Raw genomic sequence first — 103,920 nt, forward strand, 5'->3', positions numbered from 1 at the left:
AAACTGTAATATCTTGTGAAGTAGCAGTACCAGATCACATCATTTCAAAGTTTTCAGTTTTAGACCACAGGGACCAAGTTCACCTGATCATAAGTAGAAACCTAAATTATAGATCTCTGCACAGAGCTAGTCACTCTGGACTCCCTTTATAGTCTATTTCAGAGAGAAGCATTTTAAAGTTGTGATATGTCTCTTCCAGATATAGATAACAAAAATAAGCCAGATGAAGCAGTCTCCAAGATATCTTATTTATTTCATTTTGTTACAAAAGACACCTTGGGTGACTACATTAGTTGTAGATATCCTCACTGTAGATTTCTGAAGTTGTATGAGATCCTATCACAAGTGACAACAAAAGAAACAAATTTCCTTAAAGTCAGGAGACGTTAATGTGTCTCATTAAATTATACCTTCAGAAAAATGCAAATCAAGAATAATTCAAATCACGGTGAAGGAATCTCAAATTCAACTGAAAACTTACTTTGGAAGAGTCTGAGACATGATAAAAGGGATTGATTTTCACAGCTTATACCAATTTCACAATAAACATTTTGAATCACAAACTGTGTATATTTTGGGTGAGGTTTACTTAATCAGTCAAAGTCTCATATTTCATTTACATCATGATACTGCAGATTGAGTGAAATGGTATTTTCAAGGCACTAATGCCACTAGTTTTCTCTTAAAATCCATTTTCAAAGTGAAATTCTACAATAGCATCAGTGCATCCTGATTGGTGGAGACTTCAGGGTATCTGTATCATAAACTCTACCGTATCTGTCTTTCAAGCAAGTCTACTGACATTGCCAATGATGGGGAAGGGAGAATGGCAGGCCTGTTTACCCCTACGTGTCTGGCTTGCCTCCCTGATATGACATCATTGCTCATGCCATACTCCAGCATAATCGAGCAGGTCAGTGGTTATTCCAAGCTTCACCCATTCCAGATTCCACCCTTAACCCTCCAAAATGAGTCTTTTATAGTTAAATGATTCACTTATTAGGTAAAATAAACATGAAAATAATGTCAAATTAAAATGAAGCAAAGTAGCATGGAGTTAAATTCAGACTGACACTGAGCAAACAGTCTGGCTGGAATCATTATACCCTTTTGGAAACAGGCACGGATATCGGAGCATGGATCCAATTAGTTTCAACTGGGAGGACCCTTCCTGTTCCTGGCTCCCTGAAGTTTAAATCCCACAGTTTAGATGTTAACTTAGAGCTAGGGAAAACTCTCTTGCACTTGCCATCTGCAGGAACTCAGGAAACCTGCAAACTGGGTTCTGAATCCAGGACAACAAAAGAGAAGTATTTAAAACTATTTAATTTATCATTTGCAAAGATCTTTAAGACCCCAGTCATGTAAATGCTCAATGGACCTTGGCTCCTCTGAAAGCCTGGAGAGAGAGACAAACCCAAGCCAAGTTCACCAAGTCCAAGTGCTGGTCTACATCTGGAGCCAACAGATGGGCCAACATACACAGAAGAAAAATGAGTGGAAAGTGATGTGCAAGGTCTCTGTGACTTACAGAGAAGAGCTAGACTACTCTTTCTCGCTTACTAACTGGACTCCATGAGTGATTTTTTCAGATAAACTATGAGACCACTGCCTTGACCACTCATTGGCTTTCCTGCTACTGTTCTTTACCTCCATCCAATGGATATGGAGTGATTCATGAAGTAGTAGGAAACAGCAGGTAAGCAGTACAAAGTAAATTTTTGGCTCTAGGCAACTTTCTGCCTTTCAAACCTATGCTCCCTTGTTCAAGTTGTGGTATCTTGTAGGGAAAAGACAGAAACATAAAATGAACTAGCTTCAGGATTCAGTTAGACACAGGATCCATCATTGGGCAAAGCTACCAGTGGTGCCACCCAAATACAAACCAAAGAAGGGGAGGAAAAGTGTATTGTCCAAGCTCAGCGAGGAGAAGACTTCTTTCAGGCTCACTAGGAACTACAATTCTCAGCAGCATTTGTAAATTTTCTGCTACTACTGCAACCATATCCAGGGTGTATATAATACCTACCTGTTTGAAAGCACACCACCACAGAGAGCACTAGCAGTGCTCTTCAGTTGTTATGACCAGGGATGCAATTCTAATGAACTGACCCAGCAGAACTTAGCACCATCTCAGCAGCTACCTAGGATGAAGAAACCACAGACAACAAATCACAGGTCAGATTTGCGCAGTTCTTGATCCTACATGCAGTGAAAACCAAGAAGAGTGTCAGGATGTTTTTTCAAATACTTGAACATATATATATTGGGAAAAATACAGACACTAAAGACTTTTTTCTTTCAGTTTCTCTGAAATGTTTCAATTCAAATGGAATCATACTATTTCTGCCGCTAATTCATAATATTTCACCTATGTTGCTCTTCTGAATTCTGTGGATTTGTAACTGTATTTGGTGGCAAGCAGTTTTCATCTCTCTGTTACACCTTAAATCATCAATGCATGTAAGAGTATTATGCATATACTTAAATTCCCTTTCAGTTCAGTGAAAATCATACATATATTTTTAATTATAAAAATGTTGACTTTGAAAATTGGGCAACAGTGATTTAAAAAAAAAAAAAAGTCAAAATTGATATCACCATCTTTGCCAAGTGAGAGTGATCCAATCAAAACTTGGCATAATCAAATGGTATGAATTCTTCCAAGCATTCATTTCAATCTTTAAAACAATCCTTCATCCAAAAGGCTGATGAAGCATCACTCATCACTCCAAGGAAGCATTAACAAAATAGGTAAGAGAAAAGAAAAGGAAAAAGCAAAAACCTCTTACTAAAAATCATTCAAAGGCATGGAGGCAAGGAATAACTGTTTTTCCTACTCATACTTCTCAAATGTGACAGCCCATGTTGCCTCCTTTCGCATGTCAACTGTGTGGGCTAATTATTGTCTGAATGGACACCAACTTTTCTGCACAATGCTTTACATCCTGGCAGTGTGTCACGGGGATGTGGCCACACTCACAAAAAGACCATGCCTACATTCTTCTTAAGAAAATAAATCCAGCGAGATGGCATCTCTGTGTAACTTCTCCCCTACTGCCCTAGGGGATGCTGAAGATCTCTGCCAGCATCTGCTAGCTCCAGGCCAAAACCACGAGCACAAACAAACAAACAAAAAAAAAAAACAAAAAAAAAGGTGGAAGTTTTCCTTGGCTGGTGAGAGCCTCTGCAGCCTCCACCACTATGAGGGAAAGCTGTCCTCAGTGCCAGCCCCACCCTCCCAAACAGGCCTTCCTGCAAAACTAGTTACCTTCTCAGCATGCCCTTTGTTGGAAGCTTGGTGTTTTCTTGCTCATGGAGCCACCAGAAAAGTTACCCTTGACCCATCCACACTCCCCAGCTCTTGGTGTGGACTGCAAATAGCCCCCTTCAGCCTCCATTCTTTCTTCAAGAAAGACGTCACGACAGTCCAGCCCTGGCTTGATTCACTGCAATGCCCTTGCTCTCCACAGTCTTCAAGGACCAAAACACCCACAATCAAGAAGACGTAAGACACCATAGTCACTTAGTTACTTAGTGGACTATTTCTGCTTTGGAAAGGTTGCCAATAAAATAGCAGCATATGTCTACCTATGTATTAAAAGAAAGAGAAAATAATAATAATAATAATAATAATTTAAAAAATGAGTTTATGCACATAAACATTGTGTTCACTTTACCAGGAAATAGGTGGCTGAAGTGAACTACAGGCCCCAGACCACTGTTTTTGACTAAAGTTGAAACATTCCATTCAAACCTGTTTTCTGAGTCCAGTTTGATCAACTCATATCTTCAAAACCAGAAAGCAAGACAAAGAATTAGAGGCCAACTGCTGCTTTGGAACTTCTCCATCTCATTCACAGTCCCTGTTATCTGAATGAAATCTGCAGGACTTGAACTCTTAAAATGTCATGGGAGTAACTACTTGTTCTCCTCCATGACCCTTATCTTCCAACCAAGTCCACAAATTGCAAATACAACTGGGAATAATAACCAACAACCCTTACCAGCCTGGACCAAGGGGAAAAAGTAAAATACTTCACCAGTATTTGTGCCCTTTAGAACTATGAATACTTCTGTGATTCTCTTAATTTTGCCCTTAAAAATACAGAAGAGAGGCTGCAAAGAGCACTCAGCTTTCACCAGTACATTAAGGGCATGTAGAATTTTTATGAATTGAGAGGCACAAAAACATGGTATTGTGGTGCATAGAAAGTGGTAGTAGCTAGCATAGTGCAGGCTTCAAAATCCATCTACCAGTAACTTTCAGACAACTATTTGAGCCCTGAAGTTGTTATGTGTAAAGTAATAAATCCTTGTAGAAATGTTGAAAATTTAAAAGAAAGTATTTGCTGATTGCTAGCCTAACGCCACCATTTTAATACGTTTTAGACAAGAATATGGGAATATTGTGTGGATTCAGCATTTCAGCACAAGATTAAAATCTTACCAAAAGAACATTGTTAAACAGAAGGAGCTTAGCAAGGAAAAAAACAAAGACTGAAAGGATTGCCTTTATGGTCCCTTAGTGCTAGATGGTCTAAGGACATTCTTCTTGGGAGCTGATGGTGAAGGCTGTAGCCTTGCTCCTGCTGTCCCAGATGTGTATGTTTTTGTAAGAAAATAAATATGCTTATGAATGACTCCATTCCTCCATTTTTATCTCACAATAACATTGGAGCAACTTCAGAGTCATTTTATTATTTTTTCTGCACAAACATTTCCAATCACTATTTTATTCTACACAGCATTTCATCTATTTTAGCACTAAGAATGTCTTATAATTAAACACAGAATACCTTTCTGTGTCAAGATATTGCAAGCTAGTGAGCAGATGTTACAGAAGTACATGGTAATGCTCTCATTGACCTTTCAGAAATCAGAGAATAGCTATTAAGAAATGTTTCTGGAAACACTGTCTTGAAGAGATCAATGGAAAAACAAAATTGCTCATCTTGATCTCAGGAACGCATTTCCAAAATTTGCCCTGGTGCAAGGCAAAAAGCACAAATCACAGCACCTCCTCCTGTCTGCTTTACAACAAGAGATTGTGGCAACTCTGGCTCCTTGAATTTTATGAACAGTACAGTCCCAGTGCACTGGCTACCGTTTTGTATATTAAATTGTTGGGGTGGGGGTGGTATCAATAAACAGCTGCACAGTCAAATTAGTACTGTTTACTGTCAAATTAACAAGGAAAGTGATACTTTCTGCTCTTTGTTTATAACTCTGCGCAGTTGGCCCCGGCACCAGAAAGACTAAATGAAAATGGACAGCTCCCAATGGTAGATGCTCTCCTAGATCAAACAGAAGGGAAATTTTGTTTGTCTTATAAAATAAACAGTATCTTTTCAGGTTCATGTGCTCAGAATAACAGCCGTTCAGTTGCACCAGCTGTTTCTTATTTCACTGCTAATTGTATGTCTCATTCCTCAACTGACTTGCAGGTCATTGTTTGCTTGCTGATGTTCGCTTAGGGAAAGGGAGCAGGAGCCCAGCACACATGTGTGTATGTGAGGGAGAAGAGTGGGGAGATGTTTAAATGCCTGGATGAAAGTTATATGTTTGTAGGCCTGTGGTGTACTGAGCTTTAGGAGATACGCCCTGGCCTTTCAGCACTGTCCCTGAGGTTTGGTCTTGGAGCTATAGTATGGACAAGGTTAGCAAATGGTTGCTTGCAACAGTTATACAGTACTGAGCCCACGTTAAGAGATTTTTGTTGTTGTTGTTGTTGTTGTTGTTTTGTTTTGTTTTGTTTTGTTTTTTTCCCCCAAAAAAATGCCCCAAAATTCTGCATTCTTTGAGTCTTGAAAAATAATCTGAGGTCTTCAGACAAAATATAAATTTTGAACAGAACTGAATCAATACTTTTATTAAAATGTCTACAGAAGGGAAAACATAATTTATTTCAAATGATCCTCATTTTTATGCCAGTGTTTTAGGTGTGGTCTAGGCTACTTGCATCAGGAAAACATTATCTCTGTACAGTACACTTCTTGCAATTCACTTACTCTCCTGACTTTCTTCCTTCATATCTTTCTTCATTAAAATTTCCCTTACTCTCACTTATCTTTGATAACCTATGCTCTCAGACAGAAATGTACAAAGACTGTTCCACACAACAAAAAAAGTCACTCATGCAAACTGTGCACAAACTTATGTTAGACTTCTCCCTGATTTTACACTATTTGTATTATAGTCACTTTAAGATGCTAATGTACACTTGATGTTAGTGTATCTCTTTTCCCTTAAATTTAATAATAATGTTACCTTTTATTTACAGGAGTATAGTTAGGCTGTGTGGGAAACTTTCTAGAGTTGTACTTCTTACCAGAGAAATAAAAAGGAAAACTTGGAGAAAGTAAATATACGGATTATCACAGTTCACTGTTTTATATTCTTTGTTAAATGCTCAGAAACCACGAGAAAGAGGGTGTCGTAAATGTCTGGATGCATTAAAAACAAGAGCTAGGTCTCCTACATCTAGTTAAAAGGCTTTGGGGTGATATGTTGATAGGAAGTTTGAATTATAAATAGGCAGATATGATCCCTAAAGAATGGGTTCAATACTTAGGTCATTCTTACACACCCATCTCGAGAAAAAAAATCACTGTCAGCAACTTTACAGATTACAAGTTTGGTAGACAGTTATAACAGTGAGAATAGGTCATTTTTCCAGAGTGATTTTTTAGCTTATAGATCAAATTAAAGTTGGAAGTCCCCACGTAAATGGTTTATTTATATGTAAGTCATCTAGGGTATGATGAATCATGCCCAAAGTGCTTTCAAGATACATATCTACATTTGTGCTGGGCATCTGGACCCCTGTTGTAGTCAGTGGATGTTTAATCCCAACAGCCAGTGACTTTTACATTAAGGTTCTTTTTGCTGTAGAGACCAACACTTGGTCAAATTAGATGTAACCCAGGCTACACTAACCATACTGATAAGATTTTTATTATAATGGGAGTCAAGACAACTACTTCAGAGGTAGATATTGGAAGAAGAAGGAAAGGAAAGGAAAGGAAAGGAAAGGAAAGGAAAGGAAAGGAAAGGAAAGGAAAGGAAAGGAAAGGAAAGGAAAGGAAAGGAAAGGAAAGGAAAGGAAAGGAAAGGAAAGGAAAGGAAAGGAAAGGAAAGGAAAGGAAAGGAAAGGAAAGGAAAGGAAAGGAAAGGAAAGGAAAGGAAAGGAAAGGAAAGGAAAGGAAAGGAAAGGAAAGGAAAGGAAAGGAAAGGAAAGGAAAGGAGGAAGGAGGAAGGAAGGAAGGAAGGAAGGAAGGAAGGAAGGAAGGAAGGAAGGAAGGAAGGAAGGAAGGAAGGAAGGAAGGAAGGAAGGAAAGAGAGAGAGAGAGAGAGAGAGAGAGAAAGAAAGAAAGAAAGAAAGAAAGAAAGAAAGAAAGAAAGAAAGAAAGAAAGAAAGAAAGAAAGAAAGAAAGAAAGAAAGAAAGAAAGAAAGAAAGAAAGAAAGAAAGAAAGAAAGAGAAAGAAGGTGCCCAAGTAAATTACAACATAGCCCTGCTAAACTCTAACTACAGTGGGTACTTTATTTATCTCTAACTGCACTTCTGTAGTGGGATGCCAGCTAAGATAGGGCAACTCTAAGGCCAAAGTGGGTAAGGGAAATCACTTTTTGCAAATCTATGCCTAAGCCTTATGAAAGACAACCAGGAATACATCAAAAGTGATCAAAAGCAAAAGAGTCTGCCAGGCTTTATTTATTCTCTACTCCCTCTCTGTTAGGGACTGACATTTTTTATATTTTTATTTCTTTTTTAAAAACAATAGTTTAGACAAATGTGTCTAGACTGATGGTAGAGCAAATGTGACATTAATTATGGATTCCTACACAGTGGCTCTGTGTATGTGGGCAGTTGCCAGTTCCCAGGGAAACAAAAAATGCCAGGCTGCCAAACTGGAAATAACTGCTCATCTCACCATTGTCACGTCTCTGAGAGTGACTGGTATCAGATGCTACAGAAGACTTTGCTGACACATTAAAGAGGACAACTGCAGGGTAAACAGGCCAGAAAGTTACTGCTGCATTTCCATCAAAGCGTATTATTAATGGAAGGGAGCCTACGTGGAGATTTGCCTTCACAGATCTGCCTCCAAAATCCTGCAGGAGGTACTTCAGATTCAGACACATCCCAGGTGGAAGATATCATCTTGAAGAAAGTTTCCTGCAAACATGGTGAAGCTGTTTCTGCACCCCAGCCTAGCCCACTTATTGGCATCCCTCTAGTCTGCTCTCACGGAGCTGGTTTGCTCACCCTCTGATCTGCCCTGTCAACACCACAGATGGTTCCATCTTTCTTGAAAATAGGTCCCCAGGAAGTAGGCAGTATTGAAGATCTTACACAACAGTGTTAAAATGTCTTTGCTGTGAATATCTTCCATCCTGGGAACACTTTCATGTTACTCTGGTTTCATCACGTTGGTGGCTCAGAAACGATGTGCTATCAGCTAATAAACCAATGCAAACCAAACCAAACTCCATCTCAGTTGTTTCCACTTGATGCCTTAGATATTCTAGCAAAAATTCCCATTATTACTTCTAAAGTGAAATCATAGTGTTTCACTGTATTGAATATCATCCTTTTCCTGCTTTTCTTACCCTCAGGACATCAGTTCTCCCTGCATAATACTCATGCCTTGTCCTTGTATCATTAGCAAATCTCATCAGTCTTTTGTACTAAAGCAACTAATGACCATATAAAATAAACTCATTGTTAAGAAGTTAAAGACAAGGGCAATTCTTGAGAAACAGATCTGGTAACCTCTTTCCAGCCAAACACATTGTTTCTTTCATCACACTAATTTTTGATTTCTATTGAGTCAATGCCTTACATATCTTCCAGTTGATTCCAGTTTGATCACTGATGAGTTACCACATATATTTTGGAGGGAACAACAAGATGTAAATACATTGTAAGATGATGACCATGTCAATTAGTGTGGAACATACTGCTGAAGAACCCCTTCCCAGTTTATATATGAAGTCTGTTTTGTGCTGGCGTCCAAAACTAAGTTGTCAGCTCTAAGTTGTCAGCGTCTGCATGAGTTTATAGGTAGATGTCTTTAGGAAGAAAAATACTTGTAAATATTTGTTCCCATGTCTGAAACTTTAAAAAAAGGAAAAAAAAAAAAGGAAAAAAAAAAAAAAAAAAGGAAAGGAAAGGAAAGGAAAGGAAAGGAAAGGAAAGGAAAGGAAAGGAAAGGAAAGGAAAGGAAAGGAAAGGAAAGGAAAGGAAAGGAAAGGAAAGGAAAGGAAAGGAAAGGAAAGGAAAGGAAAGGAAAGGAAAGGAAAGGAAAGGAAAGGAAAGGAAAGGAAAGGAAAGGAAAGGAAAGGAAAGGAAAGGAAAGGAAAGGAAAGGAAAGGAAAGGAAAGGAAAGGAAAGGAAAGGAAAGGAAAGGAAAATGTTTTTGTCTTTTAACAGGAAATCAGCGGTACAATTTTTAGAACTTGCCAGTGACACAGCCTGTTATTGGTTTGTCCATATTAAACACTTCCTGGTTTTATTTTTAATTAAAAATAGCTCTGCCTGGCATAAGCACTGAGGGCTGTAACCTTCTGGTTATCCACAAAACTAGAATAACAAGGGCAACAGGACAGCCTCTCCTCATGCTGCTTCCTTTCTCCCAGAGGGTCTAACTCTTCCCACTCAGTCTAGGGCTGTTTTGCTGAGTCTGACACCAAAACTGTGGGGCTGAATTTCCTGCAGATATGCCAGTGACAAAACCATAGTCAATGTGTAGCCACAAAAAATCCCTTAAAGCTTAAGACTCAGAAAAATGACTCAGACTGACTGAGGAAGCCAATTCACACAGATAACTACTCTCTGCAGCATTCAGGCTAGGGTGAAAGAGGTGGGTGAAAACTCCTGCCCTGTTATTAAAACAGCAATTTCCCTGAATTCTCCCTGAACTGAATTCTCCATTGCCTTGAGTGATCTGCTGGTGAAAGTGCAGCAGTCAGCTCTGACGGTGCCAGAACCACAGGCGCTATGCCTTGCTAGAGCATTGCACTTTCCCTCTGGAGGCAGCGCATCTCCCTAACATCTTAGATCCCCACTCTTTTGAGGGGCAGCCGTATGGAACCTCTGAGAGGAGTGTGAATGAACATTATGCTTCTCTGATGCACCTGGGCTATCATGGATCTGAGACATATTGTTATGACATCTGTAGATAGCTTTAACACCCTACTTAATGGGTGTTAAACAAGATGCAATCAGCATGCTTGCATGTAGTGTGGCTATGGCCTGGGCTGAATGAAAGATCTGGGCATATTTTGACTCTTTTCACTGGTACAAATGGGAAAGATAGGTAGAAAGGTGGAAAACTAAGATTCAGACATGAAGAGAAGGCCATTAGCAATGCCACCGCCTGTGGTCTGTATCACTTCTGCCTTAGTCCCCACCTAAAAGCTAACATACAATGAACTTTCCACCTCCGCAGCCCTATCATATCCCAACACATTAACTAACGTTGCCAATGGAGGTGGCTTTTCATGAAAACACCAGATTGTGAGTAGAAGAGCAGGATGGTGATCCCCACCAGGAAGGTAGGGTAGATGGCCAAGATCAATCTCACCTGGACTCATCACTACAAATTCAATCAGAGCTGTTTGTTATTTTATATGGTTTAGTTTTCAAAGCAGAATGCTTTTATTCCAATCAACTCCCATCCCTTTTAACTCAGACCTTACCAATGAAATGTTTCCTTTCTACAAGAAGAAAGCAGTCTGTGAAAGAACTTCTCACAGCAAACATGAACCCTGAATAGAATTTTTTACAGATACAACACACAGAAGAAACTGGAATGCCCTTGTGTGAGAAGAAGGGAATTCTAAAGAGCAATTCAAACTGGGCGCTTATTTTAATACAAACAGTCCAAGCAGTCCAAGAAGGTTGGGTGACCTACTTGGTCACCAAGTTGGATTCAGACCAAGTTGGGTGACCAAGTAGGTTGGGTGAACAGCAACAGGAGCAGAGAGCAGATGAGGTAATATATAGGGGCAGGACATATGTTCCCAGTATGAATATCAATTCATGATTCTTGTTTCCCTCAAAAATGCAGAAAGAAAACCAAGATGTACGATCTTACTTTGGACTATACATGTTGTAAAGGCACTAACTTCATGGAAAGTGTTTATTTCATAAAAATCAGTCAAATGTTTCTGGCGTGGTAGGCATGTGTGGTGTGTAGGCATGTGGTATCAACATGGTGTAGAGTAAAATCAGCCAAATGACAGTGAAAGACTCTGACTGACATTAGCCATTAGGTGCCTGTAAGCTGTTTCTCCATGTTTAGAATGGTTGACACATTTGATTTGTCTACATCTTACATTTAAAAAGTAAAATAAAAAAATCTAGAAGTATATTCATTTTACATTAAACCTTGGACAAAGAAAAATACTTCTTTTGCAACTGAATCCATAAGTAACAACAATGCATGGGTTATGGAAACAAATGCATGGCTTCTCAGTTCCCACTGTGTGTGGTTGTACTAGTTTACTTAAACTCATTCAGCTTTCACCAGTAGTCAAATCCTTAACACAACTTCACAACAGGAGACCAATGACTTTCTATATACTTCCATTCCATGATGAATCTTTAAAAGCAGCCTAAACTTAAGTAGGTGGCATTGTCCCATGGATGACTCATTAAGAAAGAAGCTGGAAATATATTCCAGATAGTCTGTAGTCTAGTCTGTGCCTTATTAATGTTTTATTAAAATATTAAGTATGAACAAAAACTTTTCCTCCTTTTCCTTTTGATTTTTAAATACATCTTTCCAATATTTCTTAATATTCTAGTTCCTAATTTCCTGGGTTTGTTCACTCTTATTTTTTTGTGTTAAATAGCCCCCACATGTTGATTTATTTTCCCTGTCTAGTACTTTACACTTGAATTGGTAGTATCTCATGGGGAAACCTGATATTGCCCTATCCTCATTATGATAAGAAATGTCCATTAAACTATTGAAAACAAGATATTTTTTTCTCTCTCTTTTTTCCTATTTGGACTTTTGTAACAGAAAATCCCTTAAAATATGTAGGATGTAGCCTTAGAATAGATTTTCTGTATGACACTAGAATTTTATTTCTTCATGTTGTCTTGTCTTCCAAATGCCAGGAGTTACAATTTATAATGAACTTTGTCTCCTCCTTGCCCCATATATGAAAATGTTTCTGTTACAGAATTGGTTTGAGCATCATCCTTGGCAAAAGCAACATATGTGCCAAGAAAAAACAGAGAAGTGAGATGAGAAATGGGAATACTTTCTCGGCTGTAAGATGAATGAGAAAGGCAATACACAACAAAATAGACCTGGTGAATGGGAAATCCCAGGTGAGGAATGTATAGAACCCTCTGGACAGGATATTCCCTGGCTCAATGTTGTTCATGGACCAAGCTCAACACCCACTGAGACTCTTGGAGATTCCTCTCATTATCATTCATGGTGCTGGATCTCAGGTCCACTCTTCTTCTGCCCTGGCCCTACAGCTCTTGCTCCATGCTGCTTTCTTTGACCCCTTACTGAGCCAATTCAGCACATTAAAATGATAAAATATTTATCCAACAAAGAAGTATGGAAATGCAGCATTTAATGCAATTTTACTGGACTGATTCAGCTCACACATGGGTCAGAGATGCAGTAGAGTCAGCACAGTGGAGGGACAGGACAGCAGGATCCTTGTGCTCAGCCCTAATATGAATTCCCACCTCACCACCTTCTAGAAATCTGCTTCTGGTTGTTTATGATAGATGTACATTTAAATATGTTGCTTAATTTTGTCCATACACACACACACTGTACTAGTACCCTTCACTGGCTGTCCCTGCCCACTCCCTTAGCTTCTAAAACTCACTAACTGCTTCTAAAACTGACTAACTGCTACTGGGAATGGCCTTCAGCCTCTGCTAGCTCCCAACTCATAACTGGGCTCTACTGAAGTCAGGCCAGAAGCATGCCGAGGAAAATTTAACATCAGAGACAATAAAAAGGGTACACCAGAAAATACCCCTTGGCACATCAGCATAGGTGAAGACAAAGAGTGCCTGGTAAAAAAAATAATAATAATAATAAAATAAAATAAAATAAAATAAAATAAAATAAAATAAAATAAAATAAAATAAAATAAAATAAAATAAAATAAAATAAAATAAAATAAAATAAAATAAAATATTAAAATAATAATAAACAAACAAACCAACAACAAAAACAAACACAGCAGCAGCAACATGAAGACACAGTTTAACCAAAATAATCTAAACAACTGTTCGTCTCCCAAGACACTGCTTTCTTCACTCATATTTTGCCTTCAGAGTACCCTTAACAAGATGCCTTGAGTCAACAAGATACTCACTAAATTTATTCTAACTTTATCCCAGGATTGAGTAATCACTCTTTTACTGACTTCCTTCCTTTCTTGAGTGTTTTGTTCTCTCTGCTGCTCTGTCTCAGATGATGACCCTACAACATAAACAACATTTCCCAAATACTAGCAGACTGTGGACCTCAACTTGGCCCTTCTTCAGAATGGGGTGCATTTTTATGCACATTGAGGGAGAGGGGAAAGAAGAGAGGAGGGGAAAGGCACAGGTTGAATTTTGTTCTTTTTTACACTAGGTAAAGTCCAGATTAATTCCACTTGTGCAGATGAAAGGGGATTTTTCTTTGTGCTGCCCAACAGGGATCTTGTAGACTGCAGGTTATTCCCTTCCTTGCTTGGAAAACCCAAACCACCTTTTGGTGTTCATTCTTTCTTCACAGCCCTCATCCTGCTCAGTCCAGATGTGCAGCAATGTCAATGAGAGCATTTCCCTTGACTCCAGTGGGGGATGTTGATGGTTCTTGTCTGGTTTGCTTCCTACTAATCATATGCTGCTGGCTTCTACCTCTGCCGTTTAAGGGACAAATGTGTCCTTTCAGATCTGCTATTTGCTGATGTATGTATGGCACTGCAATGAAAGGAGCCCTTCTGAGGCTGGAGTAGAATTTTATCCCATTTAAAGGGAAGGTTCAGTAAAATCACGGAATGGCTTAGGTTGGAAGGGACCTTAAAGATCATCTAGGGAACCACAGACAGTCTTGGGGTCTGGTTATAGCAGCTGCTGATTGCCCAGACCCCAGTCCAGCGAAGTGTGCAAGCCCAGTGCTTCACAACTGTAGTCCCACTCATCTCCACGTGAGGTTATTCTCACCTGATTCAGCCACCCTATAGCTAAATGTGCTATGAGCACAAATGCGTAAAAAGCTGGTCCTCTGGAACAGAAAGTTGTTCCTCCCATCCCAAGAGAAATGTCTATGGCCAACAAGCTTTCAGGAGGTGTTCATCTCATGTCAGTGATGGTGGTGACACCTTGCTCTGGGATGGCCAGTGTTAGGTAAAGAGAAGCCTACCTGAAAGATTTGGTGTGAGCACCTGGATCTGCAAGGTCACACCAAGGCTCTGCAGAGGCAATATTTAGCCCTCAGTGTTGCAACACTACCAAAAGATAAATAAAAATCTCAGCTCCCTCCTCCTCCACACCTACATCAACTAATTGATCTTCTTGGTTCAAACTAAGATAACTAACCAGAGACTGTTATTTATTCAGCAGCCAGCTTTCTATGAGGGTTTAACATCTTTCTGAGTGGAGGTTTGTGCAGAGTGGGTTACCTGGTCACCCAGTGATAATAGCTGGATTTATTGGAAAATCTGGCCCAGTCTGTAGACACCAAGTGGGAAGAAATCCAACTTCCAGCTCTTTAGAAAACCGGACCCCTTGCATTTCAAATGGTTCCTTGTTTGTCTCCTCAACAGCTGTCACCTCTTGCAGTTCTACAAGGAGACAAGCAACGCAGTGCTAGGAATAAATAAATAAATAGATAAATAAATAAATAAACAGAAATATTGAATAATAATAATAATCAAGTAAATAAACATAAAGACATATAAATCATTGCAAAGAGACCACCAGCAGGCCTGATTCCCAGTGCTTGTTTCCACAGGTACTGCAGGCACGGTACGAATTTGCAGTTTTGTGGGACCCAACACTTGGCATTCACACATGTGGGGCAACCACTTAATCCCCCCTCCAGCCAAGGCACGCATCCTGCTGAAGTGTGTAACCCACACACTTGGGTGTTTTTTACTACAGCCTGCAATCACTACTGGTTTGTACAGCTCCAGGCTGTCCTAAGAAGCCACACATCTCCTCACAATGCTCCTGCTGCTGGGATGGCCAGGACCAGGAAGGGGCTGACCACACAGGGACCGCCACCAAGCCACAGTTTAGCTGGAAAAGAGGCTGCAGAAAATTGGTTTCACCTCAGGTGGGGTCGGACACCCAAGGTCAGATGTCCCTTCTGAACCAGGACCTTGGTCACTCTGCCTAGAGAGCATGTGGGCACATACCGCATTTGAGTTACCAAGCAGATGCTTAAAATGAGGAGAAAACACTTTGAAAATGTCATCTCCTCCACTGCCTTTGGTGCCCACAATTATGTTTGCACAAATATATCAGGGGTATCAAGAATTTTATAATGATACTCCCTCACCCATGGTTCCAGTTAAAACCGCTGTAATAAACAAAACATACAGAGCACATCACTGGCACCAGAGGCTATAATTTTCTCTGAGCAGAAATATTACCAAAAAAATAGAAAAGAAATAAAACAGGATTTCATCCAATTTAGGAAGAAGTCTATGCAGATCTTTCCTTTCATTAAACTTCTCAACTATTATTAAAGGAAAGTGAGTAGCCAAAAATTCTTTGATGATGACATTGAATCATTTGATGATAGAGTGTTTTGGGAAAGGCTACAGAGACAGATCACTGGTAAAAGCCTTGAATCCCAGGAAGAATTATCTTTCAAATGTCACGATACTTTCCCTTTTGTGGGGGAACACTTTTAACTCTCTTTGCCAAGTGAACTCTACATTTTCTCTTAAACACTTTGTTTTGCAGCAATGAGGAAAACAACATATAATGCTTTTTCTTCCGAGGCTGCTGAAGGTCTTGAGTGATGGCAAAGAGTGAGCACCAAGGCAAGAAATGTTGCTACTGTAGTATGTGAAACATGCAGTCCTCAGGAATATCGGGAATAAAGGTGTTAATTTTCTTATTTTCTTGCTTAAGACAATTCAGAAATCCATGAGGAAAATGTGAGTTAGATGGTGAACAATTAATCACTGCATAACTCCTCATTATCCAAATTCTATTATCTTTTTGTTTTTTCTATTATCTTTTTTTTTTTTTTTTTTTTTCCAGGTTATTATTACTATCCAGGTATTACTATTCAGGTTATCGTTAACCCATTATTTAGGTTTCACTAGTTTTTTTGTGCCTAGCTGTGGACACTTTCAAGAAGACCTGATTTGAAAAGGTGCTGTTCAGAGGACGGGGTTATGTGAAGGTGCGTCTCTTGCTGTATCACCCACATCTGGTGGCATTGACCTTCTCCCTGATTTTGCTTTTTCAGTAAACCAAATGAGCATGTCTTCAAGGACATGCACCAAACTCTATCCCAGATCAGCAGACCATGCAATCCCATTGACTTCAAGACTGGATTTACAGGTAAGTATGTGACCATGTGTTTTTTCAAGTGTGAGTCAAAGAAACAAAAGATCCCATCCAAGCTGTGCCTTGCCACCTCTGAGCACCCACAAAAATAGGCTGGGGGCTGCCAGTGCTGTCCTTCTGAAATTGAAGCAGGAATAATTTCTTCCTCCTTTTCATCCATATTTCATCTATGCCTGGAGGCATCAACAGTGATTCCCTTGTGTTACATGCCATGGCACACACAAATGAAGGTGTTCCACCAGCCCATGTGTCAGAGGACAGCAAATAACTAAGACAAGTGGGGGGGACACAAGGCCAGGACTGCTGGCCAAAAATAGACCATTTCTGTGCTCTGGAAGGAATGATCCCTTCTGAGCTGTCATTTTGCTCAAGAATGTGATTTCATTTCCAAATAGTGACTCTAAATGAGATATTTAACTATCGCGTGCTTGGTTAGAAAATCAAGATTAATTATTTTGGTGGGAATATGAGCGCTTTTCCAAACCAGCAATTTTGTATGGAAAAAAATGACAAGATTTCATTTTATAATGAGAATTTCCTTTTGGTTGAAAATTTTCTTTCATCTGAGATAGATGTGGTTGAGAAGAGACCCTAACAGATGAGTCACGTGCAGAAGATCTATGAGATGAGCTATGCCTCCAAATTTACCAAACTGATGATTACAATGAGCTGTGCCCCTGGAGTCCCAAGGAAGTAGGGCAGCAAGGGGTTTCCAGCCAGGTCCATGCAGGTGCTGAGCCACCCTCCCCATTCTCGGGATGCTGCTGCGAGACAGTAGGAGCTCACCACCATCACCAAAGTGTAGATAAAGGCAGGAGAGGAGTAGATCAATGATGTCCATGCGTTTGGCTGCTGTCATGGTGTTGGCTGTGAGGAGATAAGGGATTACTGGCTAGTTTTATTTATCAACTGCATTTTTTTTAGCCCTTATGGTGAATATAGTAGATCTCAGCCCTCTATATTAGATGGGAGGCCAAGAGCTAACATGGGTCATGGAAAAGATAGATGCAGAAAATGGAGCAGGAGGGATGAAATAGCATTGATATTGTCATGATTATTCCATCTCTGGTATCCTACATGGTCCCAGAAATGAGTGAAAACTGGGACACCTCTCTGAGAGGAACTTTTCGGAGAAGGGTCTCATATACTCTTCTCATATAGACCCAGCAGATGGTAAAAAGCCCCTGAGACAACAACATTCCTGCCTGGCTCTTGCTTTCTCTCCCCAGCCCACCGTCTCTAGGTTTCTCTTGTAACTCACCAGCTTCCTATTCTTCTACCTTTCCTTTACATAGAGCCCCTGCAAGGCCCTCTATTTATGGCAGGAATGGGAAGGCTCTGATGATCCTATGCCTCAAAAATACTAGGACATGAGGATTGAACTATTAACCTGGCAATGTGAGTGAAGAGTGATCATCATTTGGACAATCCTTCATCGGTGAATGGAGTCTCCAGTAAGACTTCTTTATCCCCTTTGGTCACAAATTTTTCGGAGCTACAGTCATTTCAAGCATATATTATATTATTGACAAAGAGCTTTATGCATTTTTTGTTTGTTTGTTTGTTTGTTTTCATTATTATATTGTTATATTATTATAACAGGATATCAGGCTGTGTGGAAACCCTCTTTCAAAGCTGGCTATGCAAAGCAATCCTAGTGTTCCCCAGACATTCACCATCCATCACTGTCCCTTATGCTTCCCTGTAGTTGTTCTGGTGGAAGGGATCAGCCAAGTGCTCTGCCATGAGCTGCTGGCAGAGTCTGGCAGGCTTGTGCACAACCATCCTCATTTCTCACCCAAACTACTCCAGACAGCTGCCAGCATCAGCATAAGGAGATCTCAGGCAACCCTTCTCAGGCAGAGCTGGGGTGCTTGTAGCAAACCCCTGGGACAAGGATACCTTGCTGGGGTTCAGCTTAGCAAACCTCTATCCATGGCATTGGTTGCAGCACTCAGGTAATAAAATAATAAATAATATTTATTGCAATATTAATAAAATTATAATAATATAATATAATTATTATTATATTAATAATATATAGTAATAAATAAAAGGGGTCTGATTTACTGGGCAGGGAGGGGAGGACATGCAAGGAGTGATCTCAGCCCTCTGCTATCTGCCTGAGGTGGTTGGTACCACCGTGGTCCTTCCCATTCAAATGTGACTTGTTGAATCACAAAACAAGAGAACAAAAGTTCCCAGACAGCTGCTTTTCCAAGCATTCCCTTTCCAAAAGTCAGCTGGAATGGATAAAGTCATCCTTATCCCTTCCCATCCAGAGCATTGTGGGGAGGGATGCACAGAAAGCAGCCCCTGTCCTACCTGGTGGGCACAAGAGCCTCATGCAAAGCACATCCTGGGGCAGAAGTAGTGCAGGGACATCAAGAAAATGTTTTCCCTGGCTTTTACATCAATAAATATCACATCACCTAAATCCCTTGGTGCTTCTGCATCTTCTCAGCCCCAGTCCTGCCAGCCATGCCTGCAGGACCCTGATGAAGCAGAGACCCATGCTTGGCACAGATGCTTGACAGCCCGTAGTTTGGCTGCCAAAGGAGCCCCAGAACCAGGCTGGTGTCTGTAGGAAACAATGGCATTGTTGCCACTGGAATAAACATCCTGGTGGCCCATTTGTGTTTATCTGGTATTTCCATTCTCTGCTGATTAACCCAGCCAAGCGAGGTCTTCATGTGGTAATTACAGCACAGCTCATTTGTGTGTGTTTTACAATGGTGTTGATATAATCCCACTAGAGCACCCCAAGCATGTGCAAGGAGTTCCCACCAGAAATCTAAATAACGCCCCAGTGCTGCTGACAGCTTAATAACATGACAAAGTTCAGTCTCACTGGATGTCAGGGACAGGAATGTGGCTCAGGCTGCTCTGACCTGGAGCTTTCAAAATACCATACAGTTGGGGCTGAGCGTTTGACAAATAACCTTTTCTTTGCCTGCTCAAATCCATCAGACGTTACCAGGTGCCACGGAGAGGCCACATGCCACTGTTAAAATGTTAAATTGAGTGGCACGGCCATCAAAAGCTCTGGGGAAGGACATTTATCTTTATTATTATTGTTATTAATAATGCAGATATTGCTGCGCGTCGCATTCCAAGGTATTTTTGCAGCATTAAATCATCCAAACGCCCATCGACGGCCCTGATAAATCACACAATAAACCAAAATTCAATACAGCTGTCAGCCCAGACCCTGAGCAAAATCTCAGGGAGCTTAATTATGAAGTTCAGGCAGGGACTGAGCCTGTTTGCAGCAGGATGAGCAGCAGCACGGCAGGGCTGTCACAGGCACTCAGAAAAGGCTGCATCAGCCCTCTCCTCCTGCTCATCAGTGTCCCAGCACTGCTAACAGCAGTGGGATGGGGATGGTTGCAAATAACAGCATTTCTCATTGTTTTCCTCTTTCTGCTTTTTTTTCCCCCCCACTGTTTCTTTACTTCTACCTCAAGCTGATTCTCTCTGTATTATTTCTCTTTTTCTTTTTGTTCCTCTCTTTTTCTCCCATTCTGTCCCTCTCCCCCATCACTTGCCTTCGATCTCACCATCCCTTCTTTGCTCTTTCCCTCTTCTTCCCCCTTATCCCACTCCCCCCCCCCATCAAAGAAAGGAAACCGTAACCCAAAGGAAGAACAAGAATTGAACCTGTGCCAATGCAATGGGCCAAGAGGCTACATATGGAACCAGCAAATCACAGAGTCATGAAGGATGTTAGTGATTTAAAGTTATGTATATTGAAGTCTGGATCTTAAAATGAATCCATAATGGTAGAGGTAACTAATGGAGAGACTTAACTGACAGCAAGCAGAGGTTTTTCTTTAACATCGTTATGTTCCCACAAACTCCTCTTTTCCGGTCCCCACCCTTTCCCTGCTCCCCTTTCTGATTAGTTCAACATCCAGGCTGACAATGAAAAGCTAAAGCTGCTGCTTTATATATAAAGATTTAAGCCCATACACCATAAATATGAGTGCTGCTCTGGCTGGATGCAGAGCAGGGCATCCCATGGGCTGCAACTGCCACAAGGCTCTCCCTGGGAATCATGCCCCATGGCAATAGGTATTGGGTTTTCCTGCCTAAGGGTGTATGGCAGCACAAATCTCTCTGCAGCACGATGAATCACCTCCCCAGGATGAGTGGTAAAAGCCAGCTGGTCCCCTGGGGCATCTCTCGTATCAACTGCATCAATTTTCTGAGATTCTTGCAGATACCCCAAATTAAAATGCTGCTCGGAGGGAAGGATGCCACCATACCTGTGTGCACACGTGTACAGATGCATGCATTTGTGTACGCATAAAGAAAAACTACATTAACATTTTACTAAATGTGCAAAGTCAAACTCTCCATGTATATAAATATATGTACACCTAATGTATATAAATATATGTATAGGTACTTCTGTCTGGATTATGAGAGCCCTCCTGGCTTGGGCAAGCTGGCACCCTCCCAACCTCATCTGTCCCCAGCATGGTCTAGATTTCACTTGTCCAGGGACTATTTCTGGCAAACAGTTCACAGGCAGCCATCCAGTTTAGGAGGGTAAAATCAGTACAGGTTTTGTGTCATTTTGAGTCATTTTGTGCCAATTCATCTCAGAGATTGGGAGCCTTCCCAGCACACAGTCTTTCATGGTGTAGCAGTACCCTGAAACTGCTGGGCTGTGCAATGTGCAATGAGAGGTGATGTCTTACATAGGTGAAACTGAGCATCCAAAGCAAAAAGACTCTTATCTGAGGTTCTCAGTCTTGGTTTCCAAGCTGTGAAGTATCATCCTTCTCCCTTAGGTATATGTAAAAAGATTTAATGAATGTTGGCAAATCATAAAAGCATTAAAATTGGAAAAGATCTCTAAGAACAAGTCCATAGAATGGGTTGGAAGGGACATTAAAGCCCATCCAGTCCTAACCCCTGCCATGGCAGGGACACCTCCCACCAGCCCAGGCTGCCCCCAGCCCCATCCATCCCAGCCATGGGCACTGCCAGGGATGGGGCACCCACAGCTCCTCAGGCCAGCCTGCGTCAGGGCCTCGCTGCCCTAAGAGTAAAGAATTTCCTCCTTATATCTAATTTAAACCTACCCTATTTTAGTTTAAAACTTTTTCTCCCTGTCCTGTGTAAGAGAAACACTTACCAACATCACTGCTGTAGAAAACACACAACACCATGGCTATTTTGAAGATCTTCCTAACAGGGTGAGTAATAAGAAATAAAGAAGCTCCAGCACCACACACTGCTGAGAAAACAAATATCACCATTTCATAGTGGTCCTCCAACAGGCAGGACCTGTGTGGGATGCAGTACACGAGCAGATGAAAGCTGGTACCACAACCCGCATGTGCGAGGGGGCAAATGAGGATTGCACAGGTGACCTGAGCTCTGGCAGGTTTTTAACTACCAAGTGTTTCCCCTGGCACTGTTAATGCTCTTTAATGTTCTTTTAACAAAGGGTTGAGGGAAGGGTTGGCCTGTGATAAATTCTCTCGCACTTCTCATTGAACATACTTCCCCAAACCTGTGGTTTTCCTACGCAAGGGAAGTAGAAGAAATCGCCCCCCCCCCTCACCCCCCGCCCATTATCTCTGCCCTACAACTTGGGAGCAGAAGGGTTACTGAAGCACTAAACAAAACACCTCTTTTTTTTTTTTTTGGCAATATGGTCTTTCCACACTGCTGCGCCTTCTTCCCTATGGCATGAAATTCCCCTTTGCTTTCCACAATGCTTATTTAAAGAGACGCTTACACAGATGAAAGACCCTGGGGTGCACACACGATGCACACACGAGGCTGTGTCTCCCTCCAGCTGCAGAGCAGCAGAGCGGGTCACCAGCTCCTAGTATCATCCCCATCAGCCCTGGGACGTGGGTGCTGGAACAGCCAGATGCAGTCCTGAGCACCATTCTGCAGGTTTTTCCTTTTCCTCCACGTTTTTCTGTGGGTTTTTCCTTTTTCTCCACCCTTCACAAGGGAAAGCCGAGATGCTGTTAGCAGTGGCTGAATATTGGCTAGATTACGGGGCATGTGGGTATAGCCTATATTTATTTTTTTTAAGTATATATTTGTTTGATGTTTTGCAAGCATCTGCTTAAGATTTCTGTGCTTATCTAACGGGAGGAAAGAGCCCATTCTTCCCAATTCAGTGCAAGAAAATGTCATAACGCTGCTGGGCCCCTTTGTTTCATCCTGCGCCAGAGGGACTCCATCGTTCCTTTTGCTACTTCTTGGAGAGCCAAAAGCAGTGGCTGGCAATTAAAGGCATCTGCTGGGCTCACGAAAGAAAGGCATGCACAAGATATGAAGGATGGATGACACCTGAAATGTCTAAACTCTTGCCTGGCGCAGACTGGACTGATTGCAGCGTGTCTGGCAGGATGTGTAGAGTGTTACCGCAGGTATCAAGATAAAATAAAGAAAAACCATACTAAACCCTCGCTGACAAACTTCCCCCCCAGCCCATCCCTGAAGGAAGAGGTGCCAGCAGCTCAGTGGAGCCTGCTGAGGACTCTATTTTTCATGTGGCAAACATGGAGAGACAGCAGAACAAATCCCTGCCAGACGGAGTGATTAGCTGGGCAGAAGGAACCCGTCAGAGCCCAAATGACCAAAAAAAAATGGACGGTGGCATAAAAAGTCTGCCATGGAAAGGGAGAAGCTTTGGTTTGTGCAGAACAAATGCACAAAGAATGATAAAAATAGACAGGAAAAAAGTGATTCAGGTTGTTACTCACCCCATTTTTCACAATTCAGGTCTACAATCACAATCATACCAATCATACACAGAACCCTTTCCCCTTTTTTTTTTTTTTTTTTTTTTTTTTTTTTTACACAGGGCTTAATGGATCTGTTGCATTCACTACTGTAAAATGTCACCTAGAGCAGTGCCAGGTTTGTTCATGTAATGAGAGCTGTAGCTACCTATTTTTAACAAAATAAGCACTGAAAACACACTAGTATGGAAAAAGTTTTGTGTGAGGTCAGTGTGATGAACCCTAAGTGCTGGGGTTCCTGGCACCATCCTTTGGAGCACGCAGTCCTGGCCATCCTTGGGCTCACTCCAACACCAATGAGCCAAGGAGGAACATGAGGCCAACACTTAGCAGCTTGGTTCGAACACTTTGAAACAAATTCTCATTTTTATATGACAGATCACTTCAAGGAAGATGTGGCACTAGAGGGATGTGGCCAACTGGTTGCAGTCTTTGATGACAAGAAGAAAAGTTGAAATATAAACCAGGAGGAATCCTCCTCATTCCTGTCTAGTTGCAGCTGCGGGATGAGTAACTCTTGTTGCTTCAGATGGGTGGTGATTGCTTGTCATTTACTACGAAAGGCTCAGATCCTCTGTCTCTAATGCCTCTCTGGAAGTGGTTTGCTTTGTGGAAGCTAAATTCAAAATGTTGTGCTGCAATAAAATTTGCAATACTACACATTTGTGTATCATAACATCAGAAGGCAATCTGGAGCCAAGCCAGCCAGCCCTACCTCAGCTGAGTCCAGCCTCGCAGCAGAAGCAATATAAGTAATATCAGAAGCAATATACAGAGTAAGGCAAGTGGAAACATACTTCTACCTGGACCTCCTCCCAGCCCAGGTATTTGGGGACTTCTTAACCTGGACATTTCATTCAATCTTTAGTGTTTAACAACTTTAATGGATCTGTTCTTCATAAAGTTGACATATTCATGTTTGAACCCCATATTCATTTATTTTTATCTGCATAGCACCAGCTGGAAAAGGGCTCCTTTAGTTTAATTTAGTTTAATTTTTTAGTTTAGTTTAATTATACTGTGTAAAAAGATACTTTGCTATGTTTGCTTTAAACTTGCTGCCTGGTTGTTTCTTCAGGACCTCCTACCCTCTGATTTGAGGAAAACTGAATAATAATTACCCATTTCACCCTATCCATTGTTCTGTAGACCTGTGCTAATCCTACCAGCTCTCATTCCCTCCATTATATGCCTGGGGAGTGCTCTGGTCCAAACCAACATAGTACCACCAGGCGTATGTATATAGTATGTATATAGTACCAGTGTCCGGCACACAGGTCTCATACCTGGCCCTGTTTCTTCTTCTAGAACAGATGCAGCTTATTTGTCCTTGCTGTCTTTCCCTATATTTCTGTTCAATCTGATTTAACATCCCCAGATGAGTATAGCTACATTCAAGCTATGGGCACACTTTTCTTGCAGCCACTCCTAGAATCAAAGGAATGCTGCCTGTTTAAAAATAAATAAATAATATAAAATTAAAGTTATCAAATTAAACAAAAGTTCAGGAATAACATGATGAGAAAATAAACCACTTTTATTCAAATTCTCAAGTGCCAATCACTCTTGGAATACAGGATTACAAACAGCTCCGATTCAGGAAGGTCGATTTCTTCATTTAACAAATACTTATTTGAAGGTTACATGAGAAATGTTTGCTAATTTATCCAAAGGCTTAAAATGAAACAATGAGCAGATACTTTTTAATTTAATTTTAAAAATTAAATTCAACTTTTACTTCAATAATAAAATATGCTACCTATTATATAAAAAGGACATTGATTTCATTCACAGTTGACAGAATACAGCCACACGATCTTAATGTTAAAGGAAAACTGCAATGACATTTTAATTACATCATACCTATTATATATTATGAGTGTTAGGGCAGCACACAAAGTCTGTAATCAGAGTTCTGTTGTGCTAGGAGCTGTACAAACAAAGAGGAAACATATAGTTACTATCCCAAAAGGTTACAGTCTGATCTAAAATTATCCATTAACATAGGATATGCCTCGATGGAAAATCACAAGTATGCCAAGGGATTTTTCCTGTCTTTCTTACCTGATGGAGACCACTAGATGCACAGTTACTTTCCACAGTCTTTAAGAGTTCTTGATTTTGCTTTCCTCCCAGCAGATCAACAGATCCAACAACAATTAGGTGTTTTGGAGATTATTAATGTTGCAGTGGAGGAAATCCAGCCCTGAACTGGGGGCTGGGCTGACACCTAAAAATTTTAGTATCCTTGAGTTACTTTTTTGTTTTGATGTTGCATCCCAGATTTTTATTTTTATTTTTATTTTTTTTTTAAATGTCATTGAAAATTTTAAGTAACTGTGGGTCAGTTTAGGGCCTTTCAGGTTGATTTCACACAGAAGATGGAATATTTGTCCATACAGCTCTTAGGACTTCCAGACTGATCCTACTCTCTTTCCCCAGTGGAAGGACAGTAGCATGTACAGTGGGCTCCCCTTCCTCTCTTTCTATCTCAGCCCCCCCTCTAAGGAACCAGAAGTGTGCAACAAATGAGTCAGGATTTGAAAATGAGTGGTTTTTGACGGGGAAAAAAAAAAAAAGGCATTTCTGCTCACCCTCAAATCTCACTACACAACTTGGTTTTGATCTTCAAGCTTTAAAATTGGAAAGAGTCAGAGTAGGAAGATAAATCTGTCAATCGCTAGATCATAAATTGCTAGACAATATGGAGCAGGACTCTTCAAAAACAATTTCTTAAGGAAAAAATAAAAAATATATAAAAAAAAAAAAAAAAAAACAGAGGATAGGATCATCGCTATGAGGATTTGCACGGATGAGGACCTGTTCCTCACAAACCAAAGCAGGAAGGGAATACAACTTCCAAAAATACAGCCATGTACACAAGCAGTCAGTTTTGCACTAGAAGAGAGGGTTGGGTTGGGGTTAGTTTTTTTTTCCACCATGTTTTCCTATTGCCAATAAAGCCCTGTAATTCCCAGCACAAAACAATGGGTACACGGGGTTTATTTGCAACCAAAGGCTTGGACACAAACTGGCATTGGGAATGAGAAGGGAGGCAGGGTGGCAGCTCAGGATACTTGAGGGAACATTTCTGAACTGTTTAGCAGGAGTTTATTGCTTCAGTGCAAGAGTCTCCAAGTGCCAAAGCAGGAGATAGTGCATGTTGCTGTGCCAGAATTGCCCACCTTGGGTGCATGCAGTGAGAGGCAGGGGACCCATGGCTGTGTTTCGATGCTCCTGCCCAAGCAATACAATTTGGGCAGAATGAAGCACACTCCTTTTGTGCCTCGCCATGCTTAGGAAATAGATCTGGAGTGTTATAAAGGAGAAACGGCTAATTACAAAGATGTTCCTTGGACTCGCTCCTGAGCCCTTGTATGCTGCTGTTCCCAGCGTTGGGCTGATTTGGTGGCTGTGCTGCACGCAAATGTGGTTGATGTGGGTTAGCCAACATATCTGGGTCTGTGTGGCTGTTCTCCTGCTTCTGCACACCTCAGTGGTGCAGCTCTTGTTTATTCCAGTGCAAACAGAACCAAATGCCCAGCTAACAACTCTGCCATTTCAGGAGTAGTTTTCCTCTTTATGCCACCTTCCATCCCAATGTACTTATAGAGCATTGTTGAATTAAATAATGCAGATAAATAATAAAGTGTTCATACATATAAATAGATACAGCTTACATGGAAGTAAACTGTTGTACAGTCAATAATAATTAAAAAAAATAAATCAGAAATCTTAGATTTTAACTGAATTTTATATCCCTCTTGCAGTATCTGGATTATGTTGTTCATTTACTCCTAAACATACTCCTTAAAACAAACTATAATCTTCCCTGCTTAAATAATTTGGTCAGAATCACACTTCTTCATGTTTTATGCCACAGCTTATTCCTAAAGCTGGGGATAACCACTCATTTCCTGAAAACTCCTAAAAACATCCTTAATGAAAAAAGCTGAGAAATCTGCTGTTTGCAGTGCTATTTACTTATTGCTTACCTCCAAACTAAGGTAGTTAATTTGATGGGAAAAAAGAAAAAAAAAAAAAAAAAAAGTGGAAAAGAAAAAGATTAATGTGGTGCCCGTAGCTATTTCCCAAATTCTTCAGAGTTTATAGACCTAGGGAGACAGGGAAAGAGCAATTTCTCAGCAGTGCAGCAGAATAGGCTGAAATGACCCCGTGAAACTCAAGCGATTCTGGGAATTAAAGGATGTTCACTCCTGCTACAGCTCTACACTGCAAACTGCTTTTAGGGCTCCCAGTAGTACACATTAGCAATAGCCAAGCTTTTCAGTTTTAATTTAATTTAATTTAATTTCTACCAACAAATTCCACCCTGTGGTGAGAATTGACAGTATCATGTTGAGAGCCATTAAAGCATATTTGGATTGTTTTTACTCTGTGTGCATATATATATATATATAAACAAATTCCCCCACCCTTCTTAGTTTTCTTTAGACAAGACACTTCATAATAAGAGTGAGGCAGACACAGCGGAGGCATCGTTATGCTGTGGGATACCACCACAGGGAGTGCTGTTGGAGGTAGAGCAGAACATGCCTTGGCATCACACTGTCAGCATGGCTCTGCTCCGAAGCGCCCCGGTGATAATCCAGAATGGAGCCTGACAGCATCCCCCCAGTTGCAACTGTGACAGAGCTGGGTCCCTGATCCCATATAAGCCATAAGACCCCGTATATCACTGCTGCTTCCTTGCCTTTGTGAGTGCTTTCTGTTCTCTGAGCACATCTTCACGCTTGAAACAGCTTCGTGCTTATGTAGCCTTGGGCTCTGTTGGGAATTCCTATTGGGAATTCCCCCACTGGGAATTCTGCCACTGGATTTCAAAGGAAACAGAATAATAATGCTCTTCGTTAATATAGGCTTTTCTGTCATGTCTTTTAGGCCGCCATCCAGCCAGGCAGGCAGGCACATGTTTAACATTAAACACATGAGCAGTCCCTATTCACATGCTGCAAGCTAGAAACGCTCATTAGCACTGGATCGCGGCCCCGGCTGAGCTGCTAACACACTTCAGCCCAAGAGCTGGGCTCAGCAAAAGGTGGCACTGAAGCCTTTCATTGTGGTTGCACCATTGCTGGCTGAGCAGCTTTGGCCCTGGCGTTTCCTGCCCGAGCTATGCAAATCCAAATGGCAATGGCCCAGTAAGGGTGGGGGTCTGCCTGGCAGCGACCCGCTGAGCTGTGACAATGTCATCACGCAGAGCTGCTTAGCTGATGAGCCCAGCTCAAAGCACGCCACATTCAAGTGCGTCCCTCTGGAGTATTTTCAGTGTTAGCAACTCTCCGATGAATGGTGAAAGGGGGATGATTTGGGGCAGCAGGGGAATGACAGGCTGCACGATCGCTGCGGGATGTGAAATGCTGCTGAGTCCTGTAATGCTGCATGGTGAGTGCCTGAGGAGCTACACGGGAAGCTCCAGACCTTCACATCACATGTTTCAAGCTTTGAAAGCCAGCATTAGAAAGGGTTCCTGTGCTTTCCTATGGTTGGAGTGTTGCTTGGGATGTGGGACAAGGAAATAAAACAGATCGATGCTTCCTCCTTTCCTTGCACATGACCCAGGAGGGGTCACTACCTAGCACAGAGTTAGTGGAGTGTTGTAGTTCAGTTCCTGGCCAAGGAAATGGAACATTTTGTGACCCAGAGGGAATACCTCTATGTATCCTGGGAAAATCCATTGGCAAAGCCACCTTAAACATGGTGACTTGTTCAGGTCCTTGGTGAAAATCACGGTCCAGAATAAACAGTCCATCATTCTTGGTTAAAGTATCCCAGATGAAAAGACAGATTTTTTAAAAAATGCTTTGAATACTGTTTTTTTCCCCAAAAAAATCATTGCCTCCTTCAACTTCTCAACAAGTATAAGCCTCACAGCTTTCCTGCCTCCTCTGGAATCATTAGGTCACTGCAGTCATCAAAATTAATGAAGAGATGAAAGATTGAGCAGAAAGGCAAAATCTTACTGGAAAAATATTTCTTAATATGGAAAGCAATTCAAGAATAATGAATACATCTAGCAGAATAATAAACAACTGCAAACTTCCCAACACCTAAAAGAATGCATGTGAAGGAGGACACAAGACTTTGCATTTATTTTCCTGTTTAAAACACCAATTCATTCTAAAAAGTCAATGCTTCCATGTGCCTCTAGGGTCTTAAATGAGTGAGATTTCCACTGCCTACATTTTTGCAATACCCTAAACTGAGCTAGGTAGCCCGAGCTGGCCATTCCAGGAAGGGGCACTCTCTTTGCTTCTCACCTTTGCTGCTGGGGCAGTGGTGGGAGCAGGGCCTTCGGACATCATCCCACAAGGTGTCTGGGTTATCATAAAATGTGCTTGTCTGTGTGCCCACCCATGAGCACTAGCAGTGAGAAAATGGCAGAATGGTTTTAGATAGCCTAGAGTTGACTTTCATCAGGGACAAGAGAGGAGGAAAGGTGGCTGGAGGTTAAATAAATAAATGTATATTCAGAATTAATACTATGCCCAATTCAGCTGGTCTTTCTTGCAGGAAACAAATATGTCTAGCTTCTTTGTGATACCGACTACCATTCTTCCCTGGCAGTGGCTTTTCAGCTCATGCAGACACAGGACAAAAGCTTGTAACCCATAGCTTGATATTCCCCACTACTCCTCATAAACCATATCCCTCATTTTAGGGATATGGTTTAGTGGGGACTGTTAGCGTTAGGTCAGAGGTTGGACTCGATGATCTTGAGGTCTCTTCCAACCTAGAAATTCTGTGATTCTGTGATTCTGTGATAAAGCAATACCACTTTCTAGTGGAAAAAGAAAAAAAAAAAAAAAAAAGTTTGTCAGAAGCCCTCTTTTAAACAGCCTTGAGACAGATACTCCCTTGGTCTTACCTGTACAGCAAGATGACCTCTTGGCAATTCAAAAAGTCTAACAAAAAATGAGAATAACTTGTATATGGGATTCTCTAGCACTCCCATATCACTGGTAATAGAAGAAAAATTAATATTAGTTCCAATATGAATGGAGTGTTGGATTGACTGAACAGGGAGCTTTGAAATAAATATCTAAGAAATGTTTGGATGAAATGGACATCTTTACAGACATTTGGTCTGCATTTCTGAAATGTAGATGATTAAATCCACATTGTTGGCTTCTTCCCCCTCTGCACTATGTCTTTCTTTACATCTTGCAAAAAATTTATGAACAAAGTTATTGTAAATCTGCAATGTCTGTCTTGTCACTTAGATTCTTTTCAGAAATGCTGCCTTGCCAATGTAGACATACAATCCTGTATGATTAATATTTATTACTTATAATTCTAAATACAATGGAAGGTCACCAAAAATACCCCATGTAAAGGAGACTGGAGCCCTTTAAAACCTCACTGGTGATGGATCCTCAGTCTTGAGAACTGGGCTCAAAATCTTAGCAAAACACTTTTCTGTGTAGGATTTCCAGTATTTCCTGCTTCTGACTATGGCTGAAGCCAAAAAGCACAAAGGTGAGCAGAAGTTACAGATCTAAAAGCATGAGCCTAGATTTCAAACCCAAACAAAGGTCAGAGAATGCCTGAACCTGTCCATAATCTTGCATCAGCCTATAATAGAGTTATGAATAAAATGCAAAGCTAGGATGCAGAGTGAGACTGGAATAACCACAGAATGGGCACTGTAGCTGATGGGAAAACAGTTTATTTTTTACCTTCTTGTATCTATCAATACATTTGTCCAGATTTTTCATGTGTGTGATGTTGCTAGAAAAGTGAAAATATTTTGGTTTTGTATTACTGATTGAAAGAAAGGTAGTTTGTGGAATTTTCGGTTTTATAATGAAATCCTAAAAAGATTTTAAGACATTTTAAAGCAAACCATCTTACAAAGAGCTCATTGTGCCAACAGCTCATTTTCTCTTTGGTATAAGCTGAACCATTTTTAAACATCATTCTAAAAAAAAACAGATGTAATTTGAGGTTGCTGAGATCAAGTGATTGTGATTTGGCCCTCTTCTAGCAAAACTGAAGACAGATTCAAGCATTTCAGAACAGGATTCAGCAAACTGGTGAAGATCTGGAGACAGAAGTAATCAGGACAGCCCCTGAGCTGGTTCATTTACCCTGCCTGCATCTGCTGCATGTTCGTATGATCTTCTTTAGGGCACTAAATGCAATAAGCACAGAGCATGAAGCTGTGTCTGCCTCTGCATCTTCATTCAAAGATCACTGCCACTGTGATTAAGCAAAGCCGCTAACTGAAGCACAAACCTAGAGAGTGACAACTGAGGAAGATTTTGTTCGGCATGCTCATCGCCAAATCATACTGACAGTGAAAAAATCCCAGTTACCATCAATCAGACACCAGACTTTTCACTTGAAACAAATTTGCACAGTACTGCTAACTGACAGAGCCTTCTTGCTCAGCATGCTGAGTGAAAACAAAAAAACAAAAGACAGACAGAAAAGACCAAGTGGATTAAAATAAATAAATAAATAATTGCCTTAATTTAAAAAAAAAAAAAATCACAAATAATTCCAAACTCGTGAAGAAATATTTTTAACGAGCCACATGTGCTTGTGCAGACACTTCTAATCTCATTAGATTTTTCTGGCTGCTATTAGTGTTCTCTGAGCCAGCTGATTTCTCAGCAATATTTTAAAGAGTGCAAGCACTTTGCCCTCCAGTCTAGCCGCTGTTCCAGTAGCCCATTCTAGGGGAAGACTTGGGAGTTCATGGATTTTCTCTGGAGGTTTTGGAAAGTTCAGAAGAAATTGATCACTGCATGCGAAACAGCAGTCAGCCACAAACTATCTTCATAGTCAATGAGCAGTGCTCTGCTCCCAGCTGGGTTAGAGTGAAAAGTGGAATCGTCTCACCAAAGCCATGAGATGGCTTCAGATCGTCACCGCTGTCACACAGCAGAGGCTGGCTTTACGTGTTCTCTCCAGTCTTCTGGCTCTCTGGCTGCAAAGAGGTTCCTCGTAAGGTTTCCCCATGGCCTCAGCCTGGGGGTTCCCTCAAATCAGCACAGCTCTCTACAGCTCTGATCAGAAGGAGAGCCACACCAGGTGAGAGCTCAGCTTTATTTCATCTTTGAAAACAATCGTAAATGTTCCCAAACTGAAAACTGAGAGCCATGTACACCATGATACATATTAGGGCATGAGAATTTTATGCAAAAGAGCTGTCATTCTGGATTTGCTACAGTAATGTGCACATAATCACTACCCCAAAGCAGCTTTTTACAGGCAGATGCTCCAGATAGAACAAAATAATCAGCTTACAGAAACCAATCCAGCATCATTTAACCTCAATGGCTGAACCTTGGAGGAGTGGGACTAAAGCATCATGAGTGGCTTTGTCCTAGAGTGCTTGCCAACTTTCTGGCTGGAAATGTGCCTTCTCTCTGCTTTAGCCTGCCCTCTTCGAGGCTATCAGAGTGTACAGCTCCCTGGTAAGATGATGAGCGCTTGATGGTGACCCATCTGGAGCCCAAAGTGAGGAAAGTGTTTCCCCTGTCTGGAATTTGTATGCAGCAACAGCTTGCTCCTGCCTATCCACGTTTCCCAAGATAGCAGTATAAAGGAACTGGCAGCCATACAGTCAAGACGATGATATCCTACTTGGTTTGGTTAGCTGTGCCAATTCTGGCTATGGGCTTGACTCAATATGCTGCCCCCGTTAGTGCTGTCTCTACAAACTAGCAGATCCACTGGGCACTTTGGCATTAGCACCGCTCTTCCAAGGGCTGCCTGCTCAATTGCTCAATCACTCTCTTTTGCTTTAAACTTCAGAATCCAGAAGCATCATGTAAATTTTATGCAAAGTAGCATCTGCAAGTCTGACATATTCACTCAGGCTTCCCCCTCTTGCGCCAAGTTAAAAATAAATACCCTATAAACTCTTGGGCCTGCTAAGACAAAAAATGCATTCAGATAGTTTTTTTTTTAAATATAACTGCTAAGAGCATTACTCCTTTAGGGTCAAACTGTTTTTTTCCCCCTCTCTCATATTTTGTTCCTGCCTCAAGAATTTCAACAGCACTGAAAAAAGTGTCCTTCAAATAGCCTACAAAAGAACCAGTTCTACATGTCCCTAGTTGACTTGCTTGATATTTCAGCTAATATCATATTTTCAAAACTCCAGAGAAAACAGGTGCTGATATACCCCAACATAAAACAAGGAACTAATAAAGTGGACTCATTTCAAATACTGATTATGAGTAATACTAGTTGTGCCAGATCATAGGTTCAGTTTTCAAAGGGTCTCCACCCCCTACACTAGAGTTGCCTTCTCCTTTCCCCAGTGAGAGGCAGATTTGTCCTGACCAATACACTTGAACAGGTGAAGTCACAGGGATGCCAACCAGATAGCATAATGATAAAATATATCTTAAGGCAACAAGGAGAAGTGTCTGTAAAATGGGAATCCCCCAGGGATGCTGAGCCGCTGCAGGAGTCAGTTAGGACTTGCTGAGCCGCTTGGCCACATCTGCATAGGCTTGCTCGATTTCTTTGTCTGCTGCACAGGTGTTGGTGAATTCATCCCTGGCATAAGCATTCTTCAGGTACCGCCAAAGGCCCGTCATCTCTGTTGGGAACTCAAAGTTGCGGTATTTCTTTGCAACAATCTAAACCAAAAGACAAAAGAGGGAGAGAAAAAATGTCCTGCTGGTAATGTATTTCCAGATTTCATTTTAGAGAGTTTCTTACTCTTTCTTGTAGTATAATTAACAGCAAAAGAGAAAAATGGGTAGTAAGATAATAGAGCGGGTTGCCCAGAGAAATTGTGTATTCCATTATTGGAAGCGTTGGGTTGAACAGGTCTTTGAGCACCCTGATCTAGTGAAAGATGCCCTTGCCCATGATTTTTAAGGGTTCCTTCCAACCCAAACTATTCTATAATTCTATATATGCTTCTTTTATATGCCTGGGGACACATGGGCTTGTAATACAAAGGCTCGAAGAGTGAACATTGGTTATCCCGTGTCTTGCATACTACTTGGCATAAGGACACTCTACTACAAGTGCCTGGCAACTATCTACAAATTGTGCCCTTTACAGTACCTAAAATTCATTAACTTCACTGTGTTATTTTCTAGTGTTTTCCATCATCTTTATGTGCATCATTTCTTAACTCTGAGATGCCAAATAAAGGATCTTATAGCTGAATCACTAATAATAATAATACATTTAGGGAAAGGCATTAGTAACAATTAATACATAACATTTTAATATTAGTTATTATATTTAACATTACACTACATTATATATTTACTATATTTATATTTGTTATATATGTAATATATTTTATTTGGCCAACGAAGTCAGAGGATATAACTACCTACAGCTGCTGGAAGGCTTTATCTGTGTTCTTGAAAAGGAAATATTCAGGGTGTTATGGGTACCATGACTGAGAAACCAAGATGACTTAGACATTATAAACAGCACTATTAGGATAAACTGGGGGGAGAAAATGATTATTTCAAGACTTGTTAGACTCGGAAATTGTCTATCAAGGGAAATTTTTGATTTCTAAAAACACTCAGGCCCTTATTCAGCAAAATATTAAAGTGCATACTTAATTTTAAGCACCTGTATAGTCCATTGAAGTCAATGGGACTAATCTGTGTTTAAAGTTAGTTGGCTGGTTAAGTTGGATTGGGACATTTCAATATTTCTGTAAGAATATACTGTATAGAATAATCTTGTGGTGACAGAATGAACTAGCTGATAGGAAGGGATGGATTAGCTGATTTAATGAGTGCTTCCAATCTCTAATTTTTCTGACAGTATAAAATTGTTCCTGAGCATAAATTACATACATATGTGCCACAGAGTTCCCCTTTATTCTTAAAGCACATGGTAGAGCTGTTTTCCATCTCAGATTTCTTAGGACAGTCATGTTCTCAGAAATGACTATGATTTGTTTTTATTACCAGCATCCACTTGGTATATGAGGCCTTATGCTGTCCTAAACTGCATTTAATTAAGCATTCTTGCCTTCAATGATATTTCATACACACATGGGGAAGATAAAACCTGCCGGGCAACTAAAGTCAAGATTTTCACAACTTCCAGCACCCATTTTTCATCAAGTGAAAAACTCTTAATACTTTACCCTTTTCTTCCATCTGTAAAATACTTTTCAGATAATATACTATAGTTATGCTTGTCTTAGAAATATTTTAAGCCTCTTTTGACATCTTTCACTTTATCCAAAGGAAGCAGGAGCCATTAAGGGGCCACACAGTGATTTTGCATTGTCTGACTCCAAAGCCACCAACGAAGATGAGCCAAAAAGAAAAAGAGCTAAACCTGTGAGGATATTATACATTTCTTACCTGGTGACTTATGCCTTTTTTCTTTTCTTTTTGCATGTGTGCAGTCAGCTTCCAGGCTCAGTTTATGTTTTGGCTCACCGAGCCAAATTAGATGCATGACTTGGCTTTAATTCCTAGCTTTCTTGCTTGCCAAGGTCTGCCAGGTACTTGCTTTATTCTAAATAAACATGTAATCTGATAAATTAAATAAATGTAACATTTGGAAGTCAGGATGATGTACATCATTTGCACTGTACCAGCGACCATTGGACATCGTAAAACCTGGATCTCAGCATTGACTTTGATTTGTTAACTTCTCTGTGTGAAACACCAGCTGGAACAAATATTCCACCAAAAGATGGAATGTCTCTTAAGTTACAAATGGGTGGGAACTGACTAAAGTTTTGACATCTCTCTTAAGAATAATGGGAAGTAATTAATATGAAAGATGGCTTTTACCAGCAGCAGGGTGAGAATACAGAGACAGGATACCCAGATCTTAATGTTGTCTTTGCTACTAACCAGTGATGGGACATTTTCCCCATGTATTAAATACAAAGTGGCTTTAGTGAACCTGCAAGAAATACTGATGAAAATGTGTTTCAAGCTCTGCTTTTCAACCTATATAATTGCTCAGCTATGCTAGGGAGCACAGAGTGAGTAAATACCTGGGAATTACATAGCGTGTAGCACAAAACCTCATAATGTATGAACCAGAGAACTTCCCTGGCTTCTTTGTCCATCATGTGGCACCTTTTACCTTGACAACATGGAGTTTGGGCAGAAGGTTGCAGTCAGCAAGGGTCAGGTCATCACCATCCAGAAACTTGCGTTTAGACACCTTCTCCTCTTCAGTGCTATTTGCATCAATCTCCTCTGGCAGTGGGGTCCTCAGATAGTCATCCAGCTTCTTCAGAGCCTTCACCAAACCTTTTTCAAGGGCTATGACAAAAAGGAACAAATAAGTGGTTAAGAGAGGGTGAGAATTATTTAGAAATACTCATCATCAGTGGCCATGACACTCAAGAAAACAAAAGGAAAAATACACACACACACACAAAAAAAAAAAAGTTGTAGTTTTACAATTCAACACTCTTCCAGAGCAATTAAAGGCAACAGCAACAATTCCAAAGATGCTAACCAGAACTCTATTGAGCTGTAAGATACACTATAACTGAAACAAAAGCAATATAACAAAAACTAAATACAAAGCTAGATAAAGGAGATGAGATAGTTAGCCATCATTAAGATTTCCCTTACTTCAGGTTCATTTAGGTGCAAATTCTCTCTTTGATATGTCTCAAAAGGAGTGCCACAATGGAGATAGGACTTCAGACCTCAATTATTAAAGACTGTCCCACACTGCTGCTGGCTCTAAAGCATTCAACACTTAAATTACACTTAGACTTAATGCACAGCAACATGTAAAAATTTTACTAGAAAAAATCAGCCTGGGCACAGAATTTGTGTTCATATGCTTCACCAGAAAGAAAGTAGAAAAATCTGATAATAACAGTATACTTATAGAAAACTGAACTGTACACATTGACTCTACACAGGCTTACATGTTATTTAAACAGCAAACGTTCTGGGGCAAGAAGGATCTTTTGCATCTCTGTTTGAAGGGTGACAAGCATGATAGGGTCCTGGCCCCTGATAAGTGCCCCAAACTGTTAAAGCAATATAAATAAGAAACAGCAAGAATTTACAATGTGAAAAAATAACAACATGACTCATGGGCTTCAGGCCAGAATTTCAGCTGGTGAAAATTACCTGCCGTGATTTATACCTGCTGCAGACCTGGCCCAGAGTCAGCATTTAAGGCCTAATCCTGTAAAATCTTGTATCTCTGAGTAACTTACTGCCATTTAAACTTTAGGGAGACTACTCAATGTGTCGAGTTACTCATGCAGCATATCACTACAAAGCCTAGGGAGATAAATATGTTTATGGAGCACAACGTGAGCTTCAAAGGGCTGCCGTGTTTGCCCCATACAGGGCAGGTTGCTGGCACAGGTAGCTCTGCTGGCTCTGCTGTCAGCCACTCCTGTGTTTTTGGCACGGAGGGAAAGGCAGCATGTATGGGGCCACGGAGAGAGCAAGAGCTGAACACCACAGAACATGATTTCTCTGCTGCCCTGACATCCATTAAACCTTGTGCCAGGGGTGGAAGTCAGATTAAGCTGCCTGGTGCCTTGCTCCCACTAAAGCCTCTTGGCCAAGCAGCAGGGAACCACACCAGCTCTCTTGTGGCTGACTCTTAGACACAGTGGCAAATCCTGGCTTAATTGATTGACCAGAGGAATGACTGCAATCCAACTGAAAACACCCCAACAAACATAGCAGGGAGGAGAAGAATTTTATTTCTGAAAACAGATCATCTAAAGTGACTGAAGTGCTGCCATCCATAAAACAAAAGTGTTGCCATCCCTTATTTAATCAATTCAAATTGCATTTTGACACTGACATTCTGCCGTCAGATCCTGGCAGTGTTGTCTTTAATCATCTGCAGCTGTGCTCCACCACACAACTTCTGCTGAAGGGTAGTAACTGCCTTGCGTGTAATATTACCCCATGTGGCAGCACTCGAAAGATTTAGCAATCTCGTCTTGGTTTGACCCATAACACCTGTTGAATAGATCTCTTTCTCTTGGTCAGCCTCAGACTATATCCTCTTACAATGAATTCATTTAGGGACAATGGAATCAAATTACTGTAATTGAATTCAATTTTGCTCATTCAGATTTTAGAAAACTGATTTAACTCCAAGTATTTTCCAGCATCCCTTTTGCCCAGTAAGATCATTAGTTCTTTGAGTGATCTGTGCAGTATTTCCAGTGGAAATGCTACTTTAGATACACTATGCTAGTCCATGGGGTTATGTGTGTTTATAAAGACAGGACCATGTCCAGGTGACATGGATTTATGTAACTTTTTCTGGAACTTTTTGGGGCTTTTTTTTCCCTCTTACTGATACATCAAAATGTGTCATAGTTGTCTCAAAAACAATGCCTGGAGTGGAGCCTATTTGTGACAGTGGGAAAAACATCTATCTGAATTCATACTTGGCTCTTTCTTACAGCTGCTTTAGGCCAGAAATAAACATATGTGCAGGGTTCAACACATCCGAGACCTCATTCACAGGCTCTGCTGGAACTCACAGGATCCTGAGATCTCCCACTGAAGCCACTACAAGGTGGGACCATTTCATATTCTGATAATTAAGAACTACTACTTCTGACGCCTGTGAACCCATTTAATTAATTAGAACTCTTCTGATCTCAGTAAAAGTCCCAGAACAGCCAGAAAATAGAAAGGCAGCAAACAAGGGAGAAATTACTTTCTTTCAACTGAATAATAACAGCATTTTGAAAAGCTAAGAGAATTACAAACCTAAAGTTGCAATTTCAAAATTTAGGTGCACAGGGTGGATTTTTTTAAAGAATTTTAAAAATTTCTTGAAATCTTGTCAAGACATTTTTTGAAATCCATATGCAAATACCCACATTGCTAATCCTAATTTCTAGGAGCCCTGTTGTATTCAGATTCCTCTATGTAAGAGAGGTAAAGCCTTAGTTTCCTTGAGAAGGTCCTCAGAGAAAGCCACACTTGAAATAGCAGGATGTGTAAAAGAATCTTGAAAATATTGAATCAAGAGGCTTATGAGCCTGATGTCTCAGACAGAGAGCGAAGTGTCTTGTACTGGTATGGGTGAGAGAACTGCTTCATGGATTTGAATTCACCAGTGACTTGCACAAGTGAGAGGTACCAAAAGCAGATCTGATTTTTATTTCTTACCAAATAAATTAAATAATAATAATAACAATGTGTGTGAAGAGCTGAGCTTTTAACAATGGTATTTCTCTGAAAAGTGGAAGACTGAGGTCCGAATGCCTTTTCAAGGTGGTCAGCCCAGACCTCCAAGATTAAATCCCACCAGTGGAGTATTGAGTAATCTGTACGGCTCTTCTGTGGAACTTTTGCACTTTCCATAAATTATTTCAATGGATCATCACTTAGGGCTGATAATAGGTAAAAGCCTGAAAAACTGTAATTTGGTCTTTTATCTGGTCAATATTTAAGAAACTCCATTAAAGATGAAAAAACATGAGCAAAGACTGAGAAATAATCTCCTCCAAAAAATCCTACAGCTCTGAAGGTTTTGGGTCCCTTGCTGAGAGAAGAGCAGTCTCAGCTCACATTGCAGAGCAAACCAAGCAGAAGACAGATTTCAATCTGAACCTGCCACACCATGGATATTTTGTAAAAATCTGGATGACAACTATATGTTGTCTCCTTTGAGAACAAAAAGAGCAGGAGGCACTCACTAGGGCCTTGTGAATACCAGTCAAAACGCTAGACTGAATGAAGACATTTCAAAAGATTTGACTAACTAAAGAACGTGCAGTTTTCCATTTGTGAATATATTACCCACAACAAATGTCAGAAGTGGCTAGACAGCTAATTCGCAATTTATCCTCATGGTAACATCATTAAAGAACAGAACAGGTTGGTTGATAAGAGCTGAAGCTCCATCCAAGTCAATTGTTGGGATTAATCTTCCCTAATGTGCATAAATAAAAATAATTGTTTTGAACTGAAGACCTTGATGTTTCTCTGTAGTTAGTGGAGTCTTCTTTTCCCTGCCGTTCATGGTGTGAGTGACCCTAAATCAGCTGTATGGAAAAATTTTCCTGAAGCAGCTCATCTCAGCCTTGTATTTTGCTGGTAACGTCAGGGTGGAGGATTCAATATTACAACACCAAGTGGAATTATGCCTGAGAATGTGGCTCTCTGCTGTTTTTGAAATTTCTATCTCCAATTTCTTCCCCACCCTGTAGACTCGCACTGTGATCTTAGAGATCCCAAATGTGACCAGCCCTGTGAGAGGAGCCCTGTCATCAGGTTACTGTTGCAACATCTGCAAATATCTGAACTCACAGAAGCCATCTTTCTGGCCAGTGAAATCACTAAGCAAAAGGACACGAGCAATGCATTGCCTCCACAGAGATGCACTGAATATAAATTCAAATTCCAATAAGTTTTACCCGTGGATATTCAAAATCCGTGGTGGAATCTCCTCTCTCACCCTTCACTGCTGTGTTCTGGGTTATTTATGCAGCCAAAGACAATTTACATCAGTCACAATCCTGCTGTGTCATCCCAACAATAGTGAACAACGCTATCAGTAAAAAAAAAAAAAAAAAAAAAAAAACAAAAAACAAAACTCACGAGCTCTGTGAGTTTCCTCCTCTCCACAAAACTATGCTTTTATACAACTTTCCTTAAGAATTCTGAGTTAGAAGCCAGAAAAATAGCACTTTCCAACCTCAAAGCAACCACAGAACACTTAATGAATGTATTACCATCTGTCAAATGCACGGGGTGAGGTTCAATTTAGCTGATGATACCTAATTCACAATGACGCTCTGTTTTCAGCAAAAGGTTACTTGATGTTGAACAATGAGATTAACAAATCCTGACATGCACAGAAATACAAATAATGTAACAAAAGCTAATAATTGGCAAAATTGTGCTCTCAGTTACACTGACATAAAAGAGGAGTAACTCCACATTGTCAACAAGCTATTCCATATTTACTCCAGTTCAACCAAGACCAGATTTGGCTCTGTTATTCAACTCTTCAAGCAAAAACTTCCTTAAACTATTAGCCTGTGCAACTATTTCCAGGGGACAAAGAGAAATCCTTCTGTCTTGAAACATTTATACCACTGAATTGAACTGAACAAAACATAGGAAAATGTAAATGCACAGAGCAATCCTGCAAGTCAGGAGAAGGGCCAGAGTCAAAGATTCATTAGTAGATAGTTTGGGTGAAATTTTGGCCAAACTGAAGCCTGTGAAAGTTTTGCTGTTGACTTCAGTGGGGTTAGGATTTCTCCAGCAGCTTTTAAAGCCAAAAAAGGACTATTAGAATCATTTAATCTGACCTCCTGAATAATAGTGGCCATAAAACTTCCAGCGTTGTAGGTTGTTTCCATCTCTATTTTCTATGGGTCAAATAAGGCTGAAGCAAAATGGAAAGTAACTAGAAAGTAGTAAAAGAAAAATGGTTCGGAAAAAGTAAAACTGATTCAGACCATCCACACCCACTGCATTTGCAGAGGTCAGACAAGGACTCTTCTTCCCCTTCCTTGAACTCAAATATTTCCTTCCTTGTTTAATGCTGGGACGAGGAGAAATAGCAAAGCAGACAAAGCACATAAACACCAATCTCTGTGGCCTGAAGGAGCCACTGGAAGGCAAATCATTCCATCTTAAAATAGTAGCCTAAGAAAAGCTGAATTACCACCAGAAGAGCCTTGCTCTCTCTTTTGAGAACAGGCAGACTGGCCGCCTAAATTTAAAATAGCTAAAATTGGGTGAGATGACTCCTGTTTTACGTGTCTGAGTGGAACCATTTGCAGGAGGAGGATTTTACTTGCTGGTTATTACAGCAAAGCATGGACAGCACAATAAAAGCAGTAAGAACAATTGATTCTTTGGTCAAATTAAACATAAAAACTATTTGATCTACATTAAAAGAGAGTAAAACTGCTTACATTTTTGAAACAGTCTTAAAGAAAGATAACATAAATTTTCCAAAGGTTAAAAACAAAAGGAAAATTGTGTTTTAGGTTGTTTGTTTAAGTCATGCCTACATGTTCAATCATTTTCAGGTGACTTTCCAAATATTTATAATCTTTGAATTAAAATTTTCATTTTTTTTTTTCCAAATTCAAAAAGAGGAAGAAAAAGAAGAATCCTTTGTTTCAAAAAGATTAGGAGAAAATACTTTTTCTTTTCAGAAGTCATTATTCACCACATTCAGCTCACATTTGACCATAATTTAGAATACCAACACCTCCCGTGGTATTTTTTTTGTCAAATAAACATTTTATCACAAAATATTTTGTCCAAGCCAAAGTAAAATATATGTGGCCCTCTTCAAAAGGGAATACCACTGATAGCACTGTGACAACAAGACTGAAAAGTCATTGAAGTCCTGCAATATGATGGCATTTGTAGCTATCATCTGAAATCACTTGAGACTGACCTCAGCAGAGTTGCAAGTTTCTTAATTGTCAAGCCTAGGCAAGTTCAACAAACAGTGATCCATGTACAAAAATGAACAATGATTCCTGCTGCTACCCTGGACAACTGATTGATGCTTTTTCTTTTTACTGCTTTCTTCCACTGCCCTCCAGTAAGATTTATCCTGTAACACACGCAAATGAACTTGGTGAAATATGCAATGAGGGAAGAGAGGGAACAGTACATAAATATTCACAGTCTCACACAAACAATCTGAGATTTATTTCTCCTTTAAAAAAACAAACCACCTTTCCTGATCACTTCCAGATTCACAGAGTTTGATATTATATGAGACCCAATACTGTTTTCTGGTAGGAGAGGAAAACCAGCTAAGAAACAGCAATTTAAGGTAAGAAAATAATATCATTCTACTAGTCTGACAGTCTGATTAAAGACCAAGGATTCATATTTTCACTCTCTTTTTTCTACATCCTGCTCATTTTTTATTTTTTTTTCAGGCAGGCTCAACAGAGTATTGTAACTTTAATCTGGATAGATTAATCCTTCTCACATGGAGGAGCTGCGACTGCAATATGTATTACTGCCACTGTACTGCATATTGAACAGTTTATATTTCTCCCCGTGATTTCAATACAACCCTGGAGATTTGAGTGCTGCCTTGATTTCCTCTGTTTAGCCATTTAAAAGACAGGTGTCTCGTCTCAGCTGGTTTTGTAGGCTCCCTCTCTGCCCAGAGGTACAGAGCATCTCTGGAGAGCAATCCCCTCCAGCTGCCCGACACCTGATGCAAGCTGGTGACTCACGCCACTCATGCCCTTCTTGCTGCACGAATCACACATGAAACCTAAAGGACTAGCTCAGACTAGACACCTAACTTTCGGGAAGGTGAAGTTGGGCAAGATGAATCCCACCCTTGGACTATAATTTCACAGTTCACCTAAGTGATGTTAGGATAATACCCACCATTCTTTTAAAGTTACTGAGATATTTAGGGTTCACACCCCAAAGGGCAAGTACATCACTGATTTGAGCATTGCAACATCCCATTTCCAGGCATATTTCTGCCCTATAAAATCCCCAGTTCTAAGGAGGATCTATATTGAGAGGCAAATGAGTGGTTAGTCACTAAAAGGAGAAGGATGGAGGTGTGGCTCCCATGCATCCAAGACATTAAGATGCCTAACTCTGGGCCAAAGGTAGTTTCTGGGGTGAGTCACCTCTGCTATTAAAGATGTTCCACTCCAGATAAATAATTCAATATTCACTAGAATAGAGACTTGAGCATGTTCCCACAATAAAGGTAAATGCCCACGCTGAAAAGTAGCAATCCTCCTGTCTGTTTCCACTCGTTTAATGAATCAATGAAGACCTTGTTGTGTACACAGAGGAGAACCGACCATAAATAGGCACATATTTTCCATGTACATACATTCCGTGTATGTCCACTGAGAGCAGTGGAGTTGCTAAACCCCAAGAGCACTGCAGCCAGATCTCAGGGGAACATGGAGCTGAAATAGAGACATTAGATAACCAAAGCAACCTTAGGAAACCAGACACCAGAAAATCTATTGAGGTACTTATGGGTGGGACTCACCTTGTCTACCTTCAGCTATCTAAATGTTAGGTATCTAGTCTAACCTAGCTGTCCAGGGCAGATATATTAATAATGTTAAAATGCAACACTAAAGGAATTTCCCTTCCCTTCCTACCCCATCTACAAACATCTAGGATGTGGACTGCTCAATCAGAGCTTCATCCTAAAGGTCTGGGATATTTTGACAGACCTGTCAAACTCCACAAAAAGCACATTGCTATATACTTGAGCAGAAACCTCAGTTCCCCAGGTAAATTTCCCTCAGCCAGAGCACAACGATTCACAGGAGGTTACCTGGATTTGGGAGACCTGAGTTCAAGTCTTTTCTTCCAAGCTATTCTACATGACCTTACATAAATGATTTAAATTCTCTACTTCCCATATACAAAATAAGGATGATAGCACTCTTCAACCACAAACTTTACATTGGTAAAAGCAGTAATGTACCAGCTATGAATATTTGTTTCAGGTTAGAAAGAAATAAACTGTAACTACAACAAAAGTAAGAGACATCATCCCATTTTTGTGGTAGCATCTGTCCTACTCCCAAATTAAACCTGTTGAAACAGGTGAATTGATAACGTCTTCAAAAAGAAAACTAAACACATAATTCTCAAGTTTCTAGAAAGTTTGTTTTGACTTGGTTGTAGTTTTAGGTTAAATCTCATGTTTATTCCTTCCCTTTTCTTTGTTTTAATGTGGAGGCAAGAAATAAATATAATGTGTGTAATGTTATCATGAAGAACACAACTGGAGTACCTCCAAACTGGAGCTATTTTTTAAGAAAACCCAGGTGTTAGAGAAACACCAAAAGCAAGGTTCATTTCCAAGTCTCCTAGGAGTCCAAGTGACCCTGAGGGCAGGAAGCAACTGAATGTAAAACTACTGGCCTACAAGTGCCCCAGGAAGGGTAGTACCTAACTTGCATTTCACAAATCATTGTAACCCTATAGCAGCATGTAACTGACAAGCATCTCTTCTAGATCACGTCCCCAAGGGCCTAATCCTGACATTTGCAATGCTAGTCTTGTGCAGGTGTCCCTAACCAAGTGTAGACAAGCAGCAGCTGATTTGCATCAGAACCCTGAAAAAAAAAAAAAAAAAAAAAAAAAAGAAATCCCTACGCATTATCAAGCCATTTAGTTATAGCATGAGATTATCACTCTGGTATCTTGATTTTTAAGGTACTGTGTTTTTACTCTGAGTGTGAAGTTTTGTTTTACTAGCACAGAGCAATCAAGGTGATTCTGGGACTGACAAAAAAGAATTAGCTACATTTTTCTGCATTAAAATAAGGGGAAAGTTAGCTTCTGGTAGAGCATGTAACTGGGCTTCTGTGACAGTGCTGTGGGGACCCCTTGTGTTCTAATGTTTAAGCAAAGAAAATTGTTCTACAGGCTGTTGATGCTTCCAACTTTAAGATTAATTTATTTAAATCCTGGAGGTATAGTGGAATAAAGTCCCCTTTTCTTTACAGCGGGATAATCCCAATTGCACTCCAACAATTCCAACTAAGTTATTTCACTTAAACAGCAGCGAAGACACATGAGAGGGAAGCAGCAATGCCTAGCCAGCAGAATCTGAGAATGAAATTTTAAAGCTTATTGGGTCCCCAAATCCCTCTGTTCACTTAGCAGATCTCAGCCTCAACTTATTTTTATTTTAATGTTTCTGGTATCCTCAGGTTCTGCTGGCTAGGCACTGCTGTTTCCCTCTCATGTGTCCTTTGTGCTCAAAAAAATCATTACTGAGATATATTAAAAAAATAAATAATGAGACAATAAGAATTACAAATGACTTGCGTCTTTAGTCTATTCCACTGTTGCTCTGCTTTTGAGATTTTTTTTTGAAACCCCACTAAATGACTTAGGGATCATCATGCTTGTGCCTTAACTTCAGTGTTCTGAAAGGAGCAGCAGCAAAAAGATTAAATTATGCTGGGATGCCTAAAAAATTTCCAAACAGTAGTAAGGAGGTCATACTCCCTCTTTTGCAACAACCCTGTTGTGACAAGTATTAAGAACATTTTTCCCAGTTCTGGTGTCCCCGATGAAAAAAGGCTTTGGAAATTCCAGAGAGAGGTTAAAGGAGAACAAAAATATAGTGCTCAAGGACTGGCAAACAAGCCTCAAAATGTCAGGTTTGAAGAGTTTATTTGTTTGACTTATCAGAGAGAAGGCCAGGAGGCTAAATGTGTGCAGCTACTCACCCACGGGCAAAATATCTGTGAGGTGTGAGTGAGCAATGTGAGCAGAGCTCTGCTGACAAAGGCACGGAGAGGTCTAATGGCTGGAAGCTGGACAAATTTCAGTTTCCACATTGCCAAAGCACTGCACTGCTTAAGGAACAAGTAGGAGGGAGCAGAGGCAGACTTAACTTCTTGGGGTGTTTATAAAGGGACTAAGAAAAGGGATTTTTAATCCAGTTCTGGCAGAAATGGGAAAAACTGGGCTAGAGAGGGATAATGCTGCATGGGAAGGACACAGTCTAGGTACTTTTACATCCTTAGTGTCATCTCTGATGTCCTGCAACAAGGACGGAGCTGGGTTGCCTGTGCCACCCTCACTGTCAGAGAGAATTTGCTACTCGATAGTAAGGCAGTAACTGCAATTAAATCTCATCTCTCAATATTTGATCACAGTATCAGGGGAGCAGCTGGATTTTGGATTAGAAGGACCAATGCCTTGAACTCAAGGATAAAGTATTGCTGTGTAGGTGCCTTCCTCGCACTTTTAGGGTCATCCTGACTCCAGGTTAAGGTTCAAAATATTTTTTTTTCAGCTTTGACTCGCTGAGTCACCAGGGATTCACCTTCTGCAGTGCAGAATATGGACCAGTTATTGCCATCATCTGAGCAGCTCTCATTCAATACATTTCCCCCATAGAGGGGCATTGTGCATCAAAGAAACTTCAGTTTCTCCTATTCTCTGCTCAAATGGAAAATAACTTATACTCTAAAGGACTGAAATACTAACATATTTGCTAATGGGTGAAACTGGCTGGGTTGTGCTTTGCAAGAGATCTTAATAAAAAACCCAAAGGTCCTTCTAGCCTCAAACTCTGTGAAATTACTTATTTTTTCAATCAGAAAAATAATAAGAATAATAATAAGAATAATAATAATAATAAAAATCTGGATATTAGAAAAGAACTGCGTCTCCATTTCTCATTTAGTCACCTTTTTTTTTTTTTTCCAGCACTGTTTTCAAGCTAAATGTCAACTATTTAAGATCCCCTTTAATAAAGAAAATTAGCAACACTGATTTTCAGTTGTCTCATTCTTCTCTTCCCACTTATTTTATGAAGAACATTTGCATGCATAAAACAAAAAAATATGTTTTGGGAAAAACAGATTCTGGGCCAATCCTTCTCCCTTTGAAGTCACTAACAGTTTTGCAAACTTACTTCAGCAAAATCAGGAGCCAGTTGCCGGGCTCTCTCTCATGTGATAGCTCACTCTACCATTGCTAAATATAAACCTATGAACCCTCTTGGGATCGTAGGACCAGTTGGGTGCTTAATTCTAGACATTTGCTCATGTAAGATTTGGATATTTACTGAGTAATGCCATAACTCCATTGAAATCTTGATGCATGCGTAAGATGCACCAAGTATATGGCAACCAGTGAAGTTACCCACCCGTGCGAAACAGCAGAGCAATGAAGTTAAAACTGAATCCTAAATAATAATGTAATTTAGGCCTCCCATTCCAGCAGCGAGGCACTTAATTCCTCCCAGGACTGCTGCCGCCAGATTGCTCTAATCCATTTCCAGCTGTGCTACCGCTCCTGTGTGCAAGCGAGGGAGCTCGGCTGGGAAACAGAACAAAGAATCCCAGTGCAGCCAGCAGCACTTGGAGGAATATTCAAACACACAGGGGAAATAATTCCCTCTTAAAGAAGAGCATCTGCCAACTACTGTTCCCATTGCAAGGATTTCAGTCTAGGCCTGGCCTGTGCATATAGGCCCTGATTCAGCAAATGCTCGGGAACATGCCGTCATTTGAGCGCACCATTAACTTTGTGGACTTCAGCACATGTTGTCACCTAATTTCTAGGGTTTTTCATATTCTCTGTCACATATGTGTATAAATATATCTATTCTTTCTTTCTTTTTTTTTTTTTTTTTCTCTCTCCCTCCATATGACATGCTGTGCTCTCAGAGCTACATTGACATGCATACACAGATGTGTCAGAAAATGATGTCTGTGAGTACATTAATGGTAAATGTTTACTGTTCCCAGAGAGCCTGCAGCTAAGTGTGCTAATCAGCATTACCAAGTCCCTGCCTTGGAGGTCCTGCAGTCTGACCACATCTGGACTTACAGAGAGTTCTAGTCTTCTACTGGCTTCAAATATTATTTTTCTCATTTCCATCAGGAAATCTTCATGCCTTAATTAGCAAAATTAAGTTGGAAGGTCTTAGAGGAATAAAAAAAAATATATAAATGATACGAAAGTTCAGAAACTTTCCCTAGTAAGGTACATGCTTCTAAGGTTAAGGCGATAGCTTGTTATCACTTTGGAAAACTGAAAACCTCTTCCTTCCAATGGCATAAAATTTCAGTTCTTACTTTTGGCAGGTCAAAAGATATCGGTCCTTAAACCTGTCACTGGTACCAGACAGAATATTGATGGCTCTGGGCCTCCAGCCAGAATAATTTTGAGGGAAGTATTCAAAAAGTTACTTCTCCAGCAAACTTCTTCTGTAAAATGCTGTTTCTGAGCATTTTAAGACTGGTCTTTGATTACTGGGCATAGTGGAGATAACGCAATTTAGGATGGATGCCAAGTGCAACTTGTTGCACTCCTTAACAAGTTCGCACACAGCTATCACCACTATTTTAGTGATCTTTATTTGTGTATTTTTATAAAAAGACAGAGTGGAGAACAGTTTTATTAACATATCATGAGTGAGTTATACGGGTCATCCCAAATGAACGGCAATAAAATCTTTATATCACACTCACCAACATGTATTCGGTACTTTATGTGCCACAAATGTTGCAGAAAAGCTATTTTACATATGTTTTAAAGACTGGGTATTTTTTTATACTAGGACTGGTTTTGTAAAGCTGCCAGGCACTTTAGTTACCGCGAACCCAACAGTACTCAGCTCAGAGGGAGCCATAAAAACTTGTTTAAAATGTTCTAAAATAGCTTTTTTGTCCGTCAAAATGCCACAGTTAAAGATCTGTCATCCTGAGACGTTCCATAGTTAGAAAGCCCATCATAAAGCAACTCCTTTTCTCTAAAATGATTTTAAAATCTATTTCTAGTCCATCCTGGTTGCACGACAGAGAAAACTTAATATCATCACAGTGTAGGACAAATTATGGCTCATGCCGGGTCTTGGACAGGTGTGGGGGGTTGTGGTGGAAAAGGGAAATTCTGCAACTAAAGAGGAAGAAGGAAAAATTTAATGGCAAGTTGATACACAGACACACATATATACCTATATATTTATATGGCACCTTGAAAATCTATGCAGAAGTTGTAAAGCATTAATATCGGTCCTGAGTTAGAGCCTGCTCCAAGATTCCTGCTGAAGGAAACTCCTGATCCATCTAAGGGCATTCAAACAGCTTTTTTACTTTACCTTGCTCCATTAAAATCAACAGGAGCTTTGTCAGGAACTTTGCTGAGCAGGGGCTGAAGCTTTTAGGCACAGAAAATGACAGAAAGATCAAAGGCTTGGGACAAGCTGTGTCACAGCTACAACCTGACCTCTTTGGATGCGAAAAGCCAGGCTGGAAGGAAGCAAGGTGACCTGCTGCCCTTCCCCAGTGGGCAAGAAGATGCTTTGGGGAAAGATGCTGTGCTCCCCTGTGCCTGCCTGTATGGTGATGGAGAGCATACCAGACCCCATTTGTTGGGATGACACCAGCTGACCCACAACATCAAGGAGCTCACCACAAAGGGTCTGCACCGCAGATCCATCACTGCAGTAAATATTCAAGGTGGGTTTCTGTAGGGAATTACTATTCTGCTGGTTTAAGGAGGTATGCGATGGCTTCTAGAAAGGACCAGAGCACACTGTCCAGCTTGTGCACCTACCTATATGGGGTGTCTGACTCTTCTCAGCAGAAGAAACTCCACAGAGTCACAGCAGCTTAAAACTGATGTAGGCCAGCCTTAATCCCAGCCCTGTCCATGTTTGCATACCTACTGTATGCACACACACTCAGCACACGAAGAGAGACATTTCCCACCTCACGCGCTTAACCACAGAGTGTGATGTAGCTACTGAAAGAGGTGAACAGCATTTAATCACATGTAAGTTAATGATTTAAATGCTCTTTTATTTTTGGCCTCTTGATGTAAATCCAAACCAGACACGTGGAGTCCTCTGGTCAGACGGCTGGAAATTCCTGTGCACGAAATCATGCTGGTGGTCTCCCAGCTCAGCGCCTTCTGAAGAGCTGTACAGTGAAATATCCTTCCGTACCACTAATGAATGCGCCCACCCACACTGGAGCTGGTGCCCCCTAAGAACTCAATTCAAAAACAACTTTTTAAGCTCATAAATGAAATCAAAGGGCTCATTCTATGAGCCAAAGAACTTAGAATTTGAGGCGGAATGGTTAATGGGTGGTTACTACAGGCTGTCCCCTTGGTTTGCAGTATACAGGCTTGCAAGAAAAATAATAAGCAGGATACTGAATACGTACACAGCATTCCAATTAATTAAATTGCATCCTCCTCTGATGAATAGATAAGTTGCTACTACCCTGGTTACTGTACAGAGCTTGAGTGATTTGCTCAGCATCAACAAAAGGAACCCGAGTAAGCTCCCAGGACCTTGGTTTCTTTCCTTATGCTCAGACAAGGCCTCCTGGATATTACACAGCTGCAAAGCAGCCCCAAAGTCTCAGATTTGTCATGCAAACTTGAGCAATGTGAACCTGAGGAAGAGATAATTTTGAAGAATACTGCCACTGCTTTCTTCCATGAAGGAGAATGAGCCATGAAGTGAATGAGCACTTCGCATAATTTTGAGTGGCCAAGTCCAGTGGCAAGGGTCGGAGGACTGAATAACCCAGTTGCGCTATCTAAGCCAGATGTGGCCCTGTTCTTGCAATGAGATGATCACTCCTTCAGAGAGGTCTGTTATAAAATTATCGAGTGACATGGGGGGTGGAAGGAATCAAGCCCGTTGTAATTGAAGTGACTTGAAATAATAAATGCACACACTTTCTTTAAACACAGCTTGCCACATCCTGAGAATCTGGAATCAATTCCTTCCCTTTCAAGAAGCTTAAAAGTGGTGGGACTTTGATATGGCATGAGCATGTTTGCTTCTGGGCTTACAGCCCTAGCCAGCCCATTCCAAACCTTTCAACATTTTTACATTATAAGACAGAAAAGTTAGCAAAACAAAGATGGAAAAAAAGCATCAGAGATTCAGGGAGCTATTAAATCAGGGCAGTCTAGCTGCCAAATACCTTTGGTAAGTGAATGAATCATGATCAATAACATATTGCCATGCAGCCTTACACGAGAAGGTTATCACCTGTTTCTGTGCCAGACATGAAACATAATGGCATGTGGCTAATGAAGTACTGCATGGATCCAGAAGAAAAAAAAAAAAAAAAAAAAAGGAAAGAAAGAAAAAAGAGGAAAAAAAGGATAAAAAGGAAAAAAAAAAGGAGGAAGGAAGGAAGGAAGGAAGGAAGGAAGGAAGGAAGGAAGGAAGGAAGGAAAATAGAAAGAGAGAGAGAGAGACAGAGAGAGAGAGCGAGAGAGAAGAAATGGGTGTGGGGGAAGTACTATTATTCTATGTGATTTTAAAACATTGTACCTCTAAGTGATTTAAATTCATCCAGAAAAATACAATTTTTTCCTTGAAAATTTTGTCAAAATCCATAGGTTTCTATAAAGCACTTCTCTTCTGACAATGTCACATTTGTAGGAGGAAACTGTCTTGGCAGAAGGAAACCTAGTATTTCAGGGAGATGTTTCATCCTTGATTGTAAAGCTTCCTGCTTTATACATTCACATATTTGCCAGCAGAGGGTATCACAATCTTAGAAACAAACAAACATATGTATCATTGTGTCTACTTACATGTAAGAATTCAAACACTAAACCAAGAAATTACAAATCTTATTTTTTTCATGACATTTCCACTTTCAGGGATTAAAATAATAATAATAATAATAATAATAATAAAAAATCAGACGCTTAAAGGCTACAGTCTCTGTTATTAGTGCCTTCTCACCACCTCTCCATAACAAATAGCCAAGTGATGGCATCACTTGAAGTCTGAAATTGTTGTACAACCCTAGCTGTAAACCCTCCTGGGAGAAACACTAGTTTAGGCTTATCTTTGGCATGCATTGGGTTCTCATTAACTCTCACATCCAGTATCCTCCTACTGTGTAAATCTCATTAATAATCCCAACCACTTCACACCACTTTTCCGCAAAGATTTCATAGCCACAGGCTGTAGTAAGAGCTCATGTTACTTAGATCTCATGATCTCTGCTAAACCAGGATGCCCTGAAGAATGATCATATATAATTTTACCTAACCACACTTCTTACAGCTAGAGATCAGTGGATGCTACAAATTCCCATCCTGATATCCCATGCCTCAATGAATTCACCTCCCTGACTTCCAAGTTAAGAGACTAAAATTTAAACAACCTGATGTTTGGTGATTTAGGATACTTGGTATCCAACATTCTCCTATTCCCAACCAAAAACAATTAGAATTATTTTTGATGTAATAGTCTGGGGTCTCCATTCTGCTTTGGTTTTATTGACAAGTGTTCTTCTATTTTGATCATGTACAACAGATGTCCCAGTCACTGGTGTGGCTTTCCAGTTTAACCCACAAATTTGAGTCAGCTGAAGCTAGGACTCAAATAGAGGATGGATATGAGACGTGCCATTACATCTATTTGCGAGTTGCTGTGTATAGGAAATAACCACAAGCAGCAACCTCTGTTCTTTTTGGACCTTACCTACTCACATGGAGATAGGGAAAGGGACATTCCTCCTAATTATATAGTATCTAGTGTATAGTATCATATATTATATTACTATATATAATATATTATATCATCATTTATCACCTATTATATATCATACACCATCATATATCATATGTAATATATTTAGAATTTGCTTTCTCTTTTTACAGAGCAATATATAATTATTTCTGCTGTTACATAGGGAGGATAAGCTGCCAAAATCTTCTGCAAAATGTCATGTATCAGATCAAGGCTAGAGTTCCAAATCCCTTTTTGATTGAAGCTTTAATTTAAACAAATACCCATCCAAAATAGCTGCATTAGGAATTATGTATACAGTGATACAATCCTTTCCTTTCTTTTCTTTTTTGCACATAATCTCTTCTCTGCCCAAGAAATTCAACACAGCTACCTTTTAATTAACTCATTATCTGCCATCCAAATCAGCCTTGAGAATAACTACTGTAGGTTCAGATGAACTGGAAAGGATGTTTCAGTGGGTAAAATGTCCCTGAGATAAGGGAAACACTTTTCTTGCTCAGCCTTTGAAAAATTGAAGTCAATTACTCTGCTAAAATTGAGGTCTAATTCCCAGATTTTGTAAGACTCTACTCCCAGACCCAAGTACTCAGAGGTCCTCAGGCACTTCAAAACAGTGCTACAAAGAACACGTAGGTACTCTGCTCATCTCAGCTTTATTCTCGTTGTGCTGCAGCACTCCAGCTGTAAAAAATTAAGCTAAAAACACTTCTCTACTTCAAAGAGGAAAGCTGAGTACCAGTGTGTGTCTGCTTATCACAGGAGCATGAACCAGCAACAAAATGGGGTAAGGAAGTTTGCACAGAGCAAAGTTTGTTGCTGTCTTGCAGCTTACTATCTCTTTTCCCTATAACCATGGTATGCTCAATTGCCTTGGAGAAGGATTTTCATTTTCTTTGCAAAAGTACTTAAACCAAGTTTGCTAGGCAGAACTAGGGAAAGCTCCCATTAATCACACTGGATATGGAACAAATGTAGACAGCCCACCAGGAGCACTTTGCAGGGTTAGATTCTTTATCTCACAGTAGCAGATATCCAATCTTGAATTCCAGCACTGGTTGCAGCCAGATGCAGACACCTCTAGGACAGCCATTTATTACCAGCAGGAGCTGCCAGCCCTTACAAGTCCAGGGATCTGCATTTTGCAGAGTCACTGAGAAGCAACACAGCAGGATTTTACATGTGGACAAATACTTGTGACAGTTTTAGAATACAAGGGACAGCACAGCTGAATTTAAGGCTTACAGTTGCACCATGGACCATAAAAATTCCTTGTAAACGGCCAAGATATTTATTTTAACTGTAACATCTATTTAAGTTAACTCTTAATTTATCTTCTTTTTACAAGCCTTCCTACAGAGGTTAGCTGAGCATCCCATTGGCAGCAGACAAAAAAAAATAACTTTTTAGCATCCCTGCAAAGTGAAGCACTATAATTATTTCCTTCTGTTAACAACACAAAAAAATATTAAGGAGCAGATTTTTATCTGACATAAATCATCATTTCCCCATTTTCATCTCATGAGTCAGCCCCAGGCAATGAAATATAATCGCACAAATGAAATCTGTGGCAGAGTTGGAACCTGAAAAATCTACTTTTCTCTGAACAATGTGATGACTGCATGGTGTTTAGCATGCCTTAGGTCTCTGTGAAATTAGTAATACAAGGTAAGATGAACGTCAATGAATGACTGCAAGTTCTCTGCTAGATCATCTCAAGGGATATGACAGTGTAAATCCATTTGCTTTCATGGAGCAACAGGAGCTTGCACTAGCTGGAGCTGTGCCTCTCTGGGGGGAAAGGAATGTGGAGAAGAAAAGTGATTTCATTAGGAAGAGAGTGTAGGATGCGTGTAAATATGCATGGCATTCAGCTTCAGGGGGGGGGGGGAGGGTATTTCTTTTGACACAAATGTATGAGGGAAAGTCTGGAGTGTACAGCATGCAATTATATTTCTTAAAGCCACTTTCATTCAATTTCCATTCAGTTACTTCCTATTTAATGTCACAATATGACTCAGTTTATATCAGCAAATGAGCTATACTACCATAGCATAACCACGAGATAAGTGGGAGAGCCTGGTGTCAATGTCTACAACTAAGAAATTGTGCAGGGTAAAAAGGCACAGATTGCTCTCCGTTCATTCGCTCGTTCATTCACCAATAATTCAGTACTAAACTTTTAGTACTGTGTCTATTGCTGCCACAATTTTGGACCCAGACAACCAACACTCCTCACAAGAAGTGCCTGGGCCGAGTAGAAGCGTTAGAGCAAGCCACCAGCCACCTCTAGTAGCTCTGTGGGATCCTGTTCCGATGAAGAAGCTTGGCTACTATTGAATGCTCTCTGTCCTATTTTATTCACTGGTATAGATGTAGTTAATTCGACTGTGGACATGTGAAGTACATCTGAACCTACCATCTCAAATTGATCAGCAGTGGTATCTGATATCATCAACACAGTTTACAATAAAATGAGGAGAAAACAGCAAAATAATTCAGCTTCTAAGTACAAAAACTCCCCGGCACATTTGATAATGACTCTACTCACCAGCATTATCCTGCTGCTTGGTGTTTTTGATGTATGCAGAAAATTTGGAGAAGATATCGATTCCAGCAGTGTTTGATTCCCGGTGCTTAGCAGCCAGCTTGGGATATCTGAAAGGAGGTTGGAGAGTAACAACGTGTTACCAGCACTATAGTCATGATTACAAATATAATTTAAAAGAAGACATTTTTAAAAAGCCCTTTACGAGAAACTGCAATTAGCATTGTCATTTATCTCAAAACAACAGCTTGGCAAGACCCTCTTAATGATATCTGTATCTGTCAAGGCAGAGATTTGGGCAGTTACACAGGGATGGCTTCAGGACAAAGGTAATCACACTGGTGCTTTATGTGACCACCATCCAAGATACAGTGGCCTTAAATCAGGAGGAAGCATAAATTTCCAGAAAGGTGCAGGGGAGGCTGGCAGCCAGCTCTCTCTGTTATGAATGGCAGTCATGTCTAACTCCCTGAGCTGAAAATGTCTGCCAGGATGTAATAGCAAGGCGTGTTAGCATCAGCCAGGTGAAGGAACATAAAGTTTTCAGTCTCCGAATTGTTGTTTTTATAGACATCTGGCACAAAGGAATATATTGATTTGAAAGATCAACATGAACTAACGACTCCTACTGATTTCAGTGGTCTTGGACTAGACTACAGAAAACTTAAGTACCTGATCTCTTGCCTCATGACTGGTCCTATGGCTTCTCATTCAGTTGGAGGTAAAATGCTCCATAAGGAACTGAGAATATTTTCATTGATTCATAGATTTTAAGGTCCAAAACACAAGCCAGCAATCTTTTTTCTCTGTTATCCTTGTACTAAGTCCAAAATGCTTGACTAACTAAGGCATATCTGGTGAATCTGACATGTTCCTTGGTTGTTTGTTCCAATGCTTATTCATACATATTGAAAAATCTGTGCCCTATTTCTAAGCTGAATTATTTTGGTTATGATTTCCAGTCATGGGCTCTAGTCATTTCTTGATGAGACTAATGAGCACTTTTCTGACTCCAGAGCTCCTTGTACTCAGCAGTCAGTTCCCCTTCCAACCTTTTTAAGGTTCCACACAGCTCAGAAGCCTTCAGTTTTTCATGATAAAACACTTTTACTGGCACAGATATTTTGTGTGGCAATGCTCTGCATCCATTCCAGGTTATTTTTAGCTCTGTAAAATGTGGACACCAGACCCCTACAATTTTTTATTTTTTTTTTTTAGCATTGGTCTCCTTAATTCTGCATACAAGGGCATCCTGAAATGTGTACAGAGAAAACATTCTGCAGTTATTAGTCATACAAGTAACTTTCACACATGGAAGTCATCTCACTGAAGCCAGCAAGTTTCATAAATAAATATTACTCCTGTAAGTAAAGATCGTAGGAGGGAGTGCTTTTTAGGAACTCCTCTTAGGACATCTTTCATTCCTAGGAAATGGCATATTGACTGAAAAAATCCCAAGTTCTTACTTTGGAGGTGCAAGAGTCTCTTCCAAGAATTCCTCAATCTTGTTAACATCTGTCTTGACTTCTCCATTAAAAGTCAAGAAAGGTGGGTGGGTCCCAGGAGCCAGATTGTGTAGATCAGCTGGCTTTCTGCAGAGAGAAAAAAGATCATGGAATCACCAATCTTTATGGTCAGGTAGCTGCAAAGATATTTACGGTTCCTGCAAAATCAGTTTGCCCTTCTATTTCTTCAGCAGTTTGTGGTGAGAATACTTTTAAAGTACCCTGAACACGCTGTTTAATATAAAAACATTCCACAAGTGCAAAAAGAAATAACAGACTTGAATCCCAACTATTTTGTTGTGCACCACAGGCTCTCTAAGCCAGATACCAATCTGACTGAACTTGGTGGGGCCTTTCTATTGGAAAAACACTGGATCGTATAACTACTTTCAATTAAACTGAACAATTTTTACCTTTTCAGGTCAACAGTGGTGACGTTGAACACAACTCCTTTGAGCCAGAGGATCATGAAGAGACGCTGGGAGAAGGGGCAGTTCCCAATGCTTTCTCCATCTATACCAGCCTGAGGGATGGAAAAAGACAAAAAATAGAGTTCAGATATGTTAGTCACTTATCTCCCTCAAGATGGAAATTGGATGTTGAAAGAAGAATAACAAGTTCAAAAATAACCTACAGTGCCTGTTATTTTATCTAGTTTATCATTAGCTCCATAATGGAGTTACTCCAAGATTCAGCCTTCAGCAGGAGCTTGAGAAAGCAACCTGGTGCCTCTCCTGGGGACAGCTCTGGCTCTAGATGTGTCCTTTACTTATGGCAAGCAACATCCAGAAGACTGTATATTCTTCTCACCATATGTTCACTGTATGTTCAATTACTTCCATCCTACAGGACTGCCTGCTGCATTGACATGCTAGGAAACTCAGGTTTTCTGCTCTAAATCTGTAGATTGCACATCACTGGGTCACTGTTTTACTATCCAAAATGGGGACATTTGGAAGTGGATTTAAACTCAAACATGTCTAACATTCACTCATTCTTCTTCGTGTCCGGTAAAGAAAGAGCCTCAGACACAAACAACTGGATCCAGATAGAAATCTGCATCTGAAGACTTCCAAAGTTCAAGGCAGACTTCAGCCGCCACATTCAGTCTGTTCCTATCTCTAGCACCTAATGAGTTGCCTACAAACCACTACAAAACAATAAAAAACTGCTAGTGTTAGTACTAAGGAAACAGCTTGTGTTTTTTTTTCCTTTAAAAATTTATGGTCTTTGGCCATGCAAATTCTGACTTTAAGCCATAGAGGGATACAAATAACACTATTTGAACTGAGCCAAAGCTGTGTCCAAGGACAACATCCTTCTACAATAATTACGCTTGTGGCCAAAGCTTTCAAGACGATAATGGTTTTGATAGATTTCCATTTTAATTTGTGGTACCATTGTGTTTAAAAGAGTCTTATAATCCTGGTGAAGCAACCAACCTTCCTTTGTTGACCCATATGGGTTGCATAACTGTATTTTATGCACACAGAGTGTGTCTGAAAATGGCTGATGAAAGAGCTAAGCAAATACATGTCCTTTTCCTCTGGAGAAAATATTATATTACTCTGCTTGCTTTCATAAATTTTATCTTATTAATATTCAAGCTGTGGAGTGGCATTTCTCTATCTTAAAGAAGGAATCACTTCTAATTACTGCTGTTTTGTGAAACGTTCACAGACCAACTAGAAACATTTTGAGATGTGTCCAGTTGCTACAATGGGCATAGGAAAAGTTTAGCTGAAAGATTATCGGGTAGGCGTCATGAATCTTTCTCATGTCTTCAACACAGCTTTTGATAATTTGGGGTTTAAAAACAAATTCCAGATTTCCCATCCACCAAAATATGGAGAGAGTGTGGATTCAAGGCTTGGAGACAGCCCATTGTAAAGTTTAGGGCTATGTAAAGAGTTTTTCTCTGGGCTCAGATTCAGTATCAAACACTCAGACTTTAGAGATATTTGGATCTGGGGGTACAGTTTGGCTGCACTTCTACCTGAAATTATAGATCAGCCAAATGCCTGGCACATGGCATATGTAAGAACCTGCAAACACTGTGGATAAAGTAGTGGTATGGTATGAGATGAGCAAGAGAAGATGCTTCTTTCTGACTGCTTGGCATGTGAATATACTAATTTTGCACAACTTTATTAATTAAATAGTTAGCTCTGCTCTCCAAAATTCATGGCAGAACAATGACAATGTTACCATGGGAATACCAGGCACCACAGTGTTGCATGCAATAATTACTGTGAAATTACGTTTATTGTTTTGGCTTTGGCTTAATAAACACTTGCCAAGAACTTGTAACTTCTTAGCCCTCCTAAAAAGTCAAATGCCATAGGGAAAAACAGTGACACAACAGCAAATTTCCCCTTGGCTTTTTCACCATCTCAGTCTAATCATACCCTTCATAGCAGAGTTGGCTATCGGAGTCTGCAAACAATATATTACAAACCTTAAATTGAAGGAAAAACAGATTGACCACTGAATTAGAGAGCAAAATAGTGCAGACAGAAGGGTTGTCTCCCACTTAACATCCATCTTCAATCCATCTTCTCTGGACTTACTTTGTCTTATTAACTCCATTGAATCTGATTCACTCTTCACCTGACTCCCCTCAAAGTGAGTATAAAACCCTGATTTCCCAAGTCCTGCAGATACCTTCTGAGCAAATGGGTCTGGAATTGCCATAACACACAGAGCACCAGCCCTTTTATGGGTCTCCATCCTGCATGGAGGCACTCTCCAGCCAGTCCTCATAGCCCACTTCTTGTGTTGCAAGTAACAAATTTCAGCTTCTCAGGAAAGAGAGGCCATTTCCTTGCACTCTCCAACTATATATTCTCGTAGGAAGGTTAAGGATTACCCAGATGTGCATCTTTTTGTACTTCCTCCACCCTGAAAGGCAACAGTGAAAAACCCTCTCAAGACCGGAGAGGCGTGAAGGTGGGAAAGAGTGGCTGAATGGCAATGAAGGGACAGAAGTGATGGGTCATGTGAGGCAAAGGGATGCAGAAATCACTGAGGACAAAAGATGTGGAGTCTGGAAGAAATAATATTCATTTGGAGATCAAAAACAAAAGTAATTGTGTAGGTCAAACGAGGCCTCCAACAGCTCCAAATGGTCAGAACGTCTTCCCAACACTTCCAGACGAGTGGAAAACATTAATTGCTAGAGACATGTTGGGAATACACAGAGGAAATTCCAGAAACGAAAGATAAACTAAAGACACAGTATGGTATGATCTCTTTTCAAAGCTTCTGGATCTGGAAGCCAGGCTCATGATTTGGGTGGAGTCTGACTCATGGGTTTAGATCTCATGTGACTGGCATAACTGAAAATGCTACCACAAATCACAAGGCAAACTGGTGACAGAGGAGGGAACAGAATCAAAATCTCCCCAGCAACACAATTTATCCATCAAATTCAGCTCTTTTTAGCAAAAATTATAGGCAAGGCTCTGTTGGTTTTGTGAATCCTTTCTCGTTGCTTCTAACAGCAGTCAGCAATTCAATGCTCAGCACTCAGAAAGAGCAAAAACTTAGTGGGTAATAACTTCAAAGGCTTATCAGAGTGTCTTGAGATTACCTGTGAAGTCTATTAACTACTAGGAGGAGAGGAGGAAGAACAGAGAACTTCCCAGGCTTAGTTACTTTCAGCTTCAAAGGAAACCAGCTTGCTTAAAGCACCCTGGTAGTGACTAAATGCAAACCTATTATGTGTCTGTCTCAGCTTAAGGGCTCAGAAATGCAGGAATTAAATAATACCTTAATCAAGATCAAGAACTCAAACAGTGGACAGAAAGAAAAGAACAAATAATTGACAAGCTGTAGAAACACCATTTATCCCTGCTGCAACTCACAAATGAGCACAAAAGCTCTCTCATGTAGCTTCCCTGAGGCACAGCAAAAGTGATCAGCTGCTTACAGAAAGGAGCAAGTCGATGAAATATGCACCTTCCCTGTCAGTAACGCTGGATATTGCTGATTCAATGACTGCAATCGGCTATAGACTTGAGGCTCTGTGGATGCCAGGATCAAGGAAACTGAGATTTTAAAATGTGCACTTGTAATTCTCAGTGCTGTAAAAGGGTTTCAGGGCCTCTTCCTCCCCACAGAACAGCAATGCCTCCTTTGCCCTATGGAGAAACACCTCACCTTTTCAGACAAAAAATTCCCAGAGTGACCATGGAAGAGTAAAATGGATTCAGGAATTTGCTGGGTTAGACCCCTTGGCCAGTGTTCATCCCACTGAAGTTTCCCTGAGATGCCTAAGGCCCCCTGTGTGGGCAAGGCAGGGAAGCACATCCAGAAGATGAATCTGGCCACTTTTCATTTCGACTGAGCCTGATGAAATTTAGATGAGATGTATGTAGACCCCACTAACAGAAAAGCCTGGAGTTTGTGGAGGCAGAATTGCTGGAGGATTCTTTTGCTCCATCTTGGAAACATCACTTTCTACTCTTGTTGCTTCACTTAAACCTATATTTATTAGGTTAGCTACAAAACAGGATGCTTTTCTACTTGGCCTGTGACATTTAGGTACTACGCACTATTTGATGCATGGTCTTGCCCTGGAACTCAGTGTAATCACATTAGGAAACCCCCAGCATCACAGCAGCTGCTTGCCTCTGTCTGAGTGATGACAAGAATGAAGAAGGTATTCTCGTTTGTTATTTATAAGGCACTTCTCCTTGAACAATTCAGCTATTTTTAATGAATTAATTAAAGCTTAAAGATATTTGTGTGCACAAGCAGGGGATGTACCAACACATCACCAGGGAACAAAATTACAGGAGGCTTCAGGAGGGAGAAAAAAAGTCTCGGTGATTTTATGAGCTTGTGCCAAACACTTCTATAAAGTAGCAGCAATATCGAGAGCCTCCAACCACTGCACAGCATAGCTGAATGACGCGAACAGGGAGCTCTACTCAAGTTCAGGTTACTGCTTTGCCTTAAATGAAATAACTGTAATAAACTTCCTCACTGGTTCCAGAAATACTCCAACTGGTAGATGCAGAGTGACTGCAATGCATACAGGCAACTGTATGTTATTATACCTAACCTTAAGAGGGAAAAAGGTTTTGTTTCCAGTTCTTCCCCAAATATAGAAGCCTTATAGCAACATACTGTCATTAATAATGACTAAGCATCTAGCTTAAAAATGGCAGCACTGGAAAGAGCTGCATATTGGAAACCTTTGTGCTTTCTCCAGGAACAGAATATATTTGGTTTTATCTATTTTCCTTCTCTTTTAATTTTTCATTGCATTGGGACCGTTCTGTCCAGTGCTCTCTTGGACTCTCTGGTAAAGTAGGCAGATATTTTTGATGACACTAAAATACATTTCTTTTTCAAAAGGATTTTAACAAGTTAGCAAAAGCAGGCAGACTAGTTCACCCAAATGTTTCCAAGTAAGGATTAAGGAGAGAATTGATTTCATCATCCTTACAATCAAAATCTAGATTCACATTGCACATGATTGCACTCTCTCTATTTTAGAATTGGGAAAGCGCCTGCCTTTTGACACTTACTCTCCTTACACTCAGAACCCAAAGGGGAAGTGAAAATCCTATTTGAAATGCAGAGCAGGCCAGGAAATATCCTATTTATTGTGCCATTAAAAAGAAAAAAATCTGTCTTAGTAATTATACCACACACACAATAGCACAGATCTCCATTGTAGGGAAAAATCGTTGGCTGCAACATGAGATCGGAGAAGCCAAGGTATTGCTTTAGCAAGGCTCATTTTTTTTTCCAGTTTCTAGTCTCTTTCACAAGTTCTTGTCCAAATGTAAAAGCCAGTAAGTTATTTGGAGTGCCACCAACGGAGAGGCAGGCTAAGAAGTGTATACTCATAGTGTAGCACTGGTAGGTCTCAAGCAAGAAGTAAATCTTGTAGTGAAAGTCCTGTGCATCACAGGACACTCTTGTTGACTGTGGCTCCAGTTCAGGAAAGCATTTAAGCATGTGCTGAAATACATCCCAATTCAGAGGAAGTATACGCTTGACTTTAAGCATGTTCTTAAGTCTTGATGATTTCAATGGGACTTAAGCACATACTTAAGTATTTTCCTGAATGGGAGCCTATAATAACAATAATAAATTTGCTGTGCAGCTTTTTAATTTCATTGGACTTTTTCCGAAATTTCATTTTGCTACAAGAAACTCCTAGCAGCAGCTTTCCAAGCGAGGGCAAGCTAGAGCAGAAATATATTCCTATGAGCACACACATGGAAATGGACCATGTGCATACACGTCAAATAAAAATAGAGCATTTGCTAGAAAGACTGTCAGGGTAGTAACAAAACAAAAAGGAAGTGGTGAATATCTTTAGCCAGCTCCCCAAAAGCCAGCCAAAATGTCGTCCAAGTTTGGCATACATACAGGCATACATTATAGATGCACATAAGCTTAACTTGGTTTGCATTGCTGGCCAACTTAAAGGGAGCTGGCTTGTTCCACGCCGTTCAAACTGGCTGAACAGCACGTCAGTAGAGCTGAGGATCTCCAAGGAAAGTGCCGTTATTACACTTTCCAGGTCGTTGCAGTTTGGGGAGAGATGCATTTGTCCTCTCAAGACATTCGGGATTTTCAGGTGATGGAATTGCAGGTTGGAGACCCCATGGGTATTGGTCTTCAGGCTTGGTAAATCATTATTTTCCAACCTCTTATATTTATATCAACTTCAGCACGGGCAGGACAGGATCATATAGGCCAGGTTCTTCCTGGGGATCTTTTCATTACGGTTTAGGATGTTTGTAATTAAAGATCAATTGTGTCCAGTTGGTCCATCCACCTGGGGCAGAGCACTTCTACCTGACACATCAGCTGAGGTGCTGGTAGCAGAGCAGCAACCTGCACAGAGAAGTCTTGGTTTTCCTCAGGGTTTTTTGAGAGCCACTGGCCACTGCACGTGTTTTGCATTCAAATAACCTTTGTGATGTCTGGGAATGCCAATCTGTGTGCAGATTAGATTCAGAAGACTATAGCCTGGTCACAGGTGGACAGCCTCAGCATGGAAAAATGATTCATGTTATTCCATCACCTCTCCTTCTTTCTTTTAAAGCACTTAAGGCCTATGACTTGGCAAATATCAACAGAATAGAAAAGCACAGACTGGTCCAACACCTTGGACCAAGAAATTATTTTGTTCTCATTTATATTTGTAGATCCCTTACCTATCACTGCATGCATTCACCTTTACGAGAAATTGGTTATAAATAAACAAAGAAGTAGAACCTGTAATGAAACTCCTACACCTAAATATATACAGCAATTTCCAAACTAGGGAATGATAAAATATATATATTGTTGTGTTTTTTTTTCCAAAGACAATGCTCTGCTATGAGGAATTTCTGCATACCAAATCTGACTTCCTCTCAGTTGTGAATAAGGGAAGAATCCCATGAATAGTGACAGACATTAAGCAACATGGGCAGTATTGTAAACACAAATTGCATATAGCAAGGTCTTTCACTTATAAGCATTCTTTTCATGTCAGCAAAATACCAGCTAAAGGAATGGGTCGTCTATGCAAGCTGACTTTTTCAAAGGGGCTAGCAGTTTTAGAAGCTGTGAGACAGTTCGAAGATGGCTGACTTTTCAAAAGTATCAACTCTCCACACATGGAGAATCAGGACACAAGCCACCCTGAAGGAATAGCTGTTTTTTAAAGTCTTAGTAACAATTTTCTAGATCTGCTTTGGGAGTATCCCTTCTATGAGCTTCTTGAGCAACTGGGAAAAAAAATAATAATACGAGAGCACTGAAAAACAAATTTCCATTGTCACGCTACTCTTTTGAGGAGGACACATGGAATTTGGCAAATCCTGGTGGAGATGTACACCAGGTTTGGCCGTACCACTGTGCTGAGTGTCCTGGTATTGGAGACCCAGCAGGACGGGCAGGGTGCTGGGACCACGAGAGGCTGAAAGAGAGCTCTCAGCGCCTGGCTTCCCTTCATCCCATCAGCCAAAATCTCCTTTCAAAATTGCTGAGACTATTGCAGTTTCCCTCCCCTCAGAAAACCCACAGCTTCTGTTCAATAAAGCTGCGGATGTTTTAAAATGTGTTTTTCTTTTAGACTTTGAGCAATTTAGAGCAAAATCTTGAAATTCTTCAAAAACCAAAATTGCCATTCTCATCACAGCTTCAAACTAGCGGATTATGCACAAAGTTTGTGTGCATCTGGACACAGTGGACTGCATATATGTTTCTTGGCTTGACAGACAAAAAGAAAATCATCCTTTACACTTTTTCTTCAGCTTCTCCAACCTAACAAAGCAATTGTGCACCCACCACTCACCAGGATCATGGCAAACGAGTTTGTATTCCCATATTAGCCGTTGGATGCAACTACAGCAAAAGGTTTTGAAAAGCTTTGTTTTTTTGGGGGGATCCATCTTCAACTATTAATTACAAATGAGATAACATGAGGAGGGAGGGGGGAGATGAGGAGAAGAACTCAAGAAATGCCAAATGTATAAGCTTAATGTATGGAATGATACTGGAACAAATGATTAGGGAGTCAGCTCACAAGCAAATGTGATAAGGTAAGAAAACATAATATTATATGGAACAAATGACGTTAAAATAATCAGATTTTGTTCTCTGACAGGGTATCCAGCACAGTGAGTAGGAAGGATGTGGCAGGTATCTAGAAGGTGACTTCTGTAAGGTTTCTAACACAAGCTCCGGATCATATTTTCATAAGGAAAGTAGGGAAATAGGATGTGCATAAAATTTCTGCAAAGTGCTTGTATGAGTAGTTGAAAAAATACTTTTGGAAAAATAATAATCAAATTTTCTGTTAGTCTAGATACACATAACAACTAGAGCTACCATAAAGGTCTGTGACAAGATGAGTCATATTTAATGTTTCCATCAGCAAAGTGAAGGAACAGAGAGAGCCTGATGAAATTTTCTGACAGCAACAAGCACAGAGGGGTTATTGGTATTTCCCAGGAGAGAAGTAGACTCCAAACCAATACTGAGAAGTTGGAACAAAGTGTCTGAAGTCACTTAAATGGAATTTAGTGAAGTAAACCACAAGGTATAAAACATAAGAAGAGCAAAATCCAGTGTACAAGTAAGGGATAGGGAACAGCGAAGGAGGTTTTACGTAAATCACAAACAGTATGAATCACCAGAATATGCGTCCACAAACAACAGCAACCTGATAATGTGATGTATGTGTGATGTTTTACTAGAAGTATCAGACAACATAACAGTCCTCAAGCACATAGAAGACTATTTTACAAAGAGGATGATGATCCACTGTTGCTCATGTCCACAGAGTATAGGATTATTATTTTGCTTAATTGCAGCAATAAAGCTTTAGGGAAAAAAAAAAAAAAAAAAAAAAAAAAAAAAAAAAGATCCAGTGTAATTATATGAATAATGAAACACAAAGCAGGCTTTCTAAGGAGGTTGCAAAATCTGCATTGGTGGAGGCTTTGAAGAAATCAAAAGGGGAAAAAAAAAAAAAAAAAAAAGAAAAGAAAAAAAAAAAAAGGATCTGAAAACTGGTCTCACTTTATTTCATTCTGCTGCAGAGCAGGGAGGTTGCATACAATGTTTTTAAATGCTTTCTAACAGTATATATTCATGCCTGACAACAAAGCTGTTGTTGCTCTCAGTGCTAGGTGGTGCAGAATTCTGCCTTCCTCTGACCTGCACAGGATGAAGTCTGGCCCCAGTGAAGTCAATGGGAATTTTGCCTGTGACTTTGACGGGACCAGAATTTCACTCACAGGTTTAATGGCCAGAAGGGACAATTATAATAATCTTTCCTGACCTTTTGCATAATACAAACCATAGATTTCACTCAGCTTGTAGCCAGCATCTTGTGGCTGAACTGGAACACATGTTTTAAAAGGTTTTTCAGGAGAGACGTATGCTAGACATAGAGTGGTAGTAAAATCCCCTCTAGTGGTCTATGTTTGCGTTGCAGGGTGAAGTTCTCGCTTCGATTGAAGTCGACTACAAACTTCCCATCTGTAAGATTTTCCTAAAGATAACTAACTTTCCCCATCACTTATATATATAGTTTCTTTTTCTCTCTTTTCCAACGATTGCATTTCTGTATGTGGGATTAACTGGTGGAAGGGATCTTAGTCACAGGACCTGCCAGTGCAGTACTCAGAAAATAGTCACCATTTTAGTAAAGGTCAATGCAGATGCTCAAGCATCAGCTACTGCTTGGTTACTGTGGCTGCCAGGCTGTATCTCCTATGAAGATGTCTTTCCTTAAGACAAGTGAACTTGTCCTGCAATGTATTCGTACTGGATGGCTGTCCATGCTCTGCACATACAGGCTGCAGATCCTACATTTTGGAAGCATATGCCTATAGGGCCACATTCTGATTTTGGTCTTTCATTTCCAGAGCTATTAATGGACTATAGACAATCTAATTCTGCTCCCATAATAGTCAATATTCATAGAAAATATTCCTACTAAAGATAGATAATCCACTGATTTCAGTGAAAGTGGAAACATATTTTAGATTCACCAGTTGCTTTCTAATATGTGATTAAAACCACAAGTGATTTTATGAGCTCTGGAGAAAGAAACTGGGAATGAATCTGTTTTAGGTATCTGTAGAGCACCAATTACAATTGTTTTAAATATTGATGATTCAATATCCCAATAGCTGATTAGAGATGTAAAAAATTTATTCTCCCAGGAAAGCTTGTAGAAAATAAAGTGAGAACTAGGTCATTGTCAGAAATTGGCATGGGCAATGCAAATTATAGTAAAATTATTAATGTTTCTGGTAGAGATCAGGTGCAAATATAGGAGTCATTTCTTTAAAGAAAGCTCTGTGCAGAGACCTCCAGTTCCCACTCCAGTACCAGAATCCTGCTTGCAGTTGTTCTTGTAAGAATTAAATCCGTGCACATCTGGATTTTGAATGTCTGTTAAAAATCTCTGAGTCTGGGATGGTAATCTGGTCATATAGTACATTCTGCAAACGCTGATGAATTGCAGCCAAATTTCCATGCCTCTAAGCAGCATATCAGACTAACAAATAATAACAGCAGCCAGGTGCTGAAAGTTAATGCTGAACCTGAAATCAGATCCAGGGCTGAATTATTTATTGAAATTCCAGGACTTTATTTGTGCTATTAGAAGAGAGAGGCACTTGCAGCCCCTGCGAATACAGGGCTGAATGGAGGGCTGCCTCTGACAAGGGCATTTACCACTGAACCAGCTGACTGCCGTGCCAGCCATAATCTGCCCTCGATGGCCTCATTTTGTATCTTATTTAGCATCATATAAATATCTTCATCGGTGACTTCTGAATGAATGGGAGGGAAGAGCCATCAGGAGCTCTGCAGAGTTATTCTGCAGTGTCCAGGACTCGGTCCTCCTGCCTCTTGTGGCATTGCCGAAGTTACCGGTGCTGCAGAGGGTATGAGACAAACCTGATCGAGATGGGAGCAATGGTTACGACTTTCACTGAAACCAGATCAAATTGCATTGCAAAGGAGCAGTGCATCGCAGGCTCCAGCTAGAATTTGATTTGGCTTTTGCATCTCAGCATGACTTCCCAAAGAAGCCCCCAATATCTTCAGTAAAATACTTACTGGTACAATAATGACACTGCAAGCATTTGGACTGAACCTTAAAGTCATGTGGTTACAAATAAAGCATAAACAAATTTTCTGGTTTCCAGCTACTCACAGATAACTCATTACAGAATTTAGTATTTAGGGAACATTTTTTCACCTTTAATATTTACTTACATTCACAAACTGCTGTATTTGTTCATCTGGTCATTTACACTACATACAGTCAAATTTAGCCATTAAAGGGGTTGTTACTCTACAAGGTAGCCTTTTCTGATAGCCATCTACAAAGGAGGGGAATGCAATGCTCCCTGAATATTTCATTAAACAAGAAACAGAGAGCAAGTTCTGAGTTTGTAAATGTAAATACCTGCAATGAAAACAAAAGCCTAAGAAGGACACAGACCCAAACAGCAAACAAATGTTCCTTGTTACTCATCTCAAAGCAAAACAATTTGTGTTCTCAATATCAAACACTCAAGAAAATAACAGTGATGCGTTCCAAAAAGCTGCTGAGAAAGTCTGAACAAGTGAGTGTGCTACTGAAAGTATTATTTACAAGTATCTTATGAAGGTGTGAAACTAATGCATAATGATTGTTGCAAATAGGGAAAATCTGATGGATCAGTGAGCAGAGTTAGGATCATATTTCTTATTATCTCAGTGCAGGATTATTTCTTAAAACTTCTGTGTCTATGCTGTTTGGGTTATTTTGAAATGCTGCTTTGAAAACTTCCCATAGCATGCTTCTTTTACAGCCTTCTCAAAACACAATTTGACTTGATGCTCAGGCTTACTTTCCTCTAATTTTATTTTATTCTATTATCCAGCATAAAAGAAAAACTTAGATAATGAAGTTTAATTAAATGCTATTTCTTAAAATCTTATAATTCTTCCTTTTCTTCCCTTGGTACAAAATCTCACTTACACCACTGCAGTTTCCCTAGCATCTCTTCACTCCTTCCTGTCCTCCTGCTTCTGGTATCCCTGGCCATGATGCCTGTTCTCAGTGTTGGCAGTTTTTATGCTCACTATCATTGAGTCCCCTCTCTTGGGCCCCTCATGCTCCAAGAGAACCTCTCTCCAAGAGGATCAGTCATGCATGGTGGGACTCAGAAGCAGTCAGCAACATCTTCCTCCTCACATCTCTCTTCCTCGGTCTCCTCATCCATTAACAAATCACTTTCTTGATTATTTTTTTAAGAGTCTCTCTCAGCAGCTTCTCATCACCATTATCTCTTCTTTCAGTGTCTTCTTGGTGCCAGTGTGTGTTCTACAGGAAAATGTTCGCTAGCTTTTGAGAAGTTTCCCTGGCAGATTTTTGTTTCATCCTAGGCTCCTGGTAGGTCCAGGAAAGAGAGCACAGAGGTTTCCATTTTGCAGGCTGTCAGAGAGCTGTTTGCCATGATGACTGCAATTTGCAGAATGTCATTTGAATGACATACACCAAGCAACCACCAGAAAAACTCATTGGAACATCCAAGTTAATGAGATAATTGAGAAACTAGTATTTGCTGAGAGAATTTCTCATCCTTTTATATATATATTTGAGTACAGCAAGCCCCAAATCTCTCAAGTATCTAAATAAGCTCAGAAAAATTAGCCATTTTTTCATGTTTTTCACTACTAATTCCCTCTGAAAGAGAGAATGTGAAATGCCAAGTGCACTGGCAGTTCTTGAAAAATACCAAATCTAAAGAATTTCTATAAATACCCATTTCCATTGAATAGAGAAATATCAGTTAGCACAAAAACCTTTTTCTGACAGCAGGGCACAACATGACTGTTACTAATTGCACCTCTCTCAACAGTCCTGGATATGTCTTATTTCTTTAAATGTTCCTCCAGATCCTTGGTGCACAGTGTAGAAGAGATGCCCAGGGTTTAATCAGGAAAAAAGCACTTTTGTCCATGCAAGCTGAAGCAAGATGCTGACACATACAAATTGTGCTGGGATGCCAGCCAAGGTCGGGGAAAAGAGGCATTTCCTTCCCTTGGAAAAGAAAATCATCATTTCAAGGTTACATCCCCTTCCCGACCACATCCTTTCCAGGATCACAAAGGCTGGACCCAAGTAGCTGTGTGCAATCAGCACTTTTTAAATTATTATTATTATTCTTAGAAAACCATCTCTTTTGAGATAAATAATGCAGCCTTCAGGCCTAGATCCTACTCGGCAGGAAAGAGGGTGAGGTTTCCCACAGGAGCATGCCATAGGGCTGCTGGTTTCATCATTGAGATGGACAGGTAGGAAATTCCCACTCCAAAACAAGTCTTCCTGCATCTAGGTTTGATTGCCTTTTGTATGGAGTGAGTAGTGAGAAGCGTGACCTCTGAGATGTGCAGAGAAATGCTGCATTGATGATGAACTAAATGATGAACATCAAGTCCAGGAGTTGGACTCGATGATCCTTGTGGGTCCATTCCAACTGGGATATTCTATGGTTCTATAAATAAGAAGAACTCCAAATGCTCGCATTCATGCACTCTCAGGAAAGGTTCTTGGCTCCATCTTCAAACAGGGTAAATAGTTTTGAACCTCAAACAAGACCCAGATTTAGAGCTGGCTCTAGAGCTTAACTGGGGAGTGGGATTTACTGACATTAAAGCAAAGCCAAAAACCCAAAGTTAGAGTAAAGTTATAGTTCTATAAAAGGCAACTCAGTAAACTGAGGCAAATATATCATTCATCTGAAACTGAATGTGCAAGTCAACAGAGGAGAAAATGAAAATGATTGACGTGATAGAGGAAGTCTGAAACAAGGCTTAGTAAGGAAGCAGGTAGGAACACTGTATCCTTTTGTCTTGTCCTGAAAACGGAAAGAACTGGGCACAGTAAAACAATTAAAACTGCCATTCAGTGAGGTCCTACAACCTGCAAGAACATTCTGTGATTCAACTCCTCTTCATCCAGGAACAGCTTTTAAAAAAATACTACAGATAAAACAAACAAACCAAACAGGTCTCCAGTTGCACAACGAAACAGCAACAACAGCTCATCACAAAACACGGGGCAGTGAAAGAAAATCATTTCCTCCCATGATATGCATTTGTATCTGTTTGAAGTAAGCTGCTCATTCAGCAGCTAAAAGCAAAAGGAAAGCAGTAACACAACGTGCCTGTTGACCCACACAAATTGAATCACAATCTAGAAAAACACCGTCCACAATAGCAGCAGTCCATCAGAGGCCGGTTTCTCTGAATTCCACTCGTTTCGGACAATACACAGGTACAGATGTACACCAGCACCCAAAACTACAATAGCTAGACATGGTGGGTGGCAATGCTCAGGGTGTTCATTTGGGTGCTGAAATACTATGGGGAAGAGAAACTTGGCAATTAATATAGGGAGGTACCTGCCCAACCTGAGAATTAATTCAGTATTTTGTGAGGACCTAAACCACAAAGCAAGAGTAGATTTATAGCCATTGATCTATGTAAAGAGAAAAAGAGGAATGTGATTTTAGCTAGAAAAGCTGCTGTGTTGCTAGAGATGAAAATTTACACATTGGTGTAAATGTCTCATACATAATGAAACCAGGACATGGAGATGGCATGACTAAGGGAATGAAATTCTGGCTCCAGGACAGCCAGAACGAGAATTCAGCTCTTGCAGCTCCCAATTTAGCTCTTCCTACTTCTCAGCCACAAGGTCTGACCCACGCTGGCATGGATGTTCAGAACATGGCCAAGGCAGCATCTGCCTTTTTTCATCTTTGAAGGCCCTTCAAAGGCCTTTTTGCACCAGGGTAAGTCTAGATTCTTGCACCAGGGGAGGTTTAGGTTGGGTATTAGGAGAAATTTCTTTACTGAAAGGGTTGTGCAGCACTGAAACAGGCTGCCCAGGGCAGTGATTAAGTCCCTATCCCTGGAGGACTTCAAGAAACATGCAGATGTAGAGCTTTGTAGCATTATTTCATGGTGGACTTTAGTACTAGGTTAAAGATAGGACTAGATGATCTTAGAGGTCTTTTCTTTCCAACCTGAACGATTCTATGATTCATTCATAGAATGAATTCTATGATTCATTCATTGAATTCTATGATTCATTTATTGAATGATTCTATGATGGCTGGCCCTTGAGTACCCAGAGAAAGATTTAAAAAAAAAAAAAAAAAAAAAAACACCTTACTTAAACAACATCTGAACAAATCACTTTATAATATTGCACTAAGGACACCAAGATACATTTTAAGACATGCAAGTGGCCTCTGAACACTATTTCTGTCAGAGTGGCTTCGACCAGATTTGTGCCACATTTCAGTGGCACAGAACACCAAACCTTTCTTCTGTGCTTGAACCAAGCCCTATTCTGGTTTGCCAAAACATCCTCCATAGCATTGTCTACTTGGTTTTCAGACATTAAGGCATGTTTATTCCTGTATTGACTCTAGCTATATGTGCTTCTTTACATCATATGTAGTCTTCCTCTGAACTAGAAGAATGAATACATTCATTCATTCTTGAATAAATGAATGAATACATGTATTCATTCTTCTAGTTCAGAGGAATTCACTCTTCTTTGGTGTCTCACTCCAATGGTTAATGACTTTTACAGTTATTAATAAGCTTATTTCTAATTCCACTATATCTGACCTTAACTAATTGTTAATAGTACTTGTACTTGTTACCACTATATTTAAAAGCCCCCTACAGATACATTTCATATTGCAACCAAGTGATTTCTGTTTCTTACATGAATGAGAAATACCACCTTAAGGACAGCACTGTCTTCAAGCTGGACCATCTATCTCCCTGGATTAGCTCATCATGCATTGAACTCAACTGCTAGCATGCAGCAGCACACACTCCATGGAGACAACAAGTCCTTTTCCAAACAGCACAACATTGTACTCAGATGTCTCTATTAGCAGTAGAAGCTGGAACATTTTATATGGGCTTTGGCATCTTCAAGGTTAACAGAAAGGGAAACTAAAGCAGTACATAAATCAAGCAAACTTCCTTCTGCATGTAAACTGCATCCCCAGTATCATGACCAGCTATTAACATATGAAATATTGGCAAATGGAGAATCGAGTCATGATATTTTTTCTTAGTCCAGATGAAACCAACATATGCAAGAAGAGGAAAAAAGTAATTTACTGTTATTGTGACTATTCCCATATATAATCTCTGCAAGTTTAATATCTATGAAATTCAAATTTGGTACAATTTAAAGCAAAAGAGAGTCAGCTTCAGTCCTGAATATAGGTTTTGACCATTCTTAATAGAGTTTACATCAAGCCTGCACAAATAAATACCATTGTCTTCTGTCATCTGCCCTGTACACAAAATGAGGGACTACCAAGAATGAGGATTTAGAAAAGTGAACTGTCACTATCTGAGCAACTTCATCCTTAATGTTACATTATTTTTGCTGAAGAAGCTATAGCAGGGATAGGTTTAACTCCTACAGTCCCACAGGTGCATTAATTAGTCATTACAACACAAGTCTCTTGAAATATTCCTCAATCAGTGCTTTATCTGAGGCTTATGCATGGTTATCAGAAATAAGTACATAGAAGCTATTTCAACTTCATTTGGCAATCAGGCACATGGAAGAAAATTGGAGAAGCGTGATACTTCACTGGTAGAAGCTGAACCAGGAGACTTAGGGGACCAACACTGAAATGATGAGAACTAAGACACTTATTGGTATAAATTTATGAGTCTGTGGGAACAAGCAGACAAAACAGAGATGTTGGAACAGAAGTCACTACAGAAGATACAAGAAAAGGAAAAAGGGAGGACTAGAAGGAGTTTGGCTCAACTGCTGCCTGAAAGCAGACAAACATCCAGTTCTGTTTAGTTTGATTTCTTTTATGTCCAGGAAATCAGGATTTTCAACATACTTTGTTAGGAGACAGTTCTACATCACAGACCTGATCCCACCATACATTTTCAGTGGTGTTCAGGATTCTTTTCTGGGAAAGAGCAAAGAATACTCCCTGCTCCCACAATGCCTCCACATCTGGTGGAGGACTATAATCAGCTTGTTACAAAGCTGGAACTGAGACCAGGAGAGCCTGAAAAACTTGTCCAAGGTCATCGAAGAAGGCAGAAGAGCAAAAGAGTACATAAAAGAATTTGGGTGGTAACCTAGCAATATTACTGACCTTATGTTGCAGAATGTGCATGGCAGGACCTTTTCACATTTTGACTAGAGGTGGATCAAAATAAAAATCAGGAGTTTCAACCTGGTAAGAACTGTTGCTTTTGCTCTGTATTAGGATAAAGAGCTGAAACACTGATTTGTTCATAGGATGGAAGTTCAAAAATATCAGCATCTGGGGCCACTTTAACATGGCAAAACTTTGCAGTAGTATCATACAGAATGAAGTATAGCTCTGGTGCTTTGTGTCCCAGTCTCTTTTCTGAGCACACCTTCTCTTCTGACACTGTAGCTACACAATTTCTGTGGTGCACCAGGGTAGCTGAATAGAGTAGGAATCTTATATCATGGAAGAGATATATCATCCAGGGAGCACTGTCATTAAAGAAAATTATATATATTGCAGAGTAAACACACAAACACTCAGAAAGATAAGTTATCAAATGGGTGATCAAGTGCACCCTCAGAAAGTTTACAGACCACACCAACTCAGGCAGGCCTGTTGATCTGCTTGAGGGCAGGACATCTTTGCAGGGGGATCTGAGTAGGCCAGATCAATGGGCTGAGGCCAACTACATGGCATTCAACAAGGATAAGTGCTGGGGCCTGCACTTACCGACACCGAGCCAGAGGTGTGCTCAGGTGGCCGGGAAGGCCAAGGGCACCCTGACCTCCATCAGGAACAGCATGGCCAGCAGGGCCAGGGGAGTGACTGCCACTTTGTGCTCGGCCCTGGTGAGCTCGCATCTTGAGTGCTGTGAACAGCTTGGGGCCCTCACTATGAGAAGGACTTTGAGTTCCTGGGATGTGTTTAGAAAAGTCCAATGAAGCTGGTGAAGGGACTGGAAAACAAGATGTATGAAGAGGGGATGAGGGACTGGGGTTGTTTAGTCTGGAGGAGGCTCCTCCTGGCTCTCTACAGCTACCTGAAGGGAGGCTGCAGGGAGGAGGGTGTTAGCCTCCTTTCTCAAGTGACAAGTGGTAGGATGTGAAGAAATGGCCTCAGGTTTTCCTGGCAAGGTTTAGATTGGACGTCAGGAAGAATTTCTTCATGGAGAGGGTGGTCAGGCATTGGAATGGGCTGCCCAGGGAGGTGGTGGAGTCTCCATCCCTGGAGGTATTTAAGAGACGTGTTGACATGGCACTGAGGGACATGGGTTAGTGATGGGACTCAGTAGGTCAGGTTGATGGTTGGACTTGGTGGTCCTGAAGGTCTTTTCCAACCTAGATGATTCTATGATTCTTCTATGATTACTGAGACAGAATAATACTCTCTTACAGTCATTTAAGTTAACAGTCAAATAAAACATTTTGTGGAGCCATTCCACATGTATGCATGAACTTTGCTATCAAGTTTATCAGCTAAGAGCAATGACAGGTAGATTTCAGTTACAGAAAAATCTACCTTAAAGTAAAAAAAAAGTAAAAAAAAAGTAAAAGTAAAAGCCATGAGGACCAACTTTGCACATGGGCAGATAGTGATAGGACAAGGGGGAACAGTTTTAACCTAAAAGAAGGGAGAATTAGATTAGATGTTGTGAGGAAATTCTGTATTCAAAGGGCGGTGAGGCCCTGGCCCAGGCTGCCCAGAGGAGCTGTGGGTGCCCCATCCCTGGCAGTGTCCAAGGCCAGGCTGGATGGGACTTTGGGCAACCTGGTCTGGTGGGAGGTGTCTCTGCCCATGGCAAGGGGGATGGAACAGGACGGGCTTTAAGGTTCCTTCCAACCCAAACCATTCTGTGATTCTGTATAATATTACTGACTTTGGAACTTCAAAACACAACTGAATACATTTTGAATTACTTTTGCACTGTAATAATTTTCAGCTCTTAAGTATAATATAAAATATCATGCCAGGAGAACATGATGCTGACTAAATTCATTATACCTACCAAAAAAAAAAAAAAAATTCACTCACAGCTGCTGTGTATATATACCATGGTTATAACACCTAGATGAATTTTATTGCAGGTCAGCAATACAAAGTACAAATAGGCAGAGCAAGGGGCAAAGAAGGAAAGGGAATGAGATGAGGATTTGTTTTGGACTTTGTCAATGTTAAACACTGCTTTGTCAAATGAACCATTTGAATCTACTTTCTAAATACATACTACAGAACTTCAGGCACCTGCTCTGATTTCCTAGTTCAAAAAGACAGAGGACGAATCCTACACAAAATCAAGACCTTCCTTATGCCAACTGATTCTCCCTATGACTTTGAGTAAGCCTTCACTGAGAAAAAGTGTCATTGACATCTTTTAATCATTTATAACCCTAACACATAAACTCTGCCAATTAACAGCTGTCTAACTCTATTAAATAAAGAATCATTTGAAAAATCTTCTACTAGAGCCCTTAGCTGGCAAATGGAAATACTAGTGTTTATGATACCTCTCAGAGCTAGGATTAGTTTACTGATATCTGCCAGGTTTTGAAGAATTAGGTGTCATACAAGCACCAGTAATACAGGTAATACTAGTAATACAAGTAACACAGTTACTGTAATGATCATTTTGTTATTCTAAATGATCCTCACACAGCATTCCATCAAAATATATTTGACATAGCCAGGTGAACTGATACTAGTGTGTAACTACGGAGCACAGACATACTTACTACTGGCTCTCTTGGAAAGGATCCCTGTATATTTTTGGGATGCTCTGTCAACCGATCTCTGTGACATTTACTGTTCTGGAACAGCCGCAGCAGAGCCATATATTGCCGATAAAAGTTTCCTGGGGACACTTACCGGAGCTTCACTGTCACCACTGAACTGTGACACACCAACCTGTGATTCTGACGAGACCAGAGAGACCAGAGAGTCAGCTGCCAGAGATGGAAAACAAGCTATCTGCAGCTAAACATAGAGCGCCCAAAGCATACCGATGGCTATTTCTAAGTACAGGCAAAAACAATTATGAATATCACCAGCTCTTTATGGTGGAATTAAAACACCGTATTTACCTGATTTGACTAGGCAGCTCAAAAAAATGAAATAAAGGAAGGAGTTAGTAGATGGAGTTTAAACAAAGACTCAGATATGCTTAAGGTGAGATTTCTCAAAGGCACACAGGCTGGTCTAACTGCTGCTGCTGAACTCAGCAGTGCAAGCTTCACTGGATTTTATGGCAACAAGATATGACCCATCCTGAATGTCTCTAAAGTCTTATCTGTTCTAATCATGGGTTCAACTGAGAAAGGTATTTAAGGAAATATTGAAGTCCATGCATAGTCAACAAAAATTTGAATGTTTAATTTTAATCAGATGCATTCGTCACATCTAACGTATATATTGATGCCATCAAGTTCAATAAACAGCCAGCAGTCACACCTATTTATATAAGGGAAAGAAAAAAAAAAAAAAAGCAAAATGGCAGGTAAGGATGTCACTCACCTTTAGCTAATGATTACATCATGTATGCAGGCAGGAGACAGAGACGAAATTCCCTTCTTAACTTGAGATCCAGTTTCCCAATCAATCATAAAAGCGTTCCAGCCTAGGTTTAAGGTGGCATGGATAGTGGTTATATCCCTGCCAAGTCCTTTTGTACATTTGGCCTGCTTAAACTGTACACTGTCTGTCTCCAGTATTCCCACCAATGAGACACTTGTCTTTGTACAAGACAAAATCTGCAAGTGCTCAGAGAGAAAACAGAGATGCAGACACACAGACTCTGGCCTGTATAACTCTGGCTAAAGCTTTTTTGGCGTGTTGCTTTTCTTCATCACAAGGAAAAATATGCAACTTGCAACTTTAAAACATTTGCTAAGCATCTATTTCTTTATTGAATTATGTTTTTTCAGCAGTACAAAATTAAAGCAAAACTAGATCTTATCAAAGTGGATTTTTTTACTTGACTTTATTCTTTAGATTGCTTCATGGTAAATGCTGAATTCAAAGACCAGAGAAGCAAGTCTCAGGCCAGGTAGTATTTCTCCCATTTAACCGGGTCTGCAGTGGGTTACTATTAAGTTGCTTGTTCGAACAGTGTGATTCAGATTTAGGAGGCCCGACTGTCTTTGCTCATTTTACACACATAAATTCTGTGGGCTTCAACAGGGTCAATCCTGACTTGAAAAGAACTGAGCAAGAAAGGAACTGAGCCAGAATCACACCAAAATGCTTGAAATCTCCTGCATGGAGCTCATGAAGCAACATTATATAATTGCAAACAAAGCTTTAAAATTATTTTCCTCCCAGTACTTATGCTGATGTCTGGACTCCCAGTGGACGTTGTTATGGTTTGGAAACCTTGATACCAGTGCACAAAGACAGCACACTGGAAGACAGGAGACTGCTGCTCATGCACCACCTCACCAAACAAAGTCTGGAGGAGACAAGGCCTATGAAGCCCACCATCTGCTCGGCAGCTCAGAATGGACAAGAAATGCAGGATCCTTACAGTAACACCCATGCTCAGGGCAGCTGCCAACAATTTGTTATTGTCCTCCTTGAACTGCCAGACAGGCTGGACCAGCAGTTTGAGTATCACTATTCTTCTTCCTGGTACTTTTCTTTACTATTTCCTCTTTACCTAGAAAGTTCTGCTAAAGGTAGAAATTTTATTTTATTTTTTTTATGGAAGACAAAAGCTGAGTCCACAGCAGCTGGTAAAATATCCAGTCTTCTTAAGAAACAGAAATGAACTTTGTGCCTCCCAGATCTGGTTGGGATTTCTAGTCATCATCAGAATGTTTCTAGAGGGCAGTCTATGAATCAAATAAATTACAGAGCCTGTATTCTTATAATAGGTTAAAAGGAGCCTGTCAAGCTCTCTCACCCAGTTAGCAAGGCCATTACTGGCTTTGAGAAGCCCCAAAATTTGTAACTAAAACCAGTTTTCTTATCTCAATGGCTCCATCACCTTAAAAACACAAAAAGCTTTAATAATGGGGAATGACTGCACTGAGAGTAACCTTTTTATCTGCATCTTCCTTTAGGGTTATATTAGAACAGCTCACCAAAATCCTGACCAGGGTTAGTCTGAAATCACCCTATGGTGGAGATAATTAAAAACAACAGGGTTCGCCCCTGGCCGAGTCTTGGCAGTGCTTTTAAACATACTCCTAATAGACACCTCAAGCTCCTCAGAATGAAACGTTTGGAGGTGACAAACGGCTTGTAGGCTCCCAGCATGTCTGCTTGCTCCTCCAGCAGACCACAGCCACACCGAAACTAACCTCTTTTCTTTATGATGAGCCTATAGCAGCAATGACTGGAGGAGTCCTTATAATTATATCACCGCTGTTAGTCCTTGAGCCTTACCTTGGCTGCTGCCATATCCCTAAGATGCTGCAAGGACACCTTCACCATGGCTGGTCATGCACAACGCTCTCTACTCCTAATGGGTGGGACAGGTTGAGAGCATTTGGTGTGGTTTATGACTTTATGCCTTCAATTAGCATCCGGTCAACGGCTGAGTCAGTGAGTTGAAGGTCTCTAACAGGCCTCCCTCTGTGCTTTTCAAAGCACTTCCAGTAGATGGGTGTTGTCATGACTGCAGGTGAAGGCTCTGTGAAGTAAAGCCTTGCACCTTCTCAGCAAAAGCTCTTGCAAACCTGGACCAATGACCGTATCCAGAATATCCACCCCAATGCCACAGCGATGACTGGCTGCAGAAATAACTGTCTGCCAGCTCACTGCTCGTCCTCCTACTGCCACGATGACACCACTGCCTTTTGATCATCAGAAAGACAGATTCTTATGTATCTTACTATAGATATTTCTAAATCAGGAAGATATATTTAATTAACGCACTTTGGACAATTTCTGTGATTTGTTTGCTCTCTAGACTGCACTCGTCCTGAGCAATGCAATCAGACAGCTCCACTTCTGAGTCTTGTTTGCATCGTGTTTGGTTTTCCACATTTAAGACATATCTGCAGTCAAATTAACTTTCCAGATATTAAGCAGTACTCTAATTCTGAAATGCAAGGAACATACATCCAAACACCTGGTTACACAGCAAACAAAAAGAAACCATAAAAGTTCAGTGCTCCTCCCATCTGCAGTTTAATAGTCGGTATTGCTGTACGTCTCTCAAAAGAACACCAGTTCGGTTTAGTCATTACATTCAAGTGTACAGGAGCGAGACTGCCAAAAAAAGCTAAATATACCTTCCGTCAGGGTGTCATTTATACAGAGGCACTTTGCTTCTCCAGCATACAAAGAAATAAAATTAACCTGAGTTACAACCAGCTGGGCTAAGCACAGAGCAAGCGCTGCCTCCTGATGCTTACTTCCCCAACGCTGCTGCTGCCAGCATCCTTCGCTGCCATATAGCAAGCCTTTTATTTTCCAGCAGCCTCTTCCAAGTCCTTGTCAAACAAGTTCAGAGAGTGATTTGCTGCTGGAGAGTTTCGGTGTTTGCCACGGGCCTGCCTACACAACCTGCGGACTCGGCTCCAGCAGCATCTCCCCGCTCTGCCCAGTGCCCCATCTTCCCACCCCTGCGCCCCGGCCCAGATTTGGGAAAAGGAACAGAAAGGAACGCTCCTTAACAGCAAACCATCTCCCAGATCCAGGTTAGGGCACCGTTAGAAAAACAGAAAAAGGAGTAAAATCAATGGGGATGTAACAAATAGGCATGATAACCGCTTAACCCGCCTCTGCCATCCCAGCTCAAATACCCGTGTCCTGAAGCAGCACGGTGGTGCCCAGCCTATCTGCATGGCTCTGGAGATAGCTGGCCTGCATTAGGTTACAGCACGGCTCTTTTGTTTACAGTCATCCCTCTGCTTGTCTTTCTAGGGCTCCTGCTTCACCACTTGTTAAATAGAAAAAAGGAAATAGAGCAATTGTGTAACACCTCTTTTTTTAACCTGAGACACCAACTGCTTTTATTAGAGGCTCGCTGGCTGGTGAACAACAGCCTGTTCTGCTTTATTTGTGCTTGCAGAAGATTCAGTTTTCTCCAGGCCATACCTGCTGTCTTACATCTCTGTGTTTTCTGGCCGCGTATTCATTCAAGGGTGCATGGCTGAACTCTTTCCCTCGAGTAAATGTCAGCTCTGCAAAAGCAAATGATGAAACACTCCCTGACCCCAGCACAGCCTGATCTTAGCACTTCCCTCGAGTGTGGTCCTTGATGTTTAGATTTTCCACCTGCCCCAGCATCTTATACTCACCTGGAAACTGCCACCTTTCTGCTCTTCTTCCCAAAATTAAAACAGCATGAGGGCCTCCTCCTGCTCCTCCTCCTCTGCAGTATCCCTTTATCCAGTTATCCTTTTAAATTTCATACTCCAGATAAGTTTTCACCTGTTCACATTTCTCTTACACACTCCTATTTTTCAGCTTTTAGCTCCTGTCCTGTTTGGATCTTTTTATTTGTTTTTCAACTTTTGAGCTGTCTGATTTAACACTCAGTTACGTGTTTTGCTATTCAACTTCTTAGACTTTTAATTAAATTAATGGCACCTTTCCAAAACTTTAAGAACTGCAATTTTTCAACCCAAACGGAAAGTCTCCAGGAAGATACCAATTAATCCTTTCACTGCAGCTCAGCAAATTATGAGTTTTATGTGAGTCTCTATACAGCTCTGTACCATGCATTATGCAGGAAGTCATGTTGCTAAAAATGTTCTTTCTGGAGTTATAAATCTTCAGGTGGTGGCATGGCTCCACTGACTACAGTAAAAAAATTTGCTACTCACTTATGGATCCAGAGCTTCACACACTGAAAAGTGGCCTTGACTTTCACAGCTGATGCTAGTTAAATTACCATACAACACAAATCTCCGTATCAGCCTCAGCAAAATAGGGTGGGCACTAAAACGAACCACAAGTTACAGGTTTGCATTCCAGAACACATTTGTGAGGACAGAACACCAGAAAATCTCACTGACCTATTTTTTAGCACACAAACCTCTCTATTAAACTCACTTTGGTAGAAACAACTTGCAGAGGAAAGGTATCAGGGTGTACGGACCCAGGCAGGTCTCTTTTAACATGTTTAGGTCCACACAAGGGATGTACCAGACAGTTACAAGCCAGGAATTCTTGTAAAATCTTTGTTTGATAAGGAAAAAAAAAAACTCTGTACTGGCTCGGTCAGAAAGGCCACACCTGAAATGACTGGTTTTGGAAGATGTATATGTATTGTGGTATGTGGCTGACATTTCAACTTATAGCCCAAAATATCCATCAGGGAGTACAAAGCAATTATGTACCCTCAGCTTGACAGAAGGGAGGAGCTGGAATTTGCTTTCCCAATCATTTGGTACTCTGTTTGCAAAGGGCCCTATATAACTCCCACATATTAATAATGATCCCATCCAAACCAGGGATGGTTTAGGCTCCGAGAGACCAAACACCTGGGTTTTACATGGGCATGGTGGATTGACATGGGCAGAGGCTTTAAAACATGCTCTGAACGTCAAAAAATCTGAGCTCTCCAGTGGGACAGCCTGCATGAAGTTTGCTGTTACTCAGGTTGTTTGCATGACAGGGCTGAACTGTGCCACTGACTTTAGCAAAAAGGTTTTCCTATCCCAAGACCAACAGATGTACCCAGTTTGAAATATGCTAAAATCTTACCATATAATGGGTGCACTTGTTTTTCTTTGTTTAATCACTAGATCAGTTTTCTTTATTAGTCACCCTTGTAAAAAAATCAAACTGGGCTTCAGAAACCAAGAGTCCAGGAAATATAATCAGAAGTCTGCCAGCTTAGTTCTACCCTTTGTGTTTCCGGAGCTGTCAGTGCTTCAAACCGAGGTACTGAACTGTGGTGCCCCTCAGCTCTTTGCTCTTAATTCCCAAAAATGGAGAAGGAAGTCGGGATTCCTAACAAAAACCCTGGCACTCCAAAGTCGGGACCCAGCACGTTGCAGGCAGCAGGCTAAGAATAACAGGACAAACTCACAAGGAGAGCAATAACAATAAAATCAAGGAACTCTGGCTCTCCCTCTGCAACATTACCTAATTCTAATGTCATGAAAAAGAAAGCAGCATGAACGTGTTTGCAGGAGATAACAGGCTGTCACAGCACCGCGTCCGCTCAGCGCCAGAAAATTAAAGTTTGATCATTAAATAGAAGCCGAGGTGATCCGAGAGCCACACCAGTGTCCAGTTCACAGAGCAGCTTACCTTGACAAAGAGCTCGATTTCAGGGTCCTTCCCTTCCCCATTAGCACGAAGAGAGTCTGTCATTTTTCACCCCCAAGGCCACTGGCTGATCTCCCGCTATTAAGTGGCAAAAGGAGGTTTCAGCCCCACAGCAGGTGGGTTTCCCCTCCAAAGAAAAAGCTCTGCCAAGCTTTTAAAAATCACTTGCAACAATAAAACACGAAACCGGCGGTGAAGACAAGTTTGCAGGTGGATAAATAAATAAGAGGCAAATTGCAGGCAGCGGAGGAGCGGTCCCTGCCGCGGGGCTGTACTTCTTCAGAGCAACAAGTGCTGCTGTGCTCTGGTACAGAATCCTCATCTGTCAGAGCTGCACTTCTCGCTGCCTGCCCAAAATAGCCCGGAGCATAAAAACAGAGGGTGGGGTTAACTCACAGGGGAGGAGACAAACTCCTGGTACCTACAGCAGGATCGGTCTCTGAGCAAAGGGAGACGGGCAGAGGGAAGCTCCACGACAGGCTGGGCTCCTTGCTTTGAGCACTGGGGGTGGTTTTCCTTCTCTTCTGAAGGTGTTTTGTCCTGCTGCTCAGCTGTTTGAAATCCTAATGTTGTTACTGCTGAGGATGGAGAGGGGAAAGAAGCCTGATTTCTTCACCCCATGGGCTGGATGCTGTGTCAGGGCAAGGAGCGTGCAGGAAGGCAGAGCTCTGCACAAGGTGGGAAGCCCTGCATACTGGCAACAGGGCTAAGCAGGAGAATAAAGAGCTACAAGGCCTGGGAAAATAAAATTAAATATTTGGGGCCAACTATTGCTGGACTGGTTGCAGAGTGGGGACTGGTGTGTGATGGCATGCTGAAGCACGGAAGAAAACTTCTTTAAAGGGCTTCAGCCTCCTAACTGACACACCTATGCTCCCTTCCCTCACCCTGGAGTGACTCAGAGGTCACCAGGCACAAATCCTGAGCAAGAGGTGGCTCAGGGTGCGGGACACTGACAGGGCAAAAAGGCACAGGGAAGGGCTGCGCCCAGGGGCGGAGGGGCTGGGCGGCACCTCCTCATCTTTGCCATCACTGTCAGCAGGGACCGGCTACCTTCACGCCTTCAAGAAGTCCCTTTTTGGGACATTTTAATTGCAATACATGACTTTTTAATCACAAAACGTGCTCCCATTTCAGGACCGCAGCAGCTCCCTCCCGCATGCTGGGTGAGCCAGGCATGGTAGGAACAAAACTGACCTCGCGTGGCTGCGGCACAGGTTTACCCTCCCCTGCTGGCACCCACATGGCTGTCAGGAACTGTTCTGACATGATCAGTCAACTTTTTATAAGTGCTCCCAGCTGCCAGCCGTCGCGATAATCTCTGATTCCCTCCCCTGACCTCCAGGTGCTTGACACAGGTCCAGGAAAGCAGTGGCCAACATCTCTGCAGCTTTTTGGGGAAACTTTCTGGGAATGCCTACCAACAGCTGTTGCATGCGCTCCCCAAAGCACTCAAATGGTTAACAACCTCATTACGCTGCTGCAACTGTAATTACAACATAATCAACCTCGTAATTAGTGTAAAAGTGCGCTTATGGTTTTTAGATCTAATTAGCACTCATTCAAATAACTGGAAGGTTAACTATAAGAGAATTAAGTGTTATTACTCCTTTGATTTCAAATTTTTACATGTAATTTTTGGACTAGGTACATTAATTACCAAACATTTATAGTATAATTATTCATAGGCCTACAGGCAAACTTCCAAGGACATGGGCTAAGTGTACTTGTGTGTAGCACAAAGAATCATTGCACTGTAATTACATATTACAGTTATAAAAGTCAGCCAAATATGTAAGTACAGTCACCGTATCTCTGAAATGCATCCATAAATAATATATTATCATCTACGTGGCTATAAATTTTGCTGGAAACTTGCTTTGCTTTAGCATCTCATGCAACACTATAATTTCCCTTTATTGAAGGCTCCTGATAACAATGGCAAGTGGGCTGTCCTGACTGAGGTCACCTGTAGCTCCAGCCTCACTGCAAACAGCGTTTGGATATTGGCAAGTGCTTTGCAGGGTTTGTATCACAGGAGGGTATATATCAGCTCTGGAATAAGAAAATATTGCCAGCTACAGTACTGGTAATGCAAAAACAAAGCATTTAAATAAAATCAGCATTCAAGTTATCAGCACATACAAAGATGATTTGTGTGGCCTATTTAGATGTCTATTTTAGAATGGAGAAACGTGCCCTAGAAGTGCCTACTTTTTTTCCAGTGGTAAAAAAGGGAGCCCAGGGTAACAACCTCAGATGGAAGGCGTTACAATGGCCAGACAAATCCCACTGTAACTATTAAGTAACAGAAATTAGTGCCTGATTTCTACACACGTGCCATCTCCCACTTCAGGCGATGTGCATGCTGTGCTCTTCCAGAAGTTCAGCTACAGATGCAGCAATTTCTGCAGAGACTCAACATATCAAAACATTTAAATCCTTCCTCCCCAATTACTGTCTGGGCTTAGTCATGCATTGTAATTAGGTTGTAAGACAAGGATTTTTAGACTGAAGGACAGAAAAGTAGAAAGGAAACTATTAAGTCCAAAGAAAGATAAGAAAACCTGAAACTGTTTTCATTTTATCCCAGATTTAACGTACTGTAGGAACGGGTCAGGGCCCATGGGCTTCATGCTGCTGGTGGGCCACAGAGAGAATAATCCAGCCCACCTCAAAAAACCTTTGATTTTCAAAAATCTCCCTCTGGAATCCCAAGAAGAGGCTCCCTGCTTCAGCTCAGGTTTATTATTGCTAACAGAAAGCATCACCCTGAATGTTCATGACAAAATCAAAGCTTAAAAGCAAGCCTGTTTGATTATAGGCCATTTAATTAAATGGAAGTGAATGCAAAGATACATAGCAGGGAACAGGATTATCAGGACTCTAGCATAGGACCTGCTGTAGAGCATTGTCTTTAGTTATTACAACTACATTCTGTGAAATGCTTAACACTTTCCCACTCCTAAGAGTTATTTTGGAGAAAACAGGACTTAGATCTTTAAAGAAGTTGCTCATATCCAGGAAAAAAAAAAAAAAAAAAAAAAGAGTCCTTGTTCATGTAAATGCTGAGTTGTTTGTTTTTGGTTTTTTTTTAAATATATCCTAAAAGCTTGGTTTAAGGTAACCATTATAAGAGGCAGTGAGGAGTAGGAGGAAATATATATATATACTATATAATATATATAGTATATTATATATATTTATATTTATATATATGTAATACTTCAGGAATCTAATCATGCATTTTCTGCTTTGCTGTCATCTAAAACTGACTTATCACTTACATCTGGGTGGAACCTTTCTGACTATAATGGTTATTATTGTCCACTTGGCTCTATTTTGTGTTACGAAATCAGCTCTTTCTTCAGTCAAATGAAGGGTAAGATACTGATAAATAATTAGTACGCTCTCATTCTGCTGTGAAGAATGAGTCGCTTAGTTTGGCCTATCATTTTCTCGCAAGTCAGAAGTAGCAGAGGCTTTGAGTTACCTACAAGAACATTAGATACTGAATTATGAACTCTTCATAAGCCAAGTCATTATCGTTTGAGGTTTATGAGACATATAAATGAATATGAGCACATCGTGCCATTAATAAAAGAAGAGGCCAGCTACAGAAAAGGAACCGTCACATCTCCACGTAAGACCTCTATTGTAGGTGCACTCTACCACTATCAGCTTTCACGGGCCTGATCCAAGCCTCACTTCCAGCAAAGATTTGTCCCGAGGGGGTGAATCAGAGGCCAAGCATCCAGCATGTAATTCTATCGTGGAGCTCTCCAACAGGCCACTGAGCTACCAAGAAGGATCAGTGCACAGAGTGCATCCCGCGGCGTGCACGTGGTGCCACTGCCCATTTCATCCCGGTAGGGCAAGGAATCACAAGTCTTGTGTGACAGAGAATATTTCCTGGAAGGCAGAAACATTATTTTTTTTATTTCTTTTTTATGTTGGGAATAAACTTCCTCTATGGAATAACAAAAGAAGCAGAATCTTGGTGCAGCTGGAGTAAATGGTATTGGGTGCTACGATTTTTACCTGGGAATTATTTAACTGCTTAATTGCCTAAAAGGAAACCAACCAAGCAGCAAGTGCAGACCCAGGTACTAAACCAGCATGTGTGAACAGGTTATGAAAATATAGCTTCTGGGGACAGTTCTGAATTACGGTAATTTGCAACTGCATTTATTGCATGCTGGTATCTTTGACATAGTATTTATTTAACAAGTGAACATATGAGAAACTGTGAAGCCAAAAATAAAAGGGATTAATTGAATAGCTTTAATTTTCTTTTGAATCACAACATCTCTATCTAGCTCTTGTTTGATCTTCAGAAAAATCAAAAGAGATTTGTCTCAGATATTTGGGGTCAGACTGTTTGCCTCCCCAGGGGAACAAGGCATGCCAGGATGTACAAAGCACTTAGCCTCAGAGCAAGGCTGGGTGAGCAGACATTTTCCCCCAGTTCCAGAGATGCACAGTGCCTCCATATGTGTTACTTTGATGGAACAAGGAGGAACTGTGATTTTGTTCCTTCTTCTAAATTGTGCCACACTCAGGGGCATGGAACAAAAGACAGCCATACAACAGCTGCACAGCCGGAATGTCCCAAGAAATGGATGAGATGGCAAACTCTGGGCCAGAAAAACTTTGCATTCCCCTTAAATGGCATTTTTTAGATATTCCCCTCCACAGCCATCCCCTAGACGTTATAAATCTGTAGTAGCCATGAGCTACAGCAGCTGTCCTTCACCATACGGTGAGAATGCATGATTTTAGCTCTGAAGGTCTCTGGACAAAACCCAGCTGCTTAACAAAATGGGAGATCACTAGCGTCAGCTCAGGTGGGAGTTTTGCAAAGTGAGCTCCATGACATGATTTTTCTATGTACTTATGTTTTCACATGGATGCAGTATCAAACTGCATTGTAACGTTAATGAGCATTAACAGCTTCAGGAGAAAAACCCACTGCTGTTCAGGGTGAAGGAGGATTTCATAATGGATAATCATCTCTCCACTTGCATCGAGACAGTCAGAGCTGACCATTCACAGGGAAGTGGCACTTGAAAGGTACAACATCATTTCCTAATGCTGCATTCAGTAGAGAGGTTTCTAGAGGACAGAGGTTTCTTTAATTACCATTATCTCCCAAACCATCAATTCAATTAAAAAACATGAATTTCTTCCATACACGACCAGGACAGCGCTGGAAAGCAGTATTGCAGGGGATATAATGGAGAGCATCATAGATTGTCCAGATCTGTGGATTATATCAATAACATAGCTGATGAAAAAGGGAATATGGATATCCTCAGCCCTTGTTTTTCAAAATAAGTCCTCCATATTGTTAAGTGCTATGAAGAAAAATTACACCAGGTAAATGTGGTGTACCCACTGTTGTTGACTCACTGCTGTCATACAACTAAAACCACGTAATTTTACTTAAAACTCTGCAACAGAGGAAATAACGCATATCTCTATCTTAATTTACAGGTGCTCTTAGTGCAAGGCCCTGTTTAGATTATTTCTGTTTATTTCTTGGTGCACTTCTCATTACAAAATAAATCTAAATTGATTATAATTTGATGCATATAATTTGATGCAGCACACAATGCACTGCTCCCACCCTGATTATTGAATAGACAGAGAAAAGGTTTGAAGTGGCATGTTCATGCCACGCAGATCTCAGCCTGGGTTTCAATTGCTCCCGGTAAACAAGGCCCCAAGAAGGCACAATTGCTGCTGATTTCGGTGGATGCATTTGTGTTTCACTCTGTTGTTTAGCAAGCAATTTGGCTAACTGCAGAAATTACGTTCCGTATCGATGCGCATTATTTCTAAAAGATGAAGCCTCAACAGCTCAGTTTGAAATTACTCGTGACTCAAAGCAGTTCCCTTGGGGTTCAAGTGCTGGCAGCAGCCACCTTCAGCTGTGCCAGATGGAGCCGTAACCAACCTGCACAGCAGGTTACATGCACACATCTGCACGGCATCCATCCATGCAGATTACAGCATCCTCCATGGTGTGTGCACTATTTGGCTTAAGAAAGGGGCTTCTGGCTTTTGGCGCCCCAATAAACCCATCCGTGATCACTGTGAGATAGCAGAGGTCAACATCTCATCGATGGCAGTGCTGTGCGCCTGGGTTAAGTGCTGCTGGCTGACCTTGAGCCTCCAGTGGACTGTGTAACCCTTCCATCCTCCTTAGAAAATGCTCATTCATTTTTCATTTCACCTTTGGGTACTTCTGCGCTAAAGTTTCCATAAAGTTTGCCAGTGATCAAGCTCACTTTCCCTAGTGCATCACCTCAAGCTGTTATGAAATGAATGGCGGTGTGGTCTTTTCTTTCTTCCACACAAAGGCTCAATGTCTTGACATTGTAAGATCTCATTTTATTTTTTCTTTGCTCAGAGACCCTTTTCACAGCCCTGTTAACTCAGGCAACAGCATGGATCAGAGCAATGAGGTTAGCTGAGCACAGTGTGAACCCCTCTTCAGCAGCGACACTCACAAGTTATTAGTTTTCCCTGGTGAAAATTAGCACCACACACAGGTTATGAGGACTTTGAGATCACATCCCTAGGTGAAGGAAGGTGGTGGCAATTCTTAATGAGCTTAGCTTAAATCTGAAGGTAAATCTTAGTGTGAAATTCAGTCTGAAGTAATGGGGTCTCATTTAAGCCTGTCAGAATTAGGAATACTGGGTAGTCCAACTTGAAAGAAGAAAAATTTTTCATCTTAAATGGAAGATTTTCTTCCATTTAAAAAAACGGAAGATTAAAAAAAAAAAAAAAAATCTTTTCCCTAAATTTCAAGATTTCCACAATGTGTATGGCAGATATCACTTTTATAAGGAACATGTGGGCCCGTGGGTGCTGGCTGTGATATTCCACTCTCACTGCTTGGTGACAATTATGATATACCTCTGTAGAAAATGGACTAGCTTTTCCTGGGAGACCTGCATTAGTTAGAAAAACGCCAATGATATATGGAGCCCTTTACTCATTATTAGCAATTTCCATCCATTCCTAGCCAAGCAGCAAGTGAGAGTTGGATGCCAGACATACTCATAAATACACATAAAGGCATTTTGTGATGTTGTGAGAAATCCTAAACCCCCCTGCAGAGGAAGGCAGCTGTAAGAGACTCTCAGGTTCTCCTTTGGATTCAGGTTGACACTGAAAAACATCCTTCAAAGAAGAAAGGCAAAGAGTTCAGAAAGGGGAAGTCAGGTGTGCTGCCAGGAGTGACTCCTCTCAGTTCTGTATCTGGACCACATGGGAGCTCCTACCAGCACTACTCGTGTGGGGTTTCCTGAGCACAAAAGAAAGACTTTATTCTACAGAATTATCAAACCAGCATCCTCTGCAATTATCTTGTTTGCTATGAGTGATCTCTCAATTAAAACATAAATTAAAAGGTAATTGAATGTACTTAGGAAAAATGACTAGGCAGTTATAAGTGACCTTTTCAGATAATTAAGTGTATCAGATCAAAACTGAAGGCAAGCTGTCCAGGTCATCTGCTGAGGTTGCAGGATATTATAAACCTATTATAGACAGGGAAAAAAAAAAAAAAACAATAGTTACACTGAAGAGGAATCCACCCATACAAATTCCATAGTGCAAAGCTTCATAAAATCACAGAGGAGGACTCACAGCAACTGGAATTAATCCAGGAGAGAATGATTTATTATTGATAGGGCTGATACTGCCACCTATTTTTAAGTCTCCCTAATGCTTTCCCTGATTACAATGTTTTCAATTCCATATAACTTTTGCCAGACTATAGAAGGGGAGTTGTTTTTTTTTCACACAGGTGTCTGCCTTCTCTACCTATGCACAGCGTTTCAGACATCCAAAGGTCTCTCTTGGAATGCAATCAGCTGCTGAAGCCACTGTTCCCAGTCCCACTGTCTACATTTAAAGAGAGATGAAGCTTGAAAGGGAACAGAAATGCAAGAATGTGACTCGATTCCCCCCTGGTCAGCAGCAAGGCTGAGAACAGACTCATGAACTTCTCAATGCCACTAGTGCCAAATAAAAATCTAATAAAAACACATCCAGGTATCCAGAATCCCCTAGTTGGAGAACATTCCCTGTGCAGGTATGTGTGTGCATCCAACATTCCCGCACAGAGAGGCACAGGTGCTCTGCCAGCATGTTCCCTAAGCCTTACCACTGGACCACCTGTCCCGCTGTGCTTGGAAAACCCAAGCTTTGGTGTATTTTGTTAGCTTTAAAATTAGAACTTGTTTCCTTCCTCCCTGAGTCACACAGCCCAGCGTGCGCCTTTATTCCAGGAGTTAATTGTTAAGGGGAATTAAGCAGCAGAGAATGCTCTTGGGCGGCCTGTGTCGCCCAAGAGGAGCACCGGCTCGCCCTGGCCGGCAGCCGCAGAAGAAAGGCCAGGGCAGCCCCGCTGCGGGCTCTGCTTTTATACTCTGCTATTTTTAGCTGTTATCAGCTGCGGGGCCCGGGGCCAATCAGCGCCCGATGCCTCAAAGAAACCCTGCTCCAGTCCAAACTTCATTCTCCGCAGCCTCACGGGGAGGAGCCCGATGACCGTGATTTTGCTGCTCCCAACTTGTGCTGCTGGCTACGTGGTCTTGTTAACTCACGGCGACGCACGCCGAAGTAAATGAGTAGTTAGGACCAGGAGGCAGCTGCTGAGTCAACGGAGACGCTCCCTGCCTGCATTTGGTGAAAACACAAAGATTTTTGTTTGCCTCTCGAAGCCCAGCGCGGAATGCGGTCCTGCAGAATGATACATGGATGAATAAATCAGCCCCTGCCTTTCTGTCCTTTTGTTTTGCTAAGGTGTTCTTTGTTATGTCATTTAGGAACTATGCGCTGTGTAACTAGAAACTGCTTGTTGGGTACTGACAAATCCATCACCATGGAAAGAGAAGGAGGGCGGGTGCCTGGGCATATCACAGCTCGCTGATATCCAACCCTTCTCTGGCATATGTGTTTAGGTCTTTCCACAGAAATGTGACTTTGCCGTGATTTGGGGCTGTGATGGTGGGGTTACAGCACAAAAACCCAGCCCCTAAGGCCATGCAAGGTGCCTGGCCCCAAAGCTGCTGTTTTGCAGAGTGCAGGTCTCCTACCTGCCAGAGCATCTGAATCCCAAATCATGTCCAACACCTCAGAAAGAACAATTTCCAAATTTTTTTCAAATACATTTTAAAATAAATCCAAAAACAGCATAAATGCAGGTGGGCAGAAATCAGAAGAGAGATCAAATATACATATATTCGCGTGTAAGCTTCTACTCCTGTTTTCTTCCCAGGCAGTCCTCAAGCTACAGGGATAAAGCTCCGAGCTTCTACACAGAGATGCTAAATTTCCTAAAAAGCAGTAATACAGACAAGGAAACAACTGCATCAGGATTTCAATTAAGGATCCAGAGAGAAGCCCTTTGAACCTGATGAAGTCAAAGTTCAGGACCAGTACCTGTGAGTACACCAATGGGAAAGTGAAAATTAGGCTCTGTTGGTGCTCTGTAGGCAGACCAGGAAACATCATAGAGATATTCGAAATACATATACGATGTTGCTGCTGGAAGGAAAACAGGTGTCAGGGTAAGTGAAAAACCATGAAAGGCACCAAGAAATTAATGAGGCTTCTTCTGACTGACTCTAATGTGTTTACATCAGGACATTTCACTTAACTAGAATGATGTATTTACTTAAATGATGGTAGATATCTTAAACAAGGAAGTTATTAAAATAATCTTTTTTTTTGCTTCTTGTTTAGTCTAGATATAAAAGTAGAAACAACCTGACACAAGATGCAGCTGTGAAAAGAGGCACCTTTGTGGAAAGAATTTATGAGTAGAAGGGAATTGCTATGACTAGCAGAAGTGGCTGTCCAAAAAAATAAAAGTAAATGATTGGCATGTTTAGCCCAAAAACACCTGAGGAAGTCTAAGTCTAAACTGACAAAAGAAGTGCCCAATGGAATAAGGAATGCTATTAGACCATCCTGGCACAAGAACAAGGATGCATTAGCTGCACATGAATAAATGTCATTTGGAAATTAGAGTAAGGTGTCAAGCCACCAGAGCAGTGACATTCTGAAACAGCCTTCCAAAATGAGTAATAATGGGCACTCAGCTTACAGATGGACCTTGATCTGTTTATGAGTTATGTATTATGTGATGAGGCTGCCTGTGACACAAAAGAACTCAATTTTGTGTCCCAAAAGGTCACCTCCAGATACAAGAAACTGTCTTCAGATTATCAGGAATCAAAAATTGTGTTGGTGATTGTGCAAAGATTTTCTCCTTTCTGTATCTCATGTTTTTATACCTATAAGCAAGCAGGGAAACGATATTTCTTTCTCAGAATACATGTTCTTGAGTTTTACTTCATTAACACTTGTGGACTGCTTGGAGGTGACTGCATGGAAACTGCAACAGAAAATCAATTAATTTGCAAATCAAAATTCTGCTTTCAAACACTGTTTGCCTATATTGAAACCAGACCTACGCAGTAAGCAATTCACTTCTCATCTATTTCTAATTGTGTTGTTGTATCTTCATGAAGTTCACCGATGTTTGGCAACATTATCTGAATTATACCGACATTAAAATGTCAACCACAGTTGTATCACTCATCGATGTGATACCTGGAGGTCTAAATAAGAAAACCATACCTGCAGATAACATGTCAATGTCTCATGTTAAAGAAATATACCTCTTTTTTTTTTTTTTTCTTTTTCTTTTTTCCCATAGAATATAGATTCATACAGGTTTGTAACATTTGCCATTAGGCACTTGTAAGTATTTAAAAAATTGACACTGGTATAGAAATATATTCGGATGTACCTTTCCACCTATGAGAGTGTATAAGAGGACGTTGAAATTATTTCTGAGAGAACCAGTAAATACAGCAACTGAATAGTGGAAATTTTCCCTCTAATGCAGGCTCTTATGATCCAAAGATACAAAACAGATTTTCTTTTCATGACTAAATTATTCAGCTACGTTTGAACAGATAGCTAAGAGAGCAAACCTAGTAAACTCATTTGGTTTTTCTCTTCTACTCTGGTGTCTAAAATAAAAAGTAACTATAAAATAAAGATAGTTGAAATAAATATGTATGGGGGTTGCTGTCAAAAAAATAAATAAAAAGGGTAAGAGTTGACTAAAGTTAAAAAAGAGTGCTGTTTCTCCATCTTGGAAAGAGGCTAAGATGTCTGAGGTTTTATCCCTTAGACTGTCCAGCAAACTATCCAACATCACGATATTTGTTTACCATTGCACTTTAACCACTGCTGAGTATAGACATCAAAAGAAAAAGAGGAAAATTAAATAGCCTGAAAAAATCAGTGTGGAGTTTCTTTTTTCCAGACTGATTACAATGAGAAATATCTCACCTTAATGATACCCACTACCAGAATAAGCTTCTAGTCTAATTGGTCATCCAGGCTCTGTATTTAATGTGGTGTCATTCAGCTTCCTTAACTTCAGGTGGCCACCTTGCTGTATTCAGAGGAGCCTATGGCTCAATTCAGCTGCCTCAATCTCAATATCCAGCACCATCTGAGAGGCCTTAGGAGAGCTGAGAAATCCATAAACAGATATGAGAAAGGATGTATGGGACACTCATGGCCTTCTGCAGAGGCAGCTGGAGCTCAGGAGGGAAAAGGCATCCAAAACAACAAACTGAATTAGGTCACCACTTGATACAGCTAACAGAGTCTGCAGAACAACTAACATTACCCTACAGCCAGTGCCTACACCTGGCCACACGAAGGAACATCCCATTGCACTATTTCAGTAAGCTTTGTGTTGCAAAAGGAGCCTGCTGAGACACAGTTAACAGCTTACAGACACCTGAAGTTAGGTTAGGTAAGCCAAAGCCAATCCTTTGTATCTAAAGAAAACAAAGAGCAAAGAGGAAAAGCAACTTTTTTTTTTTTTTTTTTTTTTTTTTACATATATTGTTACCAGCTGCTCTGCTGGGACTATCTATTACTTCATCCTTGTAGAACATCAGTCTCCGTAGAGTTGCTTTTAGGGTATTGTTTCTGCAATAAACAATTAAAAATAATACAAACTACTCTATATTGGACAGAAGCCATTTAACAGGTGACTGCAATGTTAGTTGTCAGGGGTGGTATGAGCAAAAAAGTAATCAATCCACAAATCCAATCATTTTCCTCTCCTAAAATGTAACAAAGGACAACATGTTTCAAAAGAAAAGGACAAAAGGGGCTTGGATAACAACCTTTATTTTTCTGAACATCAAAAAGGGAGTCAAAAAAAAAAAAAAAAAAAAAAAAAGACACCAACAAGAAACCAGTAAATAAATTCCTTTTTAATTTTCTCTTAGTATGACCTACATATGTGCTTTGTGTTTGCTCTGCCTGCAATCACTGCAGAGTTACATTTCCCAGACAATGCGGGTCCCTATTCTGAAGCTGTTGCTACGTTACTGGGCTGTACCCTGCCGCGGTCGCTGCCGAAGGTGGCCCAGGAGGGGCGGCTGCACTCATGGTCATTTCCACCGGCCAAAGGGGTGCACAAGCAAGGCAGGGGCTTGGCAGAGGTCAGAAGCAACACCTTTTACCCTTGTATCCAAAAGATTAAGTGAACTGCTGTTAAAGCACACGCTCTGTTCATGACTGATAGGCAGGGAGCTGGATGTTATCTGTAACAGAACCGCCACTCGCTAGCTTTTCATGGACAGAATAATTTAGGTAAGTGTAAATCAAGCCATGAAGAGACCCACAACACAGTTTTTCTCCTCAGAAATAAAGGTTACGTGCCTATTAGGGTTACATGTTAAAACCTAAGAGCTTACCAGTCTCCTGTCCACGGCAGGGTCTACCAGGTAGCCCCAAAAGCCACGTTATGTCTGCATGGTATGGTGAAGATATATTACAGACTGAGCAGTACTGTATGCATTAGTAGAGCAAAGGCACTGGTGATAATATTCTTCAGCCTGTATTTACACCAGAGTACCTCTCTGCCTTCAAAAACATGCTGTTTTCACTGATGGGTCAGATCACATCCCTAAGAGAAACCTAATGCTCCTGAAGTCAAACAGACGACACAATCCGTGCAATAGCGCTGCATTACAGCTACGTGCAAACAGGCAAGCACTGCATGGTCTAGGTTGTTACCGAAACCTTGACTGAGGAAACTCCAGGGCTGGAAGATGAACTTTGTCATCCTAAATGTCTCAGGATAAATAAATATCCTAAGTATAGCAGATGAAGCATTCTGACTAGAGACTAGATGAATTAAAGAGGCACTTTCTGGAGTATTTTTTTGGCACTGCTAAATACACTACTTGTACCTGAAAGCGAGAACTGAAGGAATACATAGATTAACTGGAGAGAGTCTGGAAGAGGTCAAGCAAACAAAAAACCCCACACCACACCTAACCACTCAAAGCCTCAAAATCACAACTCATGCTTGAAGGCACACTGGAGGAACTGTATTTGTTCAGTTTAGGAAAGAAAAGAAAAAAAAAAAAAGGAAATTTGATATCTGTCTTCCAATACATAAAGGACCTAACTATTAAAAAGAAAAATAGCATAGCTGAGAGCAAGAGAATTTTAACAAAGGAAAATATTTTTCCCAGGAAAAGAGGAAAATTGCAGCACTTTAGTGCCCCCCTCTCTCCCCCCCCCCAGCTTGCTCCAGTAGCTCCATGTCCCTCTTGTACTGGGGAACTCTGACAGCAACTAATCAGTGTAAGTGCTGAATCCGCATCTCCAAATGTTTTCAAAGTTATAAAAGCATTTATTAGAGGTAGTCTAGATAAGGCTGGAGGTCACGTTATACAATCACTTGATATTCCAGCGTAGTATATCTGTAGTTGATTGTACATGTAAACTGTATTAAATAATAAGACTATCTGGAGAGAAAAACATCCATCAATTTCATTAAAACAATCCAAAAAAAAGTATCTCTTTAGGCTATTTGTTCACCATTAGTCATTTCCAGCTATGGCCATGTTAGCTTGAGCATGTTGCATCTTGGTCTTTAATTCCACCATGAAGGATGAACCCTGAAAACAGTTCTCCAATCACAAAAATAAGTAAAACTAAATATTGAAAAAAATAAAAGAAATACCTCTTTCAGGGATGAGAACATCAGGAGATTTTATTACCCTTATTGCCCTTATTTAAGCTGTATATTTCATTTTCTTTATAGCACTAATAGCTATGACATTTGAGCTACTAGATAGCAAAACAGGGGGACAGTTGAACCAGGTTAACTGAACCAGTTCAAGTAGTAGTCTAGCAGGGAGATCTTACAGAATAAATGAATTGCTGCCACAACCAGAGTACTGCCAGCATATTCATACTTCCAGCTGAGCTGCAGAAAACCCAAGCACCTCCACACAAGTACTCTCTTCACGTGTCTTAAGATTTAAAAAATAGAAGACTGGCTTGGCCTCCTGCAGCATGCAGGCAGCAGACTTGGGAACAAAGCTGTGGGTAGCTGTGTTTTACTGATTTGGAGGACACACAGACCGATTAGGGATTTAAAACTAGTGTACTCTGAAAAGCTCTTACCTTTACAAACAAGAAAATCTCATGATCTTCCTCAAAGTTGTAAATTTCTCTCAAGTTACTGCTATGAGGGAACTTGAGGGAAGTTGGAGAGTTGGAAGAAGTGCTCTGGCTCCGACGCAACGGGAAGCCCGAAAATTGACAAAAAATGTTGTTCTCGAATGTTCCATCGTCCACATGTTTATCTTCCTGAGTTGGGCTCATCTGATTCATCCTCTGGTATGGGTGGTCATCTTCAGCACTGTGTTCTGAGGAAGATCCAATCTCCCCATCAGCCTCGTGCTGAGAAGCCACAGAATTACTGCGGCTGTTTTCTGGGCTCTCCTGACTACAATCCATCATCTCTGGCTCAGTAGTGGTGGAAGAAGGAGAAGCTGGATCTTCAGGGACATGATTGTAAAGATGATCCCCTTTGTCTTCCTCATAGTCTGGAATCTCAAAGATACCGGTGTCATTAACATTTTGATCAGCGCTGGCAGAGATCTGATCTTCCATGACTGCTGGCTGGTGAGTTTACCTGCCTTCTGGTACCTTAAAAGACTACAACTGAAGTGAGATGTTGACAGATAAACACTCTTGGGGAGGAAGCAGAGTCTGTGGTATGCTTTTTGAATGCTCTGCTACACATGATAGATCTCCAACAATAATTTACTAAGAGCTTTAAATCAACATCTACACTTCCGCTGAAGTAAGTGATAGGGTTGTCTCACCGTTAACCCCTTTCTTGATCTGACTGCTGGTAACTATATCTTAAGGTTTAGAATCACTTTTTGTTCTTTGTCTTATCTCCTGACCAAGCATAGTGAAAAGAAAACTGAAGCACCTAACAGTATTAGAAAGCTATGATAAAAATCACATATTCTTTCACTTGTGTAAGGAGGTAGAAATGCAGACTTCACTCATTTACTCATCTTCTCAACACACTAAAGCCTAGCATTAAGGAAAAGCAAGGCAAAATTGCCTCAACAATTCCAGCAACAATCTGCAATATTTCAGTGGCTACTTACAACATCATCAGTATCATCAACAAATAATGAATGATCGTTATAAATAAAACAAATTAATAAAAAAAAAAAAAAAAAAAAAAAAAAACTCTGTGCAGAAGAACAGGCAACATACTTGAACTCTTTCCAGTTTTGCCATGGGTTCGCCTTAGGACCTTGAACCAGTCATTTTGCTTTTATCACCTTCACTCTCTCATCTGTAAACTATGGCCCAAACTGTAAAACACTTGTGAGCCTTGAAGTCTAGGAAAAGAAAGCACTGAGTAAGTGTTAACTATTATCACATACAGTTTAATACTTTACAGTTTAATACGTCATTACTTCTAATCACATTTACCTTACATATCTCTGTATTTATAAAACATAAACAACATAAACCCAAGTTTCCAACGTTGGGTTAGTTCCACTTAACTTTTGCAATCTATTTATCCATCTTTGTTTTCTCTACGGAATGGAGACACCCACAGATCTCCACAAAATCTTCAGCAGATGAAGACAATCGCCTTTGGGACAGGATGATCTGACCTCTAAAAGACCCAGATCTGAATTCACCAGAATTATAGGAGCTTCAGATCTTACTATCTAAAGATTTCTTATCTATATGCTTACTGCCTCTCAGTTATGCAGATTACTAACAAAATACTTCGAATTTAACTATGTTTAATCTTATGGGTTTGAGCCAAAAACAAATAATAATAAAGTGGGGGGGCGGGGGGCATTCTCTTGACCCATCATGTTGACTTAAAATCCTTAAAACTTCCTCAGATGCAACTGTCACAGCTAGGTTGGATTTCTAAAAGTAACCCAAAAGAGAGGTTAAAGAGAAAGATCGTGACTCCAGCGATCTCCAACCAGAACAACCAGGGGAACGCATGTCCTTTCACATGATAGAGTAACAGCTGCTGCCTGCCTGCGATTTACGACTATAGTTTACTGTCATTATTCTTACATTGAACTTTTTAGATTGCTAATAAAGTTGATATATCAAAAGCAAACTAATAATTCAGCTTATTAGACTTGGATTCACCTTCTAAGGCTCTTAGATAATCTGGAAAGCACCAATATCATACTCACATCCATGTTTAATTACCGTAACAGTGAGGAAAACCACTACAGCAGAATTTGAATTCTCTACATGGAACCAGCAATACCATAGAAAGATGCAAGCATCAGAGATTGATGAGATCTTGTCGCTCATGAGTGCACGAGACCTAAATGATTCTGAAATGAATCACAGAATCACAGAATTTTCTAGGTTGGAAGAGACCTCAAGGTCATCGAATGCGTGCTGTGTAATCCATATTGCAAACTTCCAGCATTAAAAGTCAGCTATTAGGCTACCAATAAAACTGTAAAAATAATGAATTCAAATTACTACTGTCATGACATGTGGTTCATTAATCAAACTTACAGACTTAACTTTTCTAACATGAGATGCCTGTAGAATGATTTATATCCAGAAATTGGTGCTTTGCGTAAAACAGAGGTTACGTTCTGGTTTTGTTGAAGGATTTTTGCTATCAAGTGAAAATAAATTTAGTAGTGTTAGGGACAAAACTGTTACAAAACTCTGTGCATAGTCTAAATTGGGATTTTATGGGATTCTCTTTGTGCACAGCTCCCAGAAGCAAGCTAGAGACCCAAAAGCACTTTCCTGGACAAATCCAGTTCCCTTATCTGAAATAGGAAAGTCCCAGTAACAGTGGAATTAGTGAAATTATGCAGCAGAAGGAAGAGAAATCCAGAGCAAAGACCTGCACTGAGGAGCAAGCTGTGGGGCCTTCAGCATAGCAGCAAGGGAGCAAATACCTAAATGACAGGCACTGAAAAATCTGACACTAAACCTACAGTCATCCCTTCACAGATTGCAGACATACAACAGCATTGTCAGAGAGAGAAACTTTACAGAAAACCAGAAACCTGCTGTGTCATATGAGCCTTCCAGTAACTTGGGGTTCTCTAACTGCTGACTAAAAGAATTAAACAGAATTATACCTCCAGCCTCTTCTGCTTTTCTTACTGATTCTTAGATCAGGTGCTTTTAACCCAGCGTTAGCATGCAAAATTCAAGTTGTAACTCAAGGAAAGACAAATAGCAAAGAAGGAAAACAGCTCCCCAGAGTTGGCACTGAGACAAAGAATTTTATTTTAATAGTAACCTTACAGACCTCTGAGGTTGTAGCACTCTTCTCCATGTTTAGCTCAGAGCTTAGAAAGTGCTGCTTCAGAAAACTGTTCCAGTCCAGAAGTCTTGAAATTTTCCTGTGTCTTTTGTTTTCAGTACAGTCTACAATCTGTCACTATAGTAAAGAAATGTAAATTTCAAGAAACCTAGGGAAAAAGTTCCTAGTAAGTTCATTGATTTTATAACTGATTTTTTTTTCAATTAATATTTTTTGCTTTTAAAAAAGCACTGGCATTTCTTCACATTTTATAGAAATTCACTTGTATTTTCATCTGCATCTGGTCAAATTCTTCCGAGCACGGCCTTGGTAAGTGACTCCCACTGATTTTCAAATCTTTCTCACGCAGGGTTAAATTTCAGGGTTAAATATTCTGGGATCATAAAAATTCCCTTCTTAGTTACTCGTGCTGGCAAATCACTTGAGGAAGAAAAAGATAAGGACACACTCAACTCCTTCAGAGCAAAACAAAGAGCAAAGGACAGTTGTGTGGTATTACAGCAAATGACTTTTTTTTTTTCCTCCACAGAGACATTAGCAGGATGCAGCAGCACCTGCTGGAGGGTATAAAATATCACAGGTAAAAGCAATAAAAAGAGTAACATACAAGTATTATTAAAAAAAAAAAAAAAAAAAAAGAGTTGGTGTTGATTTCATTAGTCACAAACATGAGTTAGCTGTGCTCTGTTTTACCCTGCATGCCTACCAAGAGCAAAGGAAAATACCACTCAGCTCCAAGGTCCAGACTTCATTCTTGTGCCAGCGATAAAGCCCCACAGGGCGCACAACCACCATTCAGAATTTACACAGGTGAAAACCAGGTGTGTTTCAAATTACATGATATGAACCCGCCGCTAGTTTACAACCCTTACATTTCATCTGCAGGGAAGACAGAAAGAATTTTAGTGCCACAATTCAAAAGTTACCTGACTACAAAGGTGATTGAAACTGAGGTGCCCACACTGTGCCCTTGGGACACTGCTAGAGTTGTGGCCTGCTCTCCTTATGTACTGCTCCCTCCAGTCCCCAGCCAAAAAGATCTTCATCTCCAGCAAAGGAGCAGGGCAGAGCAGCAGTGAAAAGGCACCTTTCTCCTGCAGGGAAATGAGAAGAAGGAAGGTGTATAAGGCAAATGATTCTGCACTCCATAGAGGTAAGAGAGCATAAAAAATCTCAGCACATTGCACTCCATTCTCTACAGAAAAATGAAGCCCTCCAGGCACCCGTCCCAGCCCCACAACCACCAGAATGGAAGATTACAAAGAAGAGAGATCACCAATTTCATCCATCTCCCAAATTCCTCTGGTCCCAAATCTAGAAGGTGTTAAATTAACATAGCAATACTTTCTGCTTTTAGTTCTGTAATTCAAACTGTGTCACTTACCACTATGTGTGTCATCGGCACTCACGTGAACCACCCGATATCACTGGTCACTTGCTTTGCAAAAATAGAAATAACCACGTAAACCATAAGCAGCAAAGCTCATATAAGGATGGAGAATGCAAGCATGCAAGCAACAGAAGTATTTATTTTCAATATTTGGTTTTTTTTTTTCACTTTATGACTGAATTTCTTTTTTCCTTTTTACTCTTTCTTTTTATTCTTTCTTTAAAAAAAAAAAAAAAAAAAAAAAAGAGTGAGAATTAACACGATTCTGATCATAACTTTCAGTTAGTATGCATAAAACACAAGTCACTGTCAACCAGTAAAATCTAGTAGGTCTCATTTTTAGAAACTTTAGTTTTACTAAGCTTATCTGTCTGTTGTTCAGCATCTAGATGAAGCTCATCGCTGATTCCTTCTATAGTCCAACAGTAGAATGAATGGTGTCAGAAGATGAAGTATATTCTGTTGATGGTCTTTAGTAATGCAATTCCTCAGTCACCTGAGTTCCCTAAAACAGCTGTCTTTTAGACAGCAAGCTTGGAATTCACCCACATTTAGGAGCCTAGCAGTGGGCATCAAAACTCACATTAGGAACCTCAATTCACTCTGCAGAGATACAGAGAGC

At 40.6% G+C, this 103,920-nt stretch overlaps 1 protein-coding gene and 1 long non-coding RNA gene across 4 annotated transcripts; one reads left to right on the forward strand and one right to left on the reverse strand.

Moving 5' to 3' along the window:
* Positions 1-31,024: 31,024 nt before the first annotated feature.
* Positions 31,025-99,979, reverse strand: CLIC5 (chloride intracellular channel 5). 3 transcript variants are annotated; one of them, XM_082756466.1, is made up of 7 exons: positions 99,841-99,979; positions 98,725-99,156; positions 57,796-57,905; positions 57,344-57,469; positions 55,881-55,987; positions 36,425-36,606; positions 31,025-33,972 (listed from the first exon to the last, which is right to left on the reverse strand). In XM_082756466.1, the coding sequence occupies exons 1-7, from the start codon at positions 99,862-99,864 to the stop codon at positions 33,805-33,807; spliced, it is 1,149 nt and encodes a 382-aa protein (XP_082612592.1). In that variant the 5' UTR covers positions 99,865-99,979; the 3' UTR covers positions 31,025-33,804. The 3 variants fall into 3 exon arrangements, with proteins under 3 accessions (XP_082612592.1, XP_082612591.1, XP_082612593.1); XM_082756465.1 differs by lacking the exon at positions 99,841-99,979 and having other exon boundaries at positions 98,725-99,307; XM_082756467.1 differs by lacking the exons at positions 98,725-99,156; positions 99,841-99,979 and adding an exon at positions 84,163-84,495.
* LOC309876352 lies at positions 88,066-93,599 on the forward strand. Its single transcript, XR_014317161.1, has 3 exons — positions 88,066-88,351; positions 92,030-92,290; positions 93,479-93,599. It is a non-coding gene; the product is annotated as an uncharacterized lncRNA (long non-coding RNA).
* Positions 99,980-103,920: the final 3,941 nt, after the last annotated feature.

Source organism: Aythya marila (assembly GCF_965140915.1).
Source record: "Aythya marila genome assembly, chromosome: 3".
Classification (NCBI taxonomy): Eukaryota; Metazoa; Chordata; class Aves; order Anseriformes; family Anatidae; genus Aythya; species Aythya marila.

Bases quoted from the DNA above. Each gene is read 5' to 3' on its own strand.
- CLIC5 (XM_082756465.1), bottom strand. From the start codon at position 99,216: ATGGAAGATCAGATCTCTGCCAGCGCTGATCAAAATGTTAATGACACC. The intron at 57,906-98,724 runs GTAAGAGCTTTT...TCCATCCCTCAG, and splicing joins AGATTTTCTTGTTTGTAAAG to GCTGGTATAGATGGAGAAAG. The intron at 55,988-57,343 runs GTAAGAACTTGG...ACCTCCTTTCAG, and splicing joins GAGACTCTTGCACCTCCAAA to ATATCCCAAGCTGGCTGCTA.